Here is a 131,714-nt window from a genome sequence, read left to right as displayed (position 1 = left end):
ATCCCTTCTCTCCCTCCTGTTGTTTCCCTTTGCGCGGTTTATAGAAACATAGCAACGTAGGACTGGAAGGGACCCCAAAGGTGATCTGGTCCATCCCCCTGCACTGAGGCAGGATCAAGTATACCTTGACTATCCCTGCCAGGTGTCTATCCAATAAGGGGATTCTGCCTGCTCCCAGTGTAACGTGTTCTAGTCCTTACCTATTGTTGGGGTTAGAAAGTCTAACTTGAATCTCCCATGCTGCAATCTAATCCACTTACTTCTCTTCCTACTCTATGTGGACATGGATAACAACTAATCTTTATAACAACCTTTTGCATGTAAGTGTGGTGCCCAAAACAACACAGGGCTCCAGTTGAGGCCTCACCTCAAGTACAGCAAGTACAATTACAGCCTGTGTCTTACATACAATGCTCCTGTTACTACATCCCACGTGACATTTGCTGTTTTTGCAACAGCATCACAGCCTTGAATCATATTCAACTTGAGATCCACGATGTCACCCTCCAGTTCCTTTTCTGCAGTACTGCTGCCTAGCCAGTTATTTCCTATTTTGTACTTGTGTGTTTGTTTTTCCTTCCCCAGTGTAGTGTTTTGCACTTGGTTTTTATTGACTTTCATCCTATTGATTTCAGACCAATTCAGGTTTTTATTGACTTTCATCCTATTGATTTCAGACGAATTCATCCAAGGTAATTTTGAATTCTAATCCTGTCCTCCAAGTGCTAGCAACCCCCTTCAGCTTTGTGTCATCTGCATTTTTATAAGCATACTCTCTACTGCATCATCCAAGTCATGAATGGAAATATTAAATAGATACATCCTCCCAGTTTACAGCAAACCATTGATAACTACCCTTTGAGAACAGTGTTTGAATAGTTATGCACCCATTTTTTAGTAATTTCATATTTTCCTAGTTTGCTTCTGAGACTGTCATGTCGGACTGTCAGAAGTCTTACTCAAGTCCAGATATATCACATCTACTGCTTCTCCTCTATCCCCTAGGCTAGTTATCCTGTCAAAGAAGGAAATTAGGTTGGTTTGGCATGATTTGTTCTTGACAAATCCACATTGGCTATTCCTTATAACCTTATTATCCTCTAGGGGCTTACAAACCGATTGTCTAATATTTTGTGCCTGTATCTTTTTCTGGGTATCAAAGTTAGGCAGACTGAGTCTATAATTCCCCGGGTCCTCCATTTCCCCCCTTTTGGAAGATGATAGGTGTTATCCCAAGTCCTCTGGGACTTCACCCATTCTCCCGGAGTTCTTGAAGATAACCACTACTGGTTTGCAGATTGCTTCAGCATGTTCCTTAACTACCCTATGGTGCATTTAAGAAGGCCCTGCTGACTTGAATATATCTAACTTAGCTACATATTCTTTAACCTGTTCTTTCTCTATTCTGGAATGTGTTCTTCCTTCTCCCTTTTTAATAGTAACTGTATTAAGTATCTGGTCCCAACTAACCTTTTTAGTGAAGACTGAATCAAAAAAGGCATTAAACACTTCAGCCTTCCCTGTGTCAGCCATTATTTGCTCTCCTTCCCCATTAAGTAGTGGCCCTGCACTTTCCTTTGTCTTTCTCTTCTGTTTTTGCAGGAAGGGAGATGCTGACCACAGTACGGTTGCCATGCACAAGGGAAAATGCCTGCAGTGACCATGGCCTGAAACCACAGGATTCTCCCATCTTCACTCTTCAGGGTGGGAGCGGTGGAGTGTCACTGTTTTTGTAATAGCACTGTGTGTGCAGGAATTTAAACCCACTTTTCATCCAGGTCAGAGGTAATTGCCTGGGGCAGATTCTACCAATAAATGGGATTGGTTTGTCATATCCTTCAGAGAGAGACAAAGGGGTGGTTTACACTGGGAACTTACAGCTGTATAACTACATGGAGAGAGATGCAGCTATGCTGACCTAATCTCCGGTGTAGATGGCGCTAGGTTGATGGAAGAATTCTTCTGTTACCCTAGCGACTGCCTCTCGGGAGGTGGATTATCTACACAGATGGGAGAACCTTCCTGTCGGCGCAGGTACTCTCTGCACTGAAGCGCTACAGTGGCGCGGCTGTAGCTGTAATGGTTTAAGTGTAGACATACCCTAAGCCTCACTTGCACCTGCCTCTTGGGTGGGGCATGGCAGCTGTTTATACAAAGACCACTCACCCAGTGCCAAGGGTATGTCTGTACCGCAGATGAAGGTGTGACTAGTGTAAGAGAGCATACCGCTGCTAGCTTTAGTCTAGAGGGTGCAGGTAACGACACCCGTGCAGATGTGGCATCATAGACTTCAACTCGGGCTAGCCACTCAGATAAGTAGCCATGGTCCCTGGCAGGCTTCTCCTGGGATTGCTAGCCCATGCTGATGCCTGTGCCACCACAGCGTCATTGCTGTTGTTACCCGTGCTAGCTATATGAAAGCTAGAGGCGTATGTCTACGCTTGCTACACTTACACCTTAATCAGCGGTGTACATATACCTTTAGGTTCAGCTGCCTCTGGGGTGGGACACCACCGCTGTTTATACAAAGACTGCTCACCACTTGCTGAAATTTACCTGTTTCTGGTGTAGAGTGTAGCAAGCATTAACACTGTGCCAAAGCATCAGTTTAGGACAGGGAGTAAAAGAGGAGGGACAGCCCCCACCCCTGATCTACCTGGGACTATCAGGGGCAACTGATGACAGAACTGACCTAGGCTGGCATTTGGGTAGTGAGGTGCTTTTAATGCTTCTGCGCTTGGGAAAAATGTCTTTAATCTGCACGAGGGGTTAGAACCACAGCATTGTGTGTCTGCCAAAAAACTACAGCAGAGCAGCGGGCGCCACACCAACCAGCAGGGTATCCCACCACACAGTGCCCTGGTAGTATCAGCACTGCTGCTGAGGGGAGTGTGCCCCCTACCCTGCTCCATGCAGCACAGCGCTCCTTAATGCCACACTGGTGCCAGCACTGACTCTGAGGGGACAGTGCCCCCTTACTGAGCCCCCACCCCACTCCCTGTACCACAGTGCCTCCTCGCAACACATGGGGGCATCTGCACTGATCCCAAGGAGAGGCAACCTACACCACTCCCTGCAACACCTCTACCCGATCTCCCATCTACATCCTAGCCAGGCTTAACTCTAGGGGTAACCAGCTCACAGCAATCAGCTCTTTCTTTACTACTCACCCCAAGGGCAGCAAGAGCTTCTTGCTTAGAAGGGGCCTTTTCACAGCTGCGTGGTGCTTCCTGCATCCCCAACGCTGGGCCCCTATGCAGTCAGAACAACCCTGGTTTCATAACTTGGACCGATCCTGTTTGCTTCAGAGGACAGCATGTGCCCCATGACCTGGCACTAGTTCGGGCTGTGATGAAAGGGCCACAGTTGGGTAACACTCCCGAGCACCCTGTAGTTACCCGGGGTCCTGGGACACTCTGTGCCCAAAGAGTTTAACCCCTTGTGCTCTGCAGCGCTGCTCAGGGAGATTCCAGGGTTGGGCAAGCGAACAGGCTCTGACACGGAGGTAAATCACAACCTGGGAAAATACCAGTTCAAGGAGGCAGTGGTGTGGGAGTTTGGTTCTCCCTGGCTAGGTTCTCTCCTGGCATGGTTGAAATGTCAAGTGTCGTCACAGAGCAGTTCCAGCTGCGAGTCTTGTCTCCTTTTCCTCCCTCCTAACATAGCGCCAAAACGTGGTCCTGGCTAGGGCCCCCGGTTACCATTTCAGTGTTGGAGCAGCATTTACCTTTGGCATTGCAGTAGCTCCTACAGAGCCCCGATGAGATCGGGCTCCATTGGGCCAGGCACTGCACAGTCCTTCACTGAGACTTGGGCCCCATTGTAGCACAGATGGTGACGGAAATCAGAGCCCCATTGTATGGAGTGCTGCACAAACCCTGATCAAGATTAGGGCCTGCATTGTGCCAGGTGCTTCACAGACCCTGACCAAGAGTGGGGCCCCCATTGTGCTGGGGGCTGCCTATGCTTGATCAAGATTGGGGCCCCATTGTGCCAGGTGCTGCACAGACACACAATAAGAGTCAGCCCCTGTCCCAGGACAATCTAAATAGACAAGGCAGAGGAACAATTATTCTTCCCATTTCACAGATGGGAAACTGAGGCCCAGAGAGGTTCAGTGATCTGCTCATGCACACACAGGGAGGGTGTGTCCAAACCAGCAACAACCCAGGGGTTCTCCAGCCTCACTCTTCCAGCTTGGAGCTGGTCACCAGTGGGAATGAAGAAGGAATCTGCCTGAGGGGCCAAGATTGCACAAGGTTTTGGTCTGAAGCATCCGGAGGTCACAAGAGCCCCCGTCCAAGTGGCCAGCTTTTCCCACGTTTACTGGTATAAGTAGGAGACTGGGAGTCAGGACTCCTGGGTTCTGTTCCAGCTCTGGGTGGGGAGTGATGTCTAGTGGTTAGAGCAGCAGGGCTGAGAGTAGGGTTGCGGCTCATTGACTCAAGAAGATGTAAGGCCGCTCACACCAGCTTGCTAGGGTGACCCGCGACCGTTCACCGCAAAGGCCCGAGGAAGCAATAACTGCAGGAGGGGACCAGGAGGGGAATTTCCCCCAACTTCCCATTTCGCAAGTTCCTGAACACCCGCTGAGTAAACAGCAGCTGAGGTGGGGGCCGGAGCCTTCTGGGAGCAGCTGTCTTCTTCCGTGGTGGGGGCTTAAATAAAGCCGGAGCAGACGGGTGGATGGCAGAGGGCGCAGGTGGTGAACGTGGCTGCTGTGCGGTGTCTCCAGCACAAATCTTCGCTCCCTGGGGGTGAGTAGAGGGTCTGGTAGGGATGGGGGAGATGCTGGGTGGGAGGGGGAGTTCTGCAAAGGGATAGAGCAGGATGCCTGTGGTGCAAGCTTCCCGGCCAGCATGCCTGGGTGCTGCCTTTTGAGTATGGCTGCTAGAGGGGAGCACTGTCCCTGCGGCCCTCTACTGAGATGAAGGGGCCAGTTCTGGTCACCTGGTTCCCTGGGAGCTGAGCTGAGACTGGTCACGCTCATTTCTCATATGCTACTGGGCAGTTGTTGGTTACTGCGAGCAGTCACTGCCCTGGAGAGGGAATCCAGTGATCAGTGCCCTGTACCCAGTCCCTGAGGTAGCCAGGATATGAGGACACTGATGGGAGAGAAAGGCATGCTCAGCTACCCTGGGGAGCCTCCTGGCTTTACTTGTGCCTGCACCTTACAGCACAATAGAAATTGGTATTTCTAGAATAGAATTGCTAGAAGTCTAAAGAATAAAATGGGTGAAGTGGAGTGCCTCGTATTAAATGAGGATATTGATATAATAGGCATCACAGAAACTTGGTGGAATAAGGATAATCAGTGGGATACAGTAATACCAGGAGTACTTGTGGCACCTTAAAGACTAACAAATTTATTAGAGCATAAGCTTTCGTGGACTACAGCCCACTTCTTCGGATGCATATAGAATGGAACATATATTGAAGAGATATATATACACAGAAAAACTTCAAAAACAGACTCCAAAGAGAGACTGCAGAGCTAGAATTGATATGCAAACTAGACACAATCAACTCCGGTTTGAATAAGGACTGGGAATGGCTGAGCCATTACAAACATTGACTCTATCTCCCCTTGTAAGTACTCTCACACCTATTATCAAACTGTCTGTACTGGCCTAGCTTGATTATCACTTCAAAAGTTTTTTTTTTCTCTTAATTAATTGGCCTCTCAGAGTTGGTAAGACAACTCCCACCTGTTTATGCTCTCTGTATGTGTGTATATATATCTCCTCAATATATGTTCCATTCTATATGCATCCGAAGAAGTGGGCTGTAGTCCACGAAAGCTTATGCTCTAATAAATTTGTTAGTCTCTAAGGTGCCACAAGTACTCCTGTTCTTCTTTTTGCGGATACAGACTAACACGGCTGTTACTCTGAAGTCAGTAATACCAGGGTACAAAATATATCGGAAGGACAGAATAGGTCGTGCTGGTGGGGGAGTGGCACTATATGTGAAAGAAAACGTAGAATCAAATGAAGTAAAAATCGTAAATTAATCAAACTGTACCATAGAATCTCTATGGATAGAAATTCCATGCTCTAATAATAAGAATATAGCGGTAGGGATATATTACCAACCACCTGACCAGGACGGTGATAGTGACTGTGAAATGCTCAGGGAGATTAGAGAGGCTATTAAAATAAAAAACTCAATAATAATAATGCGGGATTTAAATTATCCCCATATTGACTGGGTACATGTCACTTCAGGACGGGATGCAGAGATAAAGTTTCTTGACACCTTAAATGACTGCTTCTTGGAGCAGCTGGTCCTGGAACCCACCAGAGGAGAGGCAATTCTTGATTTAGTCCTAAGTGGAGCACAGGATCTGGTCCAAGAGGTGAATATAGCTGGACCGCTTGGTAATATTGACCATAATATAATTAAATGTAATATCCACCACAGCAGCCCAACACAGTAGCATTTCATTTCAGAAAGGGGAACTACACAAAAATGAGGAGGTTAGTTAAACAGAAATTAAAAGGTACAGCACCAAAAGTGAAATCTCTGCAAGCTGCGTGGAAACTTTTTAAAGACACCATACTAGCGGCTCAACTTAAATGTATACCCCAAATAAAAAAACATAGAGAACCAAAAAAGAGCCACCGTGGCTAAACAACAAAGTAAAAGAATCAGTGAGAGGCAAAAAGGCATCCTTTAAAAAGTAGAAGTTAAATCCTAGTGAGGAAAATAGAAAGGAGCATAAACACTGACAAATGAAGTGTAAAAATACAATTAGGAAGGCCAAAAAAGAATTTGAGGAACAGCTAGCCAAAGACTCAAAAAGTAATAGCAATTAAGTACATCAGAAGCAAGAAGCCTGCTAAACAGCCAGTGGGGTCACTGGACGATCGAGGTGCTAAAGGAGACAATAAGGGACAATAAGGCCATTGCAGAGAAACTAAATGAATTCTCTGCATCGGTCTTCATGGTTGAGGATGTGAGGGAAATTCCCGAGCCTGAGCCATTCTTTTTAGGTGACAGATCTGAGGAATTGTCCCAGATTGAGGTATCATTAGAGGAGGTTTTGGAACAAATTGATAAATTAAACAGCAATAAGTCACCAGGATCAGATGGTATTCACCCAAGAGTTCTGAAGGAACTCAAATGTGAAATTGCAGAACTACTAACTGTAGTATGTAACCTATCATTTAAATCAGCTTCTGTACCAGATGACTGGAGGATAGCTAATGTGACGCCAATTTTTAAAAAGGGCTCCAGAGGTAATCCCGGCAATTACAGGCCTGTAAAACGGACTTCAGTACCAGGCAAACTGGTTGAAACTATAATAAAGAACAATATTGTCAGACATATAGATGAACATAATTTGTTGAGGAAGAGTCAACAAATTATGGTTTTAGTAAAGGGAAATCATGCCTCACCAATCTACTAGAATTCTTTGAGGGGGTCAACAAGCATGTGGACCAAGGGAATCCAGTGGATATAGTGTACTTAGATTTTCAGAAAGCCTTTGACAAGGTCCCTCACCAAAAGCTCTTATTCAAAGTAAGCTGCCATGGGATAAGAGGGAAGGTGCATTCATGGATTGTTAGCTGGTTAAAAGATAGGAAACAAAGGGAAGGTATAAATGATCAGTTTTCAGAATGGAGAGAGGTAAATAGTGGTGTCCCCCAGGGGTAGGTACTTGGACCAGTCCTATTCAACATATTCATAAATGATCTGGAAAAAGGGGTAAACAGTGAGATGGCAAAATTTGCAGATGATACAAAATTACTAAAGATAGTTAAGACCCAGGCAGACTATGAAGAGCTACAAAAGGATCTCTCAAAACTGGGTGACTGGGCAACAAAATGGCAGATGAAATTTAATGTTGATAAATGCAAAGGTAATGCACATTGGAAAGCATAATCCCAACTATACATATAAAATGATGGGGTCTAAATTAGCTGTTACCACTCAAGAATGAGATCTTGGAGTCATTGTGGATAGTTCTCTGAAAACATCCACTCAATGTGCAGCGGCAGTCAAAAAAGCGAACAGAATGCTGGGAATAATTAAGAAAGGGATAGATAATAGGACAGAAAATATCATGTTGCCTCTATATAAATCCATTGTACGCCCACATCTTGAATACTGTGTGCAGATGTGGTCGTGCCATCTCAAAAAAGATATATTGGAATTGGAAAAGGTTCAGAAAAGGGCAAAAAAAATTATCAGGGGTATGGAATGGCTTCCGTATGAGGAGAGATTAATAAGACTGGGACTTTTCAGCTTGGAAAAGAGATGTCTAAGGGGAGATATGATTGAGGTCTATACAGTCATGACTGGTGTAGAGAAAGTAGATAAGGAAGTGTTGTTTACTACTTCTCATAACAAAAGAACTAGGGGTCGCCAAATTAAATTAATAGGCAGCAGGTTTAAAACAAATAAAAGCAAGTATTTCTTCACACAACGCATAGTCAACCTGTGGAACTCCTTACCAGAGGATGTTGTGAAGGCCAAGACCATAACAGGGTTCAAAAAAGAATTAGATAGATTCATGGAGGATAGGTCCATCAATGGCTATTAGCCAGGATGGACAGGAATGGTGTCTCTAGCTTCAGTTTGCCAGAAGCTGGGAATGAGCGACAGGGGACAGAGCTTGATGAGTTTCTGTTCATTCCTTCTGGGGCACCTGGCATTGGCCACTGTCGGAAGACAGGATTCTGGGCTAGATGGACCTTTGGTCTGACCCAGTAAAGCCATTCTTATGTTCTTATGTTCTTAAATTGGGAAAGAAAGAGAAGTCACCTGCTTGTGACCCCCAGATTAAGATCTCCTGCCCTGCAACCTGCTCAGGGCAGGGATCACAGACAGACCCTCTTCCACCTTAATGATCTGTATCAAAGTAGTACCTAGGAGCCCCGGTCATGGCCCAGGGCCCCATTGTGCCCGGTGCTGTACAAACACCTCACTTGAGACCCTATCCAGCCCACAAAGAGTCCAGTTACTAGCCCCATAGCACCTGGGATGGCCCTCTCTCTCCATATTCGACCCAAGCCCAGGCTCTGTTAGAGGCAGAGCTGCTCAGAAAATGCCAAGTGTCTTTATTATTTTAATAAATTACAGCTCCTGTGGGAAGTTCTTGTTTCTGTGAGGAAAAAATTTATACGAAAACGGGGGGCAATTTTTTCCAGTTTTCCATTAAAAAATATTGTTTTTCAAAAACCAAAAATTATTACCCAAGAAAACACACTGAAGATAAAAAGTTGATTTTTAACCAAAAGATGAACAACTTTTACCCAAAACCAACATTATTTTACTGAAACATTTTTTAGTTTCCAGGTTTTTTAATCAGACAAGTGGAAATTTTTCCATGAAATGAAAATTTTCCACAAAGTACTCAGTCTTGGACAAAAAGCCACGTTTTGTCAGAAAAAACATATGTTTTGACAGAGTCTTACCAGCTCTGGAGACCCTTCTTGCTGTCCCAGGGAGAGGCAGAAGCCCACTATCTATGGGTTTTATCTTGCCGCCCATCACAGTGGTGTCTGAGCACCTTCCAGCTAAAATCAATAGCAGTAGACCAGTCCCCTTTTAGATATCTTGCTATCTCTGTATAACACCAGTCCTCTGGGTGGGTTGTTAGTAGTAGGAATCAAACCTGGGATCTCAAGCAAGAACCTCTACTGCCTGGGCTAAGAGAGACAGCTTTATTATGCCTGTAGCAGCCTCATCAACCACTATATATCTCCCAGCCGTCACTGGTGGGGGCTAGCATGCTGCACAGAATGGGTGTGGGTTGTACCTGCACTTAGCACCACTAGCAGGCACAGTATAAATGTCCCATTACAGGAGTGGGTGCTGTGGAGTAACATCGTTCTTATTCTTTGGCAGGTTCCACTATGCTCAGACAACTTTGGCTCCTAGCGCTCTGGTTGCTGGGATCTAGTCCTGCCCTGGCTGAAGTTCAGAGCTGTCACGCCTCCAGGGTCCAGTCTTCTGTGGTCTCCAGCTGCCAAGCTCAACACCATGAGACACTGCCAGAAATTGACCCATCCACCCAGATCCTTCTGCTGAATTTCAACCTCCTCTCCAACATCTCGGCCTCCTCCTTCCCCAGGCTGGAGAGGCTCAGGAAGCTGTCTCTGGGATGTCAGCTGGGGGGATCACTCTCCATTGGAGAGAAGGCCTTTGAGAAGGTGGCCAACATCACGTTCCTGGACCTCGGGGGCAACAGGAAGCTGAGCCTCCAACCCATGGCCTTGGCAGGCTTGCGGCAGCTCGAGGTGCTCCTGCTGGATGCCAATGGCCTTGATGAGACTGTGCTGGAGGGTGGCTACTTCCAGGATTTAGTGTCCCTCAAAAGGCTGGATCTCACAGGGAACCAGATAAAGAGGCTGAGACCCGATTCCTCTTTTCAAGGCTTAAAGCTGCTGGCTGTCCTCCAGCTCCGGCTTAACAAGATCAAGACAATCTGCGGGAAGGATCTGACCCACCTCGGGGGACAACACCTGTCCCTCCTAGATCTCTCATCCAATCTGCTGTCCTATAGGGACCCTCGGTACAACCACTCCTGCCCCAGTCCCTTCCACAACATCACAGTGGAAACCCTGGATGTATCCTCCAATCCATGGGATGTGGGTAGTGCTGAACGGTTCTTTAAGGTCATGGCAGGTGCCCAGATACGGCATCTGAAGTTGCAGCACTCGGGGGCCATTGGGAGGGGGTTCGGGTTCAATAACCTGCGGGGCCTCTCTGCCAGCACCTTCTCAGGGCTCAGCCAGAGCAGAGTCCTCTCTTTCGACATGTCTCATGGCTTCCTCTCCAAGCTGGGGCCTTTGGTCTTCTCGGGTCTCCCTGAGCTGCGTGCACTGCGCCTGGCATCCAATCAGATCCACGAGATCCGTGGGGAGGCCTTTGCTGGACTGCAGCACCTCTGGACCCTGGACCTCTCCCACAATCTGCTGGGGGAGCTGAACATGGAGGCTCTCCAGAGCCTAAGCTCTTCCCCACTGCTGCACCTCAACCTCAAGTCCAACCACATTGGGGCCATCCAGCACAATGCCCTGGAGGGACTGAGGACCCTGCGGACGCTGAATCTGCAGGACAATGCCCTCTCGCGCGTGCTGCCAGGGCGGCTCCCTGTCCTGGAGCGCCTGCTGCTGGGCCAGAACAGGATCAAGGACACCTGGGGAATCGGGAAGCTTTCCACGAATCTGACCTTCCTCGACTTGTCTTCCAACCGCATGCAAGACCTGAGAGGGCTCTGGAACGAGCTGAGGGGCATCCCTGCCTTGCAGTTCCTGAACCTTTCACACAACCTGATCTCAAGGTGCTCTGAGCACCAGGACAGAGCCATGCCCAGGCACAGCCAGCTCAGGGTGCTGGACCTTTCCGAGAACTCCCTGAATATCGTCTGGAATGCAGGGGGCTGTGTGGATGTCTTCCACCATCTAGACAGGCTGGCAGCCTTGAACCTCAGCAGAAACAATCTCCAGACCTTACCTGAGGGCCTCTTCCAGGGTCTGGTGTCTCTCCAGGCTCTGGACCTATCTGGGAACCTCATGGCCATGCTTCCTGATGGGCTGTTCCGGGACCTGCACTCCCTGCAGGTGCTAGGGCTGCAGGGTAACCCCTTGGTGACCCTGTCACCATCTGTTCTTCAGCCGCTCCAGGCACTAGCATTCCTGAATCTCCAGGAGGTCTCTCTGCTTTGCCACTGCAGCTTGCAGGACCTAGAGGCTTGGCTGCACTCCACCAACGTGACCCTGAGTGGTGGGAAGGAAGGGGTTACCTGTTTTATGCCCACGCCTCCCTTCCCAGGAATACCCCTCCTTTTCTTCATCCAAAACAGCTGTGTCCAGTAGCACAGCCCATGCTGTGTCCAGCTTTCCCCAGCATAGGATCCCACCTGTGTGGCTTTAAAAGCTGTTCCATATGCCGTGTGCTTGGCACTGAACTGTGATACTTATGCAATCACAGGCAGCGATGCCCAGTCACCTTCAGCTGTGAACCAGTTTCCCAAAGGCATAAGCATAGCCTGGACTAGGAGTCAAGGCGTCTTGGTTTGACTCCTAGTTCTGGGAATGGAGTCTAGTAGTTAGAGCAAGGGGCAGGAAGTGGGGTCTAGTGGTTAGAAGGATGGGGATAGGGTGGGGGTTCAGGTGTATTCCTGGTTCTGTGAGTGGGATCTCATGGATCAGAATAGGGGGGCTCAGAGTCATGACTCCTGAGATCTATTTTCATTCTGTGGGGTCTAGTGGGTTGGAGCAGAGGGCTGGGAGTCAGGCTCCCTGGTTTCCAGCTCCAGGAGGAGAGATGTCTAGTGGTTAAAGCAGGGGTGTTGGGAGTCAGGACTCCTGGGTTCTATGCACAGTCTTGCCCCTGGCTGTACAACAGTACAGTAGAGGCATTGGGAGATTTCATAAATCTCTGGGGTGTTATAAAGTGCTCAGTGTCATCACCTTTATTCTTCTAATGCCAGTATAATGGGTTGACCTCCCTTACGGCTCCTGGCATGGCATGAACTATCCTTTCTTAACCCTGGAGCTGATGGGTACACTATGGGCATTAGGCAGAGTCTGTTTAGCACAGATGCAGGTTAAATCACTAGCTACACTCCAGTCTTGTCTTTCCTAGGGAACAAGGTGTGATTTTAACACGTGTTAGCCCATATCTGTTAACTAACATGGTGGAATCATAGTGCAGACCAGGTGAGATGCAGTTTTAACACGTTAGCTTGTCAAGGTAAACCCATATTAAACCTACAGCCACTTTGTCTATACTAGGATTTTAACGTGTTAAAAACACACCTTTTATCCTTATTTAGACCAAGGGATGTGCTCACCCAAGGGAGTGCTGGCATTATTCATTATTCTTATATTGTGTTACCGTAGTACCTAGGGACCTTAGACAGGACCCCTGGGTGCTCGGTGCTCTACAAACAGAACAAAAAGTCCCTGCCCCTACTTCAAAAATGACCCACAAGGCAGTGTGCTGGACAGTGACACAGGAGGCACAGGTACCTACTCACAGTGCAGCGTGTCATTTGCTGACACAGTCTCTCACAGTGAGGCTGCGCGGTACTGGCAAAGGCCATGCTGGTGACATTGGAACAGCAGCCGCGTATGCTGGCAAAAATACTATTGGCAAAACTTTTGAGAGTAGATGTGGCCTTAGATTGCAAGCTCTTTGGGGCAGGGACCATCTTTCAGTTCTGCATGTGTACAGCACCTAACACAATGGGGGTCCATGACTGGGACTCTAGACGTCATCACAATACACAACATAATTAATAACAATGTATGTAGACATGGTTGGGGCTTGTGGACGGGAGCTGGGATTTCGTATGAGTGCTGTTTCCTAAATGGTCTCTCTGAAATAGCAGTGTTGATTTGTTGTTATTACCTGTGCTAATAAAACCTCAACTTCTTAAATGCAATTTTAAAAGAACACAATAGTCTGTATTCATAGAACCCTGGAATGTGCCAGGCTTGCAGGGAGATCTACAAAGACATGGGAGTACAAGGGTGAAAGAAAGGAGAGGAAAATCAAATGGGGGGAAAGCCAGCAGGAGACCAAGTTTGTCTGTGCAGGAGACCAAACTTTCTCGGCGGCTGGTCCGAAAATGTGGAACAAAATCCTCTGGGAAACAAGGAACATCCCAACCCTGCTTGACTTCTCTGACATAAACACAGAACAGTGTGGACATAGACACAACCCTACCTAAACAAACCACGGCATGCAGGATTCTCCCCCTTGGTAGAGGATAAGAGAAAGAATGACCGCCATGGGGCAGATGTTAGTCTTATTGCATAATGCAAAGATCCTGCAGTGATGAGAGTGGGATAAGAGCCTGTGTAGAACAGAAAACCTTCTCTCGCTGCTAAGAATAGGTTCCTGCTATTCAGCCCTGAATGTCTCTCTTGTCAATTTCAGGCACTTGCTGCCAGCCACACCTCTTGAATGCCCCTCAACAACCCCCTCGTTTGCTGTAAAACGCTATGGGGACAAGGCTCTGTAACTTTCACTGTAACACAGATAGGTGGGGTCACACCAGATTGGGGGGATGATGTTGCTACATTGGCAAAAACTGGCTGTGCCTTGTCTCCACTACGATTTTGCAGCAAGGCGGCAAATGCTCATTAGTTATCCCGCTGTAACACGTGAATGGCCGTGAATTTGGTAGGGCCCTAGTCATTTGCTCTGCACACACAAACACTTCTGTACCGCCCATTGCCTGATCCCAGGCAGCTTTCAGTGCTGCAGGGCTCCTGGGATGGGCAAGGCAGCCATTGCCATGACCACAGCTCCAGGCCAGTAAGAAGAGAGCTTAGGGAGCTTGATCCACCCACTTAGTAAGAGTCTCAGAGTCATCGTGATAGGCCAGAAACTCGGGCTTTGCCCCTCGTTCGGCAAAACTCCCTGCTCTCAGATTGGATGTTTGGTGATAGTAACAGGCTGGGACGAGGGGACGAGCTACGATTAGCTGGTGCGACAACAGCTGCTGTGGGTTAAAGGGACAGGGGGTGGAGCGTATGGATGGGAGGATTGTGGAGCCACTGCTAGTACGTGCTGTGTGTGCTTTGGAGAGACGGATACCGGGCTGTCAGGTAGGGCAGTGCGGCAAGGGGGAACCGGTTAATCACACAGAGGTGGGCAGCAGGCAAAGCCGCAGCTCAACATTGCTCAGAGCGTTAGAAGTGACCGGTGCTGCAGCATTTCATAGGGCTGACAAGGCAGCGTGGTCTTGTACAGCCACCGGTAACAGCCTGTGAAACCGAGAGATCCCCGCCAGGAAGGGGGTTTCTGGAAGAGTTGGAAATTCTTCCCCTTTTGTGAATTTGGAGGCCTGAGCTGCACATCGCCCAAACTTTCCCCTTTGTGCAGTGATGCCCCTTAATCCCAACCTGCGTTGCAATCCTGGACTCCCCTCACATGCTCTGTTGGTGCTTCTCCATATCAACCTGCAGCCTCACCTGCTTTTCCGGTTCTGGCCTTTCCCCCCCCCCACAGCTCTGCCAATGCCCCTCTGTCCTGGCCTGCAGCCCCCTGCTATTCCATTCCTGGTGTCTGCACCCCCCTCGCAGCTCTGCTAATGGCCCTCAGTCCTGACCTGCAACCCAACCTACTGTTCCCATTATGGGTTCCTCCCTCTCAATCCTGACACGCAGCCTCCCTGCTCTCCCAGCCCTGGACCTTTCTACAAACGTACTTAAAAACAAAAAAATGTTCTGCCAGATGACTAAGAACTCCAGAGCAGACAGGGCTGTTTTCTGTCTTTAACTCTATTGCTGGAAGTACTTCCAGGTCTTCTCTGATCCAGCAATCTCATCTTTCCCATAGCTATAGACCCACATTCAGTGCCCTGCTCTGCCATAGACTCCCTGTGGGACCTTGGGCAAGTTGCTTAGGCCCAGACCCTCAACAGTATTTAGGTGCCTAACTCCCATTGTCATAATCTGTCATCCATCACCGCACAAGGGTTTGATGCTGCTCCTATCTTAAACCTATGGAACTCCATGCTACTGGATTTTACTGAAGCAACCAGTAAGATTAAAAGAAAAATGAGTGGGAGATATGAATGACCGGGAGGGGACTGTCAAGAACCATGGGGCTGAGTTCCCTAGCTGAGGCTGGGGCTAGTGGGTTTAGCCTTTGGACAGGTTAATGAGCCCAGCTGGGCTTCAGCAGAATCACCTGATTGACCAGTCCATCCAATTGTCTGAAAGAAGCCAACAACTCTGCATTTATGCTCAACAGCAGCACAGCTTAACCCTTATACCTGCAGCTGCAATTGCTCTTGTGCACAGCTCGCCGGGGATATTAGTTGGTGGCACCTTCATGGAGCGGTGAGCATGGGCATGTACCTGGCATGGTTCACCACCTCCCCCGACACCTGCCCCTTCTGCGGCGAGAGGGAGACCCTGGTGCACATCTTCTTCGAGTGCACCAGGTTGCAGCCCCTTTTCCGGCTCCTCCGGAACCTCCTCCTCAGGTTCTGGCTGCACTTTTCCCCACACCTCTGGATCTATGGCCATCCGTGGCCCCATGAAGTCGCAAGACCTCCTCGTTGACCTCCTTCTGGCATTGTCCACGGTGGCTGTTCACCATACCAGGAGGAGGAAGGTGGACGGGGAGGTGCTCTGTGAGTGTGCGGTCTATTTCCAATCCTCCATTAAGTCACATCTCCAGACAGAGTTCCTCTGGGCCACATCCACTGGACACCTTTGAGGAGCAGTGGGCATTGTCCAAGGTTCTCTGCTTAGTGTTCCCCTCTGGATCCCTGCTGTTGACCCTGTGACCCTCACTCTCATCCCTGTTTTTTCATTTGTGGTCCCCTGAATTCAGTTGAGACCTGGGTCTAGTAGCTCCTCCTCTTAGGCTGGGGTGAGGGGCCTTTAGATGTGGGCAGGCGCCCCCCAGAGCTTTAATAGGTGCAATTGCTCCTGTGCCTGCTTGCTCCTGCCCTGTTCTGGTCCTCCTCCTGCCCACCCGACCCTGCATCCTTGCCTGGCTTCTGACTCCTGGCTCTGATTATTGGCTTCAGATTCTAGCTCTGACCATTGGCTCTGGGTAGTGGCTTCTGACTCTGACATTTGGCTCTGGCTTCCAAGCCTGTTCCAAAGTCTAACCTCTAGGGCAGACTGCCCACATCCTGGTCCTGACAAGGGGTGGGTTGCCAGCAAGAGAAAAACAATCCAGGCTAAGCAACATGAGTCATTCATGCCCTGTTCCCTTCCCATGATCGCTGCATACACGGGCTGGAAACCTCAGACGCCGTTCACCTCTTTGTAGTCCTGTGACAACTCCAGCCCCAGCAGCGTAACATAGGCCTGGTCTACACTACACTGTTAGGTTGATGTAAGATGCTTTGCGTCGACCTAGCTGTGGAAATCTCTTCATTTACGTTTGGCTCCCACTGACGTAAGTTCCTCTCTGCGGCGCTTTAGTAACACCACCTCCCCAAGCGGTGGAGAGCCAAGGTCGATGTAATTAGATTGATGCAGTGTCCGTGCGGACCCTGCATTGCTTTCATTGATTGTGACTGGCTTTCAGGAGCCGTCCCACAATGCTCCTCACTGACAGTACGATCGATACACGCGTCCTGGTGAGGACGCATACTGCCGACACAAGTGATTTAATACCTGTGGTGGCTTATGCAGATGTAAGTTAGGTAGACATAATTGTGTAGTATAGACATGGCCATAGGCTAAACACCCAACCCAGATCAGAGCAGGCTGTCTCTGACCCTTCCACCGCAACTACTGTCAGCTGAAAGTGGCAGGCTCTAATGACCCATGTTCTGTCCCAAAGGTCCGGGATCCACAAGAGCCTCTCCTGAAGGAGGAAGTGTCTGTGGTTAGAGAGGCTTCCTGTGGGAAGAGCTTTGTGTCTCGGCAGAGAAGGCTGGAGCACGAGGATGATGGATCGGTATAAGATCCCACGCACCAAAGAGCTGGAGTTTGGAGGGCCCCTGGGTAAGACGAGGGTGAGGGGGGTTGGAAGGCAGTGGCTCACATACCCTGAAAGGCAGTGCAAACTGGAGCTGTGCATGCAGCTACATGGTTAGAGCAGGGTGGGTCTGGGAGTCAGCACTTTTGGGTTCACAGCTCTGCCATTGACTCACTGTGGGATCTTATCTCTCAGGGACACTGCTGCCTTCACTCACCCACAGTTCTGATCACCCTGGGGATCTTGTCCCTCTAACCTCTCCTTCCTCCCTCTACAGGAGCCATGATCCTCCTCTTTCTCATGCCAGCTACCGTCTTCTATCTTCTGCTGACATGTCGCACTGAGCAAGCCAGCGTGCTGAACTTCCCGCCCCCGCTGCCACCCCTGAGCACCCTCTGGAGCCCCCACACCTTCCTGCTGCTCCTGGCTTGGGTGGGACTCCAGGCTGCCCTCTACATGCTGCCTATGGGAAAGGTAATGTGGGGTCAGCCTCATTGGGCAGAGGGGAGGGCAGGACGTCCCCTTCCCTGCTGGTTGCCATCTGCCTAATGGTAGCTGTTTGGCTACCCATAGGGGATCAAGGGCACATGTGAATTGCCTGGGCCACGTCTGAGCCAGATCATGGCCAGCTGGCTACACCATGTAGGCAGAGACCTGCCCAAACTCAGTTCATCTACACAGTTGTGAACTGAGGCTCCAGGGAGGGTGCCGATGAGAGGAGTTGGAGTCAAGACCAGAGAGATCAGTGTTAACCGGTTGTGTGGCTTTCCCCCAGGTCACAGAAGGGATCGTCCTTCGAGACAAGAGCCGGCTCCAGTATCGCATTAATGGTGGGTGTTGGATTTTGTTAGGGAGGGGAGATTGACTATGACCCGCCCCAGAATTTGCAGCCAATCACATCACTTACTGAATTTCCTCATGGTAACAAGTAATAGTATTGGGGGGAGGGGGGGAAGGGGGGAAGTGCTGTCTATTGGGACTGAGCAAGTGGCTAGGAGTCAGGACTCCTGGGTTCTATCCCCAGCTCTGCCACACATTCCCTGTGTTACCTTGGGCAAGTCCCTTCCCCTCTCCAGGCCTCTGTTTCCCAGAATAACAGTGTGCTGTGACTCAGGGATCCTCAGCTAAAGAGCCGCAAAGTGTTGCTGTATTTAAGCAGCATGTGTCCTGTCTTCCCTTCTCCTGCGCTGCAGCTTTCCATGCGATGGGGGTCACAGCCCTGGTGGTGGGGGCTGGATTGGCAGCTGGGTTGCGCCTCAGCTACATCTATGACCACTTCCTGCAGTTGGCTTTCTCGGCCTTGCTGCTGGCCTTCGGCCTCAGCTTCCTCCTCTACTTCAAGTCCCTCTTTGCCCCAGAGACAACACTGGCGCCAGGCGGGAACTCAGGTGAGTCCTTCTATACACATGGGGCACACGGACACAGGAATGATCTTGTGCATGCAGACACATAGACGTGTGCAAATATGCATGTCTGAACACACACAGACATGCGCACACTGACACTTGTGCAACACACACACAGGGACACTTGTGCATGCACTAACACATAGACACTCTCTTAGACATACAGGTCATACCTGATGTGTCACGGGGGTGCAGGGGGAGAGCATCCAGTGATGCCAGTCAGGGTAAAAACTGCCAGGACTCTAGGGAGGTATCTGATCAGTTGATGCGTGGTTCCTTTCTGACCTTCTTGTTGCAGAGAGTTTAACCTTCCAATGAAGCATCCAGCAATAGCACCCATTGGAAACCAGACATATCCAGATTTAGCACAGCAGGGGTGGGGATACCAGGCCACTGGGATGGGCCCCTTGGACTGATCCGGGGTAACAGAGAGAGGAGCATACCAACTAGATGGACCCATTGGTCTGATCTGAGGCAGCAGGGGGGGATGCTGGGCTGGACAGGCCTATTGGTCTGGTCCAAGGTGGCAGGGAGAGGAAGGGGGAGTAGCTATTCCCCCTTGAGGTGCCTGACTTGCTGTTGGTCACACAGGAAATCCTGTCTATGATTTCTTCATGGGCCACGAGCTGAACCCACGCATCGGCTCCTTCGACCTGAAGTATTTCTGCGAGCTGCGGCCAGGCCTCCTCGGCTGGGTAAGTGGGTGGGGTTTTAGGGTGCTCCCTGCTGCAGAAAGTCCCTTGGGCCCATGGCTATAATGACCTTGCGAAGGCAAAGGATAATAGAACCTGCTGCAGGGGAACACTAGTCCCGGGGGAAGGGTTGCAAGGGGGAATTTCCCTCCCTCCAGATGGCCATGTGTAGCAGATACTAGCCATAGCCAGAAATCCCAGCCTAGATGGACCCATTAGTCAGACCAAGCATGGGGGGAGGGGTGAAGAATACCAGACTAGATAGGCCCATTGGTCTGATCTGGGGCAGCAGAGAGTGTGGGATGCCAGGCCCATTAGTGCTAGATGCAGGGGTAGAGGTAAACCAGGCAGGATGGTCTTACGCAGGGGCTAGATATGCCTTTGGTCAAATCCGGGGCAGCGGGGAGCAGGGCCGGTTCCAGGCACCGGCCAAGGAAGCTCGTGCTTGGGGCGGCAGATTCTAAGCCGTCCAATCTTAGGGCGGCACGGCTGCCTTTTTTTGCTTTGTGTCTGGGTCCGGCCACCGTGCTTGGGGCGGCAAAAAAGTCAGACCCGGCCCTGGCGGGGAGGGGAAGATACTAGGCTGGTCTGCCCCAGTATGTCAGTGAGATATTGGGGAGGTCTCACTCAAGGGTGCCAATTAGGTAGGGCAGAGGAGGGGCTGCCACGCCCCCCTCCCACTCCACCCCCACCCCGAGTTTCATACAGGAGGTGTGCTCCCAGGTGGAGCTCTTCATTGCACAGCATTAGTGTGGAATGTGAGCTCTGCAAAGAGGTGCTTCTCCCAGCTTGTGTCCCCAGGGCAAGGAGTCAGTGTTTTGTTTCCAAAAAGAGGCTTGGGTGATTAAGATAAGAAAAGGATGGTAATTAAATTAAGGCTCTGGAAGTCCTTAGATGAGCCTGTAAAACAGGTTTCAGAGGGGTAGCCCTGTTAGTCTGTATCAGTAAAAACAAGGAGGAGTCCTTGTGGCACCTTGGAGACAATTTATTTGGGCATAAGCTTTCATGGGCTATAACCCACTTCATCAGATGCATGGAGTGGAAAATACAGTAAGCAGGTATAAATATACAGCACATGAAAAGATGGGAGTTGCCTTACCAAGTTGGGGGTCAGTGCTAATGAAGCCAATTCAATTAGGGTGGATGTGGCCCATTCCCAACAATTGACAAGAAGGTGTGAGTATCAAGTCTTTATTTGGGCCTAATTTGATGGTGTCCAGTTTGCAAATTAATTCCAGTTCTGCAGTTTCTCGCTGAAGTCTGGTTTTGAATGTTTGTTGCTGAAGAATGGCCACTTTTAAGTCTGCTATTCAGTGTCCAGGGAGATTGAAGTGCTCTCCTACTGGTTTTTGAATGTTACAATTCTTGATGTCTGATTTGTGTCCATTTATTCTTTTGCGTACACTGTCCGGTTTGGCCAATGTACATGGTAAAGGGGCATTGCTGGCACATGATGGCGCATATCACATTGGTAGATGTGCAGGTGAACGAGCCCTTGATGGTGTGGCTGATGTTGTTGGGTCCTATGATGGTGTCCCTTGAATAGATATGCGGACAGAGTTGGCAACGGGATTTGTTGCAGGGGTTGATTGTGTGGTGTGTAGTTGCTGGTGAGTATTTGCTTCAGGTTGGGAGGGCTGTCTGTAAGCAAGGACTGACCTGTCTCTCAAGGTCAGTCCTTCAAGATAGGTTGTAGATCCTTGATGATGCGCTGGAGAGGTTTTAGTTGGGGGCTGAAGGTGATGGCTAGTGGCGTTCTGTTACTTTCTTTGTTGGGCCTATCCTGTAGTGACTTCTGGGTACTCTTCTGGCTCTATCAATCTGTTTCTTCACTTCCCCAGGTGGGTATTGTAGTTTTAAGAACACCTGATAGAGATCCTATAGGTGTTTGTCTCTGTCTGAGGGGTTGGAGCAAATGTGGTTGTATCTTAGGGCTTAGTTGCAGACAATAGATCATGTGATGTGGTCTGGATGAAAGCTGGAGGCATGTAGGTAAGTATAATGGTCAGCAGGTTTCCAGTATAAGGTGGTGTTTGTGACCATTGCTTATTTGTGCTGTAGTGTCCAGGAAGTGGATCTCTTTTGTGTGAACTGGTCCAGGCTGAGGTTGATGGTGGGGTGGAAATTGTTGAAATTCAGATAGATTTCCTCAAGGGCCTCTTTCCCATGGGTCCAGATGATGATGTCATCAATGTAGTACAAGTAAAGTAGGGGTGCTAGGGAACAAGAGATGAGGAAGCGTTGTTCTAAGTCAACCATAAAAATGTGGGGCCATGCGGGTACCCGTAGCAGTGCCGCTGACTTGAAGGTATAAATCGTCCCCAAATCTGAAATAGTTGTGGGCGAGGACAATGAAAGTGACAAAGTTCAGCCACCAGGTTTGCCGTGACATTATCGGGGATACTGTTCCTGACGGCTTGTAGTCCATCTTTGTATGGAATGTTGGTGCAGAGAGCTTCTACATCTATAGTGGCTAGGGTGGGGTTTTCTGGAAGATCACCAATGGATTGTAGTTTCCTCAGGAAGTCGGTGATGTCTGGAAGATACTATGGTGATGGGGAAGTGCTGGTAGTGTCGGGCCTGAGGAGAGAGTCCACGTAGCCAGCAAATCCTGCTGTCAGGGTGTCACTGCCTGAGATGATGGGGCGTCCAGGATTCCCAGGTTTATGGATGCGGGTGGTGATGGTGGGCGGGGGTTGAAGAGGGAACGCAGGGGACTCAGAAGAAGTACAACCAAGCCCTCTGAGCCCAGGTTACAGTCAGAAAAGAGGAAGATGTGAGGGGCATAAGTGAAAAGAAGGGGCCAAAACCCAGGGAAGGGATAGCAGTGGTATAAAGAAGTTCCCACTCTACCTGTGGTACTTATGTGGTCCCATCACCGTAGTATCTGAGCACCTCACATCACAGCCCCTCAGAGAAGTCGAGCAGTACTGTTATCCCCATTGTACAGATGGGGCACTGAGAGACTAACAGCCAGGTTTTCAAAGGTATTTAGGCACCTAATGGGATTTTCAAAAGCGCCTAGAAGGTTAGGTGCTTTGTAAACCCCACTAGGTGCCTAGCTGCGTCTTTGGGTGCCTAAAAGCCTTTGAAACTCTGTCCCTAAGGCACTGACCTGAGGTCATACAGGAAGTCATTGGGGGGGAGGGAAGGGTAGAACCCAGGTCTCTCAGATCTAGCTCCCTATCCACTGGACCAGCCTTTCTCTCTGCTGCATGCTGCAAAAAAGAGGCCTCTGATGGACGGCAGCAAAACCAGGAAGGCCAGCTCTCTGAGATTCCAGCAATTGGTCCCAGGTAGGGTGACCAGATGTCCCAATTTTACAGGGAGAGTCTGGATTTTTGGGTCTTTTTCTTATATAGGCTCCTATTACCCCCACCCACCCCCGTCCTGATTTTTCACATTTGCTGTCTGGTCACCCTAGTTCCAGGTGATTGGGAAGGATGTCATGGTTGACAGTATGAAAAGCAGCAGAGGTCGGGAAGGATGAAGAAAGAAAGAGAATGAGAGTCAGATGAGAGGAAAGCACTTAACTGTCAATGGGTGGCAGGTTCTGCCCTAGGCTGAGTTGTACAGCAATGCCTGCTATGCAATTTTAGGGCTTGTCTACACTGGCACCTTACAGAGCTGCAACTTTCTCACTCAGGGGTGTAAAAAAAACACCCCCCTGAACGCTGCAAGTTTCAGCGCTGTAAAGTGCTAGTGTAGAGAGTGCACCAGCGCTGGGAGGTGCTACACCCCTCGTGGAGGTGGGTTTTTTTATAGTGCTGGGAGAGCTCTCTCTAGGGTTACCATACGTCCGGATTTTCCCGGACATGTCCGGCTTTTGGGGGCTCAAATCCCCGTCCGGGGGGAAATCCCCAAAAGCCGGGCATGTCTGGGAAAATCGGGAGGTCAGCCGGGCCCGCGGGGACCCGGGCCGGCGGGGAGCCGGGTCAGCCGGGCCCGCGGGGACCCGGGCCGGCGGGGAGCCGGGTCAGCCGGGCCCGCGGGGACCCGGGCCGGCGGGGAGCCGGGGGCCGGCAGTGCTGGGCGGGCCGGGGGTGGTCGGCCGGGGCCGGCACCCCAGGGCCCCAGCTGACCCAGGCTGGAAACGCCGGGGGGCCAGCCTGGGCCGCGCCTCCTCCCCCCACACCCCCCTTACCTGCTTCAGGCTTCCCGCGAATCAAATATTCGCGGGAAGCAGGGGAGGGGGCGGAGACTTTGGGGAGGGGGCAGGGTTGGGCGGGGGGCTGGGGGCGGGGCCAGGGGCCGTGGAGTGTCCTCCATTTGGAGGCACAAAATATGGTAACCCTACTCTCTCTCCGCACTGGTGCCGCGACTACACCGCCATATTAAAGCACTGCCGTGGCCAGCTCTTTAACATTACTAGTGAAGACATGTCCATTGGTTTTAACTGAAAACCATTTTTTGTTGTGAGTTTGAAAAAAAGGAAGGAATGAGAAAGTGTTGTATGAGTATCAGATGTGATTATACATCAAATTTGTAGGGTTTCAGCCGTATTCAGGCCAATTCCAGAACAAAGAACAGAAATTGCATCCACGGAGTCCATAAAGTTGACGATTATTGTCATGATTTGTGTTATTCGTTGGGCACTATCTGTGTCCTCAGCACTATTCAGAATATACCAGAAAATGTAGTCCCTGAGCCAATGCATATAAGATGTGTAACTCTGGCTAAGATGGCTCAGATATTTAAGTATGCATAGTTATTGACCTCACATGTTCGCTGTGATGTTTATATCTGAGTGGAGGTGCTGATGGCAATAGAAGTTTTACTTGTTTAAGGACTAGAAGATTTGACCCTCCAACTTTCTTTCAAGAGGAAGAGTTGCCCAGAGCTCCTGTGCCTGTTTGTTTTCCTTTCCTGCCTGCAGTCGCCCTGATATACCTCAGAAGTCTCAATTTTTTCCCCAACTTTAAAACGTAGAATTTTCTTGGTGTTTGATTTTAAAATAGTCTCCTGTGAAAACTGCAACTCAATCTCTGTAATGTTATGTTTAAGACCCTTCTGGAAAGTAACTGGCATTTAAACAGAAGTGAAAGCAGTGTTGCCAACTCTCATTATTTTGTCATGAGTCTCATGATAATTATTGTTTTCCTTAAAGCCCCAGTTCCTGGAGTCAAGTGATATGTGATGATTTCAGCCTTCCTTCTTAAAGAAAAATGAAGATTTTAGTTCTTGTGGCTGTGGAGAAAGCTTCAAAATGTGACCCCAGTGCACCTTAAAGGCTCAAAAAGCAGAATATAAATAAAAAACCCCCACCAAATCTATTATTTTTACACAATATCATTATTTTAAAGCCAAGCTCATGATTTTTGGTGAGCCTGATTCTTGATTTTTGACTATTTGGGGTTGGCAATACGATGAAAGTGACTTGAAAGTGTCAGTTTCACTACTGTTTAAAGTAATTTTTTAGTCTATTATTTGTAGTGGGGTAACACCCCTAGAGCCCCAGGCAGGTGCAGTATAAACTCATGGGGTCTTGCCCTAACAGGATGTTTCCAAAAGTTAAATGATTTATTCCAAGCGTGATGAACTGCAAAAAAGTGATAGAAAGTAATCTAGATTTTTCTACAATTGTTTCAATTGTTCTATTCAAGAGTTAGTAACAAATTAAGAATATACATTAAAATTTTAAACCTAACCAGTGTCCCTTCAGTGACTTGACACAAGATTTCATAACATATTAGTATTAGAGCTGAGTGGGTATAATATATATATATTTTTCTTTATATAGGAATTAGAAATTATTATCTGACAGGAGCACTATATAGCAGATATCATCAGCAAAAAACCCAAGAGTTTATAGGTGCTCAAGTAGCCTCTGGAATCACAGTTAAATTTGCCCCCTCTCCTACCAAAATCTGAAATGGGGCTCCTGGTCCATTCAGCAATCAGGTGTTTTTCTCTGGGCAGACAGGGTGCTGGGGCAAGGGAAGGAGCAGGGAGGGAGGCAGGTTTTCTCCAAACTCCGCCTGATTGCTGACCCTCCTGCCAGGCACTGGTGAACATGGCCATGCTGATGAAAGAGACTGAGCTGCGGGGCAGCCCCTCGCTGGCTATGCTCCTGGTCAATGCCTTCCAGCTGCTGTATGTGGTGGATGCACTCTGGAATGAGGTGAGTCACTCCCACATCCCTGGCTTAGCCTGGGCTTGGGATCTGCAATGGCCTAGGGGCTACAAAGGGAACCTTAGGGGAGGCCTCCTGGGTTCCCTTCCCATGTCTGGGAGGAGGGTGGAGTCCAGTGGTTCAAACGGGGGGCTGGGATTGAGGACCCAGCTCTGAGAAGGGAGTGGGGATTGGTGATTTTAAGCACAGATGTGGCCAGGGTGGATTGATTTAATTTAAATAATTGATTGTAGTCAAGTTTTGCATTTGTACTTCATAGTTATTTTCCTAACAAAAGGTTAATTTTTTTCACTGGTGGGTAACTATTAAAACATGTTAATTTGCAACCAAACATACCCTGACTTTATACTATACTAAATTCGGTACTTCTTTTTGCTAACCAGGAGGACACAATATATCTCTACACATTTATTTGAGCAATTATATAGCTTACTTTACATGTATTCAGATTCTTAATTTTTACATTTTTATTATGTTAGAAAATGGTGAATATTGTATTTATTTACAATATGATGACTGATGTTTTACTTGCAATTTGTGTCCAGCTCTATTTGGATGGAAATTAAAATTCAATAAAAAATTCCCAGAAACAACATGTTAGGGTTTTGAATAAAATAAAACTACTTTGTGTGCTAATATACTTTTAAAATATTTATCAATAAATGTGTTCTATTTAAAACTGATTGTATTAAACAAAGGAAGTATAGTCAAACCCCGCAATAAGGCGCCCCGCCATAATGTGAAATCGCATATAGTGCGATCACAATTTGGCCCCCATTTAAGACATACAGTAATACAGTATGTACCAGTGGTCCCCAATGCCATGATGCCTGCCGAGACATTTGATGTGCCTCCACCTAGTGCCAGGCAGGGGAGAGAAGCTGCGGCCCTGCACCTGCCGGGGACAGTGAGCACTGTGCCCGCAGTCCTGGAGCTCTCTGTCCCCCGCAGCTTCTCTCCCCTGCTGGGCACTAGGCGGCGCACATCAATGCACCGCCTTGGGGACCACTGACGGGCTTGAAACCCCTCTATACTGCGACCCCGCATTTAGCGCGATGTAATTTTTTGGATCCCAAACATTGTGGTATACCGGGATTTCACTGTAGTATCTGTATGTTTCTGGTCACCATGTCATTCAAGATTTTAGAACTAGTAGATCTCATCCTCTCACACATAGTTTTTCTTCATAGATTGGAAGAGAAAAACAAGCTTTCCTGCCTGTTCAACTCCCAATTGATTTCTTAACTTCAAATGAACTAGTCACTGAACTGATTTAGTTGAATAAAAGGAAATTAAATTAAATATTCTCTCTGCACCTGCAGAAGAGACTACTGCCAACAGTTGAAAGGTGGTTTAGTGCTTCAACAAACTCTGGTTCCAGGTGCCTAGCCAGTGATGTCAAGCAGTTCTGTGTGTTCACTTTCTTTAAACTTGGCAGCAAACGTGTCTTGCTTAATATTGGGGGGGGCGGGGTTTGTATTTAAATGGTTTAATAGATTACAGCATGGTTAGGCCTTAGCATAGGTTGTTTATTTCAAATTTAATTTTAAATAGATTTAGGGTTTTTTAAATATTTAAATTGTGTTTAGCATTGATTTTTATCCATGCTGGATGTGGCTCCTCTGTGTGCTGCAGGAGGCCATCCTCACCACCATGGACATCGTACACGATGGGTTTGGCTTCATGTTGGCCTTTGGGGACCTGGCGTGGGTGCCCTTCACCTACAGCCTGCAGGCCTACTTCCTGGTCAACCACCCCCAGAAGCTGAGCCTGTCCATGGCTGTCGGGATCCTCTTGCTCAATGGTGAGGCTCAGGTGATTTCCCTCTCACAAACCAGACCAATAGGCTCATTCAGTCCCACATCTCTCCTCTTTCCCTTCCCCCCCCCCGCCCCCTGATCAGACCAATGGATCCACCTAGTCAAGACCAATAGGTGTAGTATCCCTCTCACTTTACCCCATGACCCCATCTATCACAGTATCTCTTACCCCCCCCCCCACACACACCCCCTTCCTGCCTCACCAACCCTACAACTCACCTTGCTGTACAATGGGGTGAAATCCCTTCCTGCCCAGCCCCAAGCCACACCCTGAAGCGTGAGGATTGAAAGCCCTGTTCAGTGCCACCCTGAGCCAGCATCCACCACCATTGTCATTCATCCCTCTGTCCTCTCCAGAGCGATCTGTTTCCATACCAATCCATGGCAGAAGTGCCCGTATCCCCATGCCTAGAGTTCCCACAGCCTATCCTCACTCTGGTTCTCTTCTTGGCAGGTCTGGGCTACTGCATCTTCCGCAGCGCCAATTCCCAGAAGAACACTTTCCGCAGGAACCCCAACGACCCCAGAGTAACTGGTGAGTTGCAGCCACCTCTTGGATGGGAGTTAGATGGGGGACTTGGAGTGAAGGAGTCTGGAGAAGAAGGTGATGCTAATGGAGGATTAGCTAATGGGAGGGAGGGGGAGGAATGGATGCCATGTGGGGTAATGCTCTTCTCCTCCTCCCAGGTCTCAAAACCATTCCCACAGCCACGGGCCGGCGTCTCCTGGTGTCTGGGTGGTGGGGGTTTGTGCGCCACCCCAACTATCTGGGGGATCTCATCATGGCTCTGGCCTGGTCACTGCCCTGTGGTGAGTCTAAATCCTGCCTGGAGGAGCCTGTGAAGGCTAGCAAGGAGGTGTGTGTGGGGGGGGGGGGAGGGGGAGGGTTGTCTCCTTCTCCTGCCCCCAGCATTGGTGTCCCACTGGGACCTGTGCCTTTAGGGAATATCCCTACTGCCCCTCTGCGGTGTCTGCCTTGGGCACCCATTGTGTCTTTCACGAGCTACACAGAGGGTGCCCGCTCTGGCCCAACATCCCAGTCATGGCCCAAGCAAATGGCACCAATATGCTGCCCCCTACTCCAGCCAGAGGTCACGTAGAAGGCACCTGGTCTGGTTGGCCTGAAGTCCCAGGTGGAAGGCACTGGTCGCACCTTCAAAGGATGTCATCAGTGTATCATTAATGTGGGAGTGGGGAGGAATCTAGGCCCTAGACAAGTTTGCTCAGCACTCAAGCTATCCACTAGAACAATGGTTCTCCACCTGTTTACCATTGTGGGCCACATATGCAGCTCTGTGTTATGTGGGATATATATACTGCCTGTAAGGCCCTGAGGATGTCACATGGGCCACAGCTATGTGCTGATTAGGACACAAGCAGCCCCTGGGTTGAGAACTATTGCACTAAAAGGTCCTAGAGGAAGGGCCCATGGCTGCCTCCTCCTCATGCCCCATGTCTCTCCCACCCCCTCAGGCCTGACACATGTCCTGCCCTACTTCTACGTCTTCTACTTCACTGTGCTGCTGATTCACCGGGAGGCTCGGGATGAGCACCAGTGCCTGCGGAAATATGGGCTCGCCTGGCAGGAGTACTGCCGGCGAGTTCCCTACAGGATCTTCCCGTACCTTTACTGAGATGTGGCCCAGCACACCATGCCCCATGCAGACCCAGGCATGACAGCTCACATCTGCCCACCACTGCTCCATAGGCTGGCAGGGCGCTAGCCTCTGTCCTCCCCACTGGGGCACGTTGTCATCCCCAGAGGGCTCCAGATGGAGGTGCGGGCTCTGGGGTGGGGCTGGGGATGAGGGGTTTGGAGTGTAGGAGGGTGTTTCAGGTTGGGACAGAGAGATTTGGAGTGTGGGAGGGGACTCCAGGCTGGGGCAGGGAATTGGGACACGGGGTGAGGGCTCCGGCCGGGGGTTCAGGTTCTGGGGTGGAGCTGGGGATGAGGGGTTTGGGGTGCAGAATGTTGGGAATCATTAAGAAAGGGATAGATAATAAGACAAGAAATATCATATTGCCTCTAGATAAATCCATGGTACATCCACCTCTTGAATATTGTGTGCAGATGCGGTCACCTCATCTCAAAAAAGATAGATAGGAATTGGAAAAGGTTCAGAAAAGGCAACAAAAATGATTAAGGGTATGGAATGGCTGCCATGTGAGCAGAGATTAATAAAACTGGGACTTTTCAGCTTGGAAAAGAGCCCACGAAGGGGGATATGATAGAGGTCTATAAAATCATGACTTGTGTGGAGAAAGTGAATAAGGAAGTGTTATTTATTCCTTCTCATAACACACGAACTAGGGGTCACTAAATGAAATTAATAGGCAGCAGGTTTAAAACAAACAAAAGGAAGTATTTTTTCCACACAACACAGTCAACCTGTGGAACTCCTTGACAGAAGATGTTGTGAAAGGTAACACTGTAACAGGTTCAAAAAAGAACTAGGTAAGTTCCTGGAGGATAGGTCCATTAATGGCTATTAGCCAGGATGGCCAGGGACGGTGTCCCTAGCCTCTCTTTGCCAGAAGCTGGGAATGGGCGACAGGGGATTGATCATTTGATGATTACCAGTTCTGTTTATTCCCTCTGGGGCACTTGGCATTGGCCACTGTTGGAAGACAGAATACTGGGCTAGATGGACCTCTGGTCTGACTCAGTATGGCCATTCTTGTGTATAACAAAACCCACAATGTTTTCATATCAGCAATAGATGTCTGAGCTGCATTCCTCTGTGCGTCACTCGAGCTTAAAGCATTGCCTTCCATGAGGGACCACAATGGAGCTTACTGCATGATTGGTAATGCTTTAACGAAAGAGTCTAACAAGATCGCAACCACTACAGTTGGCTGCAAGCTCATTGCAGGCTTCACCCTGGACATCTGAGAATGGAGCGTGCCTGAATTCTCCTCTGCTGCTGTAAGGAGGTGCAAGCCCACAGCAGAAAGGTCTGCCCGACAGATGCATGGGTCATGATGAGATGGAGGGTTTGTCTTCACTGCAACAGTTAGCTCAAATGAGTACACTGGAGTTACTCTCACTTGAACTCGGCTAGAGTATGTCTACACTGCAAGCGGACGTATGAGTGCAGCCTAGACTGGCATAGCCACATTAACTTTACTCTAGCTCAGGGGTCAGCAACCTATGGCACACGGGCCAAACATGGCACGCGAGCCGATTCTGAATGGCACGCTGCCTGCCTGGTGAGAGGAGGAGGAGGAGGGGCGGAGAGGCTGGAAAGTGCCACGCTGGGGGAAGAAGCTGGGGAGGGGAGAAGCTTGGCTGGGGCAGGACCAAGCTTCTGCCTCCTGCCCCGGCAGGGGAGAGCAGTTGGGGGGGGGGGGGAGGAGGGTCCCAGCCCCCTGCCCCACTCAGGCCCCCTGCCCACCGCTCTCCCCTGTGGGGGCAGGAGGCAGAAGCTTGGTCCTGCCGCAGCCAAGCTTCCCCTCTCCCCAGCTCACTTTCCAGCCTCTCCGCCCCTCCTCCTCCCTCTCCCTGCCCGTGATGGCCCTTGCGAGGGGGAGGGGGAAGAGCGGCAGCCTGCACACAGCTCCGTAGAGCAGGCAGAGAGAGGTAGGGACGGGCCTTGGGGAAGGGGGTGGAACAGGGCATATCCCTCCCAGCCCCCTGCCATGAGCCACTCAGGGCAGGGGGCTGGGAGCACCCCCATGAGCCGAGCACCCCAGCCCTCTGCCCTGCACCCCGCACACACACCCTCCAGCCCTCTGCCCTGACCTTCCCCCAACACCCAGCCTTCTGCCCTGCACCTTCACACACACCCTTGACCTCGAGTCGCCCTGCTCAGCCCACTGCAGGCCTAGGTGAACAGAACCCCAGGCTGGCAGCGGGCTGAGCAGGCTGGCGGCGTAAGATCAGCATTTTAATTTCATTTTAAATGAAGCTGCTTAAACATTTTGAGAACCTTGTTTACTTTACATACAATAGTTATATAATATAGACTTATAGAGAGAGACTTTCTAAAAAACGTTAACCTGTATTACTGGCACGCGAAACCTTAAATTAAAGAGAATAAATGAAAACTCGGCACAACACTTCTGAAAGGTTGCCTACCCCTGCTCTAGCTAGCATGGCTAAAAATAGTAGTGTGGATCGCACAGGCTTGTACAGCATGTGCTGCTGCACCTTCACTGTTTTTAGCCATGCTAGCTAGAGTAAAGCTAGTGCAGGTATGTCGCCTCCGCGCGCCTTCCACCCCCCCCCCCCCCCCCCCCCAGGCTGCAGTCATGCCTCGGAAAGCAGTGTAGACATACGCTGAGAGCAACTGCACCATGAAACAATACTGGAACTGTACAGAATGATTGGATTAGCAGTTGATGTGCTGCTGTAACTCAAGCTGCTGCATGACTAGCTTGAGTGGCAGCAGCCCTCCAGCTTCAACCTCCATCCCCTTGCAAACCAGCTAGCTTGATTTTAAAGCACTACTTAACTCATGTTAGAGATTTCTGTGTGGACAAGAGTCAGGTTAGGAGCAAAACTTGAGTTAAACCTTGAGCGAAAACCAAAAAGAAGACCAGCCCCAAAGAGAGAGTGTCACAGCTGGGAGTCTGTTTTGGCTTGAAGTGGAATACAAGTTTGGATTGGTGTGTTTGTAAGGGACTGATTAATTTTAAGGACTGGGGAAATTCCCCTGTTGGGGAGTGCTGGAGTGTGGTTTTGGACAATGCACTGATGTGACAATGATTTTTATTAAAAATATATTAAATGCAGTCCCCATCTGTGTTCAAAGTCAATTGTTTGCGATGCTTTTGAGGGCTAGATGAGCAAGTGTCAGATCTGAAATACAGGAAACAATCAACCAAATAGGCAATACTCCTTTTTAGGGGGAGTCTGCTCCAGAACCTCCCTCCCCAGATGAGTAGAAACCTTCTTCTCATTTCCAGCTTCAGTTGATTCCTGGACATCTTATCCCTATTTGTTCTTGTGCCAACATTGTCCTTTTAGCTTCAGTAGCTCTTCTCCCTCCCAGGATTTACCCCTTTTGTGTATTTATAGAGAGTGATTAAATCCCCTCACCTTTTAAGGGCCAGGCTAAACAACCCCAGCTCTTTCAGTCTCCTTTCCTAAGGTCACCTCGCCACTCCATTCATCAGCCTAGGAGCTCTTTTCTGTACCTGGGGCTGTTTGAATATCTGATAGGGCTTTTCAGTCTAGCAGAGGAAGGCATAAGGCTGGAAGTTGAAGTTAGACAAATGTAATCTTGAAATAAATCAATTTCCTAGCAGGGAGGGTTAGTAAACACTGGAACAGCTCACCAGGGGAGCGTGGTCTGGCCACCACCTGGAGTCTTTAAAGCAAAACTAGATCTCTTTCCAAACCACATGTTTTAATCCAGTTTCTGGGGAAAATTCTATAGCCTGTCTGTGGGGGGTGGGGAAAAATCAGACTGGATGATTACAATGGTCCCTTCAGGCCTTAGGTCCATGACAGTCCCACAGAGCTCAATTGTGTACCAACATAAAAGGGCATATCTATAGTGTAGTTTCAACTGCACAAAGTGCTTGTGGGGTATGGGACATTCAGAAAGGCTGCAGGCTCTGAAACCAGGGCAGGGCCAGCAGCAGTCAGAAAAACTCTGCAGACTGATACAGAACAGTATCTGCATGGAACACGTTACTTTGATTCCCTGAGGGCCCATAGCCAAGGATTAGGTGTTTATGGTCATGTGGCTTAGAGGCTAGAGCACTGGTACCCAGCAGATTGGGGTTCTATTCCCAGCTCTGCCACTGGCCTGCTGGATGACCCTCAGTGACTCATTTCCCTCCTTGTGCCTCTGTGTATCTTAAGGTACAGCTACACTGTGATTTAAAAAAAAAAAAAAAAACATGGCACGGTGTCTTAGGTCAGCTGACTGATTCATAGCGCTTATGCTGCGGGGCAATAAAGTTACGTGTAGACTCTTGGGCTGGAGCCTGGGCACTGAGATCCTAGTGAGTGGGGAGGGTCTCTGAGCACAGGCTCCAGCCCTAGCCTGAACATCTGCCCTGCAATTTTATAGCTCTACAGCCCCACTCCAAATCAGGTGACCTGGGCCAGCTGCAGCTGTGCCACAGATCTTTTATAACAGTGTAGATGTAGTGGTCTATCCAAGGACCTTACAACCTTTAGTGTATTTATCCTCATAACATCACTATGTGGTAGGGCAGTGCTATTATCCCTATTTTACTTATGAGGAAACTGAGGCACAAAGGCTAAGTGACTTGCCCAAGGTCACATAGGAAGTCTGTTAGACCAGGGGGTTGAACCCAGGTCTCCTGAGTCACAGGCTAGTGCCCAAACCAAATGGAGTTCTCAGGTCACAGGGCCACACTCCACCCAGGATAAGTTAATGCTAGTTTGAAGCTTACACCCTAACCCTTCTTTGGCTTGGCAAAAGAATTTGAGGTAGGAGATGGGTTGCGGTCAATGGGATACCAGTATAAGAGCTAGGTATTATTTTAAATTCATACAGATTCTATTGGATTGAGCCCCAGACCTTCCATGACTTCTCCCTTCCCCACCAATTCTCCCTCCCTCACTCAACCAACCCACTGCAAATAAAATGCCCCATTATTCTCAATCCATAGCTGGCTCTCAGTCCCAAGCAAAAGAACAGACGGGCTGTGCTGCATGCCCGCAAGGGCTACAAGTTCAAGCTTTCTCACACTGAAACCTTCGGGTATCATTCTATGAAGCCTGACACTCATCACTGGCCCCATAGGACAGAGTGTAAGACTAAGGTGTTAGAACTCTAACTAATCACACCAAGCCAATGGGATTCAGGGACATCAGTAGCTTTCCAAAAATATTTAGGGGACAACACCCCTCTCCTTGAGACACACAAAATTCACTGGTGACACCCTAGGACCATTTGGAAATGGGCCTATTTTCCAACAATCCTGCAAACCCTTAATCAGAATCCCTGTGCTTTGCATTCTGTGCACTGATAAAACAAAACACACCTTTTGCAGACAACATATTGTTAGACTGTGGAAGTCATTGCCACAGGAAGTCATTGAGGTGAAGAATTCAGCAAGATTCAAAAAGGAATAAACTATTTATATGGATATCAAGAATATCCAGTTGACATAATTCAAAACAACATTATGGAAGGAATATTAAACCTTGCTATTCAGGTCTTAATGCCAATCTAACTCCTACAGAGCTGCAGGAGCAGATTACACTAGATCTGCCTACTGTGGGGTTCTTACACCTTCCTCTGAAGCATTTGGGGCAGGCCAGTCACAGATAGGATACTGAACTAGATGGACCATGGGTCTCATCCAGGCCAGCTATTCTTACATTCCTACCACAGTGATCAGTTAGAATAGTTTAGAGAGCTAAATAAACATTAACTAGATAAGACTACATACATTAAAATATCAGATTTTAAAAATATCTGATACTCATTCTCTCTCCTGCCACTGTCTCTCACTCTCTCCTGAGCTGTGAATGGGTCTGGCCTCTCTCTGTCTCTCAACAGGAGCTGTCTTTTTAGTTATTTCCAGCTGAAGCTCCAGTCTAATGATGCAGATTGGGACTTGGGGGAATACATCTCCCATATTAATGCATAGGAAAGCAAGGACTTTTCATGTTCTGTTACTGCTGTTAATTTGACAGTGGTTTATAACAGCTGTAAGAATGCAAAGTATGTTTGTCCTTAAAATGCTCGTTTTCTAGTTTACAGCAACTCTAGCTATGAGGGTGTCTAGCTGTCCTTTTATTGATGATTTCTGCAAAAATCTGTATATAGTGGGATACAAAACACATAAGAGTCTCATGGTGTGACCAGCTAGCCGTTTCTGCAGCACCAGTGGAAAACACACCAACTTTGAAACCACCAAAGTGACAGCAAATGCTTTAAGTGCATGGAACACACCAAGGGTCCCGCTGAATGGAAGACAGGAATGTACACAGCCAGGTGTTTTGCTCTTTTTATTGCAACAGGTCAACTCCCTAGAAACCAAATCAACATTTATGCCAAGACTCAGTGTGGTGGATTTATCCAAAATAGCTATTGACCAAGAGAGGGTTCATTCACTTTTCCCCCACTTAAAAAAATAATCCAGTCTACTAAAATCCCCCAATGTTTTAAGTGTGGATGGTTTTAGGGGTGACTAAGTTCCAGCCATCAGTCCAACTCCTCGATCAATGGCTTTTTTGCAGGGGGCAGTTTCCCACCCCACATCTTCTGCAGTTCTTTGGTAACTACATCCACCTCTTTGACTGCCTCCAAATGGGTTTTATATTCCCTTTGTACCTCTAGGGCCAAGACAGTCAAAGATTCCTGGTTCTCATTGACCCAGGAGAGCAGAAATTCACACTTCTTCTTGGCACCATACACCCTGGGCCGTTCCTCTGTGGGCACCAGTTTCTTAGCCTTGCCCAGCAGCCTGGCAAGATGGGAGAGGGCTGCCAAGCTGTAGCCTTTCTGCTTGCTTTGATTCTCCCCCATCAGGATCTGGGCCACTGCCATCATAGCACCTGCATTCCCCAAGGGGCACGCGGGGTACCGTCTGGCTGTCACTGCCTGGAGAGCAGCCTGCAGCGCCTCTGCTGTGGAGTGGAAGACCTGCCTGGCACCCAATGCCCCGCAGACACCCAGGACCATGTCAGAGAACTCAGGCAGCAGCTCATCTTCACTCAAGTCCCCATTGTAGAGGGTGAGGGCGAAGACGTAGGCATAGAGGACATTAGGCAGCTGGAAGCACACCAGGGGTGAGGCTGGGCTGCAGGTCAGGGAGCTCAGTGGTGGAATGGATGCAGGCACAGCAGGCACTGGGCTGGGCATTTCTTCAGGCTGCTGGGTGGGTGCCATGCCTGAGCTCTCCTCTGGCTGCCGGGTGCCCGTGGGGGGGTAAGAACCTTGGGGTACCGGTGGCTGGTGGATAGGTGCTGAGTCTGGGATCTTCTTCTCTGGCTTCTGGGTGCCTGCAGGGGGCTGGGTATCCCCAGCTTCCTGGGCACCCTCAGTACCCGCCAGCTCCTGGACCAGCCCCCGGCCCCATCCCCGCCACCAGGGCCTCCAGGGGGGCAGGAAGGTTCCAATCTCCCCGCTGCTCAGCAGGCGCTGAAAGGCGGCCTTTTCGGCCGGACTGAGCCGCTCCCACAGACCGTCGTCCTGGTCCTCCAGGTCGCGGCCTAGCTGGGGCTCCGCGTCCTCGAGCTCGCGTAGCTCCCGCAGCCGGAGCAGCGCCTCTTTCAGGCGGGTTCGGGAGGCCGGGTCCCCCCGCTGGCCCTGGAGCCGGAGCAGCAGCTGCCGGCGGTGGAAAGCCTCGGCGCAGGCCCCGTGACGCCGGTAACACGGCACCGAACAGAAACGCATGTTACAGCGGGGGCATGTGTAGGGGGCCCGCTCCTGCAGGCACAGGCCGCAGGGCTCGGCCGCCTCCATCTTGGCAGCGATCGGGTCTTTCCGCCACCACTCGGGCATTTCCGCCTTCCGCCACAGCAGCTGTTTGGTTCGGCTATTTCCGCCTTCGCGCCGGAAGCGCTCGTACAACTTCGGGTAACTCCGCCTTAGATTCGGAAACTCTCGGGCGTTTCGCATCTTCAGTTTCGGAACTCCACACCCTTTCGGCTATTTCCGGCGACCACTGCATAAGGGTCGCGCAGTTCCAAGGTATGCGAAGTCTGTGGCAGCGTGGCCGCCCCTGCCTTTACAAAGCTGGCACCCATATCTGAATAATCCCTGCATTGATCACCCCCTCCCACTCGGGCACTACCCTATCTGTTAAAAAATGAGCCTGCTCCACCCCCAAGGCAGCTGCACCGAAATTGCTTTGGGTTCTTGCAGAATGGAGCCCCAGGAGAGTCTGTACATTTCCTCTTAAAAAGCATCTTGCTTCTTCCTACAATTACAGATCCAGCACTACACCCTCAAAGGTGCAGTAACAACAAAGCAGCAGCACAGTCCTGCCTCACACACCGAGTCATCACTGTAAAGCCAGGTGGAAATAACACTTGGGCCTTCCATGCAAGGATGTCCCAGCACTTCTCAAATATTGACTCATTCAGCCATAACTGCCTTAGAAGTATCATCACCACATTACAGACAAAGAAACTGGCGCAGAGACCGACAGATTTCAGCTATATGAAGTGAGCAGCACTAAAGCCCTGCTCATGTCTTCCACTCTTTAATCTAAGGCCTTGGCTACACTTGCAGATGTACAGCGCTGTGAGTTAAACCTGACTTCGTGCAGCTGAATAGGGAAAGCACTGCAGTCTGTCCACACAGACCGCTGCCCAGCGCACTGTCGTGGCCACATTTGCAGCGATTGCAGCACTATTGGGAGCAGTGCATCATGGGCAGCTATCCCACAGAGCACCTCTTCCCATTCTGGTGCCGTGGGTTGTGGGCGTGGGTGCGGGGGATTCTGGGTCCTGTCCCAATCCCCCGTGATGCATCGCTTCGCATCCCAGAAATCCCTTTGTTTCCATCCACCTTTGGCGCCATCTTTCAACGGTTTCTGTGCAGCGCGATCTGTCTGCGGGAAATGGAATCCGAACTGCTGAGGCGTATGCTGACGAGTCTCGCCAGAACGTCACGTTTGGCTGTTGAACTATTCCTTAAGATCCAAAGTGACAGTGAGAGTGAGGAGTCCGACAATGCTATCGAGCCGCATAATGCGTATGACACGAAATTGCTTGTGGCATTCACGGACATGCTCAGCACCGGGGAATGCCGCTTTTGTTTCGGGAAACAAGCACCGAGTGGTGGGATCACATCGTCATGGAAGTCTGGGATGACGAGCAGTGGCTGCAGAACTTTCGGATGAGAAAAGCCACTTTCATGGGACTGTGTGAGGAGCTTGCCCCCACCCTGCGGCGCATGGACACGAGATTGAGAGCTGCCCTGCCAGTGGAGAAGCAGGTGGCTATTGCAATCTGGAAGCTGGCAACTCCAGACAGCTACCAGTCAGTCGCAAACCAGTTTGGAGTGGGAAAGTCGACCGTTGGAATCGCGTTGATGCAAGTTTGCAAGGCCATTAATCGCATCCTACTCAGAAGAACCATGACTCTGGGTAACGTGCAGGAAATAGTGGATGGCTTTGCATAAATGGGGTTCCCCAACTGTGGAGGGGCAATAGATGGGACACACATTCCTATTCTGGCACCACCACACCTAGGATCCGAGTACGTTAATCGGAAGGGGTATTTCTCTATGGTTCTCCAGGCACTTGTGGATCACCATGGGCGTTTAATTGACATTAACTCAGGCTGGCCCGGAAAGGTGCATGACGGACGCATCTTTCAGAACACTTGGCTGTTCAGGAAGATGCAGGCCGGGACTTTTTTCCCAGAGCGGAAGATCATGGTAGGGGAAGTTGAAATGCCTATTGTGATCCTTGGACATCCCACTTACCCGTTAATGCTGTGGCTCATGAAACCCTACACAGGGAGCCTTGACAGCAGCAAGGAACAGTTCAACTACAGGCTGAGCTGGTGCTGAATGACTGTGGAGTGTGCTTTTGGCTGTTTAAAGGGCCGCTGGCAATCTCTGTATGGGAAGCTGGATTTGGCCAAAAACAGCATCCCTGTGGTTATATCCGTGTGCTGTGCCCTCCATAATATTGTGAAGGGAAGGGTGAAAGCTTCACTCAGGCATGGACCTCCGAGGTTCAACACCTGGAGGCTGAATTTGCACAGCCAGAGAGCAGGCCTATTGCAGCCCCGCGCTGGCCCCCTGTAAGGATTAGGGATGCCTTGAAGGAGCAATTTGAGGCTGAAAACCAGCAGTGATATCTGGTGCCCTGCACGGGAGTGAAGTGCAGTAGTTCCAATCTTTAGGAATCAGTGTTTGCTAAGCAGACTTGCAGTGCCTGTTTATTTCCTGGGCTAAGGAGTCTTTTACTTTATGCAATAATAAAGAATGTTTTCAAAGCCAAAGAATCCATTTATTGAAAAGAAACAAGGGGGTGGAGTGGGGAACAGTACAATCACAGATCCGCGTATGTCCTGTGTGGTGTGCTGTGCAGTGAGTGCTGCACTTCAGGATAGCTATACGGCATGGTGATGGCAGTTGAGTGCAGAGGGTAAGGGTCGTGGTTTTCAGGGCTGGATGGTGAAGATAGTGGTGTTGGAGGCAGCAGGTGGCATGAAGAACACAGAAGTTGGGGAAAGTGGGTTGGAGGTGACAGTGGGGCACAATGGAAAGTTTTGGGACAAGGGCTTGGGGGTGGGGGTGGCGTTTGCGGTACTGCTCCTCTTTCTGCGTGGCTGCCAGCTCCTGGATAGCGTCTGCTTGGTGCTCCAGGATGCTTATGAGCCTATCAGTGCTTTGCCACCGGTGCGCTGCATTTTCCTGGCAGATCCTGCTTTCTCTCTCCCTCCAGTCCTGTGCTCTCTCATTCTCTTTAATAGATTGCCACAGCATGTCTTCTTTGCTTTTTCGCGGTCTCTTCCTGAGTCTTTGCAGTCTCTGAGCAGGCGATAAGAGGGATGGCTGAGGTCTCAAGCTTGATGCAGCTGTATAGGCAAAATGCAACATTTAACAGAGGCAGCATTGTTTATACCAGACAGAGTAATGATTCCCCCCCGCACTTGAGGAGTAGAAAACACACAGGGTCTACACATAGCATAATTTTCCCGTCCAAAACAGAGCACACACATCCCATGGGAGCCTCAAAATGGTGAGTAAGAGGGACTGATTGTTTCAGGGCTGCACTGTCCTCTGGGTTTCTGTGCCTTGGGGAGAGCCAACAGCTTCAGGGGGCACCTACACTGAAACACTGTTCCAACATTTTCCACAGGACTTTGTCCTGGAAGATATCTCGCTGCTGAGGGTGACCTGGGAAGCAAGGGAGGGTCTTCTACTGCAATACGGCTTCTGTCCTGGCCCCCATGCAGCTTGCCTGTGTGCAACAATGGTCCCCCCACCCCTCGTGGCACAGTGGCACGGACACGTTAGCCTGGCTGGGACAAGGACCATGGTGGTTCTCCCGATAAACCTGCGCAAGCGCATTGCACACGTTCTGGATGAGACATTTGAGGAGATTACCAAGGCCGATTATTACGATGTGATGAACCACATCAATGCACTATTCCGCATCTAGGCATGCATGCCTAACCCTCCTCTCCCAAAGAGCCCGCACTGAAAAAATTCCTTCCCGAAAAAAACAAACAAACAAAAAAAAACACACTTACCGGGAACCTGCTCTTCCGTTTGTCCTCTACCAAGTACCGGCCGCTGCGACTGGCTACCTTCCATCTGGCTCGAGAAGAGCTCCTGGGATGTCTCCATCTGGCACACCACCATCACTCCCGTTTTCCTCCTCTCCCCCTCCCCCCCCCCCCCCCGACTCTGAAGTGTCCATGGTGGTGCTCGGAGTGGAGGTGGGGTTAACCCCAAGTATCGCATCCAGCTCTTTGTAGAATCGGTAGGTCACGGGGGTGCACCCGAGCGGCCGTTTGCGTCGCGGGCTTTGCAGTAGGTACTCCGCAGCTCCTTCACTTTAATCCTGTACTGCAGGGCATCCCGGTCACGGCACTTTTCCAACATGTCCTTTGATAACCTTCCCGAAGGTATCGTAATTCCTACGTCTGGAGCGCAGCTGGGACTGGACAGCTTCCTCCCCGCAAACACTGTTTAGGTCCAGCAACTCGCCATTGCTCCATGCTGGGGCTCGCTTGGAGGCATGGTCACCTGGAAAGATTCGCTGATAGCACTCCACACCACGCCAGGCTGAGCAAACAGGAAGGGGATTTTTAAAATTCCCAGGGAATGTAAAGGGTCAGTCACATGGTTGGTTACCTGAGGCCAGGGCAGTAGAGTTTGAACTGATGACCAGAGTGGCTAGAACAGGCATTGTGGGATACTGCTGAATAATTCTGAAGGCCATTCACAGAGCAGTGGCCGGCCACACTGGTGCTGCAGCGGCAGAGCTGCACTTGTTATTCCTCTCGGAGAGGTGGAGTATATGCAGCGCTGCAAATGCCTTGCCAGTGTGGACGGGGAGTGAGTTACAGCGCTGGGGGAGCCTTTACAGTGCTGTAACTCGCAAGTGTAGCCAAGGCCTCAATCATGAAGTGGGGAACAGGACTGAGCTACCCAGGTTCTCAATGCAGCTCAGAGTACTAGATCAATCTTTTTGTTCTTTATCAGGGGGTAGCCGTGTTAGTCTGTATCTCCAAAAACAACAAGGAGTCTGGTGGCACCTTAAAGACTAACATTTATTTGGGCATAAGCTTTCCTGGGTAAAAACCTCACTTCTTCAGATGCATAGAGTGAAAGTTACAGATGCAGGCATTATATACTGACACATGGAGGTTTTTACCCACGAAAGCTTATGCCCAAATAAATCTGTTCGTCTTTAAGGTGCCACCAGACTCCTTGTTCTTTTTGTTCTTTGTTTCTACTAATCTGTTTAAGCAGAGGATAAACAGTTGCCTGCTCATTGTAGCAACAGCTTCCAGAAGGGTTTTCCACCCCTAGATTTTGGGCACCAAAATGAGAAGCTCTGGGGAGACTTCTACTGGGAGAAAGAATCTGCACTGTTGTAAAGAGTGAGTTCAGAATTCAGCCCACAGAGCAGACAAAACTAGCACTCATTCCCCTTCCTGCTTGGAGTGCCAGTAATGCAGGTTGCCTACAGGACATGGAATGCACTGAGGCGTCAGTGAACATGCAGTGGTATGTAAACTCTCAGAAGACAGCAGGTAGGGCAACCCCAGTTGTCTGGGACCTAGCTCCTCCCCAACCTCTCTTTCTCAGCCACTCACAGCTGGTTCCCTCCCTTGAAGTGCCCCCAGAGGAATCTGAAGCACAGGCAGGCAGGAGTGGTTGAGAGTGGCTGAGACTCAAGGGCATCTTGAACAGAGCCAGCTCACATGCAAGGGGAGGGAGAAGAGAATGCCCCCCCGCCCCCTGGGTTTCAGGACTCTGGGAATGAAAGCAGCCACAAGACAGCACGCTCAGGTGACATCTGCTTTATTGGGTGAAGTGTGCCATTTAGGAGTTAGCATTGGGGCCCTTCTTCTTGCCAAAGCCCGGCACGATATTGACAAAGCGCCGGTTGTACTGCATGCGTCTCTTGGCACGGCCAGTCTTCTTCTTCTTCTTCTCTTGCTTGGCAACCTTTGAGGGAGAGAGCACGGTTAGCTTTGCAACATGCCAAGAGGGGGTGGGACTCCTGGTTCCTAGTCCCCCTGTGTGAACCACTAGGCTGCAGTGGTCTCACAGTGTTTACTGATATCAAATTGCAACAAACCCTCAAAGTCTGCAGCAGGTGAAAAACAGCCCCAGCCCCGCCCCCAACCCCTCTGGTTACATCAATGCACCAAAAGAATCACTTACCTTGGGAGTCTGGCCTCTCACCTTCCCAGCACGAGCCAGGGAGCCATGGACCTTACCTGGGGAGAGAAATCAGGAGAGCTGTACTCAAGTGCCACAGGACACTGGGTAATATATACAGTGTGGCTGGGACACTGGTGTGGTTGCCCTGGTGGCCAGATTCATTCCAATTTTGTCACTCTAGGTCCTGCATTTTCTTCACTAGACCTTTAAGTTAACCCACATGTCACCAGCATCCTAGTAACTAGCTCCTGAACCTCCTTTGTAAAAGAGACATGATGACTGGGGGCCTCTAAGGATATGTCTACAATAAAAAGAAGACGACGACTAGCACCCTCGCTGGCCCAGATCAGCTGACTCAGTCTCACAGGGCTACAGAACTGCTGCATAGACTTTCAGGCTCAGGCTGGAGCTTGGGTTCAGACCATGTGAACAGGGAGTCTCCGAGCCCAGGCTCCAGCTGGAACATCTACACTGCTCTTTTTAGCCCCACAGCCTGAGTCAGCTGATCAATGCTCTGAGACTCTGTGCTATGTTTTTTTTTTTTTTTTTTTTTTTTCCCCAAATCACTGTGTAGATGCATCTTGAAGGACTGACAAGGTTCCCACAACCAATCCAACCCCAGTGGGCTTCAGTCCTGGACTGGAGGGGAGTTCAGTATGTTCTATTCATTCTGGGGCCTCAGACTGAATATGAGGGGCCTCCGAGTGCTGTCTGATGTGGATCCCTGTACAGTGGGCTGAGACCCAGCAAGCTTGTTTTACACAGGCATCCTCGAGGTCCTCTGGCTTCTCATGCACCAATCAGAGCCCCAATGGCTGCGGTGGTCTTAGTCTAGCATGACTCTGCTGTAGCTGGCCATCGCCTCTTGAAACCCAGCTAAAGAGCTCAGTGGGATGAACTCTTTTGCATGCCTCTTCCACCAGTCCAGGAGCTTTATCTGGGATTTGAGTCCAGTACACCTCTCCCAGAACCTTTTAATACTTACCACCCAGCATGCGAGCAGCCACCTCCAGGGTGGTAAACTCGCTGATGCCACATTGCCCAATGAGAGATTCATCCTCCAAGGGAGTTCCACCCAAGAGAACAACCTGATCCTCAGATGCAATGCCCTCCAGGGACTCAATGTGAGCCTGATAGGAGACACAAGGTACAGAGAGGTACAGTCAGTTGGTGAGGCCAGGAGAGCAAAGCTAATCAAGCACCTTCCTCAAGTCAGCAGGCATCACTGTAATCCTCCCCATAACATGAGGTAGAGGTGTGCTAGCCAAGGTGTGCTAGCCACAGTATCCCAGATCAAAGAGTGTTTCTTTCTGGGCAGCACAATGCTAAAAAGGTTGAGTGATTGGAAGGAACTCAGATTCCACTGCCACAGATCAGGAAGGAGGAGGACTGATTCATGAGGAGAGCTAGAGCTGTCCAGACTGGCTTTGCAGGGAAAGAGATGATGCATTCCAACAGTCTCTGGGGATATGAATGGGGTAAATGCCATGGAGGGAAAGGAATCCATGCACTAGGGCACAGACAGGAGCTATAGAAAAGCCTGACCAAATTGTTTAGAGTGGCACTGGGGTTATGGGGTGAAACTAACAGCCCTTCATTCAAACTGCAAGGCCAAATGCAATTACTCCGATTACAATTTTGTGTCACAGAAAGTGCCAGGGAGATTTTAGTGACAAGCAATTGGGAATGTTTAATATTTCTTCCGAAGAGCAGACACAAGGGAGTACTGGTTGAGGCCAGCATTGTAAGAGGGGAGAGCAACCCCTCCTGAGCTCAATCCCCCCGCAGCACAGCCTTTCCAATACCATGATGGGACACTGGAATCAGCACAGAATGCCCCTTACTGACTCAACTCCAGAGCACCTTGGCTTCCTGTGAAGGTCTTCCATCCAAGTTCCGGACTAGGAAGCACATGCTCAACTTATAATGTCAAGATCAAAGCCTGATGTGGTCCAGCTTTGGGCAGCCATGTCCCTATGATTCTCTCAACACAGATCACACAGAGGAAAGGGACCTGCAGTGCCCAATACCTTCTTTGCCCATATTTATGATCAGAAATCAGCAGCAATTCTACCCCTGCCCTTCCCCTCGGACATAAGCAATCAGCTGAAGGATGCATTGAAAAGCCTTACAGAATTGTTTAGGGTGGCATAGGGGGGCAGAGAGAGAGAGTGTGTGTATGTGGATAGTGAATCCTTACCTTAATGTGAGCTACTGTTTCCTGGCCAGACACCTCAAGGGTGTGCAGGTTCTGAGCACGGATGAACAGCTGCATGGTTCCAGCTATGCTGAATGGACAGAACAACAAGTGTTAAGGCAATTTACCTGAGACCAGGCCATTCCCCCAGCAGGCTAAAGACATTAGGTCTCGCATTCTATGGCTACATTGCACTAGACTGGCTGAGAGAGACAAGCAGCTACCCAATAACCTACTGGGAGCTCTACAGATAAAACCCAAACAGGAAACAAGCAGACATTATGAGCCAGTGAAACACCTACAAATAGAACCCAGGAGTCCTGACTACCAGCACCCCTGCTGTAATCCACTCCCCCCTCACCCCCACTTCCAGAGCCAGTGACAAACCCTGGAAGAGTGCCCAGAAGTTCTGTCACTGGCTTAAACAGAAGAGTAAGTAAAGGAACTCAGAAGACCTGGCTCCCAGCCCCCTTCTCTAGCTATGAACCCCATATCGAAACATGAGTCAAGTGACTTAGCCTGCAGCAGTAAATCATTGCCTACACAATGCAATCAGGATACCTGCCTTTGCCAGGGTTTGGGTATCTCCAAAGGCCCTGGAATTCTGACTGCCTCAGATCAAGCACAATCTAGCCAAAGTCAGTCTCTGCACCTTCCCAACAATGGCAGAGGTTTCAGGTAGCAGATCTGCTAGGGCATAAACAAGGAAACTTTACTGATGCTCCTCCCCGGATAGACTTTGCTGCAACCCCGGCAACAGACAGTACTGGTAAAAAGTCAATGCCACCTGCTGGGCCTGGATTAGTCTGAAGGGTTGTGTAACGTGGAAGTTTGGATACACTTGAGTAGCAGCATCCTTAGTATGCCACAAACAGAACCCAGGAGTTCTGACTCCCAGTCCTCCCCTGCTCTAAAATCCACAGACTCCACTTTCCTCGCAGCTCTGGAGATAGAAGCCAGAAGTGGTTCACTAGGGAATGAGGCTTAAAAGTGCCCAGCTGAGCTAGCCAACTTTAGCAGGAGATGCAGAATGGGGAGCCACTTCCCAATGACCAGGTACCTTGGGAGAGACACAAGGCACCCGGCACCATCCAGGGATCTACTCACTAGTCACAATCCATGACATGAGCCAGTCCCAAGCCGTCTCACAGTTTGCCTGGGAGCCCCATCTGCCCCTTCCTTGCCCACGTTGGGCTCCTGTTCCAGAACAGGCCAGCGAGGCGCCTGGCCCACTGGAGTGGTGGAACCTCCTGCCTTCACTCGCCCAAGGGGTTTCCTACCCGCCACCCTAGACCCATCTCCACCCCGCACCACAACTGCCAGTCACCCCATGCCGCCCAGGGGTGGCCCCGCACCACGAGCCCCGGGAGACGGGTGAGGCGAGGGCTTCATGTCCCGCCCCATTCTGAATCCCCCCTCACACCTCCCACCCACAGCCCCCAAACCACCCTCCCACCGGCGTCACCCACCGCCTGATCCAGCCCCCCAGAGCCCCTCCCAGGCCGCGCTCTCCGGCGGGCAGGACATCGGGGCCTCACTCACCACGAGACGCCACCACCGTACAAGATGGAGCCGGAAAGAGAAAGGAGTTGAGCGGGAGCGCGCACGCTGATATACGTACAGGGAGACGCGCGCGGTGCGTAAAGCGTTACGTCATACACGGTCGTCTGTCGCCCGCGGAGGCGTCCTATTTTTACGTCACAACCCCTCGGTCCCAGCCGGACGCGGTAGCAAGATGGCGGCGGCCATAGCTTTAGCGGGGCTGAGGAGACGGCCGGGTGGCGTGTGGGGCGCGGGGGCCCGGCGGCTGCTGCAGGCGACTGCCCGGCAGGTACCGGTAACGGGGGCTCAGGTAGCCGGTTCGTCCTTACCGCCCGCCCGCAGCTAGGGGGTGGCTCTCCTGCCCCACTGAAACGGCGCCCGCCGTGGGGCGGGACAGGCAGCGCTCGGCTCCCGCAGGCGGGATAGCACGAGAACAGCACCTGAAGGTTATTTACCCTCCCCCCTTGCATTTCAGAGCCAGTCCCGGGACAAACCTGAGACCCACCACCCCCATTATCCCGGGATTGTGGAATCCACTGAAGAATATAAATTTGTGGAGAGACTCATTCCACCCACCAGAATTCCTGCTCCCCCCAAACACGCCGAGTACCCCACCCCGTCGGGCTGGAGAGCCCCATCAGGTAACAGTATAGGGCCCCTCTCCTGGAGCTGGGTTTGGAAGGATTCCATGGCTCAGTAAAGGTCAATTCAACATGTCTAACTTCCCACAATTGTGAATATTTAAATCAACAAAATGCTTAAGAGCCATGATTTTTCACAACTGGAAATTTAAATTGAAAAAGCTGCTTAAAACATTATCCATCAAAACAAAAATCAAATTCTACCAAGCCTAGTTGTAGCAACTGTTGTTGAGTGCCAAGTTTCAGAGGGGTAGCTGTGTTAGTCTGTATCCACAAGAACAAGGAGGAGTCCAGTGGCACCGTAAAGACTAATTATTTGGGCATAAGCTTTTGTGGGGGGGAAAAAAACCCACTTCTTCAGCTGCATGGAGTGAAAATTACAGATACAAGCATAAATATATATTGGCACATGAAGAGAAGGGAAGTTCCCCACTTGTAAGGTAACTCTCTTCATGCGCCAATATATATTTATGCTTGTATCTGTAATTTTCACTCCATGCAGCTGAAGAAGTGGGGTTTTTTTCCCCCCCACAAAAGCTTATGCCCAAATAAATCTGTTAGTCTTTACGGTGCCACTGGACTCCTTGTTTTTGTTAAGTGCTGATTTAGCATGCTGTGCCTGTATCCCAGTTCTGCATTGACTAGCTCCTCCCACCAATGAGATAAGAGCCCAAGATGGTGCTATTGTGAGGAAGACCAGCTTTGGCCTGAGCTAGAGGAGTGATCTCCAACCTTTTTATGCTCAAGATCACTTTTTGAATTTAAGGGCAACCCAGAATCATCACCCCCGCCCCCCCCCTTGCTTGCTCTTCTCCAACCTCACTCATTTTCACTGGCCTGGGGTAGGGGCAGGGCTGTCCCTACCCATATGCAAAGTATGCAGCTGTGTGGGACTCCACATTTCCTGGTGCCCTGTGCAGCTGTGTGCTGCTCCAGCCCTGCCCCTTTCCACCCCAGCCCTGCCCCAACTCCGCACTTTCCCCAAAGCCCCAGCCCTGCTCCACCCCAGCCCCCACTCTCCTGAGGACTGCAGCAGGGCTGGGCCTGCACTCACCAGTAGCTGGAAGTGCAGCAACCCAGCTGTGCTGCCAGTGAGTGCTGGGGGGTAGTTCCCTCCTGCCCCCCAAGCCAGCCCCCATGGAGGCCTGGGGACCCCCCCCTTGGGAGGGGCTGTGTATGCCCCAGAATAGCTAGGGATGGCCCTGGGTAGAGGGTTGAGGTTCGGGAGAGGGTGCAGGCTCTGGGTTGGTGGGTTTCAGTGTGGGAAGGGGTTCTGGGCTAAGCCTGGGGTAGAGGGTTCGCATGCAGTAGGGGGTGAGGGATGGAAGCTCTGGGAGGGAGTTTTGGTACAGGGGGGTCAGGGCTGGGGTGCAGGAGGGGGTTTAGGGTGCTGGATCTGGGGTGCAGCCTCCTGCTGGGCAGAACTTACCATGGGTGGCTCCTGGTCAGACTAATGTGCCCCTGCCTGCTGCCCCTCTCTGCAAGCACTTTCCCTGCATCTACCATTGGCCACAGCTCCCTGTTTCCGGCCAATGGGAGCTGCTTGCAGGCAGGAGCAGTGTGCAGAGGGAGACCCCTGCTCCCCCCTGGGGCCTGCACTGGCCATTTCCAGGAGCTGTGTGGGGCAAGGGCAGGCAGGGAGCAAGCTTTAGTTGCAGTCTCACTGCACTGCCAGAGATCACAATTGACTGGGAGATCATCTAGGATCGAGGTGACCGCTGTTCCACAGTATTTTAGAACATTCAATGCTCTTAAGTGAAGGGGAATTAGTGTCACACCTACATTTTTTCCACTAGATTATGGGTTATGCTGCAGTAAGTGCATTGAATGTTAGCAAGTCCCATATGCTCCTTAAAACGTTTTTCCATGTGATTTTAAAGTGGTGGGTTTTGGTCACAGTGCTATATATTCCTATGACTGGGTGCCATTTGTCTCTTTGAAAGTTTACCCCCATAGTGCTGCATAACCCTGAAGGGTATATGAGCCTACAGCAAAAAAGATACATTTTCTCAGATCAGAAGGCACCCAACCTGCAGTACTCTGACTTCTAACAACACAAACTGCCCCCAAACTCTGGCCTCGCTTCCTGTAACTTATTTTGAGCTAGTCACTGTTGTTTGCATCTTTTATTTCAAGGATTTGTGGTTTTAAGAGTAAGATACAAAGTGATCAAGGTTTCTAGTAGTCCTTCCAGCAGGGTATGCTGCCTCTTTTCCTGGAATAGGCTTACCCCTCTGTAAGCCTATTCCAGGAAAAGAGGCCTTCTAAAGCTTGAGAAATACAAGCCTTGTTAAGCAGTTGGCATCAGAAAAGTGACTAAAATTTATTCGTCAGATTTTTAGCCAAGCTACGGCATATGAGCAGGCATCAGTTCTGCCTTTGTGCATAAGTCAGCTAAATTCTGATTGCATTTTTGCCAGGAACAACCCAGTTGGATTTTTAGATGGTACTGGGAGTCTATGGTACGGAGAGTAGAGTTGCAAACTGAGATGACTTGAGTGTCACCAGGGTCACTTTTCTGATCTGAGCTCACTAGTGGAGCATGCAGAGCAGACAGTGGTCTGACCTAGAGTTGAAATCAGTTTTTTTTTTATTAGATACTCCACCTGCCCTTCCTTACTTTGTGAGACGGTCCCGCATGCACAACGTTCCAGTCTATAAGGACATCACCAGTGGCAATAGGAGGATGACTGTTATCAGGAAAATCGAAGGAGATATCTGGGTATGCACCATTCCAACTCATTCCTAACAGCCTACCACTGATGATACAGCTTCTTAAACAATGCATATTCAGTGATTCTCCTTACCCCAAAAGGGAATGAAAATTTAATAATAGTAGGAGAATGTGTATTGAATGTATCCTGCAGAAGTCAGTTTCACAGCCAATCAGAGAAATATAGCTAGGGTCCTACCAATTCACAGCCCATTTTGGTCAAATTCACAGTCATAGAATTTTAAAAATGGTAAATTTCATTTCAGCTATTTAAATTTGAAATCCCATGGTGTTGTAACTGTAGGAGTCCTGACCCAAAAAGGAGTGTGAGGGGAGGGAGTCAAAGTTATTGGGAGGTGGGGGGGTGGTTGGTTGCGGTACTGCTACTCTTACAGCAGCACGGCCTTCAGAGCTGAGCAGCTGGAGAATGGCAACTGCTGGCCAGGAGCGGAGCTCTGAAGGCAGAGCCGCTGCCACCAGCAGTGCAAAAGTAAGGATAACATGGTATAGTATGAGCACAGAAGTAAAGGTGACAATACTGTAGCCCCCTAAAATAACCTTGTGATCTCCCTGCAACTGCCTTTTGGGTCAGGACCCCCAATTTGAGAAACACTAGTCTCCCCCCCATGAAATCCCTATAGTATAGGGTAAAAGCACACAAAAGACCAGATTTCATGGTTTGACACACGTTTTTCATGGCCAAGAATTTGGTAGGGCCCTAAATACAGCTTTGTAAGACAGTTACATATTCCCCAGAGTAACAGCCACTACAGTGATATTAGTTAGGAAAAAGCTAATAGGGATGCTATACTAGTCCAGAATAAGGAGCAAAGCTTTCTTTCTTGAGGAGAGATCACTTTCCTCCTTGCATGGATGCAGAAAATGGAGAGTTCTATTTGTTAGACTCATCTACCACCCCAGGAAACAAAATACCAGACTAGCTGGACCACTGACACTGCTATTCTGGCAGCTCCTACAAGACATAATTAACATAACATCTCTGAACTGTTTAGTGTTATGCCTTACACATGCCCAGCTTTAAACCAAGACAGTCAAACTAGCTCTTAACTGCTGAAAGCCTGGCCTAGTGTTTGATGCCTATAAACTTTTGGACTGTCATTATTTGATAGTTACATTGAAACTTTATTCTTGTTCTGTTTCTTTAACCTCAGGCCCTGGAAGAGGAAGTTAAGGAGTTCCTCACTCAGCTCGCTGGGAAACCACCACCTATTCAAGTCAACGAAATCACCTGCAGCATCCGTATCAAGGGCTATTTTGACAATGAACTGAAAGAGTGGTTGTTGAACAAGGGCTTTTAAATAAACCAACTATCCCGTTTTCTTTGTGCTGATGGATGCTATCTGTCCCCTTCTGAGGAAGATGTGTTTTCTTGCTCAGATCTATCCTAGCCCCAGATGAACCAGTCTTATTTTTTATGCAACAGCAGCAAGTGTCCACATAATGTCCTATTAGCACAATGCTTTTTGCCAAGAGAGGGAGCTGTACTATAACATCCATGTGAAAGTGAACAAAACTCCATCCTCTGCTGCACTGAAGAACAAGGTCTGATTAATTGCACATTTATTTATACCACATGAAATGTACAGGAAAAGTTTACAAAATGACCCTTCCCTGGGTGCCTGTTCCAATAAAATTAATAAAAAAAAAAGTTCTGCTCTATGAGCTCCAATAAGGGATTGTTCCTTTGTTACTGCTGCTAATGAGTTCAGCTTTTGGATCCCCATTGTGTCTGCAGTGAGGCCAGTGTGAGTCCTGTATACAGGAAGGGATTCTTAGACATTTCCACCTGAAAGAGATCAGTTCAGTGCAAAGAGGCAGTGCCCACTCTGTGGCTGCCATTGGAGGTGAAGGCTAGACATGATCTAACCTGGTTCGTAATGTGGGCTAAGGAAGGAGTTAGGGCAGCTCACTGCAATGAGAGGAGAAATGGGGCTTTTTAACAAGGCAGTTCAGTTTCCCTCTCTTACAAAGAGAGTCAACAGCCACTTTCCTGTCACTTCTTGTTTTCTTGGAAGCAAGTGTAAAGCGGCTACTCCTTGAACTTTTGAACTGGTCATGCATCTCACACAGTCACTTTCAGCTCTGAGAGTAATATTGGCTGTAGTTCCATGGATTCTGATACCCGTAGACACCGTAGTTCTACATTTGAAACAGAAGAGAACATAGTTATTGTCAGAGTGGGGCGAAGCATGCGACTAACTTCTCCCCCCAGCATTAAGGAAATTCCTTTGACAGTGAGGCCACCATAAAGAATTAAATTTCTATAGCACCCTTAACCCAAAGGATCCAAACACTATACATAAAGGAAGCACTTCATCCACTTCTGGAGTCAATATGACCACTCAAACAGCTCACAGTAACACTGGATGAGGATAGGAAAGTGAAGAGTCTGCCATGCTGGATCAGACCAATGATTCATCTAGTCCCATATCCTGCAATAGCACTAATCAGTTATTGGGGCTGGAGAAGGGAGATTTACATCTTATGAAGGCCAAGAATGTGTAGTTGTGGAGCAAATCCCATATGCAAATAAAAGGGGGAGGGGAGAAGGGGAAGAGAAAAACAGGGCAAGTAACTTGCCCAAGGTCAGTGAGTCAGTGGTAGAGGTGGGAATAAAACCTGAGAGCCCTGACTTCCTGTTCTAGCCACAAAAGCTCATTCCCCTTCCAGAACTGGAACTAGAACACAGGAGGGCTAACTCTCAGTCCCTCTGCTAACCACCAGAAAACTCTCCCAGCTAGGAATAGAACCCAGGAATCCCGAACCCCAGCCCTTTGATCCGATTACCAGACCACACACTCTTCTTTATTAAAGACCCCAGAACTTCGTTAACACACAGTTCAGGGTTGCCCAGCCCTGCCTCGTGGTCTTCCAGAATGTGCAAAGTGACTAACCAAAAACCTTTTAAAACCAGAAAATACAGGACTAAGGCACATACTACCTCTTCAAGGCAAACTTAACTCTGCCCACTACCCCACAGCTGGCAATAGCTCCTAGGAATGGATCAGTAAGGGCAGTGGTGAAGAATAAAATTACAAAGAGATATGGTGGATTTTCTCTTCAGGTCTTAGAATCCAGACTGGATGCTTTAGTCAATCACAAGTTATTGGGCTCAATATAGAGGTAACTGGGTGAAATTCTCTGGCTTGTGTTGTACAGGTGGTTAGACTAGAAGATCCAATTTTCATTGCTTGTCTTAAAAGCTATGAATTTACAATAAGGAGATACAAGGAAGTTCTAAGAGAAAGTGCCATTGTGTTTTCCAGAGATCCAAATTCCAGGATTTATCTGTATGCACGCCACCTGCATTCAGTGTTAGATGTAGCTAAATGAATGGTGAAGGGATTGGTTGGAGCATCTTTGAGATCTGTTACTGTGATATGAGAGGTGCACAGAACCTTGAGGGATTAAGTATGCCTCTTTTCAGTGCTGAGTTCTGCAGGTTGTGTCAACAGAGGTACACAAGGGTGTCTTCTTGCCATAGGGATTTTGTTGGTAGTCTGTGGTCTCTAAGGCTTTGTGAGGGATAAATGAAGGCAATGTCTCAGAAGGAATCCTTATGGCAAGAGTGAAGAGGAGGTAACATTTAGCAAGTCTGAAGTGGTTTGTGTGAAGTAGGTTGTGTTTGAGTGTAAGTACCTCTTGTTCAGCACACCTGACCAAATGCAAAGATTGCCTTAGCAAAAAGGTGCTATCAGACAGGGTCCTACAGTGCTCATGTGCTCTGTAGCATCTGTGAAGGGAGAGAGCCAGTATGGGTGTTATTGGCATGGTAGAGCATTGCTCAAAGAGGAAAGAGTTAAGGTTGCTTTGTGGGGAAGGACATGGGATGTACCTTAAATCTTCATTTCCTGATGTTCTGTGGTTTAAACTTAGCCATTCTCCACATTCTGGAAGGGCACAAGACACCACAAAGGCAACCTTGACATTTTTAGGCATTTAAATCCCCCCCCCCTTTTTTTTTTAAATACTCTCTCAGCACCTTTGCAACACAGCCTACTTCTCCACTGTTCAACATCCAAATTTGACCCACTAACCCTATCCCCACATCCCTGTGAGACACAGCAAGTTCAAGACAATCTGAATCACCATGCAGATTTTAGAACAATCATCTTAACCGTTAAGCAACTCGCAACCTGGACTATAGTAGAGCTGCTGTTCTGCTAGAACAGGGAATGGACATGGAAGCATGTCACACACATTTATTTCAATTCTGCCAGATGCATTAGCATACAGGGCTCAGAAAACGGCATTAGTGCCACACTGCTGACCTGATACCAGGTGCTGTAGTTATAAGCGGCTGTTGGATTGATATCTCCACCCATCAGTGGTGGGATGCCTGCAGTAGTGACCGCAGGGTTGACCATCCCAGGAGAGTCCTCAGCTCTCAGCTTTTTGTCTTCTGGTTCGTCAGTGCAGCTGGGGAAAAAATTAAAATGCAATCAGTAACTCAATTCATAGCACAGGACCTAGAGGGTACTGGAATCAGAGAGAGGAAACCTAGTATGGTACACAGTACATTCTTGTCTGGGCTCTGGGATGAGCATTACTTCATTAAGGAAGTCAATCATCAAAAATGCTGCTTTTTAGTCTGCGTACAACAATTGGCAAGGAGGAGTCTTAACTGAGCAAGGTGGCATTCAAGATCAGATACTGACAGCTCTGGTGCACCATAAAGCAATCAGGACTGGAAGGAGCCTCCTGTGTCAAATCCAATCCATGCTATCACAGGCAACCTCATGTTACAATCCTGTTTATAAACTTATCAAGGTCCATCTTCAAACTAGTTTGGTTGTTTGTCCCCACTGCCTCTACTGGCAGACTGTTCCAGAATATCAATCCTCTGATTGTTAGTACCTTTCTAATTTCCAGCCTAAATTTATTCTTGGCCAGTTTATATCCATTTGTTCTTGTGCCATCATTGTCCTTTAGCCTCGACAGCTCTTCTTCCTCCCTGAGGTCTATCTCCCAGTGTATTGATAGAGAGCCATCAGATCCCTTCTCAGCCTTCGTTTTGCCACGTTAGACAAGCCCAGTTCTTTCAGTCTCCGCTCATAAGACTGGCTCTCATTCCCATCATCCTAGGAGCCCTTCTCTGCATACATTCCACTTTGGATTCATCTTTCTTGAACACAGGTGATCAGGCTTGTACACAGTATTCCAGATGAGGTCTTATAAGTGCCTTGTCCAATGACATTATTACTTCCCTATCTCTACTGTAAATCTCTCACCTGATGGTATTGCATTTGCCCTTTACATGGCTGCATCACGTTGGTTGCTCTCAGTAATTCTGTGATTGACTAATACACTGACATCTTTTCCTCCTCATTGCCAATTGATGAGCACCCAGCTTATAGCAGAAATTATTAGTTTCTAAATTCACAACCTTGTACTTTGTACTATTAAATTTCATCCCATTTCTATTACTCCAGTCCTCAAGATTGGCCATCCCTGAACTAGACAAACTGTTCCTCGCGAGCCACGCGTGGCTCTTTTACAGTTAAAATGTGCCTCAATGAGCCCCCTACTTCCCCCCCTATTCTCCACCTACCAGGCTGGGGGGAGAGCTCGGGGCTCCTACCCTGCGTCGGGGTGGTGGGGCTAGGGGCTTCTGCCAAAGATAACTGGTGCCTGCAGAGATTTGGGGGCACAATTTAAAGGTTCTTCCTCCCCTCCCGCAACAGCTTGAGTCACACACCCAAGGCATGTCCCCCCTTACTCTCAGCAACCCCTCCCCGCAGGTCCCAGGTGTTAGCTCCACGTGGAGAGGCAGTAGCAAACAGATGGGAGCTGCGGGGAGGAGCATCGTCTCTGGTTTCTGCCCAGCGGGGAGGGGTTCTTGGGGCTTCAGTGCTGTGGGGCGCACTTGCCAGGGCTTGGCGCTTCAACAAGAGCGGGGCTGAAGCCCCAAGAGGCATTCCCTGGCTCTCGAACTTCTGAAGATTGTCATATTTGGCTCGGAGGGTCAGTAAGTTTGGCCACCCCGATCTAGTTCTTCCTATATAATATTCTGACCCTCCTCTCTATTCATGACACTTCCCAATGTATGAGAGACTGTTTAAAATCGGGTAGCATCTGTGCCTTACCCATTTTCAGGGGCTCTTTTCCTGGTCATCTGGTGTTTGAGGAACTTTTGGTGTTCATCATACGCTGTCAGCAAGCTGGGAAGACAGAAGGGGACAGATGGTTAAGAACAGGAGAATTTGCTGTGTGTGTTTCAGTGATTTTACCAAAGTTTGCACTGGTGAGAAGAGAAAGCTTTGTCCCTCTAACTTTGAACGTGCTTTGTTTTGCCCCAAGTTTCGTTTGGCCCCTGGTGCTCCCTAGCAGAGGTGGGAATAGAAGTGGCATGCTAAACTCCAACCACTTGAGCCAAATCTTTACCCCCAACAAAATGGGTATTTACTGGTGGTCCCTTATGGCTTTATAACCTATGAAAGAATGATTGTCTCCCTTGTTGGCAGATTTGAAAGATGGAAGATTAGGCCATCAAGTCTCAACTACGATCCCTAGTGGTAATTCAAGGGCAAGGGGCTGGTGTTAGCCACACAGTGACTGATCTGATGTTTGTGGATGCAATTAACCCAAAGTCAGTTCCAGGCTAGAGGATTCTGGGTGTAAGAATAGAGGGCTTAATTCTCTAGAGCCATCAATCAGGTACCTTACACCAGAGAAGGAGAACCCCCAAAACATTCCCCTCTGTGGACACTGGGACAGGGGGCAGCATGGCCTAGTGGATAGTACTCTGGACTGGGATGCAGGAGACCTTGGTTCTATTACCAACTCTACCACTGGCCTTTTGGGTGACCTTGGGCAAGTCACTTCCACTGTCTATGCCTCAGTTTCCCCATATGTAAAATGGGGATAATTATACCTGCCAGCTTTGGGCTGTACTGATTAAAAGCACTGTACAAGAGTTAGGTACAGTAACTCCTCACTTAACATCACCCCGGTTAATGCTGTTACATCACTGCTCTATTAGAGAACATACTCATTTAAAGTTGCGTAATGTCTGCTTGTTTGGCCGTGGGGGCTTGGAAGCAGGGTGGGCCGGCAGCCCCCCAATCAACTCCCCTCCTTGCCCCCCCGCCCTCTGGCAGCCCCGCGGATCAGCAACTCCCTCCCTCCCCCCGCGCCTCCTGCCCGCAGCAATCAGCTGTTTTGCGACGTTCAGGAGGCTGGGGGGGAAAGGGGAAGGAGCAAGACGCGATGCGCTCGGGGGTGTGTGTATGCAGGGGCAGGAAAAGTAGGACAAGGGTGGAGTGGGGGCAGGGCCTGGGGTTGAACACCCCCTGGTACTTTGGAAAGAACAGCAAGAGGAGCAGCCAGACGATCTACCCTCTTTCACCCTGACTTCACCACCTCAACCAAGCTTCTCAAAGTCAGCATTGATAAGTACAGTATTAAATCGTTTAAAACTTGTACTGTATACGTATGTGTCTTTTGTCTGGCGAAAAACATTTCCCTGAAACCTAATCCCCCTATTTACATTCATTCTTATGGGGAAATTGGATTTGCTTAACATCGTTTCGCTTAAAGTCGCATTTTTCAAGAACATAACTACAACGTTAAGCGAGGAGTTACTGTATTATCTGACTTTTTGTACTCAAGGGGTGAGGGTCTCAGAAACAGCCCCACGCAGACAGGGTGTTCTCTTACCTGTGTATGCTGGACCCAAAGTCCTCAAGGAACTCCACTCTGCGCTGTGAGAAGACAATCTTCGTCTCCTCAGGGAGGCCACTGCTCAGGGCTCTCTCAAAGCAGTTCATGGTGTTGCCTTCATTCTGCCTGACATCAGCGCTGAACTCTATCTCCAGGAGGTTGGTGTAGAGCTTTGCATTTTCCTGTGTGACACAGGGGAGAGGAAGAGATCAGAGATGTGGTGCCTGGTCCAGGTGGAAAAGGTATGTTCAGAAGGCACCGGGGAAGTCTTGTTGAAATCTTCCTGCTTCAGTCTTCATTCTGACAACTAAGGATACATGTCCCTCAGCTCCAGGAATTATGGAGAGGTCTCTTCTGCACTCAAAAAATTCCCCAGCTCCTTTCATCCTGAAGTGCTTCATCGTTTATCTATGGTACTGGAGCGCAACAGCTGTTGACCCACACAAAAATACCACACCATGATTTAGTACAAGCAGCAAAAGAATCCCACACTCAGATGCAAGTATGAGAGTGTGTGTGTGGGGAGGAGGAAAGTAGATTTAGTGAGGCAGAATGGACTGGTCTAACCTGGAATTCAGCTAGGACCCTGTCACTAACAGAAGCCAAAATGGCTAATGGTTGGTTGTTGCCCTTTGATCCTTGCTTACCACACCCCACACTCCCATAAACCCTCGATCTGACTGCTCTCATATTAGAAGTTGTTTGACTGGGCCACTCCAAGAATCAGGCAGAAGTGTAGTTTAGTGACTGGAACACTGAGAATAAGGATACCTGGGTTCTAGTCCCTGCTCTGCCACCACAGGCACGTCCTTTCCTTTCTCAGTGCCTCAGTTCCCTTGTGACACTGGCAGGCCACAGATGCCAGCTCCTGCCCAGGCTGCAGGCATAAGCTAAGACTCAACAAACTCATAGCTCGAGACCCAGACCAGTTCACCTGTATGTTTGTTTTGCTCAAAATAGGTATTTAGTGTTTAGACTCTATAAAATGCTTGTAAATTGCTGCATTCATTAATCTCACTTGCAATGTCTGTTTTCCATGCTATAAGAAAATATGTAAGTTTTACTTTATAATTTTGAAAATGATCACCTGGATGCTGATCGCTGCCCCGCAACACCCCCTTCCTTGATGGCCCATCTGATTTTGATAGCCCTTCTGGATGGGTGGGTGGGACAATTCCCATGCCTGAGTTTACAATTTCAGAGCAAGGGAATTGTCCCACCCACCCAGATAGGCCATCAAGGAATATCACAATACAATGGACTGGTTAATGGCCCTATTGCACCTGGAAAATGCTACATATAAGGAAACTTGTCCTATGGACTTGGAAGCTGAATGAAGGAAAGAAAACCGTCACAGGAAAATTTTCCATCTTTTTGGCTGTTTGAACTCTGACAGGGCCAGAGACTCTAAACTGAAGCCAAAGATCTCCAGTGTCTGCCTCCTGGGTCCACCCTCAAAGACACTTTGAATTGACAGATGACTAATTCTGTCACTCTTAGGATTTACATGGTAACTCATTTGTGTGTATATTTGCTTGCTTTAGCCTGTAAATAACTCTTATTTCTTTTGCCTAGTTAATAAACCTTCAGATAGTTTATTAAAGGACTGGCTATAGGCATTGTCTTTGGTGTAAGAGCTAGGGTACCAATCGATCTGGGGTTAAGTGACTGGTCTCTTGGGACCAGAAGCAATCTAAATGTGGTGTGATTTTTGGGGTAAGTGACCATTTAGCACTATGTCCAGTTTGTGTGGGTGGCAAGATAGACTGTAGAGTCTAAGGGGACCATCTGTGACTCCATGGTAAGACCGTTACAGTGATCCAGGAGTTCACAATTGTTACTCGGTTGGTGAAATTTAATTATAGAAAACACCAGTAGTGTGGGGTGTCTGCCTTGAGGTTAGCACTCACAGTCATGAGTCACTCTAGACAATGTCACCCCTCACTAAGCTTGACTACTTAGCCTGTGAGCTCTCTGGGACAGGGATTCTCTCTCAGTAGGTGCCTGTGCAGTGCCCAGCACCACAGAAAAATGACCCTCCAATCTTGGGCCTGGTCTACACTACGGGTTTAGGTCGACTTTAGCAGCGTTAAATCGAATTAAGCCTGGACACGTCCACACGACAAAGCCCTTTCTTTCGACTTAAAGGGTCCTTTAAACTGGTTTCTTTACACCACCTCCGACGAGGGGATTAGCGATAAAACCGGCCTTTGCGGGTCGGAATTGGGGTAGTGTGGATGGAATTCGACGTTATTGGCCTCCGGGAGCTATCCCACAGTGCTTCATTGTGACCGCTCTGGACAGCGCTTTCAACTCAGATGCACTGACCAGGTAGACAGGAAAAGACCCGCGAATGTTTGAATTTCATTTCCTGTTTGCTCAGCGTGGAGAGCACAGGTGACCACGCAGAGCTCATCAGCACAGGTAACCGTGATGGAGTCCCAGGATCGCAAAAGAGCTCCAGCATGGACCGAACAGGAGGTACGGGATCTGCTCGCCATATGGGGAGATGAATCAGTGCTAGCTGAACTCCGTAGCAGTAAAAGAAATGGCAAAGTATTAGAAAAGGTCTCCAAGGCCATGAAGGACCGAGGCCATAACAGGGACACACGGCAGTGCCGCGTGAAAATTAAGGAGCTACGGCAAGCTTACCACAAAGCCAGAGAAGCAAACGGAAGGTCCGGGGCAGAGCCGCAAACTTGCCGCTTCTACGCGGAGCTGCATGCGATCCTAGGGGGTGCAGCCACCACTACCCCAACCGTGTGCTATGACTCTCTCACTGGAGAAACACACAGGGAAGACGGTTCGGGGAACGAGGAAGATGAGGATGGAGGTACTGTAGGTAGCTCACAGCAGCAAGGAAGCGGAGAAACCGGTTTCCCCAACAGCCAGGATATGTTTGTTACCCTGGACCTGGAACCAGTAACCCCCGAACTCACCCAAGACCCTCAGGGCACACAGGAGACCTCTGGTGACTGTACCTTTGTAAATATTTGTAAACATTACACATGGTTTAAAAGCAAGCGTGTTTAATGATTAATTTGCCCTGGCAATCGCGGCCAGTACATCTACTGGAAAAGTCTGTTAACGTGTATGGGGATGGAGCGGAAATCCTCCAGGGACATCTCCAGAAAGCTCTCCTTTATGTACTCCCAAAGCCTTTGCAAAAGGTTTCTGGGGAGGGCTGCCTTATCCCGTCCGCCATGGTAGGACACTTTACCACGCCAGGCCAGTAGCACGTAGTCTGGAATCATTGCATAACAAAGCATGGCAGCGTATGGTCCCGGTGTTTGCTGGCATGCAGACAATATCCATTCCTTATCTCTCTTTGTTATCCTCAGGAGAGTGATATCATTCATGGTCACCTGGTTGAAATGGGGTGATTTTATTAAGGGGACATTCAGAGGCGCCCGTTCCTGCTCTTCTGAACAGAAATGTTCCCCGCTGTTAACCACGCGGTGGAGGGGAAGGGTGAAGTGATCATCCCAGAGAATCATGTGTGTGTGTGTGTGTGGGGGGGGGGGGGGGGGTGGTTTACTTGGGTTTGTGCCACATGTTAACCGGGAAACTGCAGCCCCTCCTTTTACATTGAAAACCCATTTTAAATGGACAACGCAATTCATCCTTGATATGGGAAATGCGCTGCTGTTTGAAACCTTTCCCGCATGTTAAGAAGGTTAAAAAAGCCAAAACACTGTGGCCTACCATGGCTGCCTGCAAGCCGAAATATGCGACCTTGTAATGAAAGAGTGTACCCATTGTTCTCTAAAATGTGTCTTTTTTAACCACCTCTCCCTTCTCCTCCACCAGCTGCAAATGTTTCTCCTTCGCAGAGGCTAGTGAACATTAGAAAGAGAAAACGTAGGACGAGGGACGATATGTTCACGGAGCTGCAGATGTCCTCCCACGCTGATAGAGCACAGCAGAATGCGTGGAGGCAGTCAATGTCGGACATGAGAAAAGCACAATATGAACGAGAGGAGAGGTGGCGGGCTGAATGGCGGGATGAAAAGAGCAAGTGGCGGGCTGAAGACGATAGGTGGCGTCAGCTTGCAGACAGACGGCAAGAGTCAATGCTCCGTCTGCTGGAGCATCAAACTGATCTGCTCGAGCGTATGGTTGAGCTGCAGGAAAGGCAGCAGGAGCAGAGACCGCCGCTACAGCCCCTGTTTAACCAACAGCCCTCCTCCCCAAGTTCCATAGCCTCCTCACCAAGACGCCCAAGAACACGGTGGGGGGGCCTCCGTCCACCCAGTCACTCCACCGCAGATGATCGCCCAAGCATCAGAAGGCTGGCCTTCAATAAGAGTTAAAGTTTTAAAATGCAGTGTGTCCTTTTTCATCCCTCCTCCCCCACCCATCCCAGGCTACCTTGGCAATTATCCCCCTACTTCTGTGAGGAACTAATAAAGAATGCATGAATGTGAAAAAACAATTACTTTATTGCCTCTGCAAGCGGTGCTCGAATTAGGGAGGGGAGGGTGGGGTGGGGTGGTTGGTTTACAGGGAAGTAGAGTGAACCGGGTCGGGGGGGGGGGGGGGGGAGGGAGTTTGGAGGGTTCATCAAGGAGAAACAAACAGAAGTTTCACACAGTAGCCTGGCCAGTCACAAAACTCGTTTTCAAAGCTTCTCTGATGTGCACCGCGCCCTGCTGTGCTCCTCTAACCGCCCTGGTGTCTGGCTGCGCGTAATCAGCGGCCAGGCGAGTTGCCTCAACCTCCCACCCCGCCATAAAGGTCTCCCCCTTACTCTCATAGATATTGTGGAGCGCACAGCAAGCAGCAATAACAATGGGGATATTCTTTTCGCTGAGGTCTGAGCGAGTCAGTAAGCTGCGCCAGCGCGCTTTTAAACGTCCAAATGCACATTCCACCACCATTCGGCACTTGCTCAGCCTGTAGTTGAACAGGTCCTGACTCCTGTCCAGGCTGCCTGTGTACGGCTTCATGAGCCATGGCATTAAGGGGTAGGCTGGGTCCCCAAGGATCACGATAGGCATTTCAACATCCCCAACGGTTACTTTCTGGTCCGGGAAGAAAGTCCCTTCCTCCAGCTTTCGAAACAGAGCAGAGTTCCTGAAGACGCGAGCATCATGTACCTTTCCCGGCCATCCCACGTTGATGTTGGTGAAACGTCCCTTGTGATCCACCAGGGCTTGCAGCAGCATTGAAAAGTACCCCTTGCGGTTTACGTAGTCGGTGGCTTGGTGCTCCGGTGACAAGATAGGGATATGGGTTCCGTCTATGGCCCCGCCACACTTTGGGAATCCCATTTCAGCAAAACCATCCACTATTGACTGCACGTTGCCCAGAGTCACTACCCTTGATATCACCAGGTCTTTCATTGCCCTGGCAAATTGGATCACAGCAGCCCCCACCGTAGATTTGCCCACTCCAAATTGATTCCCGACTGACCGGTAGCTGTCTGGCGTTGCAAGCTTCCACAGGGCTATCGCCACTCGCTTCTCAACTGTGAGGGCTGCTCTCATCTTGGTATCCTGGCGTTTCAGGGCAGGGGAAAGCAAGTCACAAAGTTCCATGAAAGTAGCCTTACGCATGCGAAAGTTTCGCAGCCACTGGGAATCATCCCATACCTGCAGCACGATGCGGTCCCACCAGTCTGTGCTTGTTTCCCGGGCCCAGAATCGGTGTTCCACGGCATGAACCTGCCCCAGTGACACCATGATTTCCACATTGCTGGTGCCTGTGCCTTGTGAGAGGTCTATGTCCATGTCAATTTCCTCATCACTCTCTTCGCCGCGCTGCAATCGCCTCCTCGGGTGGTCCGGGTTTCGCCTTGGCATGTCCTGGCTCTGCATATACTCCAGGACAATGCGCGTGGTGTTCATAGTGCTCATAATTGCCGCGGTGATCTGAGCGGGCTCCATGATCCCAGTGCTAGCTATGGCGCCTGGTCAGAAAAAAGGCGCGAAAGTAGTATCTGATGGACCAGGAGAAGGAGGGAGGGCAGGAGGGAGGGCCAAGTGACGACATGGCGTACAGGAACAGGGAATTAAAATCAAGAAAGGTGGCTGTGCATCAGGGAGAAACACAAACAACTGTCACACAGAATGGTCCCCCCAAAGATTAAACTGAAAACCCTGGGCTTAGCAGGCCGTTGATTTCACGGAGGAAGGGGAAGCAAATGAATACAGAACAAATCTATTTTTTACATCTTAAGCTGGCAGCCGACGGTGCAGCATGAGTGATAGCCTCTGCAGTACGATGACGATGGTTACCAATCGTAATATACCATCGTCTACCAAAAGGCAAGGGGCTGCTGCTGTGTAGCAATGCAGCCCCACGTCTGCCAGCCCCACGTCCGCCAGCACCCAGCATCGCCCTCGGCCTCTTCTGGGTGCTTAGCAGACAATACTGGGCAATTGGCAGAAAATAGCATACTACGATTGGTAGCCATCATCATCGAAACAGTAGCATGTCTGCCCAGGTGGCCATGATTGACAGCCACTTCAGTACGACGACGATGGGTACCAGTCATAATATACCATCGCCTACCAAAGGGCAAGGGGCTGGTGCAATGCAGCCCTACGGCTGCCAGCCCCACAGCTATTACTCATGCTACACCGTCTACCGCCAAAAGGCAGTTAGCAGCTGCTGCTGTGTAGCAATGCAGTCCCACGTCTGCCGGCACCCAGAGGACATATGGTGACGGTGAGCTCAGCTGAGCTGAGCGGGCTCCATGCTTGCCGTGGTATGTTGTCTGCACAGGTAACCCAGGTAAAAAGGCGCAAATCTATTGTCTGCCGTTGCTGTGATGGGGGGGGGGGAGGGGCCTGACGACATGTACCCAGAACCGCCCGCGACACTGTTTTGCATCATCCGGGCATTGGGATCTCAACCCAGAATTAAAAAAAAAGGCGCGAAAGTAGTATCTGACTGACTAGGGGAAGGAGGGAGGGCGGGCCGAGTGACGACATGGCGTACAGGTACAGGGAATTAAAATCAAGAACGGTGGCTGTGCATCAGGGAGAAACACAAACAACTGTCACACAGAATGGTCCCCCCAAAGATTAAACTGAAAACCCTGGGTTTAGCAGGCCGTTGATTTGACGGAGGGAGGAGGAAGCAAATGAATACAGAGCAAATCTATTTTTTACATCTTAAGACGACGGTGCAGCGTGACTGATAGCCCTCGGCATCTTTCTGGGTGCTTGGCAGCAAATACTGGGCGCTTGGCAGTTAGTGTATTACGATGGTCTTCAGGCCTATTGCACGATCTGCTGCTCAGGGAAGACTCTGCTAATGTGCGATGAGCCAACTTGTAATAGGACGGTTAACAGTCGTAATACACCATCTACTGCCAAAAGGCAAGGGGCTGGTGCAATGCAGCCCCACGGCTGCCAGCACCCAGATCGCCGGTGAAGGCTACCAGTCTACTGCACCGTCTACCGCCAAAAGGCAGTTAGCAGCTGCTGCTGTGTAGCAATGCAGTCCCACGTCTGCCGGCACCCACAGGACATATAGTGACGGTGAGCTCAGCTGAGCTGAGCGGGCTCCATGCTTGCCGTGGTATGTTGTCTGCACAGGTAACCCAGGTAAAAAGGCGCGAATCTATTGTCTGCTGTTGCTGTGACGGGGGGGGGGGGGGGGGAGGGGCCTGACGACATGTACCCAGAACCTCCCGCGACACTGTTTTGCATCATCCGGGCATTGGGATCTCAACCCAGAATTCCAAGGGGCGGCGGAGACTGCGGGAACTGTGGGATAGCTGTGGGATAGCTACCCATAGTGCAATGCTCCGGAAGTCGACGCTAGCCTCGTACTGTGGACGCGGTCCGCCGACTAGAGCACTTAGAGCATTTTATGTGGGGACACACACAATCGGCTGTATACAACCGATTTCTATAAAACCGGCTTCTATAAATTCGAACTAATTTCGTAGTGTAGACATACCCTTGGTCAAGGTCTGTGTGCAGTGCCTAGCACCCCCTCAATCTTAGCTGGAGCCTAGATGCAATCAATACACTAATAAAAATATGCAATTATGCAGAACAGTCTTCCACAGCATCTGTCCCCTCCTGGACAGAGACACTATCTCACCAAGAAACCCTAATGCATTGTCTTCTTGGGAACGTCACCCTCCCCATCCCAAAATCTCACCGGGTCTTTCTCTAGTGCTTCCATGAGAACCTTCCGAGCCTTTATCAGATTTTTCTGCACTTTCAACACCTGTCGGGCCAGCTTGATGGCATAGAATGAGGCCAGGGGCATCCCCTCATTGTCTCGTATGGCTTCCTGCAGCAGAGCCTCAGCTGCCTCCAGGTTGCCATGTCGCCGCTCCAGGCTCACCCTCCGCAGCCGAACCATAGCCAGCCCAGGGATGGACTCCTCATAAGACTTCAAGATGCGACGTGCCTCCTCCAGGTCTCCTGCACAGATGTGGGAGGGGAGAAAGAAAGAAGTGACAGTGGCAGTGAAGGCAGGCAGCATGGCAAGCACATGTGGTGCTCAGTGAATTTAGAGGCTATATTTATTTTGCTTTAAATCTGTTGTATGAGAGTCTCACTCATTTCAAAGGCAAAAAACTTACCACACTAGGGGGCTTAAAGGGTTTAGCGGCATTTTCCAAATCATCTAACCTCCGCTTTAAGCCTGTAAAGACTGAAGGGGATAGCGCACCATCACGGATACACATTATGGTCTTGGCTTTGCAATTTAAACATGGTACAGGCCAATATTTGCAATTGAAATCAATATAAATCTGACAAGAACACATTTTAAACACATGGACACAGCTAAAGCAAAGGGTTTCTGGCCAAGAAGCTCCTAGGTTTCTGTATGTCCCTTACTAGGCAGCAGTTCACAGATTAAGGCCAAAAGAGACCATTAGATCATCTAGTCTGACCTCCTGTATAATATAGGCTGGAGAATCAGCCAGTTCCCCCTGTGTGGAGCGCACACACTTATAATTGACTGAAGTATCTCCCAGGAAGACATCCAGTCTTCATTTGAAGACCTGAAGAGATGGAGAATCCACCACTTCCCTAGGGAGTTTGTTCTGATCGTTAATCATCCTGTCAAAAACATGCCTTATTTCTAATTGGAATTGGTCTGGCTTTAACTTCCAGCCACTGGGTCTTGTTCTGCCTTTCTCCACTAGGCTAAAGAGCCCTTTAAGTATCCAGTATTTCTCTCCCCCCCACCCATGAAGGTACTTATATACACCATAATTAAATGACTTATTGATCTTTTTGATAAGCTAAAGAGACTGAGCTCCTTAAGTCTCTGTAAATAATTTTTTCCAACTCTCAAATCATTTTTCTGGCTCTTCTCTGCTGGGGGTTTGAAGACACGCACCCAGGTGGGCTATCCCAACTTACATGTGAGTTTATAGAAAAGTGAGCCAGAGCCAAGATTTACAGAAATGACTAGTGATTTTGCTCAACTTGAGACATCTTAAAGGAGCCTGGATTTTCAAATTGCTAAGCGCTCTACCTCTAAGAAAACATCAGGTGTCACGCTGGGCACTCAAAACTCACTAACTGATTTTGAAAATCTTAGCTCAGCATTCCCAGATTCTATTGCTCGCTAAGCACTCTGGGAGAGACTAGCACATGAAGAGCTAATTTAGAGTTCAGAACTGAACCAGTCATGTCTGCCCCTTAAGATCTGGCCTCAATCTTTCAATAAGAGTTACTGAGCAGGCTGGTTGTGAACACACAAAAACAGGGTTGGGTGGCTTAGTGAAATGTCAATGAGAAACTCTATCACCTCCCCCACTATTGAACTGCTTAGTAAAGTCAACTTCCAGCTAACCAAAGGCTTCTCAGGCCAGCAAATCAGCAGAGGGGTGCAGATAGGGTAAGTTTCCTCTGACCTTGCTTCTCTTCAAATGCAGCCCACAGGAGGTGGATGTTGGGCTTCCTGGGGAGGTGGTAGCCACAAGCTCGTTGGAAGACGCTCCTGGCCCCAGCCACAGTGTGGTTCTCAAGGTATTTCGTGTACTAGATTAAAAGGGGTCGAGGGATACAAAGAGGACATGGATGCGTTAAGGTTGCCAACTTCCTGTGGCATAGAATGTATGAAAGTCTGCTACATCAGCTTGTATTGAGAAGGTTATGGTGCACTCACGTTAAGGGGCTTAACACACCTCTCTTCAGAATTTCCTGCACCCTCTTAGGCAGGTAGGAAACACGGGCAGATAAAAAGCAGCAACGGAATTTAAAAGAAGGGTGTTAGAATTTTGCTCCACAATATACATGCAGAATAAAAAAAAATAAATGAAACGTTTGGAAATCCGTAAGAGAGCACCACCTGAACTCGTGCTGACTGCACAAGTAATGTGGGCAGCAGCCAGGGTGGGGAGAGGAATCTCATGCCCTGGTGCAGAATTAACTCTCTGATTCCCAGGGGGCATTTAATACCCCCACCCCTAACAAGATGCTGCTGACTTAGTCCAAGGGCTAGGGGACTCTGCCCAAGGCTAAAGGGGAGCAGAATTACTAGACCCTGCCTAAGTGCTAGAGGGCGAAGCCAATCTACTTTAAACCAGTGAAACAAGAGACTGCACTCAACCATTCTGTTCCAGCTCTGAGCTGCTGTCCCAAGGGGTGGGCTTGCTAAGCCCTGTAGGCCAGTGTGCCCTGGGGATTTAGCAGATGCTTCCCCCTTTACCCACAGCCATTTTTTAAAAAAGCAGTAGGGGTACTGAAGTTAAAATTTGCTCTTATCAGCTGCAGAATAGGGACACAAATCCTCCCAAGGCCTGCTACCTCCATCCAAAGCCAATCCACCCTCTTAGTCATGGGATTGTTGAACATTTGGGACTGCAACGAGGCTTTGGCTTATCTCCTGCCTGTCTTCTGTGAATGAGGAAATACGGTAAACTAACAGATCCATCTTCCAGGGCTAAGACAACACATAGCCATTGAGGAGATTTTTTAGAGCATCCTCTTAACTGCCTTAGGAGCAGAGATGGAGGACCGTGTGGGGAGGAGCGCCGCCCATCTTCAGAGTGAAGTCAGCAGGATTCAGATATGCGGCGCAACCCCCAGGGAGGAGGGGGAAGTGAGAAGGGGCTCACCTTGATCCAGAACTCCTCGTAGAGGGCACAGGCAATGACGCAGCGCTCAAAAAGCACAATGGTGCGCTCGTGGGAGCCACTGGTGATCTCATAGTCCAGATAGTCACGCCAGTTCTTCAGCTGTGCTCGTTCCAGCGGCTTGACATGAAAGTATGGCCTCTTGATCTGCAAAATGTTTGGGATGGGGAGGAATAAACAGAGGTTCGCAAGACAGATAGGAGGGGGGCTGCAGAGGAAGCAGACTCAGGCACAGGATGGTGGGGGAGAGCTAACCTAGAGAGCAAGTTCTCAGGGGCAGGTATTGCATGTGGTGCCTTGTACAATGCAGCCCTGACTAGGATCCTTAGATGTTACAATAAAGATACAAATATTGTAGAGCAGACATTCAGAACAGCATTCAACCCAGGGAGGAGCTGATGGAAGGGCACCATGATGGTACATCCCTCATCTATCTCCCTATAGTTTGCAAAATGCTACCCAGGCAGCAAATGTAGCCACCTTTTGGGGGTGAGATGAGAAACCCCGAGTACACAGCAGCAAGGGAAGAAAATTTTGGCCAGATATCTCCATTACAAAGAGCGCTGTGAAATCTTATGTTTGTGTAAAGACAGGAGCTCAGATTAAGGCCCCCCAGTACAGCTCCATGTTCAGCGTTGCTACTTCAGAAGGATGAAGGAGTGATTCCACCAGGGGAAGTCTAGGTATGTCTAACCCAGGGGTGGGCAAACTACGGCCTGCGGGCCGGATCCAGCCCCTTAGGACTTTGGATCCGGCCCGCAGGATTGCCTCCCGTGGCACTATGGGCCTCGCGCCGCTCTCAGAAGGGCGGGGGGGGCGGGGCAGAGGGCTCAGTGCATTGCCATTGCCTCCAGGTACCACCCCCCACAGTTCCCACTGGTTGGGAACAGGGAGCTACGGCCAATGGGAACTTCGGGGGAGGTACCTGGAGGCGCGGCAAGGGCAGCGCACGTGAAGCCCTCCGCCTCTCCCACCCCCAGGGGCCGCTGCGCTTCCTGGAGCGCGTGGGGCCAGGGACAGGGCAGGCATGCAGGGAGCCTGCCCTGGCCCCGATGTGCGCAACTGCTACCCCAGAGCTGCTTTAGGTAAGCGGGGCCGAGCCGGAGCCCGAACCCCTCCTGCACCTTGCCCCCCAACGCCCTGCTCTAAGCCCCCTGCCTGCACCTCGCACCCCTCTTGCACCCCAACTCCCTGCCCTGAGCCCCCTCGTACACCCCACACCCCTCCTGCACCCCAAACCCCTGCTCTGAGCCCCCTGCCACACCCCACACCCCTCCTGTAGCCCAACCCCCTGCCCTGAGCTCCCTGCCGCACCCTGCACCCCTGTGCACCCCAACCCCAGGCCCTGAGCCCCCGCCACACCCCACACCCCTCCTGCACCCCAACCCCCTGCTCTGAGCGCCCTGCCACACCCCACACCCCTCCTGTAGCCCAACCCCCTGACCTGAGCCCCCTACCGCAGTCTGCACCCCTCCTGCACCCCTGCCCTGAGCCCCCTCCTGCACTCTGCACCCCTCCTGCACCCCAACCCCCTTCCCTGAGCCCCTTCATACACCCCGCACCCCTCTTCTGCCCCAATCCCTTGCCCTGAGCCCCTTCCTGCACACCACACCCCCTCCCGCACCCCAACTCCCTACCCTGCATACAATTTCCCCACCCAGATGTGGCCCTTGGCCCAAAAAGTTTGCCCACCCCTGGTCTAACCTAACCTGGCCATCCCCTCTGGCTTTTTATCTCTCCATAAGAGATGGCTTGTGTGAAACAGAGAACCCACAAGAACGTCTGTGAATTCTGCCAAAACAATGCACGTTATTTCCTCTTCACCGAACAGAATTTGAGGCTTCTGCACATAGGGACTGGGGTAACAGCTCAGATCGTGGATGCTGCTAAGCACCTAGTCCATGCCGTGGAGCCTTGCCTACAGCTGTGTCCATGGTTACCTACCCCTTCCTCAAAGTTCCAGCGCTTGCTGACTTCTGTCTCGTTCTGGGTGTACACTTGCTGCCGGATGGAAATAACAAGCTCCCGGATCTTGTCCTGGTCCAGGTCTCCCTGGAAAAGGAACCAGAGCAAAGAGATGGTGATAACCTTATGTTTCTATAGCATCTTCCATCTCATTTAGATCTTAAGTCATGTGTGAAAGGATCACTAAACATGGCTGCCCCGAGGTGAAACACAGCCATGTTGCCTAACACTTTAAGACAGTCGGTGAAATAGACTCTTTAATTCAAATTAAATTGAAAGGGGGGAATTTCAGAGAGCCAGCACGTAGCTGGAATATGTTGGAATATGGCCAGGAGAGGGAGGATCACATGCTGTCTTTGATAAGAACTGCCAGGGCATCTTTAGTAACAAGGATCTATGTTTCACATCGTAATCCTTTCCACCATGCTGGGGTACAAAGCCAATGTCTCACACTGGCAATCCACGCTGAGGTCACTACCTCCAATTCCTGTAGTTCTCCAGGATGGGAAAATGCTCCAAAGTGAAACCCTTGAATACTGTGCAGGACTTTGCATACAAAAACGGAGGAAATCTCAGATTGCACTGAGCAGACTATAAAATGCAATGCAGCATAGGGCGGGATCTTGATGGGGGAAGAATAGTCAAGTCTGCAGCAATCTCTCCAGGTCTATTCAAGAGTGAATACTGCACTGGACTGGGCATCAGGATAGACTGGACTACTATTCCTGGCTGTCATTTACCGCTGTGACACTCTGGAAAAGTCTCTTCTCCTGTCTTTGCCTTCATTTCACCCCCTACCCTTTGTCTATTTAGATTCTAACTTCTTTTTTGGGGGGATGGGCAGGGACTCTCTCACTAAGTGTTTGTCCAGCACCCTGCAGAATAGGCCCCACCCCCAACATTGTTCAGGGCCTCTCTGTGCTACCATAACACAAATAATAAACAACAATACCCACCCTGACAGCAGATGTCAGCTCAGAATAACTGTCAAAGTCTGCATCATTTGGGTAGGAGGCTGAGAAGCGTGGTACCTTGGCATCCGCTCCTGTTTCGGACTTCACTTCCACCCCCGGAGGCAGGTCTTCCCCAGGCGGCACCTCCTCCACCTCTGTCTCCACACTTTTCTGTACTGTGTCCGTGGTGATCTTGGATTGCAACCAGAGCAGCTCCTCTGCAGACAGGATGTCTTTGGGGGAGTTGCTCATCACATGCTCCTTGAACCTGAGGCATGGGAGGAAGGAACAACAGCTGATGATGGATACCAAAGCCCACTCAAGTCAGAGTGAGGAGGCCTTCTAAACCCGGTCATTCAAACTGCTCAGGAGAGTCTAAAACCGAGGAACAGCTGTACCCAAGCAGGTCACATGTCTGCCTGAAGTGGTGTCCCACGCAGCCATCTTATTTTATACTGCAAGCTAATTTGGAGGCATCTGCACCAATTTTTGTGTCATTTTTCTTAGGTCATTACCAAAGTATCACAGCACCTCACAATTTTTAATGGATTTATCTTTGCAAAACTCCTGTGAAGTAAGACAGTGCTATTATCCCCATGTTACAGATAGGGAACTCAGGCAGAGAGAGACTAAGGAGAGGTCTACCCTGCAATCAGGAGGCGATCCAGCTAGATCAAAGCCAGCTCAAGTAACAATAACAGTGAAGCCACAGAAGCATGGGTGGTGGCCACATGAGTATGTACCCAAGATCCCAGTGGGTGGGACTAGCCTGTGCTGCCAGAGCTTCACTCCTGTTACTCAAGCTAGCTCTGATCTAGCTAGCTCAGGTACCTGTACCCTAGCTGGCAGAGCTGGGAACTGAACCAGGTCTCCCAGTCCCAGGCTAGCACCCTAACCACTGAGCCATCTTGCATCTCTCGTCTTCACCTCCAGTTGTAGCAGATCAGCCCAGTGTCCGCTGTATCAGACAAGATGGACAGTGTGGTCTCTTGCTCGGAGTAAATAGTGTGGGGTGCTCCAGAGGAAAATGCTCCTTAATGCATAACAGTTTGATACTACACTGCATGTGTACGTACATGTGACAACCTACACTCCCCACCTCCTTCTCTGATCCAGTTAGCTATCAGCTCATGCCTTGAAGATGGAAAATCACTAAGTGTGTTTAATCCTTTCCCCAGACTTAGCAAGCTCTCTGCCTCCACTGTCCTGCCACAGAGAGTTCCACAGCTTAACTACTCAAATTGGCAGCAAGTGGGTTGAGAGGAAGGATTGTCCAGTGGTTAGGGCACTGGGTTCAATTGTCTGCTCCCTCAGACTTCCTGTGTGAACCTGGGCAAGCCACTTAGTCTCTCAGCTCCCCATCTGTAGAATGGGATAACAGCACCACCCTACCTCACTTGGGGTGGGGGAAGGGCACAAATTGTGAGGCCATTAAAAGATTGTGAGGCACTCAGATGCTGCAGGAAGGGGAAAAATCTGCCTTACAAAAAATGACAACCATCAACTTCTACAGCTAGGAACTGGGCAACTTGGGAGAAGGACGTGCAGGGGGCTGTCCCAGAAAATCTGGGACGATTTACATGTTGCAAAAGAGAAATTTTTGTGATTTTTTTTGTGTTAATCTAACCTCAATAGTAAGTTCCACACTGAGCCATAGAAAGAGTAGTCCTCTGTCTACAGAATAGGCCAAAAACTCCACCAGATTAAAAGAGAGAATGGATACTTATATGGATATCAAGAAAATCCAGAGTTGTAATAACTAATGACAATAAATATTGTGGAAGGAATATTAAACCTCAGGCTTGAGGGGTTAAACCAATCACTAACTATTAGACATCAGGAGGGGCCTAAAGTGGGGACCAGATTATTCCATGTCTGCTAATCCGGGGCTTTTATGCCTTCTTTTGAAGCCTGACCTCCTGTGTAACACAGAGCAGAGAATTTCAACTGGTCACTCCTTTATTAAGCCTAATTTCTATGTTCAGATAGAGTACAAGCAATGCAATACAAGTTTCTCCTATGCTATCCTGTAAACACATCCCCTCTAGGGAAAGAGGGAAGGTCAGTTTAGATGACCTACCCCAAGCCAACGCTTAGCCTCTCTGCAAAGACCACCAATAGGGAACCATCACTGCCAAACTGTGGTGGTTGTTCCTGAGACCCACGGACTTGTTTCATCCTGAATGAGACTTACTTTTCCCAGTGGTGGCTGTACAGCTGGGTTGGTGTGGAGAGCACTCGGTCATAAATTGCTGTGATGGCCTTCAGGTCACCTTGTTCTTTCTCCCACTCCACATACATCTCCCACAGTTTGTCTGAGCGGAAGTCCATTCCTGCAGCAGCCACGGCTGACTCAAACACACTGTAAGGGAGAAAGAACATCCATTAACAAGAAAGGCAGCGTGCTCTAATGGGTGGGGCACTGAACTGGCACGCAGGAGACCTGAGTTTTATTCTCATCTCATGGGCAGGTTGCTTCCCCTCTGTTTCCTCTCCACCCTTTGTCTTGTCTATTTAAACTATATCCATTTTGGGGGCAAAGACTCTCCCTCCCTTCATGTCTGTACAGTGCACAGCATTATGGGGCACAGATCTTGCCCACAGATCTAGGCACCACTGCAATACAAACAGCCACCCCAAAGAAAGCAAGATCCCTGGATCTTCGAGTAGTTCACTGACCCAGCCAATATTACAGTCTCCCCTAATGCCTTACACAGTGTTGTCCTGTGTTTTTGATGCTCTGGTTATGTACCTGTGGATCTTCTGTATGGACTCAGGAAGGTTCATATCTAAGGTGGCCTGTAAGTAAGAAATGTAATGGATCCAGAGGTCCATGCTGAGGGGGATGGACTGCAGCCCTCGTTCGAACACCTGCAGAGCAAAAAGTTCTGACAATGACTGCAACAAAAAGAAGCTTCATAATGCTCCCTCCCATCTGACCCATGTGAAAGATGCTATAGTATATTCAAAGACTATTAAATGGATTTCATAGGTGCTGTATGTATCTGTATGTGATCATTAGCAATTATATTCCTAGCTAAAAGGGTAAGGTACAGAATGCTTCCTGCAATAACTAAAGGAAGTGGGGTAACTAACACAAATTCCTAATACTGAAACAATGCAACTAAAGTCTTTTGAAGATTCAACCTCTTGGGGGAAAAAAAGCACCTGGATCAGATGCCTTAGCAGACAAAGGCCTTGAAGCAGCACAAAATAACAACCCTGACCTGAGATATGGTCATAAACCATTCAGTAACTGACAGGCATGATATGTTTACCAATAGAATCAGACTGCATGAGAAGACCCAAAGTATTTTAGACCTGCCATGGTCTCCACATGGAAGAGAGGTGACCACCTGGTAAACAAGACATGCATATAAGCTTTTGTTGTGAATAATTGGTACTTTGCTTTACGAAAACTGGCTGGTGACTGGATAATTCTGTTATTGAGAACTGCAGGTAACTGAAGACAGACCTACTGAGGCAATCACAGTAAATTGCAGGGGTCTGCACCTAAGGACCTGGTCTGGAGAGAGAGAATTGTGGTATTCCACCCTGAGAAAGGTGACTGCTGGAGGCCTGAGACCTAAGTGTGGTGCCCTTGAGGAGATGAGGGTCAGAGGTGCAGTTAATTCAGGAAATGTGCCAGATCAGTCCCAGGGAAGAGCACCCCATTGGCCATCAACTCCTGGGAAACCAGCGCAGCATCAAAGGAGGCAATCATAGAAAAATAGGACTGGACGGGACTCAGGAGGCCACCCCCACTGACCATCCCTGACAGGTGTTTGTCTCATCTGCTCTGAAAAACCTCCAAGGACGGGGATACTACAACCTCCCTACATAATCTGTTCCAGAGCTTAACTATCTTTAGAGTTAGAAAGTTCTTCTTAATATCTAGCTCTCCTTTGTTGCAAACTAAATCAATTACTGCTTGTCCTATCCTCAGTAGACATGGAAAATTATTGATTGCTCTCCTCTTTATAACAATCTTGTGCATATTTGAAGATTATGTCTCCCCTCAGTCTTCTCTTCTCTAGACTAAACAAGCTCAATATTTTTAAATTATTTTCAGTCATGTCTTTCTAAACCTCTTGTTTTTGTTGCTCTCCTCTGGACTCTCTCCATTTTGGCCATATGTTTTTTAAAATGTGGTGCTAAAAATCAGTCAGGGTATCCCAGCTGAGGCCACATAAGTGTTGAGTACAGCAGAACAATTACCGCCTGCATTTTATATACATCATTCCTATTAACACACCCCAGAACAACATTTGCCATTTTTGCAACAGCATCACACTATTGACTCGTATTCGATTTGTGATCCACTATAACCCCCAGATTCTTTTCTGCCTCACCAGCTATTCCCTGTTTTATAGTTGTGTGTTTGATTTTTTCCTTACAAAGTGTGGTACTTTACAGTTGCCTTTCTTGAATTTCATCCTATTGATTTCAGACCACTTCTCCAATGTATCAAGGCCATTTTGTATTCTAATCCTGTCCAAAGTGCTTGCAACCCCTCCCAGCTTGGTGTCATTCACAAATTTTTATAAGCATACTCTCCACTGCATCATCCAAATCATAAATGAAAATATTGAATACTACTGGACCCAGGACGGATATTGCAGGACCCCACTAGATATGCCCTCTCAGTTTGACAGTGAACCATTTGTAACTACTCTTTGAGAACAAAAGCTAGACACAGTCTTTCAGCCAATTATGCACCCACCATATAGTAGAGCATTTTCCCCTAGTTTGCCTATGAAACTGTCATGTAGGAATATGTCAAAAGTCTCACTAAAGTTCAGACATATCGCAGCTGCTGATTCCTCTCCTATCCACTAGGCTGGTTACCTTGTCAAAGAAGGAAATTAGTTTGTTTTGGCATAATTTGTTCTTGAGGAATCCATGTTGGCTGTTACTTAACATCCTAATATCTTCTAGGTGCTTATAAACTGATTGTTTAATTTGTTCCAGTATCTTTTCGGGTATCAAAGTTAGGCTGATTGGTCTATAATTCCACAGGTCCTCTTTTTCTCCCTTTTTAAAGATAGGTGCTATGTTTGCCCTTCCTCCAGGACTTCACCCATCTTCCATGAGCTCTCAAAGACAATTGCTTATCAGCTGAAACAATGCATTGCTACTATATAATTACCAAGTCATCTGTGATAGACACCAAGGGGGACCTTTTGCACAGGCTTTGTGAAGAACGCCTGGCCCTATCGCATTGGGTCCATTCAACAAGGTGTTAGCCACTGGGGTAATCAACCTTGGAAGGGCTGCTGTAGCACAGCACAAAGAAATCCCAAATAATTCTCCCTCCTACCTCCTCTGTCTCCTTGCTGAAGTCGAAGCGCCTCTCCATGTCCGCATACTTCTTCCAGTAGCCGTAGCAGTAGGGGTAGCGAGCAAAAAAGGCGTCGAAAGCTTTTCGTGCTGCAAAGATGTGATTCTGTACAGAGAGAGGGCAGCAGGAGAGGAATGAGCATGTGTGAAGAGCCCTGGAACTGGGAGAGCTGGAAACCAAACCCTGCCAGCCCCAAAGCAGCCTTACAAATAGAACTGGTAGGAAAACAGGGGTCGTCATCCCCCTACACACAAAATATCATGGTTTGACTGAAAATTGAAGTGTTTCAATTTTGAAATGTCACTGTGGTGCCTCATGGGAGTTGTAGTTCAGGTGTCCCAGGCTCCCATTCTCTTCCATGAGATGGACTCCCTCAGTCAGACTACAACTCCCATGATGCACTGGAGTCTCCCCCTCTTTGTGAGGGGACACTGTGCATCATGGCAGCTGCATTAATGCGGTGAATCACAGAAGATATTGTCCATCTCCGAACTACAACTTCCATGAGGCACGGCAGGTGCACTTCAGAAATTAAACACTTGGGTTTTCAGCTGAAAGGTTTCTGGTTTTCAAGCAGGGTTAGTGATTTTGGAGGTGATGGTTGTTTTTGGGGGACAAAACAAACAATTTCCATAGACAGCAGACACTTTTATCAAAAAGTTTCATTTAATCAAAACCCCAATTTCCATTGAAAAACAGTTTTGACTGAAAGTTTTCAAACAAGAACAAGTTGGTCTTACTTAGCACTTGACAAACCCTAATTTGGGTTTACAATATAATAAGCTGTGTGTGTCTAAATACTATGTTACCACACCACCTTCAAAGGGAAACTCCATCAATTTGCAGCGAGTCTTAGGCTCTTCCAAATTATCTCTTGTATAATGCTCTTTCAGGTGGCAATTTGATCTTTCATCTGAAGATCTGCGAGGGCCTTGCATTAAATCTCTCACTAATTAGTACTGAAACTTGCAATACCTATTAAAGAATTAGCCCATTAAAATTAATCAAAGGCGTTAGAACAAATCTAGCCCTTGACAAACCAAGTGCAATACCAGAGACTTCAATGAAGTTGCATCTGTTTGTGGCATGGCTGAATCTGTCAGACCTTAAGATGGCTTGATTAGGGTGAAGCAATATGCACTGCACGTAAGTGATTCATCTTACAAATGGGAAAACAGACACAGATAGGTGAACTGTCACAAAAGTTAGCGATAGAGTTGGGAACAGAACCTAGGAGTCCTGTCCCCTAGACATCTGCTGCGCTAACCATTCAATCTCACTCCCCTCTGAAATCTGGGAATAGAATACAGGAGTCCTTACTCCCACCCTCCACATTACTTTAACCATTAGACCCCACTCTTCTCCTAAAGCTGGAAACAGATCCCAAAAGTCCTCTCCACACAGGACCCTCTCTAACTATTAGACAACTCATTCCTTTTTTCTAAATTAAAGGAGTTGCTACTTTTTTGTAGAATTATAAACTTCACAAGCTGGTGGCACCTGCGCTACTGTTAATTTTGCTATTTGCTTTTTAATAGCCCCATGCACCAAGAGAATTCACTCCCTACCTCTTGTTCCACATACTGCAGCAGTTCGGTCCATGCTGTGAAGTCATGAGGATTCTCGTGAGCTGCCTTCCAGTACTTCTCAAACTCCAGAGGGTATGAGAGGGAGGCTTCTTCCGTTGCCACAGGGGTAGCCACTGCTGCGTGTTCCTCCTCGGGGGCAGGATATTGACAGTTCTCTTCACTTGCATAGGGGTCCTTGAGCCTTGACACGCTGGCTTCAGTGTTAACTCCATTGCACCCTTGCACTGCTTTGGTGTCTTCTTGCTTACTGATACTGTCACTTGGCGGGTCTGGAAGCAAGTCTTGGTTGGGACCTACAGCATCAAGATCAGTAAGGAGGTGAGGGATCTATCTTGGGTTTCTCTATCTTGCTGCCAACGATTACCATCTTTTAAGCATATGCACCAGTGAAATATTATATCAGTTGTGTCAACATTCCCTGACATACATTCATTACCCAGTACGTGTCAACATACTGGGTAAAGAACAGAAGCCAAGGTGTGTGCCCCTTTAATTCTGCTTTTATCTTGGAGTAGATAAAATAAAAAACAAGACAAGCCTCCTCAATCTTGTTTCGGTTCATATAGCTATACCATGTCCATTGCCATGATATCTGATAATCTGATTGTTCTTCTGAGAGGTGTAAACACCAAAGAAAGAACCAGACCAGACCTACATTGATATCCTGTCTCCAAACACTACAGGATGATCGAGGGGGAAATGCAAGAAACCCCTGCAGTGGATAATTATGTAATAACCTGCCCACAGGGTAAGTTTCTTTCTCATCTGAGGCAGTCAGCAGTTGTCTTATGTGAGAAGGACTACAGAGGGCCCAAAGAGATCTAAATAGGAGCATCAGGACAGAATTGAACAGAGCAAAAACTTCAGGCTGTATACCTGAATATCTAGAATCATCTCCTAATGTGGAGAAATGTCAGATTGTAAAAGAATCAGTGGTAAAAGCCTCATTGCTTGAGCCACTGAAATTGGATGGTCAAAGCCCTGGAGAATATATTGCAGAAAGCAATCCTACATTTGGGAAGAGGGAGATGAGGAGGCAGACTACAAAATGATCTGGCATATTTTTTTCATCATTAACTTCACAACACAGATTACTGGAAAGGAGAGTCATTCTGCAATTAACACATACCTTACTACAAGGCAATATTTTGGAAAGAAAATTAACATACAAACTACAGCTCTTGAGTAAACTGGGAAGGAATGTAACATTTCTTTGGTGTTGGAAACTACTTCACTGTCTTATTTGTACCGATACGGGAGCAAGTAATGTGGTTAAGAAAGAAACCGCTGTTCCCCAGAGCATTAGACTAAGGATGGGTGGGTAAGCTTATGAGGTGGGGACACAAGACTTCTATGTACTTATATGGTCCTCATCACAATAGTATCTAAGCATCTCAATCATTAATGGGGGCTTTTTATCTTTCACAACACCCATGTGCGGTAAGAAACAAATTACCCCCATTTTACTTAGGAACAGGTTCTATTAAGTGACTTGCCCTAGATCACACGAGTTTGTGACTATAGGAGAAACTGAACCCAGGTTTCTTGAGTTCCACCAGTCCAACTTTCCTACCCTAGGAATGTATACCTAGTGTTATACAGAAGGGGAGGATGGATAAGGAAGGTTATGAGTAGCACGGTGAAGATGCAAACCAAACTGCTTTGTTGTATTCCTCAATTGCCTTCTATACAATTTCTTGCATCTTCCTCTGAAACAGCTGGTACTGATCAGTATCAGAGACATAATACTGGACTTGGCTACACTCGCGGATTCACAGCGCTGAAGCGCGAGTGCAGTCACGCTGCCAGCGCTGCGAGACCCTCTCGCAGCACTGCAGGCGCTGATTATACTGGCGCTTTACAGCGCTGCACTCTGGGGTGTGTGTGTGTTTTTTCACACCCCTGAGCGCAGCAAGTGCAGCGCTGTGAATTGCCAGTGTAGCCAAGGCCAAAGGAGCTAGCTCCAAAGGTGTTCAGTCTCCATGGTTTATGCAGTCCCTGGCCGATCTGGGAAATGGACTAAACTCAAACTTGGGTCACACAGCCCTCTGAATACTAACTAATTTTAAAGTTTTGAGCCTATCCCCACACCTGTGGGTAAGGTAGAACCTAAATAGGTTACATTTTTAAGAGGCAAGCTTTTGCTCTGTGATAAAGCACCAAAGATGTCAAATGCCCCTGCTCCAGTAAGTACCCAATATACTACAGCAGTTTGGAAAGTGAGTCGTAGTCATGCAAGTATCCCACCAAATATCTTCGTTCAAGTCCATCATGTCAGCAAAGCTAGCTAATGAGTCTCTCCCACTTAGAACACACTTTATAAACTAAGCAATGAAATTCCAGACAGACCATGGCAGGAAGAAAAAACTACTCACAAGTAAAGTATCTGCATGAAATGCTAGGCCCCTCTGCCTTAAATTTGGTGCATGTCACTGTCTGGGTCATCAGTCAAGAATTAAATTTTTTGTGTAAATACTGCAAAAGGTGCCTCACAAGGCAAAATCGACTGCACTGTGACAGATGATGGGGAAAGAGACACAAAAGTGAAGCAATATGCTCTACACCACAAATGGAGTTAGGGAGAGATCTAGGAGTAAAACTCAAGAGATCAGGCTCCCAATTTCCTGCACTCACTATCAGGATTCACTCCCCATCCCAGAGCTGAGAATAGAATTCAGGGATCCTGGCTTCCCCTGCTCTCTCCCCTAGATCCTCCCCAGAGCCAGGAATAGAACCTAGGAGTCTCTAACCATTAAGCATTGCCATTTCATAGTATCAGACAAAGAAGGTGAACTAATCAGTCCCATGGCCTCCAACAGGACAACACACAGGTCCACTATTTACATGCAACCCAGAAACGAACCAACTCCAGTTTCCCTGCTGTGTAACCAGACTGCTGACAAATTTATCCCACAGCAAGTTAATTGTTCAGACTAATCCAGCTGACAGAGTTGGACCAGCAAGAGATAACTGTCCAGAGACGAACTACCAAACCCTCCACCTCCTCAGAGAAGGCCATACATCAGGGATCATCCCAATACAGTGATCCCTTTTGGGGTGCCCCTCCTCAGCCCAGGAAGCACCTCACCCTTTCCCCTCTCCTCTGAACTATTCTATAGCATTTCCCCCCTTCACCAACAACCCCATGGGTCCCACTGCAGAGAGGTGTTCTTCCTCAGTTCCAGCAGTTCTCTCTACCAAGGTCCTATCCCAGAAGTACCTTCCCTGGGGAATCCCCCTGAAGAATCACTCCTCCCCCAATCCCCAGGAGGCGCTCTCCTCTGGGAGCACTTCTCTCCCCTAGCCCCAGAGAGACCCCATCACCGCCCAGGGGGAACCACCCCCCCCCCCAGACTCCTGGCCTTCCTCTTCCCTCTGTCCCCAAGGGGACACACTCGCTCTTCTCGAAAGTTTCCCTCCTTCCACCACCCCCATACCAAGAGCTCCTCCCCACTCCTGAGAGTGTCCCCGGGGACCATCTCTCTTCCAGGACTCCCTGCACGCCAAAGGGATCCCCCCCAGCCAGGTCATTCCTCCCACAACCCAGGGTCACCATGGAAAGGAACTCCCTCCCCCCGCCCGGGGAGCCCGCTCCTCTCCTCTCCCCCACCCCCGGAGAGCAACCTGGCCGGGGACTTCTCCCAGCCCCAGCCAGACCCCGACCAGCCCCTTTCCCGCTCTCACCGCCAATGTCCAGGCCGCTCTCGCCGCCCTCGCCTCCCCCGCCGAGGGCCCTCTCGGTCCCGGCTCCGCCACAGCTTGTGCTCCCCGCCACCTCCAGCCCCTCAGCCGCCATCTTGTCCCCCAACTACTATGGCGCCACCAACTGCGCCAGCAGTGCGCATGCGCCCGTCACAAGGACCCGGATGGGTAGGCCGCAGGCGTAGCACAGGAAACCAGTGAGAGTAACGGGAAACAGGCTAGAGCGGCCCCATCACCGGTTCTGGACTTCCCTTGAGAACATAGAGAGCTGGCGGACGAGGAGCTGAGAGACTCCATAACCCCTTCTGGGTTCTGTGCTATAGAGCAGAACCATAGAGAGCTGGTGGAAGAGGAGCTAGAGCGGCAAAGAGGCTTTTCAGCTGAGCAGAGGCCTTGAGAAGGAAGGGCAGGAGGGCTTCCTCTCAGCTGGCATGTCTGTGCCATGGAGGGGGAGGAATAGGGTGACCAGACAGTAAGTGTGAAAAATTGGGACGGGGTGTGTGTGTGGGGGGGTTAATAGGAGCCTATATAAGAAAAAGACTCAAAAATCGGGACATCTGGTCACCCTAGGGTAGGGTTACCATACGTCCAGCTTTTCCCGGACATGTCCGGCTTTTCAGCAATCAAACCCCCGTCTGGGGGGAATTGCCAAAAAGCCGAACATGTCCGGGAAAATGCCGGCCGGGCACTTCCCCTCCCGCGGCTGCTCTGCTCCTCCCAACTCTTCGGCTCTGTTTAAGAGCCGGGCTTTTCCCGGACATGTCCGGCTTTTCAGCAATCAAACCCCCGTCTGGGGGGAATTGCCAAAAAGCCGAACATGTCCGGGAAAATGCCGGCCGGGCACTTCCCCTCCCGCGGCTGCTCTGCTCCTCCCAACTCTTCGGCTCTGTTTAAGAGCCGGGCTGCCCGAGCGCTACCGGCTTCGGGCAGCCCCCATGCCTCCGGACCCTGCGCCGCCGGAGCCCGGGAGGGGAAGTGCCCGGCTGGGGGCGCAGGGTCCGGAGGCAAGGGGGCTGCCTGAAGCCCAAGCGCTACCGGCTTCACGGTTTGCCGGGCAGCCTCCAGACCCTGCGCCCCCGGCTGGGCGCTTCCCCTCCCGGGCTCCAGCTGCGCTGGGGAAGCACTGGCCGGGGGCGCAGGGTCTGGGGGCTGCCCAGCAAACTGTGAAGCCAGTAGCGCTCGGGCAGCCCTTTCCACATGGCTGGGAGTGGGAGGGAGCGGAGTTGGGGCGGGGCCAGGACCCCGTGGAGGGTCCTCTTTTTTTATTTGTTAAGTATGGTAACCCTACCCTAGGGAGGAAGAAAGGGTCAATTGCTGACCAGAGTCCCATGGCACCAGCTCTAGTTTTAAGATTAGAAGACAAAAGGGAACCATAGAGGCCTGGTTAAAGAAGGTCTAGAGGGGACAATCAATTATGTGGCCAATGGACTCCTTTGCCACTGTGTGAAGTCTCCACATGTAGTCTGCAGGAGAAGTAAAGAAGATTAACTCTATCCTGTCTTTCACCAAGTTGCTAAGGCTATATCTACCCTACAATCGGGATCAAGGCTATGGGATCAATCCACCGGCAGTTGATTTAGCAGGTCTAGTGAAGACCTGCAACATCAACAGCAGATCGCTCTGCAGTTGACCCCTGTACTCTACTCCCAACAACCCCATGGTAACTCAACCTAAGGTATGTCGAGTTATTCGCATAGCTGGAGGTGTGTAGCGTAGGTCGACTTACCGCGGTGGTGTAGACATAGCCTAAGAATCTCCCACTTGCCACCACCGCAGGCGTTTGTGAGCTGGAGACGAAGGGAGGCACCTAAACCTATCAGTGTTACACTTTGTATTTGCAACATTAAGCCTTATGTTACTCACGGGCAGGGGTAGTCAATAGGTGGACTGGGGATCACCAAACACTTTTGAATAGACCCTGAAATCTTATTTACTTATTATTGTTGGGTTTATATTATTATTTTCTCTGGAGGCCTTGACTATACCTTTGACCAAGAAATTTGGACCTTGACAAAACATAGACTACCCCTACTCTAGGGCATTGGCCAGGTGGTAACTATTATCCTCATTTTACAGAAATGTAAACTGAAGAACTAGGGTTACCATACGTCCGGTTTTTCCCGGACACATCCGGCTTTTTGGTAATCAAACCCCCGTCCGGGGGGAATTGCCAAAAAGCCGAACATGTCCGGGAAAATGCCGGCCGGGCACTTCCCCTCCCGCGGCTACTCTGCTCCTCCCGACTCTTCGGCTCTGTTTAAGAGCCGAGCTGCCCGAATGCTATGGGCTTCAGGCAGCCCCCTTGCCTCCGGACCCCAGCCGCCGGCCGGGCACTTCCCCTCCCGGGCTCCAGCGGCGCAGAGTCCGGAGGCATGGGGGCCGCCCGAAGCCCGAGCGCTACCGGCTTCACGGTTTGCCGGGCAGCCTCCAGACCCTGCGCCCCCGGGCGGGCGCTTCCCCTCCCGGGCTCCAGCTGCGCTGGGGAAGCTCCGGCCGAGGGCGCAGGGTCTGGGGGCTGTCCGGCAAACCATGAAGCCGGTAGCGCTCGGGCAGCCCTTTTCGCGTGGCTGGGAGTGGGAGGGAGGAAGGGGCGGGGTTGGGGCGGAGAAGGGGCGGGCTGGGGGTGGGAAATGGGCGGGGCCAGGGCCCCGTGGAGGGTCCTCTTTTTTTATTTGTTAAATATGGTAACCCTAGAAGAACAAAGAAGTTACAAAACTTGGTGCTGGCCTCCTCCCTCATTTCCCCCGCAGTAAGGGCAGAACCATGTAGGAAAATCAGGCATCCTACCACTTTTGTGCCTGCTTTCAGTATTAAATCATCTTCAGTCACTTAAGGAAGGCAATGGATTAGTAGGGTTGTGTACTTACTATAGGGAGAGTTGGTATCACCACTTGTAGGCAAGGCTGCCTAACGCTTCCCCTCCAAAACTATCACAGCACTACACCATCTTTAAAGCAAGTTTTATTTTGCTGTATATACAATTTAAGCTATTAAAAATGTACACAATATTTACAAATTAAATAATTATCCAAACCCTCTTCACCTCCAACACAACTCTGCAACACACAAAACAATGAAAGAAGTTAAAGGAAACCATTGGGATGAATATAGGCCATGAACATTTCCCAATGGTCTCCCCATTTATGTATTTTCCTCTTCATTTATGTATGTAAATAAACTCCTAAATGATGCAAATATCATGGAATGTGTGGCACAGTTTAGCACATCCTCTGCTAAATAGTCATTTTATTGAAATTGAAAACATAAAATATGGATGCTTCCCTAAACTATTCCCACCTTTAAATTCAAACAATTTAATTTTAAACAGGACATATGGCATATTTAAAAAACAAAAAACAAAAACACCTTTTAAGCAATCGCTGGAAGTATGAGACCAAGTTTTCTCCTCTTCCGCACACCCAGCACTGAATTAAAGATGTTTATGTAGGCTGGCTTGTTATTGCAGAGTTCCTCATATTACCATAGTTATTTCTGGTAAGGAGCCAAACAAGTTATTTTGGGGGCATGGAGGAGGGGACCCTCAGCATTAAAAATCAAACAGGATATATGAGGACCACATTTCAAATTCTGAGTTGACTGATCTTATCATCCCTTTATAGAATGAAGAAAAGGCCTCTCTGCTCACTGAAGGAAATGCACATGTTCCAAGCATGCAGCACCCTTTAAAAAAGAAAAAAATGCAGTCTCTCACTACTTCATGTTCCATGGCCAGAGAACAGGAGGTTCTCGATCCACACTCACAGAGGAGTCTGCATTTATGTATGGATTTTACTCATGCTTTTTGTTGTTGGTCTTTCTTAAAACCAAGTTTTTCTTTCTTAAGGTTTGGATATAAAGAAGGGAGGGAATGCATAGTTATTACACCAAATGCAAGTTTAGCCCACTGTCTTGCTACAAAGTGATATGCAACCTGGCTGCCTTTTGATACCCTCTCCCCACCAGAACACCAGGATCCTAGCTGTCTGCCAGATATCACCATCCCTTGTCACAGTCACCCACTCCCATCCTCAATGCTCAGTTCTAATTCTCGGTGGCTGGGACTCCCATCCAAACCAGTATTGTAATCCTGATGTGCCTCCAACAAAAACACAGATCTATGTTTTAAAAATATAAATCTTTAACTACTTTTGCCCTTCTTCAGAAGGAACTCAATTAACAACTGAATTTACAACCCTTAAGTGCAGTCTCTGGATTGTTTCCCTGAGATAGGTGTATGATTAGAAGCCACTTAAAGAGAAGCACTGAAGGGTTATACCAACTGCTGAATTAAAGTAAACTGACTAGCAAACAACGGTTTAGGGTCACCACGCACACAATTTTTGTGGTTTTGGGTGGGGAGGGGAGGGGAAGACAGGAATTTTAGGACTCATTCAGTGCTGGTTCTATAATGTAATCTATTGCCTGTTGTAGAGCATCTTCCTTATACTAAAAATGCTTACTTAACCCTTCATTACCTCTCCTATCTAAATCCAGCCCATGGCTTAGTTCCCCATTAAGCTGATATCCCTTTAGATACAGGGGTGCGTATACTGTATTATGTTTGCATTAGGTATGTGAGTTCACATCACTCTATTGGATGGGATTTTCAAATCACTCGGGGACTTTTAGGACCGCCAGTCCCACTGAAAGTCAACAGGACTGGTGCTCCTAAGTCATTTAAGTGATCCCCCGTCATGACTTACACTCAGGAGACGTGTCAAACAATTACAAGTCATATTAGTCCTCTCAAATTACATTTTTGAAACACAGTGTTTAAGGACTTTAATATCTTTGCCTGTTGTCTTAACCTATTTGTCCTGTTTTTAAAATTATATAGGCTCACACAAAAAGGGACAGAAGTAGCCTATCGTAATGGCCAAGGTAGCCAAGAGCCTTTTCCAGCTGATTACTAACAGACTGAACAAACTCATGGTCCATAACCACGCTTTAATTGCTTGCTTACATCAATCCAAAAATTTTTGAATTTGGTGTTAGTCTTTTAAGGTGCGTTGGTATGCAAGCAAGGATCTGGGGAAAGAACTAGGCTGGACAGATTGCAGAGGAGTTACTAAAAATCTAACATATGTGAAGGTGCTACAAGTAACAAACCCATAAAGTCATATGTTCTTATATCAATTAGCCTAATGTCCTTTAATTGACCTACAGAGTCTTGGTAGTAAAACAGACTGGATGAGCAGGGTCTCATTGCTAATGGGAAGTTTCTACTTATTTATCCAAAGTAAAGGTATTTTCCTATAGGAGTTCCACCACTAATACTGTCAATCAACAAGAGTCCATTCAACCCTTAATAAACTCTTCTGAAGTTGTTAGGCCACTGCTATAAAAAAGAATAAAGAGCAGAGGTGACTGTTTTGTGTCTTGAAAGCAGCTCTTAGAGAACCTGATGGTGGTGCCAGGAGCTGTACAAGATCCATGGGAACAATTCACAGAAGATGGCTACGGGACCGTGGCCTGCATACAGACAGAACAACATGAACCTGGCCAATAAGCCATTTTCATCCCAGGCATAAAAGCATGGACTTAAGTAGAATCACAAAAGGATGAGGTTGGCTCATTCGCTTCCAAGTAAGACTGGAGGTGAAGAGGCATTTCATCTCTCAACTCCTTAGCAATTAAAGTGTCACTATGATGAATAAAGCATGTGAAAGCTCCAACATTAGAGAGTATCAAAGGCCAGAAGTGTCATTGAGTAGCCATGGCTACTGCAATTTCTCCAATTCTTCGATACGGGAAACATGACAAGTGCTTCTCTGGTCGTGGGGCACAGAGAAGGGGGGAATATTTAACTACATCTGACTAACTTCTAAATTCTTTGCTATCTGTGCCATCAGCATAGATTCATTGCTAAACACAGGCAAATCAATACTCCGGTTTCAAAGGTCTAGCAGACTCCATTCTACATCCAGAAGATGTTGTTCTTGCTGGGATGAATATTTGAGCAGTATAACCCAGGGGAGGGGTTTTAACTGCATGATCATCCCCTTCTAAGATGATCATCCCAATGCCATTTGGATAAAACTCTTTAAGCATCACAGTTTGTGATCAATACTGAAGTCATTTGCACTAAGTTAAATTCTAGATTGCGAGAGCCCCCACTGGGCTTCTTCAGATGATGCAGAATGTTGATCTCCACCCACACTAGAGCACGCAGAGAGGAAATAAAGTTAAAAATGGACGTTAAAGCAATCTCAGAACTCTCCCACAGCGTCCACTGCTCCATTCAGTGCTCCTCACTCAACACAAATAAATTCAAAAAAAGGTATAAAGCAGAAGCGATGGTTGACGTTTTAACTTTACCCCACCACAAACCAAGCCAAACTAGCAATGACTACCAGAAACACCTAGGGTCTGGATCCTGCCATCCTTAGGCTTAACTGTCTTGGGAGTTCTGGCTGAGTATTAGCAGGGGACGACAAGTGTGTTTCATGAACTCCTCTCACCTTGAACTGAGTCACCTACATACATTGCTCCTACATATAAAGCTGAGACACTGCTCACTTACAGGTATCCTTCCATGGGTAGTTTGTTAAGGAAATACACGTCTTTCCCCCTTTCATGATGGGAGCATGTTTCTTATGGACTTCCTTCAGCTAGACATTAACATTGTTAGGATGAGCCCAGAAGGCATTGCTTGAGGATGGAGGCCAGCCGCCACATGAATGCCACAGAGGTAGAAAGAACCCGGTTAAAGCAGAAGAGAACTATTTTGAAAAGTTGCCACCTAACTCCTGTTAGGCGGATGGGGGGAGGAAGGGCAGCTTTCTAAACGATAGATATGCCCACTGCAGTTAAGTGGCACACCACGGAAGTCCCTGGGGTCTGACCACCTCAGCCCTGTGCATCGTGTTTTGTAGAAGGACCCTGCTTTTCAGGGAATGCTGCTGTGAAGGCTCTGGAATTAGAACAGTTAGTGCACAGGTGGGTATGACTGAATCTGCACATCAGAGAGAGGACAGCTGCAGACTGGGTGGTGGGTTTTTGTTGTTGTTTTTGTTTTTAAATTAGAAACCATGGCAGATTAAAGAGTCAATTCTGAGCCCCAGCATAGCGGCCCTAGCACTCTCATGTCAAGTCAGCACTTGGTGCAGGTTAGAACATTCTAAACAGAGCGATGGCAGAGTCTCATTTCTCTTGTTGCATCCCCAACCACCACCGCACACACTGCTTTTCAAAAGAAAAAGTCAGTGTCAAACGGTAACCCAGGCAAGACAAAGTACTTAGGAAAGGGGGGTAGGAGGGGTGTCAATGGGAAGGGGGAGAGGAGGATTCCAGTTTCTGAAGCCGGCGCCTGCGAAGCTCAGCTGTGTCAGGCTCCCCAGGTAAAGGCTGCTCCTCTTCTTCCTCGTGCCCGGCTGGCTCTGTGTATCCCTCTGCACCCACCAATCCAGATGGATCATCTGAGACAGCAACGGGGGAGGAAATCATCAGAGGTTGACATCCACCAGATTCCTTTGTTTCCCCACGCTCCTAAGGGACTTAGAACCACTACTTTAGGACAGCCAAATGTGTCCATTAGCACTTAAAGGGACAGCCACCTGGCCTGTCTCATTCAGCAGCAAACCCTCAGCTGGGACACACACCAGCATGACAGATGCTGCCTATCCTGGATGCAGCTGTACCCTGCACAGTCAGTAGATGTGTTGCACCTAGGATGAACATGGTGCAGCCAAGTGCCATCAGCTGCTAAAGCCTGTTACTACAACTTCTGGCTCTCTCTGTAAGGTTCCTTAGGGAATGGGTTAGGTCTTGTTCCTAGACCATGTGGCTAACAGCGAAACCGTGAGGCTTCGCACTACAAGGTCCTACAACAAGGAGGACTTCCGTCTACCTGTTTGACCTGTTGAGTCTGGTTCCACTGCTGCCACTGCTGGAGAGGTCCCTGGGGAAGAGGTACTGTCGGGTGAATTGAAAGTGGTGGATTCTCTGGTGGGTGTCTCTTGAGAGGAGGTCGAAGTGTTTAGGGAGCTTGGCAGCTGCGTAGGACGGGGTGACCTGTCCAGAGGGGAAGCCAGAAGAGGGTTACAACGTGGAGAGCTATAAACAGACCATGATTAATTCTTTGTAGTATACTATCACTTAGAGGCCCCAGATGAGATCAGGGCCCTAACAAAACTTTACAAAAGAACTGTCAGACTGAATCAGACCCTTGGTCTATCTAGTCCAGTATCAATGGCCAGGACCAAGTGCTTCAAAATCAGGTGCAAGAACCTCACAGTAGGCAGATATAGGGTAATCTGCCCCTCCCACATTGGCTTAAGCAATGAAGTAGGAAGTTCAATGTCCCCTCCAAAATTTTTGCTGTCATGACAAACTCAATATTCTTGATATCCATATCCAAGCCCTTTTTGAATCTAATTAATAAATAATAATAATAATTAATGGAGATATCCCATCTCCTAGAACTGGAAGGGACCTTGAAATGTCATCGAGTCCAGCCCCCTGCCTTCACTAGCAGGACCAAGTACTGATTTTGCCCCAGATCCCCAAGTGGCCCCCTCAAGGACTGAACTCACAACCCTGGGTTTAGCAGGCCAATGCTCAAACCACTGAGCTATCCCTCCCTCCCTGTTTATCTAGTGTAATAAAAAGAGTGCTCCTGCCCAGAACAGCTTACAATCTAAATGGATGAGACACAAAGGATTACCACCCTTCTCTTTATGTATAGCAAAGCTAAGGCAAAGAGAGAGAAGTGCCCCAACTCACACAGGATATCTGTAGCTGAGCCAGGACTTGAACCCTGATCAGAGTCCCAGTACAGTGTCAGCCACAAGAACACACTTCTGGCTTCCAAACTCTGCTTTCCTAGCCCATGTTTCCTTTCACAGGGTGGTGAGCAGAATCTTGGCCTGAGTGCAAGTGCAACTGCATCTTCCAGTGCAGGCTTATTCCTGCCCAAGGATAGGAATAAGGGCATCTCCACACTTCAGTGCTAATTTTCCATATAAGCAAGCAGGCCTTAAAGTATCTACTCAGTGCTATAAAAAGGAGGTATTACCAGGAACCGAAACTCCTGAGTTCTCACCCTTGCTCTGAGAAGCTATCTATGGCAATAGCTTCTCCACCGCTCTGCTTCAGGACCCCCATTTGCACCATGCAGATGGTTACTGACCTACGTCATGGGTTGAGGTTTGTACATAATCCCTAGATCTTACATGGCAGTTTTCATCAGCAGATCTCAAAGCACTTCACAAAGGTGGTCAGTACAATTATTCTCATTTTACAGATGGGGAAACTCAAGACCAGTGGCAGAGTTGGAGTAGAATACAGGTCTCCTCAGTCCCAGACCAGCACTCTATCTCCTAGGCTCCACATTGGTGGTACAAGCCTTGGGCACCTGTTATCACCAATGAAGACCACCCACTTTTAGCATTGTGAGGACAGGGAGCCAGCAGTTTGGAATCACATGGCAATACAATATGCTGTCACTAAGCTAGATGGATCCAACACAGAGCTGGATGGATTATGGTCAAGTCAGTGGTTGCACCATGTGTCCGATAGAGTACAAGGTCTCACACCCTGCCACACTACTGATAGTTACCCAATGGTCGCCAGAACGGTGAGATACTGGTTTATCTGTAACATGGCTGCATCTAGGAGCGTGTGGATGTTCTGCAGACACTGGAGCCTGGCTTCCAGATGCTGCCGGTCATGGCCTTCCATGGCACGGAGCTCTTCATCTGTCAACCCAGCAAACCCGGCGGGTGGCACAGGCATGGGAGGGAAGCCTGTTCAGAAGGAAAACAGATGGTCTGTAAGAGAGGACTCAAGGCAAGCTTCCTGACTCCCTCTCCAATGGACAAGGTTTTAATTAGCGGTGAAATCTATCAATTTACTGAAGAAGATATGACCATGCTCTTGGCAAGTTGCTAATTTGGCCCTTAGAGACAAAGTTTGGATATTTTCTTCTCCCTCCTCATGCTCCCAGTAGAGGAACTTCCTTCCCCCATCCAGCCCTGGATGGAAGAAGCCACCCAAGCTTACCAAATAGAGGTGGCAATGCCATTCCCATCCACGGGGGAGGGAAGGGAAAGCCAGGCACTGCTCCCACAGGGGCAGTGTCAGATCCAGATGCTGAATCACCACCAGGTCTCGAGGTACTTGCTGCAGAGGGTGAAGGGAACAAAGAAGAGATAGCAGCCTGGTTAAACTGTCATGGTACATTTATGCCCATCCACCGCTTTACACATAGCCAATGAGGTTTCAGCATGTCTTCAAACACACAACACTTGGGTATCTTTCTCGGGTCAATGTTAGTTAATCCCACACTATAAAATAATGTCAAGAAGGTAAGGGGATATAAAGCCTTTCATCTCTAGGGGTGCCAGTTCCAACCTGGCCCAGGGGTGGAGACTAGCTACTTGGGTGTGGGGTGTGTGGAAATACAGAACTTTTTCTCTCTAGGGGCACCAGCTCCAATCCAGCCCCAGACTGGGGAGATTTCCTGACCTCCTGAGCCAGCCAATGGGATATAGGGTCTTTTCCCCTTTAGGGGACCAGCCGCAGATCAATAGTGTCAAAGCTGTTTTCATCTTGTGGCAACTCTGTGGTCTGTTGGTGAGTCTCTGTCCAAACCCACGACTGGTATAACTGGCCTCCTTGCTGGCAGTCTCAATTTACAGGTCTAGAACCAAATGGGCCGGGGAGAACCAGAAGCAGGTCACAGTTGAAGTATGTTGGCGGGGCAGTGAGAGGGAAGCCTATCCCAGTGGTGGCATGAAGGAGAAGGTTAGACTCTGTGGCTTCTCACCTGTTGTTTGAATGCCTGAAGTGGAGGGTGCACTGGAAGCAGCAGAGGGATTCTCTGCATTGTTGGGTGGTTGGACACCAGGCACTGGAGGAAATGGACCTATGGGAGGCCAGAGAGGGAACATCCCAGGAGGAAACGGGGGCAGGATTCCTTGGGGGACTGCGGAGTGAAGGAGAGAAGTGGGTGGGTGACCCATAGAGAAGAGATGCCAGACAGACATTACATTTCTCCAGCACCTTCCAGCCAAGGGGCTCAAGGCACTTGTGACATTAAAAAAGCCTCAGGGGAGGTAGGTCAGTGTACTATCCATTTTACAGAGGTACACTTATGCACAGTGACAGAGCGGAGTCCTGATTCTCAGCACCCCCACACCCGGCTCCAGCCACAGGACTATCTGTTCCTGCTTCTGGAGGGGGAATAATCCAGGAGTCCTGATTCCCAGTCTGTTGCTCCAAGAATTACACAAACCCTCTCCATTACACTATGCTCTTACTTTCCTTCTAATGACAGAGAAGCTAAAAGGCCAAATGTCTTTGGTTACTCCCATATGGCCCAATGCATTGTAATGTTGTGTGTATAACTGAAGGCAGAGTTTGGCCCAAACAAGGTACATTCAGTAGTACAACATAGTAATACACTTCAATTTTTCAATGCTGGGTAAGGAGTCCCAGTATCAACAGCTGCTGCACCTCACCCTGGAGGTGGCTGCAGTGATTTCCATCTGGAATGAATGGCATCAGGACAGGATTACTGAGAAACTGCTCAGCCCTGCTGGCTTGGTGTCCAGAGAAGCTGTACTCACAGTTAGGCGGCTGGGGAATCAGTGGAGTATGGTGCGGCGGTGGCTGCTGCTGCTGCTGCTGTGCTTGCTCCTGTTGCTCGGGTGGCGTTTGGGACTGAGTGGGGAGGGAGGCACGGAGGACGTCCATGCGGCAGGTGGGGCAGGTCTGCTGCCGCTGGAACCAGGAACGCAGGCAGCTGTGGAGGGGGCAGAGGCCACCTGGTTAAGATTGGCTCATTAAACAGGTTACCTTTTCAGGGCATAGGATTTACACACAGTCCCGACAATTAGCTGGAGACGCCCTCCCCTGTTATTGTTTCTCACTCTTGCCATGGGTAGATGGAGAAGAGAAGAGATTTCAGCCTGTGTAGACCCATTCAATCCATGGCTTCTCGACAGAGATGGTATTTATTACATGGACCTGCTTGCTAGGGACCAAACTTGGAGCCACCAACTCACAGGTCTCCAGACAGCAAAGACCAGGCCTCACAGTTGAGAAGAGATAGATTGGAACCAGTGATCTACAGCAGAGGGGGCTGAATTCCTTTACAAATCCTTTTTAGTTGTTAGATTCTTCCCTGGCACCATGCAGCAAGGAGGAAGTTACCATGCCCTGGCTTCTCAAGTATACAAGGACAAGGCTTGGCTGCCGAAGGCATGAAAATCCAACTCCACACCACAAAGAAAGCCATCTGCAAGCAGCTGCGTGGGCAGAAGTATTAGCTTTTCCTCACCTGGTGTGAAATATGTGGTTGCATGGCAGGCGTTTAGCACCCATCACCATCTCCTCCCGGCAGATAATGCACACATTATCCATGGCCTGAAGCTCTTCTGGAGTGGCATCAGGATATCTGGGGAGGCAGTAGAGTTTTAAGAGGCAGTAACGTAGATCATCAGAGAATATGTACAAGGGCAGTGATGCCAATGAAGGAGCGGGGGCTATAACAGAGATAATTAAGCAAAGGGAAATTTAGGTTGGATAGCAGGGAGATCTATGTGAGACAGTCCACCCACCCCCAAGGGAAGGCGTCTTGCCCAGGGCACTCCAAACTGGATGGGACAGGACTGAGGGGTTGCGCTAGATAAGCTGTGACCTACTAGGCCTCTAACAAGCTGTACACTGGATTGAGTATCTTAAGCCAGACTGCTCTAATGCGGATTTCTCCTGTATTAATGAAGCTTAAAGGGCCAGAGAGATTCATTGCAAACATGGCTGTGTGGTCTTGTGGCCAGAGGACTGGACTGGGAGTCAGGAAATCTGGATTCTACTCCCAGCTCGGCCACTGACCTTGGGCAAGTTCTTTCCCCTCTCTGTGCCTGTTTCCTGCTCCCACCCTTTGTCTATTTCAAATGTAAACTCTTTGGGACAAGCGCCATCTCCCTAGGTCTCTGTGCAGCGCCTGGCTCAATGTGGTCCTCCCCACCCCAGTTGAGGGGGTGAGGGGTCTGTGCGGTGCCCTGCCCAATGCCTTTAGGCCCTACTGTAACAGATTTCACTCTATAGAAGCAATTTCTCTCCAACTGGATACTTACAGAGTGTTCATGTTGCGAATGGCGCGGCGTGACATGATGGCATCAGTCACAGCTCTCTTGAACTGCCTGAAATGACACACAAATTGCTGGAGTGTGTACACACACACACACACACACACACACACACACACACACTACCCCAGCGACATCTTACCTCATTGCCAGGTACATGGGCCGGATGGCGAAGAGAGGGAAAGTGTGCACTTTAATCATGATGGTCATGAAGGCCATGTACAGCAGCACTTTAATGAAGCCTGAGGAGGAAGGAGAGAGATTAGTTCTCTCTCTTTCTCTCTCGTGTGCCTCTACTCGGAGGATCTCATTGCCCTTAAACACTAACGAACTCCCACATCCAACCCCAGGAGGCAGGGAAGTGCCTCAATTTTACAGGTGGAGAAGAGGCACAGAAAAGAAGCAATTTGCTCCCCCATGTCACACAGTGAGTCAATGACCAAGCTAAGAACAGAACCCAGGAGGCTCTAGTAACTCAATTGCACTCCCCTCCCAGAGCTGGGAATAGAACTCTGGAGTTTGGCTCCCAGTTCCTCCCTGCTCTAACTCCCCTCCCAGAGCTGGGGATAAAGCCCAGGGATCCTGACTCCCCATCTTCCTTGCTCTAGCCACCAGTCCACAATGCCTGCACAAACCAACCCACTGTGGCCTCCAGAAATCCACATTTTGATTCCAATCTGACCAAGCCATCAGCATTTTAGGCCTGGTCTACACTACAGAGTTAGATCGACATAAGGCAGCTTACGTCAACCTAACTCCGTAAGCATCTACCCTAAAATGTAGCTCCCATCAATGTAACTCCCCCACTACACTGACTTAATAACTCCACCTCTGCGAAAGGCGTAGCGCCTACGTTGATGTAGTTAAGTTGATGCAGTATCAACTGTTACTGCCTTTCAGAAACCGTCCCACAATGCCCCACACTGACAGTTCAATCGGTGCAAGCACTCCTGGTGAGTACGCGCACCGCCAACGCAATAAGCGTAGTGTGAACGTGTACAACCGATTCAATTACTGCGGTGGCTGTATGTCGACATAACTTAGGTCAACTTAATTTTGTAGCATAGACTTGCCCTTAGTTTTAATGATATATATTAAATGATTTTGGATCACCACAGGCTTCTCTTACAAACACAGCTGCTACTTAGCTCCATTTCAATCCCACTTTCTTCCCTTCAACTGATCAATGAAGTGGTGAGACCATCTACAAACTACCCCTCCCAACCATGCTCCTATGAAGAGCTCTAGCACAAGGCCCCATATAGCACCACAATTCAGGCTCCCATGGCTGATAGATGTTCACATGGGAGAACACACAAGTCCCCACTGGGCTATGGAAGGAGCTAGCTGTTATCCAGAGCTGGGGAGAGAGAGTGTACCTGTGAAGAGCTCTGTGTACAGCATGTAGACGGCCTTGTTGTCCCATGGATTCTCACTCTGCAGGTCGACTGAATGCAGAATGTACTTTATGAAGATTGTGAGCACCATGGTCATGAGGATGGCATACTGTGGGGGCAGAAAAGAAATAAGAGGCATGTAACAGGATGAGCTAATCTTTTAAAGGCGTTAGAACTCATCTGTACCCTGTGCCAAGGTCAGCCCACCTCTCCAGGTGAGGGACCAAATCATATGGTAGGAAACTGGTGTCTCTGAGCCAGGCCTGCACGGATACAAAAGGCAGCCTGAGTTCAGGGAGAGAAGGAAGGAGTAGGGAGGCTCTCCTTAGCTCCCTGGCAGATAGCCTGGGAGTGCAACCCTACAGGAAGCAGGCTGGAGGAAAGCCTAAGCAGAAGGGAGTAAAGACTCACTTTAACTTGAAGGCAGAAGGCCTGGGGAACCAGACCTGCATGGAGCAGATGGTCTCCATCAGAAATCTCAGGGCAGGGGAAAGGACTTGGCTGATATGCATAACTTCTGTTTTTGGAGAAATAAACAGAACCACAAAGGAAAGGGACCAAAATCCACTTGCTGCCGAGAGAACTCTGAAGCACTGGATGGTTAGTCAGCCCCACTGGCTTACTGCAAATCAAAGCTCTGTGATGCATTGTAAGTAGCAGAACAAGGCAAATATTCCTCCCTCCCTCCTTGCCACACAGGCAGACACATTTCATACCTCAAACCCAAAGACCAGCTGGACGGAGGCTCCCCGGGTGAGGATGCTGTGGTAGGCATGGCTGACAAACAGGAAATCCAGGACGCCCAACAAGAGCATCAGAGCTGGACACAGAAAGAAGGGAGGTTAGACACTGGAATTACAATACTGAGCTGTGATTTAGGGTACACATGGGGAAGGCTTGACAGAAGTAAAGAAGGGGGTGACTTAAGCATAAGGCTAGGAGCCAGGACTCCTACAATCTATTTCCAACACTGGAAATGGAGTGTTATCTAGTAGTCAGAGTATAGGTATGAGCGCCAGGATTCTTGGGTTATAACCTTAATTTTCCCACTGACTCACTGTGTAACTGTGGGCAAGTCGCTTCATGTCTCAGTTTCCTCATCTGTAAAATAGGACTAACTCGTCTCACAGGGGATTGGGAAGCACTAGGCAAGTGCCACGTGGAAGTAATTGAACATTTCAAACTCTAAACTGCATGGGATGAAAGCCATGCGGGATGTCAAACGTTGATATTTATATTACAACAAAGCCCAAGTCAAGATCTGGACCCCATCACACAGCACAAACACATCTCAATGGGTCCCTTAGGGTCCTCTGAAAACCCCAGCTTCAGTTTCCCATGGCACTTTCTTGCACGAGTCAGCGTGTTAACCGCAGCGTGCTGCATAGTTTCATTCTTCCTTCCTGAAGTTTTAGTTAGCTACAGGGTTCTCCTTGATGTCCTGTCCTCAACTAGGTTGCTGTGAGCTGTTAAACAGCTGCTCTGCTCCAACCCAGAACTGAACAAAGCAATCTAATCCATAAAAGGCCTTCTGGAAGACATTACATACTGTTTTGACAAGGTTATCGACTCTGAACAGTCTCACACTCAACTGCACAAATGAGAAGGGGTTTTACATTAGCGAATTTAGCCTGTCACATGCAAATTATCTTCTGAAATTATCTTTCCTGGCCAGCTGTTGCTGCTCATCGAGTCCTGGAGAGGAAATGTTCAGAATAAAGAAACTCTCCCCCACCCCTGCCCCGTTCTCCCCTAGGAGATTTGTGTCAGGTATCAAGCCACGTCATGCCTTCATTAAACTTTGTTGCTTTAATGATTTCTCCACATCCTTCCCTCTACATGGGTAACACTTACTCACAAAGTCATTTTAATTATTAACAGTGCAGGCAGAGGTTAGCAAGCTTCTCACCCACAGCTTTGCCAATGCGCCTCCAGGGCTGCTATTCCAGAGTTGATCCATTCCCACAATCCTCTGCCAAAGCCCCTCAATCCTGGCTTGCAGCCCCCACATTCCAATCCTGGATCCTCTCTTACCACTGCCCCACAATTCTGAGCCACTACATCCCCTGCTACTCCAGTCCTGCATTCTCTATGCCTCTCCATTCTGATCCACAGCACTCCCTGCTAGTCTAGTCCTGGACTTTCTCCCTCCTAACACACAGTTCTGCCACTGCCTCTAAATCCTGACTTGCTGCACTCCCTGTTAAACCACTTCTGGACTCCTGACTCTCAGCTCTGTCAATGCCCCTCAATCCCAACCCACAGCTTTCTGCTATTCCAACCCTGAGCTCCCCCTGAGCCCCACAGCGCTCGGCTGATGCCCCTCAGTCCTGATCTGCAGTCCCCTTGCTATTCCAGCCTTGGGTTCACCCACATACACAACTCTACCAATGCCACTCAATCCTGACCTGCAGCCTCACTCCCCCCCTTACTAATCCTGCCCTGGACTCTCCAGTACAAACAGATCTGACAATACTCTCAGTCCTGACCAGCTGCATCTCCTGCTATTCAAGTCCTGAATTCCCATCATAGATTGTTGAGGGTGAATTGTATGATTGTTTTTGGAAAATGGGGACTAAGCCTGTTACAGAGATCTGTGAATCTCAGAGATAAGAAACATATTAGGTCCTATCAAAACAGTCTCTCGAGGACCAGAACTAGGCAAGGAAAATGAGATTCCACATATGATCTAAAGAGAATTTGAAGCAACTGCTCTCACATCACAAAGCAGATGTATTAACATGCTGAATCAATCCTGCTGTCTGAAGACTTCCCTTGCAGGTAGATTATCCCATATCTGCCACACTGCAGTGTTTCTTGCACCTTGCTCTGAAACATCTGGTGCTGGGCTCTGACCCAGTATGGCAATTACATTGTAATGGGGGGGAAGAGGGGAGAGAAACAAGAACAGGGGAGGATAGACAAAGGGAATAAAATAAAGGCACTTACAGATTATGCGGAAATGAAAGAGCCAGGAGATGTTTGGACTCCTCTCCATCTGGGAAGAGATGAACAAACTTTTAGGACTCTCCACCCAATTTTCCAAAACTCCATTCTCTGCATTCTGAACTGTAAAGAGTTACTGATGTAGACCAATAGGCCAATTTTATTTTCTATCCATCTTGGTTTCTACACCACAAGCATCATCATTGTGTCTTGCTGGTTCCTTGTTTGCTGGCATCACAGTGTCTTGCTGATCCTGCAAAAGTGCTGAGCACTTCGAGGTACTGAGCTACTTTAGCTCTACGGAGTCAGCGCTTTTACTATTTGTATTACTCTAGAACAGGGGTTCTCAACAAATTTTTGGTGACCTAACTCTTGCTGGTGGCCGTTCTTTAGGAAAAACAAATAAATATGCACATATACAGGTCCAAATCATTGTAATTTATGTATGTAGAGTTTTTTGCAGACTCAGTAATAAAAATAATGTACAGTTGTCTCTATCCTTTACTGGACCTAAACAGAATGGAAATACAAATAAGGTGCTTTGTATGTTTTTGTCTCCCCCTCCCCCCACCCCAAGACTTGCTAGCTAGTAAGTCTGCTGTGAAAAGTGATATTAACAAACATACAAATATCACATTTCACAGCAAATTTACTCAGTCCCAGCAAGCCCAGGGACAAATTAAACCCTGGATGGGGAAGTGGTTATGGAGGCGATGGGGCACTTGGGGAGGCAGCAGGGGCCAGCGGTGATTGGGGAGGGTGAGCTCGGGACCAGAGCTCGTCACCTCACAGCCAGGGAATGGAGCCCAAAGCCCCATGCCCAGGAGACAGGGCCCGAGGATGGAGCCCAAAACCCCATAGGTGGAGCCTGCCACCCACCACACCAACCTCATCACCCCTGGGAAGGTGGGGAAATCACACCGTCTGTCTGCTCCTCCAGCTTTTCTGTCTCCAGAGGCTGACAGGGCCCAACCACTGCTGGCAGCCCCCAGGGCAGGGCTGCTGCTTTGCCCCCACCACCACCACCCAGGAGGCTGTGGCCGCAAGAACATCCCCTGGTGGCCGCATTTGAGAAACACTGCTCTAGAACCTTAGGCGCCCCAGTCATGGAGCAGGCCTCCACTGTGCTAGGCACTGTATAAACACAGAACAAAAAGATGGCTCCTATCTCAGAGAGCTTATAAGACAAGAAAACAGTGAAATAATCCTGACAAGCCTGGCCCAAAGGGCAATTGCAGAAGCACTAATGAGAAAAATGAAAGTAGAACAAGCAGAGGACACAAAAGGATCTGCTTCCATGCTCCCTACACACAGGACACACTATGCTGTGACAACCAAAGCACAGCGACAAGTGTTTTCATCTCTCAGAAGGCCACAGAAGTAGCTTAGATAGACAGATCCTTGTTTGTTACCAAGATCACTGAATGACTCCCCAGATAGATGGCAGCCAACCCCAATCTGGTATCCTGCCCAGCAGCATGTCACACTTACAAAGTCCACCCGGTCCTCAGCAAGCCAGTGGAAGCACTTGAGGAACAGGAGGAGTGTGAAGAGGGCCACAAAGCGGGGACTGAAGTCATCTCTGAAGACGGTGAAGGCCAGGCAAGTTTCTGTGACCGCATACCATGATCTCTCAAGTAGGTGCTGAAAGAGAGAGAGAGAGAGAGTTAGCAGCACTGTCCCAGTTCCCCACATACCGCTCATCTTAGTTCTCAGTACTGAAGGGAGGAGGAGAAGGAACTTATTCTTTTATGTCCCAATTTTTAAAGGAAAGCATTTTCTTTTGCACTCCACCACTTTCCCTCGGAGGCTCTCAGAGCACTTGGGTATCAAATTCTGTACCACAGTTCTGTAAAATGGGGTAACAGCAATGCCCTGCCTCACAGGGATGTTGGGAGGATAAATATACTCAAGACAGATGCTCAGACACTCTGGTAACAGGGGTCATGCAAGTACCAAAGATAGATATGATTTTATGCTCAGCATCAAAATCCCATTCAACTTACAATCAATGCAGCTCTCAGAGCAACCCTCTGCTACTGTGTACCTTCGTCACGCAACATAAGATTGTGCTGCAAGTAATCAGTTACAACTGCCAGAGGCCTCACTCACCTCCATTTCTGCTGCTCGGAGCTGGCCAAAAAACACTTTCCCCATGAATTTGCCCAGGAGGAAAACCAAAACGAAAGCCTGAATGTAGAGAACCTGCAGGGAAGGGAAAGGGAGAGATTGAACCAAAAGAAACAAACACTCACATACTACAGCTTATGAACCAAACCAGACCAAAAGAAAAGGCTGGAGAGAACAATCCTGCAGAACCCCCTCTGGCCTAGATCAGACCTTCCCATCCTTAAAGTCTATGATTTACAACACTCAAGGGATCTACTTTTACCAGTTATGACTGTCCTCTGTCCACTTTCAAGGCACATAACACTTTCCCATCTTATTTCCCATCCCCAAGGAAACATACGGCTAGTTTTCAGTTAACCCCTTCACAACATTCTAATGCCCTTCAGGCTGTGTGAGATCTGTGTACCCTGGGGCCTGGAATTTGTATTTTGAAGGTACTTTGGTTACTGTGGAGAATTGGTGAGATGTACACATTTCTACCCCACTTGCACCTGCATGTTACTATGTATGTTAAAAAAGCCCAACTGAAAACAGATTAATGAGTCTTTCCAAATTTAGCTAGAATTTTGCAAGCCAGCTGTGGAGTCAGTTACATGCACACATACTTCTATATATTTCCCACACTAAAGCAGTAGTTTGTTCCGAGTACTACTGGCTCAGCAACTGCTGTAGCGTGGAAGTGTTTGTTTTGGTCAACAGACCCTGGGGGAATAGAAAGCAGAAGTGAACTGAAAAAAGAGCCACTGAATTACATTGATAAAGAGAAATGACTCATTTGAATGCTGTCCAGTGCTCCCTGAAGTAATTTGAGGGTAGGAGGAGAGGGACAGGACTCTGTCCATTCCCTAGCAGATGGATGCCAACCTCACACAGAAGTCACCATCACAGTTTGCACTTATTAGCATCCTTGCTGGAAGACTGAGTAGAGTGGTTAAATACACATTAGGCCATGGAGACAGAACTCCCTCCAGGCAGGGCTAAAGCCCACTGGTGGATCAGTATGGAATACTTGCCCTACTGCTGGCAATCCTGTACCTATCCTTGGAATAAACAGAGTGAGAGAGGCTCCAGAGCAGTCAATCCAGATTCATTTGGGACCTCAACTCCTGAGCCTCCAACTCAAGAGTTAATCAACCCAAGGATGAAATGAGACAGCCCAAGACTGTTCAGGATTTGGCTCTGCTCTGTATCAAAATAACCCTGGATTTCAGCTCTCTTGAAAATGTTATGTCCTCCGCTCCCCGTGTAAATGTAGAGGCACTGCATAACAAATTGTTTCCAGGGATTGGAATACAGCACCTGTTAAAAGGACTGCGTTGACAGGAGTTTGCATTACTGCTGCTCCTGTTTCTATACCACATCCCACCAACATACCAGAGCCCTCCCTGTAAGAGGAAAGCTTCAATTCCATGTCACACTCAATTCACACTCCCTCTGCTGATATTGACAGTAAGGGGGACACAATTAGTGCCAACTGTGCAGGGTTAATTGCGGCTTGGATTCACAAAGTGGGCAAGGCCCCATGAAATTCATTCCACTGATCAGCACCAAACAGGAATGACTTTCAGTAACTACCAAACTGGGAGTTCAAAGATTAGCTCTCATTACCAATCCCCCGGAGACAGATCACTTCCACATGGCTTTGGATGGCCACTGTAGCAGTGCAAGTTAAATACCAATAGTTGACAGGCTGAGCCATTATCAGAGCAACCTGCTCTCCTCCCCACAACCTGGGCAGCCCATGGACTGCATACTTACTGCCATGCTGGGGCTGGATTTGGTCAGATACACCACTGTTGGGTAGAACTGGTGCTTCAGGTAATAGGCATGAGCCACTACCACCGATGTCAGAGCCAGGCTGGCAGCCATCATGACTGCCGTTCGGAACATCTCCCCAGCCCAACGACCTGGGAGAGGGAAGACAGACATGAGCATATGGTTTAGAGATATAGAATAAAGCCGTAGCTGCCTTCACGTCACCTAAGGCAACAAAAGAGCCACCAAATTTGCATTTTTAGGGGTCAGTGGATCATTGCGGTACTTAGTTTGCTGCTTCTTGGCTTAAAGTTTTCAGTACATTCCCCCTCTCCATCTGCTTTGTTCTTGGCCTCCCATACTGGTAAGTTCCCACCAGGCCATGGACTTTGTCTTCCGATATTTGTCTGCAAAATGCCTACCAAACACTAGGTGATCACACAGCAAACTTCCTTTAACCTGGATGTAAATAGTTATCAAAGGATACCAAAGCACTTTACAAATAAAAGAACCATTCCATGCAGCCACCTCCGGGTGGGACAGGGAAGCTCTTAAACAGCCACACAGCATCAATGAGCAATAGTTTATGACTGGGAGCAAAGAACACGTCAACCAAGAGATTGGTTCTTGGCCCTATGCTATTAAACATTTTTATCAATGACTTAGAGGAAAACATTAAATCATCACTGAAAGTTTTCAGCTGACAAAATTTGGGGGAGTGGCAATTAATGAAGAAGATAGATGAGGTCACTGATATAGAGCAATCTGGATGATGCGTATTTTAATACAGTTAAATGTAAATATTAGGGCTGTCACTTAATCGCAGTTAACTCACGCAATTAACTCAAAAAAATCAATCATGATTAATCGCACTGTTAAACAATAGAATACCAATTAACATTTATGAAATATTTTGGATGTTTTTCTATATTTTTAAATACACTGATTTCTAGTACAATACAGAATACAAAGTGTACAGTGCTCACTTCATATTATTTTTATTACAAACATTTGCACTGTAAAAAATGATAAACAAAAGAAATAGTATTTTTCAATTCACCTCCTACAAGTACTGTACTGCAATCTCTTTACTGTGAAAGTGTAACTTACAAATGTAGTTTTTTTTGTTACATAATGGCACTCAAAAACAAAACAATGTAAAACTTTAGAGACTACAAATCCAGTCGGTCCTACTTCGTTTTCAGCCAATCGCTAAGACAAACAAGTTTGTTTATATTTACGGGAGATACTGCTGCCTGCTTCTTCTTTATAATGTCACCTGAAAGTGAGAACAGGCTTTTGTTCTTATGGCACTTTTGTAGCCAGTGTTGCAAATTATTTACGTGCCAGATATGCTAAACATTCGTACGCTCCTTCATGCTTCGGCCACCATTCCAAGGACATGCTTCCATGCAGATGATGCTCGTTTAATTTAATTCTTTTTTTTTTTTTTTTTTTTTTTAAATTTGTGACTGAATTCCTGGGGGGGAAATTGTATGTCCCCTGCTCTGTTTTACCCGCATTCTGCCATATATTTCATGTTATAGCAGGCTTGGATGATGACCCAGCATGTTTGTTTTAAGAACACTTTCACAGCAGATTTGACAAAATGCAAAAAAGGTACCAATGTGAGATTTCTAAAAATAGCTACAGCACTCGACCCAAGGTTTAAGAATCTGAAGTGCCGTCCAAAATCTGAGAGGGATGAGGTGTGGAGCATGCTTTCAGAAGTCTTAAAAGAGCAACACTCCAATGCAGAAACTACAGAACCTAAACCGCCAAAAAAGAAAATCAACCTTCTGCTGGTGGCATCTGACTCAGATGATGAAAATGAACATACATCGGTCTGCTCTGCTTTGGATCATTATCGAGCAGAACCCACTATCAGCATGGACGCATGTTCTCTGGAACGGTGACTGAAGCATGAAGGGACATATGAATCAACGCATCTGGCACGTAAATATCTTGTGACGCCGGCTACAACAGTACCATGCGAATGCCTGTTCTCGCTTTCAGGTGACATTGTAAACAAGAAGAGGGCGAGATTATCTCCTGCAAATTGTAACCAAACTTGTTTTGTCTGAGTGGTTGGCTGAAGTAGCACTGAGTGGACTTGTAGCCTATAAAGTTTTACATTCAAAAATAAAACAATGCAGTTATTTTTGGACATAATTCTACATTATAAGCTCAATTTTCAGGATAAAGAGATTGCACTACAGTACTTGTATTAGGTGAATTGAAAAATACTATTTATTTTGTTTTTTACAGTGCAAATATTTGAAATAAAAATATAAAGTGAGCACTGTATACTTTGTATTCTGTATTATAATTGAAATAAATATTTAAATAAATGGTATTCTCTTATGGTTTAACAGTGCAATCAATCATGCAATTAATCGCGATTAATTTTTTTAATTGCCTGACAAGCCCTAGTAAATATACACATTCAGGAATAAAAAAAATGTAGGCCATACATACAGGATGGGGGAAGCAGTGGCTGAAAAATTTTTTGGATTCATGGTGGATAATCAGCTAAACGAGAGCTCCCACTAGGACACTGTGGTCAACAAGGCTAATGCAATCCTTGGATGCATAAACAGTGGATTATTGAATAAGAGTAGAGAGGTTATTTTACCTCTGTATTTGGCAGTGGCGTGACCACTGCTGGAATACTGTGTCCAGTTCTGATGTTCACAGTTCAGCAAGAATGTTGATAAATTGGAGAGGGTTAAGAGTAGAGCCATGAGCATGGTTAAAGGATTTGAAAACATGCCTTATATGATAGGCTCGAGGAGCTCAATTTATCTATCTTAACAAAGAGAAGGTTAAGGGGTGACTTGATCACATTCTGTAAGTACTTAGATGGGGAATAAATATTTGAGAATGGGCTCTTCCATCTAGCAAACAAAGGTCTAACACAGTGGTTCTCAAACTTTTGTACTGGTGACCCCTTTCACATAGCAAGCCTCTGAGTGCAACCCCCCTTATAAATTAAAAACACTTTTAAATATATTTAATATTATAAATGCTGGAGGCAAAGCGGGGTTTGGGGAGTAGCCTAACAGTTTGCGACCCCCATGTAATAACCTCACGACCCCCTGAGGGGTCCCGACCCCCAGTTTGAGAACCCCTGGTCTAATATGATCCAATGACTGGAACCTGAAACTACACAAATTCAGACTGAATAAGGTGCACATATTTAACAGTGAAGACATTTAATCCATGGAACAATTTACCAGGGGTTGTGGTGGACTGGCGATTTTTAAATCCAGATGGGACTTATTTCTGAAAGATCTGCTCTAGGAATTATTTTGGGGAAGTTCTATGGCCTGTCATACAGAAGGTCAGACTAGATCAGCGGTTTTCAAACTTTTTTTCTGGCGACCCAGTTGAAGAAAATTGTTGATGCCCACGACTCAACAGAGCTCGGGATGAGGGGTTTGGGATGTGGGAGGGGCTCAGGGCTAGGGCAGAGAGTTGGGGTGCAAATGAGGGGTTCAGAGTATGGGAGGGGGCTCTGGGCTGGGGCAGGGGTGCAGGAGAGGGTCAGGACTCTGGGCTAGGGGTGCAGGCTCTGGAGTGGGCCCAGGGATGAAGGGGGGGGGCTCAGGGCAGGGGATTGGGGAGCGGGCTTACCGTTGGCGGCTCCCGGTCAGCAGTGCAGTGGAGGTGCTAAGGCAGGGTTCCTGCCTGTCCTGGCACTGCACACCGTGCTGTGCCCTAGAAGCGACCAGCAGCAGCTCCAGCTCCTAGGCGGAGGCGCACAAGCGGCTCTGTGCAGATCTCGCCTGCAGGCACCACCTTCCCAGCCAATGGGAGTGCGGAGCCGGTGCTCAGGGCGGGGGCAGCACGCGAAGCCCCATGACCCCCCAACTGCCTATGTGTCGGACCTGCTGCTGGGCACTTCCGGGGCGCAGCGCAGTGTCAGAACAGGTAGGGACTAGTCTGCCTTAGCCAGGCAGCACCGCTGAAGGGATTTTTAATGGCCTGGTCAGCAGTGCTGACCAGAGCCGCCGTAACCCAGTGCCTTACATTCCACAACCCAGTATTGGGTTGTGACCCGCAGTTTGAAAACCACTGGACTAGATGATCACAATGGCCCACTCTGGCCTTGAAATCTCTGAATTCTATATGCTGTCCATCTAGAGAAGTCTTGTTAATGTTTTTTCTCAAACTACTATGCAAACCTCTGTGGTAAAATTCCCACTGATATATGCCACATGACAACATTCAGTATCCTGATTAATAAATATTAATACCACCTAGTTCTTATAACACTTTTCATCAGTAGATCTCAAAGTGGTTTACAAAGGAGGGGCATTTTATAGATGGGGAAACAATCACAGAAAGGTGAAAGTGATTTGCTCACAATCACCAACAGACGAGTGGTAGAGCCTGGAACAGAACCCAAGTATCCTGAGTCCCAATCTGTTCTATCCCTGAGGCCACACTACCTCCCCACACTGATTAGCACCTTGCATCCAAGGTTCTCAGAGTGTCGTATGAAAGAGGGGACATTATTCACATCTTACAGATGGGGATAAAAGCACATGACCCACGGGCACAAAGCAAGTCAGAAGAAGGATGGTTCTGTAGTTATGAAGCATCAGATTGGGACTCAGGAGATCTGGATTCTATTCCCAGTTCTGCCATTGACTTGCTGTGTGACCTAAGGCAGGGGTTCTCAAAGCCGGTCCGCTGTTTGTTCAGGGTAAGCCCCTAGAGGACCGGGCCGGTTTGTTTACCTGCCGCATCCGCAGGTTTGACCGATTGCAGCACCCACTGGCCACAGTTCGCCACTCCTAGCCAATAGGGGCTGCAGGAAGGTTGGCCAACACATCCCCCAGCCCGCGCGACATCCTGCAGCCCCCATTGGCCTGGAGCCACGAAATGCGGCCAGTGGGAGCCGCGATCGGCCGAACCTGCGGATGCATCAGGTAAACAAACCGGCCCGGCCCGCCAGGGGCTTTCCCTGAACAAACGGCGGACCGGCTTTGAGAACCACTGACCTAAGGCACATCACTATCATTCTGTACCTGAGTTGTAAGTCAGGAATAACAATCTTTCCTTTTCTCTCCCATCCTTTGTCTTTTTTTAAGTTAGACTGTACACTTTTCAGGGCAAGTATTCGCTCTTACTCTGTGTATAAAAGCAACTAGCACAATGTGGCCTTGAGGCACTAACGCAATAACAAATAATAAAATATGCCAGTAGCAGTCAAAGGAAGAGAATTAGCTCTCATGCTCCCCAGAAGTCTCTGCTCTAGCAACTAAAGAGCATTCTCTCTCCAGAGCCAGGCATAGAACCCAGAATTCCATCTCACAAAAAAATCTTCCAGCTACCAGACCAGACTGAGAGACACCCGTGCTTTCTGAATGTTTAAATACTCAAGTCCAATTAGCAGCATTCCTGTGCTAGAACATTAAAGCATCATGTTGTAACAAAGCAAAACACTGACACATAAGTGTGAACATAAAGCAGTTCCGTGCTCTAAGGCTGTCACACATTTCACAAGTAGGGCGGTGGAATTTTAGTTAGCGATCCAGATTGCTTCTTTGGCCATATCTTGCCCCTTTTCGGAAGTTATTTATAAGATGAGTTTTTGAGACCACATCTTTCTCTTCACTTAAGTTTCAACCAGAACTGGTTTGTCCCCTAAACCTGTGAATTATAATTGCCATGTTTAGATTAAGATAATTTAAACTATATAAAGCAGATGGCAGAGTAGTGGTTAAAATGTTAGACAACAGTTTCTGAGCCTGCACATGACTAGCTACTTAGGTTACTTTAACAGTGGAGTTACATGCACACCCTTCATTTCAAGTAGCTTATAACAGAAATGCTGACAGCCTGTATCCATTCAAGCGTCAGGGAGTACCACTTGGAGATTCTTATACGGATGTCATTTCCATGTCCCATACTAAACAGCTTCAGTCAGCCTACCTTGCATTAAAACAATTTAGTTCTTTAAATACTTATGTGCTAGAAGTGGATCTTTTATAACACCAAGTTCACGAATATATTTTACATTTCATTAGTGTCTTTCACACCAAAGGCTCTGGAAGCACTTCACTGACTATACATTATTAATCCTGTATATTACAGTAGTGCCTACAGGCCAACCAAGAATGGGGCTCCATTATGCAGGGCACTGTACAGAGTAGTCGACAGACCCTGCCCCAAACAGCTTACAGTCTAAACAGATAGAACAGATGAAGAGCGTGGGAAAGGGAGAGCATATGACAGACAGACCCAGAGCATCTTTGAAAGCACAGCCAATGCGGAGATGAAGGGGTAGAATCATAGCTGGCACAGTGTGTTATGAGGGAGTTGGACAGGTGAATCATGATCAAAGACTCTCCAACAAGTCCCCTTTGTTGCAGAAAGTACTAGGAGTGATTAGGTGGGATCTATAGTTTCTATCCTGAGCACACAAGACCTTGTTTGTAGACAGCATGAATCGAGATGGGAAAGCAAAGAAGTTACATACTTTGGAAAGGGAAGAATTGTTAATTTCTATGTGAGCTGCTTCAGAAGTTCTCTCCCATCATTTTTAATATTGAAAGAAAGGGAGGGTATCAATTTCCTTAAGGGTCTCTTCTCCCCCAGTCCATATGAGTGACCAAAACACACAAGAATCCCCACCACCTCCGACACTTTCAAGGGAGCCATAAAAGGACACTCTCCACCCATGTGAGCTCTATTACCCCTCGTAGCATCTTTGCCCCCCACCTTCCCCCAACGAGAACAGCTCACATCCCAGTACTCCCCTCCCAGCTTCTCAGATACCTCCTACTACACAGGCTCTAACTTGCCCACTCCACCCCAAAAATCCACCTTATTCAGGTGCCCAGGATCGAGCCCCGGTCTCACGTACCACCTAGCCAGCCCACCCAGATCCGATCTCCCCTTCTCCAGACCTTCCAGCACCCCCCTCGCTCCCTATGTCCCTCAGGTTTCAGCTCCTCCCCCAAGCCCCTACGTCCCCCAGCAACCCCGCTTCCCACTGTTCCTTCCCCAGGTTTCAGCCCCTCCCCAGGCCCCCTTGTTCCCCAGCTCCTTTGTACCTGCTGCACCCCCCAATCGGTCCATCGCCCGGTCTCCCCGGCCCGGACTCACCAAGATCCGGGAGCCCCTCAGGCTGCTGCACCCACCACCACAACCAGCTGCGCCTCCCCCCTCCCTCCGCCGGAAGTCCTGAAGCTAGGAGACACCTCACTTCCGTTTGGGATGTACCATCCGCACACATCCTAGTAACCCCACCCAATTCACCTCTATGGGGCCTACCCCCAGTCACGCCCGGTGGTCTCGCCTCAGACCCTCCCTTATTTAGAGCAGCGAGCGGTACAATTCGAACACAACCAGCTCCCCCCTTTCAGGATGCAGCTGGACTGAATCAAATTCACAACTCCCTGCTGCTCCCCCCGCCCACTTATTCAGACGGTACGGTCCCAGTGTCTACTTGGTATCGTCCGCCTTCCACCGCTAAGGGGTGAAGAGGGTCCCGTGGCTCCTGCTGATTGGTCTAGCGTCATGGGTGTCCTCTAATCAGAAAAATCCCCAGAGGAAGGAACAGTTGTTGCTAGGGGCGATGGGACAGATTATAGAACAGACTTGTGGTGGACTCTGCGTTTGTGTAATGAGTTGGGTATGTTCTCATCCCATATTCCGCTCTCATCACCTCCCCACCAGCTCTGGTCCAGGGTGAGGGTGGTACTGTGGGACAATGGATTAGGGCACAAGAGTGGGAGCCATATCTGCCGGATTCTTTCCCAGTTCTAGGAGGGGCGTGGGGTCTATTGGGTTAGAGCGGAATGGTGCTGGAAGTCCTGACTCTCGGGGTTCCATCTGTAGCTCCTGCACTGACTTGCCATGTGAGTGACCTTGGGCAAGTACGCTCTGTGTGCCTTAGTTTTTCCAGATGTAAAATAGGCATAGGGATACTATGAGATAATGCTATGAGATCCTTGGATATCAGTCATAAATTTGACTGTAAAATTTCCTACAAGTCACAAATATGCTGCACCCAGGCAATATGTGCTATAGTCCTGAGAGCATTAAGATGCAAAAGAGAGAGATCAGAGAGAATAAGTATCCTCACTATTCTGCATTTGTCATCTCCCTGCCACTATGGTAACAGATCTGACTCTGCCTTACTGTTCGCTTGCATCAGAAAGTGAACACTTCTGTATCTGAGATGCTCAGTCTTTCCTGCAAGTAAAATCCTTCAGGGTGGGAATGTATTTGACTCAATTAAATGCAATTGTGTGACTCTATTCTTGAATAAAATTATTGCAAAACAAACAACCTAGTGCCTAGTTTTATTTGTGAATTAATTTAGTGCTCAAGAAAGTAAGGCATATGCCCAGAGTTCTGGTGTGAACAGTTGCGCTTCCCTTATACAGTTAATTTCTCCTGATCTGCAATACCCTTCTAATCCCAGATTCACCACATAGCTCTGCCAAACCAATGTATCTAAAGATGGTTCTGCAGTACTGCTGTTCAAGTCTGGGAGTTTGTTTCAGCACTGCCCTTCACCTTGTGTAGTCATTTATACCAGTGCAAAGTGAGTTCAAAAGTGGGTATGTAAAATGCCACTGTTCTAATTCGGTAGCAAATTATATCCACCACTCGTGTAAATGTCTAAGTAGTGCTGGGCCCCTGTTCTCACTACACACAGTTTTGCTAATACATCTCAGTCTTATCCCACAGTACTGGCTGATTTTTCAGTCCAGAGCTCCCTTGAGCTGTGACTGCCAAATATGCTTGCAATGCACACAAATAAGGCATCAAGTACCTTTTCACTTGTGACCTAAGCTAAAATTTTAACCCATGTGCATAGAATTGATAGCCTACTACATTAACCTGTTGTGTTTCAGGTCTTGCAAATGCCTTCCATCAGGTTATTTATTTATTAATTTATTATTATTATAGCACCTAGGAGCCCCAGTCATAGACCAGGACCCTGTTGTGCTAGGCACTGTACAAACAGAACAAAAAGACGTTGCCTGCTCCAAAGATCTTTCAATCTAAGTATAAGATATGAGACAACAGATGGATACAGACAGACAGGGGAGTATAAGGAAAGAATTAGACAATATTGGTCAGTATGATGGGCACTGTAATCTGAATTTGAAGGGCTACGTAAAGTAAAATTGGATGGCAGGTATGTGTGTAAAACTGGGCATCGGGTGTTTCTTTGCATGTGCTAAACTGAATGGCGGATGTGTGTGTTAATCTGAAAGGGTGTGTGTTTGTATTTAAGACTGTCTGGAAGCCAGGTGTATGTGCTTTAAAATGGATGACATGTAGGTATGTGTGTGTGTTAAAGTGGATGGCAGGTTTTTCTGTTAAACTGTATGGCAGGTTGGGGACTTTGACAAGCTGGCAGTTGTGCGTGTATTAGACTAGACCGTAGCTGTGCATGCCATGCAGGGAGCTTGAGGCTTTGTAGCTCACATAACTATGTCTGATAATCTAGTCACTGCACTGGTCTTGGTGTGTTGTGCTTCCTGAGCCCCAATGAGGCTTTGTTTTAGCTGTCACCCTCACCACTGCAAAATAACAGGGACATTTGGACAAAGGATGGGAGGTCCAACCTGGTATGTGACTTGCCACACACTAGGGTCACATGGTGAGTTGGGAATGTACCCTAGGAGTCCTGACTCCATTGTGCTAAATGTGGGCTGATTTCACCAGGCTCTGACACACAAGCTCCTATAGGAAGTTATATTCACAGGTGTCCCTATAATAAATATCCCTTGAGACTTATTGGCCAGGGGTCTGAATAGTTCCTACACACCTTATCAGAATCCAATAAAACCCAGGAGTCCTGACTCCCAGTTGGAGTTGTACTAAGTGTGGGATGGGGGCAACTTGACCTGATATACATGCTCCTATAGGAAGTTATGTTTGCAGGCAACCCTATAATAACAACAAAGAGTCTGGTGGCACCTTAAAGACTAACAGATTTATTTGGGCATAAGCTTTCGTGAGTAAAAACTATGCTATGCATCCGAAGAAGTGAGGTTTTTACTCACGAAAGCTTATGCCCAAATAAATCTGTTAGTCTTTAAGGTGCCACCAGACTCTTTGTTGTTTTTGTAGATACAGACTAACACGGCTACCCCCTGATACTTGACAACCCTATAATAAACACACAATGAGAGTTATTGGGTGGACCTCAAATAGACCTCCTGGAGCCCAGAGTCATGCGCAGCGTACCCTAGCCTATCCTCTCAGCAACACCCCTCCCCCAATCCCCACGGGCTAATAGGGACTGAACTCTCGCCTCTGACGTCCTGCTCTTTGATTGACGGTGGTTTGCAAAGAGGCCGGTCTACCCATCGCTGATTGGCTAGGAGCTGACAGGGTTGAGCCTATAGAAGCCAACAGTGGGTAAGTGGGCGGGGTAAGGTTGATACTACCCCTTCGCGATTGCTGCGCGCGTGCGCGCTGCTTGGTTACTCTGCTCAGGTGAGGGGGGGGAAGGCGGGAAAAAGCAGTTAGTAGGGAGGGGCCACAACGGGAGGAGGAGTAGCAGCCTCTCCCTCCCTTCCCCTCACACTCACCCCATGGCCCCCTATGGGTAACGGGGATGAGTAATAGGTATTAACCATTCCCCATATTAAAACTGGGGGGTAAAGTGGAGGCTCATTTGACTGGAAAAGGGAATCCTTGTTCTTCCTCAAAATGGTGCCTTATGTTCCCCCTCCCCCCCCGGGGATGAGTGAGGCACCAAGGTGTGTGTATGGGAGGGTCACCCTGTATACTGAGGGTGTAGTAGTGGCCCCATGCACTGATGTGGTAATAATGCACCAAGTGGCTTGGGGGGGTTAATGGTAACCCCTGAAATGCCCCTCCTACAACCCTCATGCCCCTGCTGTAATGGGTAGGGTGGTGGTGTAAAATGTCCCTGCATATCATTCCACTGTACATACTGAGTGGGGTAACACTGTACCTGTGTGTGTGTATTTTGGGGTGTCTCTGTGTGTCAGAAGATCCCCAATCATTCCCCTACCCTAAGAGGGAAATAAGGCACCAAGGCTCCCCCACCCCCAAATACTCTTCTTATAGCCCCCGTGTAGACTAAGGGGATAGTGGGTCAAGTTGAGGGGTGAAATACAGATGGCTTGGTTTGTGCAAACTGTTTCCTCGCCTTTTCTTATGAACCCTACAACATTTGCCTGAAAGGCTGTCTTTTTGTGAATTAGATCTGCCCCATTTAATGTGGTGGCTTAGACTCTCCACAAAGGTCCATGAGCCTAAACCTTTGTTTGATGTTTGTAAGCCCCTAGAATGGTTGGGTTTCATCTGTCTTTAGTCTAGTTCTTAAAAATAAACATAAAACAAGCCCAGATGTTGAATTCTGAGTTAAAAATCTTTCTTGCCCTAAGTCTGCCAATTGCATTAACCTGATGGGCTGAATTATGTGGTCAAAGTTTGGTGGCTTAGGTCCATGCAAAGCCCAAAACTTGCTTTAATTCCAAAAAGCCCAGGTGTTGGGTCAAAACTGCTATGTGGTACTAGCCCCAGGTCATTCAAAACTGGATACCATGATTGCTAAAACTGGCAATTGTGACCTCTACAGTCAATAGTTCATAACAAAAATATGAAAATGGATCACTTTTGTTTCATTTGAGGTGTTGAAAAATTAATCCACTGGAGCGGGGAGGAAGGTTGTATGTCTAAGAAGGTACTTAAAATGGCCAGCTAGGCTGTGGCTAGATAGCATGCCCATTAGTTAAAGCAGAGGGCTTCCATTCTATTCCCAGCTCTGGAATGGAGCGTTGAGTAGAGCACAGAACTATGCATTGGAATGCCCAAGTTCCGTACCTTATTCTGAGACTTGGAACAAAGTTGCTTCACATCTCTGTGCCCCAGTTTTTTCCTCATCTGTAAAATTGGGATAGTGTATGCACTTGAAAAGGGCTGCAGTATATAATGGCAACATGTACTGCTTGATTGTTTCAGAGTTGCATAGTAGTAGAACTACCAAGTGATATCCTGCATGGAGGCATTTTGGTGACTTAGAAATTATTTGGTATTCCAACTGTCTTCAGAAATGTATATAATTAAGGGTTAAAAAAAATGCAAGGATTAGACCATCAAATTGTTTTAATAGTGTGTACCCTGAAAACGATTCTGGGAACTTTAAGGTTAATTAGTGGTATTCTTGGGATTATTCTTACACTAAAGGTTAGGAGGATGCTTTTACAGATGAAAAGTAGGGTGGGGATAGGAGAAGAAAACTAGTGTGTTGGATTTGACTCCCACTTTAGGAAGGGAAACCTTTTAAATGGGGGAATTCAACCTACACTTCAGACAAATTGCCTGTCTTCTAACCCATGTCCCCAAAGAGAGAGAGAAATTATCCCTCTTACCCAATGCTGTATTAATTACCTAGACTGGTGGTAATTCACTAATTAAAATTCATTCTTGAAGAACATTACATACAATATGGGGTCAGCAGTCAGGGAAGGTCTGTGTGGTAGAGAGCTGATTAGTCTTGCTGTTGAATAAGCATTTTCTCTCTATAAATGTTCTTCTTTTTCATTGCCTCCTACGAGGAATGGACTTTAAGAAGTAACAGAATACTTACATACAGGGCTGCCGAGAGCGGGTTTAGGCCCTGGTGAAAATTTGTTTTCGGGCCCCCCAGCAAGGGCGGACCGGCTAAACAGGGCCAACGGGGGCGGGAAGCCGGGCCTGGATTTTTTTCGGGTTCCCCAGCAAGGGCGGACCATATACCTGCTTCCCCCCCCCCCCTCTCGTCGGCCCTGCCTACATATTAATTTTTGGTGAGATTGTTAAAAATATTAGAATGGTCAAATGGAGGCCAAAAAAATCCCTCCGGCTTGTGTAGAAACAAATTGTTTAGACTCTAGAACAAATTTTAAATCCAGTTTTCCGGTTTAATTTTATTTACCACTTGCTGAGAAGAGACCACTAAACTTAAACTGGTCTTTTCTTGATAAAAAGCTCTTTTGGGGGGGAAGTGGAGGTGGGGGAAAGTGAGGAAATGGTTGGTGATGTTGGGCGGGGGGGGGAGGGTGGCTAGAAAAACAAGCTGAACAAAGATGTGGGGCCCTGACAAAGTTATAGGGACGGAAAGCAAATGCAAATTAAACATGAGGTGATTTGAGATTCTGTTCCCCCATAGTAGGTCTGACATAATAATATTCTTCTCCCAAAATGTAGTCTTGTATTACTTTCTAAACTACTTCAGTGTGGGTATTCTAGCTAAATGCATTCATAGGCACAAGTGTAGGACAAGGGCAAACACCTTAAAAGGAAACAAGAAAACTTATCTCCTTTGTGAAAGTGTTTTATATTATAATTTTCTCACTGTCTACAGTAATCCTGACACTTGTATTTTAATCGCTTTCTGTTCAGTGTGTAAATTAGTTATTGAGTTAGAAAAGGGTATTGGAAGTATCTTTTTGAGTTGGTGGGACCATAGTTCTGCAAATGGAATAAAAAGGAGGGGAGGAGTTCAGATCCTAACCTACAATAACAGATTTGACAGTGTCTTAACACCTACTCTTCACCTTAAAACAAGTAACTGGCTGAGTGTGTGTTGTACAGGGAATTTTAAATGGGAATTCAGAGGTCTAAAATGGTATTTTGGAAGGCTTTAAGGCACTGATGATTAATGTGTCTTTAGCATGATTAATTACACAGTTCCATTTTCACCTGTCCATGCTGACTTTATCCTTTTAAATTGAACAGGTGTTGTTGTATGGCTCCTTGCTTCCCATCCCACATGCACAGTTAAATGGTTAAAGCTTTTATTTTTAAAAACAGTTAAATGTTTAGATTGGTAAATCTGTGCTCAAGTTTTGGCAAAGTCCAAAAGGCTCTTTGCAAGTCCGGAGTATTGTAGGAGTGATTTAAAACATAGTAACAGGAGCTATAAAACAAGTTAAGCTTTTTTTTCTTTAGATTTATACAAGTCAGCACCATATATCTGGTGGGTCAGGGAGTTCCACACTGGCATAGTGTGGGTGAAGGCAGGATATTCTGAATTAACAAACAGAGAATGCAAATTGATACAGTCTTGTGCTGCAGCATTGGATGTATAATGAGCAGTAATTTTGAAAGGCCAGCAGAAGGACCATTATTTTCTTGGCTTGTCTGTATGTATTCAACTACTGACTTATTTTCATTGTGAAGGGCTTTTTCTCCCCATTTCTCTTGCAACTAACTGTATCTTGATTGATGAATGTAAAGAGAAAAAATCATAGTTTTTAAATCAAATGTCTCAATTTTTACAAGATCTTAATGACTGCAGGTGCTGAACTTGAGACACCTTAAAAGGGCCTGATTTTTTCAGAGAGTAGGTGCTCTGTGCTTTCTGAAAATCAGGCCCCTTTAAGGTGTCTCAAGTTCAGCACCTGCAGTCATTACTTACTTGTAAAAATTGAGACCTTAGTTTCTTGTGTGTTGTTTGATTTTCCTAAAAAAAAAGTTTACTCAGCTTGGACGGTGAAACTGGATTGGTCAGTTCTTTAATTTTTTTTTTCTAGTGCTGGTGGGTGTGACAGCTTGACAACTGTGGAAATGCAAGTTACTGCTGTATCTCTAGAACAGGTGCAACATGGGCAGTAGCAGTGCAAACTGTCTCTCAATGCTCTAACTGGGTGCCACTGTGCCTTAAGCCTGCCTCTAGAGAAGAAGGGTATTCAATCTGTGGCGCAGTCAGCCTTTGACCTTTGAGTTGCAATGAAGGCAGCTGTCCAACTTTAATTGTTGTGATGGATCTTAGTTCACTTCCCAGTGGATAGTTTCACAAAACCAGTTACTAATATCTCACAGGCCACTAACAGCCATCATGTGGTAACAGTTCTTGATTGCTACTGATTCAGGCTTGATTTGGAAATGGTAACCTTTACTGAAAGAGCTTCCTATTGAATTACCAATTCTGTTAATTCTACTTCTTAATCCTTTTCCATTGCAGAAAAGCCCCTGAGCCTCCACTAATACCAGTAAAAAAATGAGGCATACTCAGAGTATTTCCCATGTCCCTCCTGTGGTCACCACTGGGGTGAAGCCAGGGAACATGAGACCGCATCACAACAGCACAAAGGGCATTGGAGCGCGTAGCAGGATGCGAATCCCTGAGAGAGAGCATTCCATAGCAGTGCTGAAAAGCATGCAGCGACCTCCATTCCATCTACATCGGGAAGAACAAGAGGCCTTCTTCAACCTACTGGGTAGGAGGCTAGACCAGTCATTCAAACTGTCCAGCATCTTGGGATATACAGTTTAGAGAAAACATGGTATACAAAACCATACTGTGTATTGGGAATGGGTTCCCAAGGCTGGATAAGACTGCAGTGACCAACTAGCAGTAAACCCAAGTAGGGAATTGCAGGGAAGAGGTATTTTTAACTCTCTATAACAAGATAAGCTTTGTATCCAAGATACATTTTAAATGATCTGGAGGATTCAAGTTGATGATTTGACTATTCAGGTTGATAACTGCTTGCAAAAGGGGAATGTTATCTGTGTTTAGCACACAGGATGGGGAGTAAGGAAATGTGGGTTTCTCAATGAAAAAAATTCTTTAACTTAATTCCCTTGTCTCCACCTGTAAATGTTGGATGATACCACTGTTCTAAAGTGCTCTGAGAACCTTGACCCTTGTCATAAGTGCAAAGTATTTAAAATTCCGTTTTAGAAATGGAATATTTTGATGGAAGTCTAGACTTTGTCCACTCTGGGAGTATGGCACTGCTAGCTATAGCTATGTTTAAGCTGCTATATTTAGTAGAGTTCCAGCAAGTTTCTTTGACCAGACTGTGAAAGTCTCTTGTCTGAAAACCGTGTTGGAACCATGTTCTAAATTCATGCTATAAACTACCTAGGCAGGTCACTCTAGATCAGTGGTTCTCAAACTTTTGTACCGGTGACCCCTTTCACATAGCAAGCCTCTGCTTGCGACCCCCCCCTTATAAATTAAAAACACAATTTTATATATTTAACACCATTATAAATGCTGGTGGCAAAGCAGGGTTTGGGGTGGAGGCTGACAGCTTCTGACCCCCTGTGAAATAATCTTGAGACCCCCTGAGGGGTCCCAACCCCCAGTTTGAGAACCACTGCTCTAGAGATCTTCTTGTAAAGATTCCACCATTGCTACAGTAGGAAACAGTACTCCCATTCGGAAAGCAACAATCACTGAACAATATGAAACAACTAAAAACAGCTGCCTTGCTTTTTCTTCCCTTTACCAGAGGATGACTTGGTACAAGAGTTCTTGTCTATGGACATATGCTACAGGATTTCAGATAAGGTATGTCCCTCATGCTCCCTTCAACTTCCTTATGACAACCTTTCTAAATAGCAATGTGCAGTAGTTTAATGACTCTAACTTTTTGACTCTCTTATGCAGTATCTCTAACTTATAAACCAAACTTTAACACAAGAGCCAAGGCCTCATCCCCACTGAAGACTGATATTTTTGCATTCATAACTCAAATGACTCCACCACTTTTCTTCAAACTTTCCCTAAATTCCCTTCTAGGCTGAGACAAAGCACGAGGCTTTAGCCCTTGGGAAAACTGTAGGGAGTGGCAATGAGTTTAGAACCAGTGCTTAATTTGTAATGAAAGAGGTGCTGGGGCTCAAGCAATTTTTTTATTACATTCATAACTGATGCAGCAAGCCCAGAAGTGCCAGGGCTATGAACTGCCAAGCCTCAAGGTGCCAGGGCTCAGCTCTGGCACAAATTAAGCACTGCTTAGAATAGACACTCAGTCTGACTTCTTATGGCCGTCACTCTGGTAAAGGACCTTGGGATTCTATAGATGTTGCATTAAAATGAACTATAGTCCTAACCTGTCATATGCTTTCTCCTGTGCTGCCCATCACGCTTGGGAGAAGTTCACCGTAAATGTTTGCAGGACTAACTCTATCCACCTTCAAATCTCTCCTTAAAACTCCTCTGCCATGAAGCTTATGGGATTTTTTTTTTTTTTTTTTTTTGCCAACAGTTAGTTAACTGGTGTGTATAGACCACTCCTTATTGTGCTGACCAACACTGTCTCATTGTTTCCTTGTACACCCCTATCTGTATCCATCTGTTGTCTATTGTCTTGTATTTGGAAGCTTTGTTCTGTGTTTGCACAGGACTAGCATAATGGGGCTCCTAAGGGCTATGATAATACAAATAATTAGCAAGCCTCCACAAAAGTGTTTCCTTTCTTCACTCTCTCCTCTTATGGCTCGATTTCTTTTTGTTTTAAACTTAAATACTAGATGGAACATATTTTGTTTCTTCTGATCCAGAACTGGGTCTATTAAAGGTAACTCTTGTTTAGTATCTTCTAGCCATGACTCTGACTTACTTCAAACGTGCTGGCCTGCATATTAGTGAATACACACGGATGAACCTTTTCACTGCCCTGTAAGTACCTTGTAGCTCTTAACCTTGTGATCCCGGTCTGTAAAGATCCCACCATATAAATAATTCATAGACAGCAGAATGGGGAAGACCAACTGGGTTACCTAGTCCATGCCACCAAATGGTTTGGCAGGAGGAATGGCTATTAGGAGTATAATTTAATAGCATCTGGGTCCACAGTACACACACACCGGTATCTGAAGAAATTATACCCAACTTAAACCTCCCTGCACCTACCCCCCCAAAAAATTCCCCATGCCATACTGATCAGCCATAATTGTCCCCCAGCTGGGAAAAGCACAATTTAATTGCAGTGTTTCCAGTTAGCTTAAGTAGATGGTTTCAAAGGGTTTCCCTCTAACACGAGTATAAGACTTCATTATTGGGTAGAGGCTAGTAGATATTTTTTTAACCTTATGTTTCAAGAGGCTAATGATGGTAAAACACAAATCAGTGGGATCCTGATGAATTTTAATTACATGGGCTGAATGCAGGGATCCCAAAGTCATACTTGTGTTCTTTCTCTCTTTATGGATAAGGAGCATTTTATTCTGTTGGCACAGTGCCTGCCACAGTGGTGTCCAGGTCTATGACCGGGCTCCTACAGTTACCATTTCAGAAGTCAGAAGTTTGCGAGTGAACTCCATTGCCACCATGATCTAGTAACAGGAGAGGCCTCTATGGGTTGCTCTTCAATCCCTTCTTGTCATACTAAGGTTTTAGGTATGACACCTGCAGCTGAATGTACTGCATGGACACTTGAGGCCTGATTCTTACTCTAAAGCTGTTCTGGCTATGGACCCACTTGTGAGGATACTTTACTCTATCAGAGTGGTGTAGAGCTATGTTGGTGGGAATGAGAATTATTCCCTTTAAGGGCAAACACTGCATCAATCCAATCCCAAACTAATCACATCAGCTTGCAAACTATACTTATCTAATAGAATATTGAAATAGAATTGGTATCTACTGTTTGTATGTTGTGTGAGAACTTGTTTACAACATAATCCACTTGTAGTTCTGTGCACCTATAGGAAAAACCCACGAGCTATTGTATGCACCTAAACACAATTGGCCTTACTTGCAAACGAGTGATTTGCAAAAGCCTCTTATGCTGCAGTTCTGTGGCTTAGAACACTTCCTCTTTTATACAATGTAATGCTGGAGTGTTAAGGCTTAACACTTGCTACACTGAAAGCTACTATAACAATTCCAGGCTGTACCATACAACTTCCTAGGCTGAGTGCTTCTGAGAAGCACTGGTTAGAGGAATTTCTGTGGATATAGCCTGTTTTGCCCCATTTTCCTGATGCAGGTATTTGGCTAATGACATGGAGGAAGATGAAGAGGATTACAAGTATGAGATCTTTCCCTGGGCCCTTGGTGACAACTGGCGGCAGATGTTCCCACAGTTCTTAAAACTGAGAGATGGCTTCTGGGCTAAAATGAACTACCGAGCAGTGGTCAGCCGGCGCTGTTGTGATGAGGTTAGCCATGGCTGACATATTTTTGCATGCTTGTAATACTGGGACTATGGCTAACACATTAATAATCACTAGAATCCATAGTCTATGCAAATCCAGTTAAAATAAAGGGTTGAGGCCTGAACTGACTATGGGAGGCTAAGTGTCCCTGCTAGCACACTAGGAAGGTCAGGAATATCGTAGTGGGTGCATCTGTCTAGCTATTCCTCAGAAATTAAATAAAACCTCAGTCTCTAGGATTTTTCAAGCCAGCACTCTTAGTACAGAATCCATACTTAAGTTTAAAGATTCTTGGGTCACCATTGGCTAGGATTCTACTGAACAGTCACAACCTTTACCCTCTGCAAATGTCTTCCCTGCCAACATTAATTAGCAGTTGCTATTCTAGCTTTAAGAATGATTTGATCATAACTATCTTAATAAATCTGTCTGATAAATAAATCTGTGGGAGAATGTTGAGATGCTACATTGTAGTTCTTACTGTCTTTGAAGCCCTATACTGGGGTGGCCAAACTTATTGACCCTCTGAGTTGCATACAACAATCTTCTGAAGTTCAAGAGCTGGGATGCACCTGCTGGGGCTCAGGATTTCAGCCCCACCCTCCCTGCTGGGTAAAAGTCCCTATCCCACCCCCCACTGCAAGGCAGAGGTCCCAAGCTCCTCCTCACCCAGTCTGGTAGGTGGAGAAGGGGGAGGCTCCACGAGCCACACTTTAACTGTAAAAGAGCTGCATGTGGCTCACGAGCCATGGTTTGGCCACCCCTGCCCTATACACTAAAAGGATTAGATATGACAAAATCATGCTTAGTGAATTTTAAGTGAATCCAGAAAGATTCAATGGCAAGGAAAAACATTGGTTTGTCTATACTCTTCTGATCTAGATAATGTCAAAGGAGCCATCCCATTGGGCTTGGTCACGTGAACGACCCGTTCATCACAGTGGAGCACTGAGAAGCTACCTGAAGAATGAAAAGGACTCACTTCCCCGAGGACCTGGTGTTACTCCCCCAAGCTGCCCCCTCTGCACTTGTGAGCTGACTGAGGAAGGCAGCCCAGAAGATGCTCCAAGTGCCGGTATTACTTCTGATGGTGACCTATTGCCATTCACTAACAAGTGGTCCCAGAACTTTATTATCCTCCCTCATAAAATAATGATGGATCCAGTGGCAACATATAGCCTGCAGAGTAAGTAGAGACAAGTCCCTCTCTCCTGGGTTCCAGCTCTGTTATCTGATTTGGAAAGAATGCACACTGCTTTTTTACTGGAATAGAGTTCTTGAGTGCCCAGTTTCCATATTCATAACTAGGGGTGAAATGAGTTGATGGGAATCACTTTCTGTTCTAGGGATAAGCAAGTTAAACTTGTTTGGATGAAGTTACTGTACTTGAGTTAATTTAAACCTCATGTTGAAGAACTAGCCCTCTAGGCTAAGTGTAATGGTTTCTTTCAGGAAACTGGAAACAATCCCTCTCTCATGGCAAAGAAAGGGGCCAGTCCTACTCCTCAGACTTGCCTGCTATAGGGAGCCCTTTAGATTCTAACCTTTTCAGGGCCACGCACATACATCTGAAAAACCTAAATGGAAAATTAAGCATGGATTGTGCTGCCTCCAGAGTCAATGCTGCATTTCTCTGGGCAGAATTCAGTAAAGAGGTGGGGTGTCTTTTGGATGACATTCCAAAAGCACTGACTCTGGGTATCCCTCTAGAGTAGTTCTGCTTTTGGGAATTTGTTCTTGTCAGCAAGGTGCTGTCTGCTGCTTTATTGGAATTCAAGAGCCAGTGTGGTCTACAACCAATGACTTAATGTTTAGTGGCTATAATCATGTGTATTTCCCAGTAAGGTGTATAGGTACTTGACTTGCCTGTGTGGTTATATGTTCAGCCTCTTGGTTTCTTGGTCTGCAGTCCTTCAGGAGCCAGGAGTCACTATGGAGCCTAATGGAACTGGCCTGGATTGGCGATCTGTGGGGTGACTCTCTATTCCAGGACCAAGACATCTCCTCCCAAGGAACTGCAAGTGGCACTGGACTTGTTCTCATTCTGCTGTTCACAGAACTATGTTTTCCCAATGCACTTTATGAATATCTCCTGATTGTGAACAGGAAGACAGGGCAGTACTTATGTATTTAAAAAAATTACTTGCTGATGCAGCTATTCAAATGTGCCTTATTTAATGTGCAAATCCCAATGTAATCGCTGGACAGGCTCTAATAAAAATGTCCAGGAAAAAAAGTTTAGCTTCTGTTCATAGAGAATCCTGGTGAATGTAACGATTATCAGGGCAACAAAACTTGATATTGAGTGAGCATAGCAGTGACCTATGGTGTCATGGTTGTTTTTGTTTAAGGCTTGGGATGAACACAGATGTGGAGGAGGGATTCCTGGCGAAGAAAATCAGAATTCATACATTGCTAGTAGGTCTGTTTGAGCAGAGCATCTGAATCTTTCAGGTCTCAAAGGAAACTCTCACAATGGCAGTAATATCCACTTGCACCAAAAAGGCTTTGGTGGGGGTGGGGGAGAAGGGAAGAATGTAATCAATACTGGGGCTTCTGTTTTAAGAGCAACTAGTACTAGCTGCTAACACATGACAACACACTTTTCTAACCTAGAATAATTGCACAATGTTATGAGTGTTAGTCACATTATCTTGATCTACTGGGGATGACCACAAGGGTTAGCAAATACAACAGATGCCATTTCTGTCAGTGCCATGGTGACTTCACTGACCAAGCTGAATGCTCTCTGCCACTGTTCATCTGGCTCCATATCTGATGCAAGTAAAATAATTCATGTGGAATCAAAGCTTGGTAGTCTCTTTAATTTGGCATCCCTCTCCCCAGCTGTCTATAGGGGATGCACAAAGACAATGAGATTCTATCTAGCAGAGTATCTTAGCCTCGGCTACAGGGCAAAGCACTTTCTCAGACTGTGGTGCTGGCATCCCTTATGGAGGTAGGGACAATCTCTGGGTGGGGCATGAAACGCCATCTTATTTCCAATTAATAGGCAAATGCAAATCTTAACCACTAAACAGGGTGACCAGAGTCTTGCCACTGTATTCCTAGGCTGCCTTTGACTTGTTATATGGGAGGGAAATATCCCTTCTCGGTACCTTAATGGTAGAAATCTAAGGGTATGTCTATACATGGAATTAAGAACAGCTATTTGTGAATAACTCTCCATTTGGACATTCCTATTCTGGAACAAGAGTGTGTCCTCACGGAGACATGCCTGAATAGTAGCATGTAGAGAAGACCTAAAAATGTTGGTGCCTGTCACAGCTCTTGAGGCTTTTGACACAGTCCCCCATGACATTCTCATAAGCAAACTAGATGAAAGCACTATAAGGTGGGTGCACAACTGATTGAAAGACCATACATGGAGTCGATATCAAAGGTTTGCTGTCAAATTGGGAGGCCGAATCAGGTGGGGGCCCAACAGGGGTCAGTTCTGTTCTGCGTTCACAGTGACTTGGATAATGGAGGAGAGAGCGTGCTTATAAAATCTGCAGATGACACCAAGCTAGGAAGGGTTGCAAGCATTTTGGAGGACAGGATTAGAATTCAAAAGACTTTGACAGATTAGAGAATTGTCTCTGAAGACAACACAATTAGAGTCAATAAAGGCAAATGCAAAGTACTGTACTTAGCAAGGAAAACATAAAATGCCCAAATACAAAATGGGGAAGTAGTGGCTAGGTGGTACTACTGCTGAAAAGGGGTTGGGGGTTATAGTGGATCACAACCTAAGTTAACAAGCTTGTGCAGTTACAGGAAAAAAGCTAATATTTTTCTGGGGTGTATACAACCCTCTCTGTTAATGTCAGATAGGAGGTAACTGTCCTTTCCTGCTCACTGCTCAGCTGGAGAACTGTGCCGAATTCTGGGTGCCACACTTTAGGAAAAATGTGGACAAATGGGAGGAAGTTCAGAGGGGAGTAACAAAAGGTTTAGAAAACCTTTCTTTAAAAAAAAAAATGGTCGTGTTTCTTAAGAAAAGAAGACTGAGAGGGCCTTTGATAAGTCTCCAGATATGTTAAGGGCTGTTATAAAGAGGACTGTGATAAATTGTTCTCCATATCCACTGAAGGTGGGACAAGAAGTAGTGGGCTTAGCTTAAATCTTCATTACTGGAGATTGTCTATGCTGCACTTTCATCAGTAAAACTTTTGTTGGTAGAGGGTGTAGGAAAAAAACACACCACTGACTGACAAAAGTTATACTAACAAAAAGCGGTGTGGTGTGGACAGCGCTTTGTTGGCGGGAGACGTTCTCCCATCCACAAAGATACCGTCTCTCGATGGGGGTGGCTTTATTTTATCAGCCGGAGAAACAAAGAGCAGCTATACTGCATACCTTACAGCGGCGCTGCTGTATGGTGCGCAGTGTAGACATAGCCTTAGGTTAGACAATAGGAAAAACTTTCCAACTATAAGGGTAGTTAAGTTCTGGAAGAGACTTCAAAGGGTGATTGTGGAATCTCCATCATTGGAGAGTTTTAAGAAGAGGTTGGACAAACACCTAAAAGGGATGGGCTATGTTTACTTTGTCCTACCTCAGTACAGAAGATGGGATTTGATGACCTCTCAAGGTCCTTTCCAGTCCCATGGTTCTATGATGTTCAAGGTGCTCCAATCCCTGCATAAAATACCCAAACACTTGTTTGCTTTCAGTCACACTCCAGTTGTGAATGCAGCAGTTTGAGTTGGAAAAAATCCCACCTCTTCTTAATATCCTGCACCATGTTTTATGATTGACTAGCAACAAGCTGAGTTGTACCATTTTCTTCCTTGAGGGAAGAGCCTTTGTTTTGACCAGAACATGCCCCACATAAATTACCAAAGAGAAGATGGAACAAATATATAGTATTAATTGATGTGCTGATAATTTTGTGCTTTCTGTATACCATTCTCTATAGCAATGGATCTGCTCCTGTCTTGTCTAGTTCCTCTCCTCTTTGAACTGAAGGGCAGCTGCTGAAAAATGCCTCATCTAGGAGTCATACCACCTACTACTGAGAGAGGCTGCTTGGACTGGGATGAAAGATGGTAGTGGTTTAATGGCAGACAGCAATGCTGCACAAACATGAAATGATATCTCTGAAACTGCAGCAGGCAAACTAATGGTGCCAAGCTACCTCTCTGTGCACTTCATCTTCCCCACCTCTGAAAGCTCCTTTGGAGTTGCACTTAAAGAATTTCCAGCACCAACCTGCTACAGTAAATGGTGTTGGTCACTCAGCAATGGAACAGGAGTACTTGTGGCACCTTAGAGACTAACAAATTTATTAGAGCATAAGCTTTTGTGGACTACAGCCCACTTCTGGCTGTACTGGGCTATCTTGATTATCACTTCAAAAGTTTTTTTTCTCTTACTTAATTGGCCTCTCAGAGTTGGTAAGACAACTCCCACCTGTTTATGCTCTGTATGTGTGTATATATATCTCCTCAATATATGTTCCATTCTATATGCATCCGAAGAAGTGGGCTGTAGTCCACGAAAGCTTATGCTCTAATAAATTTGTTAGTCTCTAAGGTGCCACAAGTACTCCTGTTCTTTTTGCAGATACAGACTAACACGGCTGCTACTCTGAAACTCAGCAATGGGACATTCTTCCTGCATGCTTGCACTGAGATAGGGTGTGGGAGGCTGCCCTCTGCTGGGTAAAACCCAAAACTGAGGCCCTATTCACATCTTAACTAGGACTGGCAAGCAATTAAAAAAATTAATCACGATTAATTGCGCTGTTCAACATTAATACCATTTATTTAAATATTTTTGGATGTTTTCTACATTTTTCAAATATATTGATGTCACTTACAACACAGAATACAAAGTGTACAGTGCTCATTATATTTTATTCCAAATATTTGCACTGTACAAAAAAAATAGTATTTTTCAGTTCACATAATACAAGTACTGTAGTGCAATCTCTTTATCATGAAAGTTGAACTTACAAATGTAGAATTATGTACAAAAAATAACTGCATTCAAAAATAAAACTGTAAAACTTTAGAGCCTACAAGTCCACTCAGTGCTACTTCAGCCAGTCGCTCAGACAAAACAAGTTTGGTTACAATTTGCAGGAGATAATGCTGCCCGCTTCTTGTTTATAATGTCACCTGAAAGTGAGAACAGGTGTTTGCATGGCAGTGTTGTAGCCAGTATCGCTAGATATTTACATGCCAGATGCGCTAAAGATTCACATGTCCCTTCATGCTTCAATCACCATTCCAGAGGACATGCGTCCATGCTGATAACAGGTTCTGCTTGATAATGATCCAAAGCAGAGCAGACAGACGCATGTTCATTTTCATCATCTGAGTCAGATGCTACCAGCAGAAGGTTGATTTTCTTTTTTGGTGGTTTAGGTTCTTCTGTAGTTTCCGCATCGGAGTGTTGGTCGTTTAAGACTTCTGGAAGCATGCTCCACACCTCATTCCTCTTAGATTTTGGATGGCACTTCAGATTCTTAAACCTTGGGTCAAGTGCTATACCTATTTTTAGAAATCTCACATTTGTACCTTTGCGTTTTGTCAAATCTGCTATGAAAGTGTTCTTAAAACAAACATGTGCTGTGTCATCATCCGAGCCTGCTGTAACATGAAATATATGGCAAAATGCAGGTAACAGAGCAGGGGCCATACAATTCTTCCCCCAAGAAGTTAGGTCACAAATTTAATTAATTCATTTTTTTTTTTAAACAAGCATCCTCTGCATGGAAGCATGTCCTCTGGAATGGTGGCTGAAGCATGAAGAGGAATACAAATGTTTAGCATATCTGGCACGTAAATACCATGCAACACTGGCTACAAAAGTGCCATAAGAACAAAAGCCTGTTCTCACTTTCAGGTGACATTATAAAGAAGAAGCAGGCAGCAGTATCTCCTGTAAATGTAAACAAACTTGTTTGTCTTAGCGATTGGCTGAAAACGAAGTAGGACCGACTGGACGTGTAGTCTCTAAAGTTTTACATTGTTTTGGTTTTGAGTGCCATTATGTAACAAAAAAAAAAAATCTACATTTGTAAGTTACATTTTCACAATAAAGTGATTGCAGTACAGTACTTGTAGGAGGTGAATTGAAAAATACTATTTCTTTTATCATTTTTACAGTACAAATGTTTGTAATAAAAATAATATAAAGTGAGCACTGTACACTTTGTATTCTGTATTGTACTAGAAATCAATGTATTTGAAAATATAGAAAAACATCCAAAAATATTTAATAAATGTCAATTGGTATTCTATTGTTTAACAGTGCGATTAATCGTGATTAATTTTTTTAATCGCAGTTAACTCATGTGAGTTTAACTTCAAAAAATTAACTGCGATTAATTGACAGCCCTACTTCTAACCTCAGTATGTGTGCTATATGCTGTCTTCAAGTTCTCAGTCCCGTGTCAGTTTGAACCTAGATCTTTCACCACTTGATTCAGCTACATGTATTTGCTAGCACTGCTGTCTAAACCAGGGGTTCTCAAACTTTTGTACTGGTGACCCCTTCCACACAGCAAGCCTCTGATTGCGACCCCCCCTAATAAATTAAAAACACCTTTTTATATATTTAACACATTATAAATGCTGGAGGCAAAACAGGGTTTGGGGTGGAGGCTGACAGCTCATGACCCCCCAGGTAATAACCTTACGACCCCCTGTGGGGTCCTGACCCCCAGTTTGAGAACCCCTGGTCTAAACAAATCAAATGCATGCCCAAGGGCACTGCTTTTCTGTGCTCGGTGAGGATCACTCTATGTTCAGTACACTCTTTAAAACAGTCAGCTCCTTTAGTTAATGTAGAAAAGTTATCTATGTGACAGTAAAACCTACAGGTCCAAATAGATCCAGGTCCTGTTGTGCTAGGTGCATCACTTGGACAAAAGTGAGACAGTCTGCCCCAAAGAGCTTATATGCTAAAGCAGGGGTCGGCAACCTTTCAGAAGTGGTGTACCGAGTCTTCATTTATTCACTCTCATGTAAGGTTTCGTGTGCCAGTAATACATCTTAACGTTTTTGAAAGGTCTCTTTCTATAAGTCTATAATATATAACTAAACTATTGTTGTATGTAATGTAAATAAGGTTTTAAAATGTTTAAGAAGCTTCATTTAAAATTAAATTAAAATGCAGAGCCCCCCGGACCGGTGGCCAGGTCCCAGGCAGTGCAAGTGCCACTGAAAATCAGCTCGTGTGCTGCCTTTGGCACATGTGCCACAGGTTACCTACTGCTGATCTAAATGGACGGTCCATAAAGATTTCACCCTTTCTGGCTCCCATCTCTCCCTGCAATATTGATCCACACAAACGCCCCAGATACTTTTCAAGTTCAGAAGATGGTGGCATGTGCATTTAAGAGGAAAAGCAGCGACTCTACCAGCAACAGGGTGGGGAGGCGGAGGGAAGGGGGACACTGCTACCACATAAAGGAGCATTAGGAGGTTCTTTCAAAGGAACCTGTGCACCGAATACTCTTATCGACACCGTGCCCAGGGGAGTTTCAGCTTCTCCCTTTCAGTGATGCCAATGGCTCAGAGAAGCAGCTCAGCTGCAACTCCTGGCATGAAACGGACACAGCAGAGACTGGAGCTCTCACAAGCTCCCTTAAGACTCGGGTCCCTGCTGCCCAAAAAACACACATGGCTGCTTCTAGGGACCACTGCGCTCCCCACTGCCTTCCCCTTTGAGATGCAGACCCTCTGCGATGCAAGACTTACCCAGATCACTCCGCAGTTTGCACATTTTAAACCTGAACTCTCCTGGGGGCTGAAAGCTGCCCAGACTGGGGGGGCCACTCTCGCCTGAGCTGAAGTGCCACTGTGTTAGGATTCACAGATAGCAGATGGAGACAGGGAGGCTCTTGCTGTCTTTCCAGAGGCTGCAAAATCCCTCCACCCTACCGCTGCCCGGCTGGCTTGGGGCACCGGGGGCACAGCCCCCTCCTGGGCTGATGCAGTGCCAGAGAAGGGGAGAGGAGAGTGGGAGCATGAGGCGGCAGCGAGGCCATGCAAAGAGGGGGGCCAGTTGTGACTTGTGGCGCCTTGCACCAGTCCAGACTCCCTCTTTAAAGTCCAGGGGCCAGGAGAGAGTCGCACAAGCTGCTCATGCAGCATCTGGGAGCCCTAACGCAGCTGCTTCCCAGAGCCCAGTCCCCCCAGTGCTCCCCGAGCCCCGTGGGCAGGGGCTTTGGAACTCACATCCAAGATCACCCAGGTGCCCCACGGGGAAGAATCCCTGGCCAGTGGCTGCCTGCCCTTCCCGGAGGAACTCCCTGTCGGAGAGCAGCAGGCTGAGCAGGGCCGGCAGCTGGGACCCCAGACCGGCAGCGGGCTGAGCAGCTCAGCCCGC

General features: G+C 47.8%; 9 protein-coding genes across 18 annotated transcripts; 5 read left to right on the top strand and 4 right to left on the bottom strand.

The window, feature by feature from the left end:
* The first annotated feature begins 4,573 nt into the window (after nucleotides 1–4,573).
* Nucleotides 4,574–13,402, top strand: LOC101937248 (toll-like receptor 5). Its single transcript, XM_005307990.4, has 2 exons — nucleotides 4,574–4,757; nucleotides 9,856–13,402. The coding sequence occupies exon 2, from the start codon at nucleotides 9,864–9,866 to the stop codon at nucleotides 11,826–11,828; it is 1,965 nt and encodes a 654-aa protein (XP_005308047.2). The 5' UTR covers nucleotides 4,574–4,757; nucleotides 9,856–9,863; the 3' UTR covers nucleotides 11,829–13,402.
* A 1,033-nt stretch (nucleotides 13,403–14,435) lies between these two features.
* On the top strand, nucleotides 14,436–29,242 carry TM7SF2 (transmembrane 7 superfamily member 2). Its single transcript, XM_065551127.1, has 11 exons — nucleotides 14,436–14,573; nucleotides 17,278–17,441; nucleotides 17,693–17,889; nucleotides 18,191–18,245; nucleotides 18,609–18,803; nucleotides 19,413–19,516; nucleotides 25,515–25,634; nucleotides 27,282–27,450; nucleotides 27,921–28,001; nucleotides 28,154–28,276; nucleotides 28,940–29,242. Exons 2-11 carry the CDS (start codon nucleotides 17,384–17,386, stop codon nucleotides 29,098–29,100), a joined length of 1,263 nt encoding a protein of 420 aa, XP_065407199.1. The 5' UTR covers nucleotides 14,436–14,573; nucleotides 17,278–17,383; the 3' UTR covers nucleotides 29,101–29,242.
* Nucleotides 29,243–35,390: 6,148 nt separating this feature from the next.
* Nucleotides 35,391–39,347, bottom strand: ZNHIT2 (zinc finger HIT-type containing 2). The gene has a single exon (XM_005307895.4). It carries the CDS (start codon nucleotides 37,018–37,020, stop codon nucleotides 35,602–35,604), a length of 1,419 nt encoding a protein of 472 aa, XP_005307952.3. The 5' UTR covers nucleotides 37,021–39,347; the 3' UTR covers nucleotides 35,391–35,601.
* Nucleotides 39,348–42,383: 3,036 nt separating this feature from the next.
* Nucleotides 42,384–46,636, bottom strand: FAU (FAU ubiquitin like and ribosomal protein S30 fusion). Of its 2 annotated transcripts, XM_005307893.5 has the most exons (6): nucleotides 46,505–46,624; nucleotides 45,528–45,649; nucleotides 44,966–45,053; nucleotides 43,751–43,895; nucleotides 42,766–42,821; nucleotides 42,384–42,546 (listed from the first exon to the last, which is right to left on the bottom strand). In XM_005307893.5, the coding sequence occupies exons 3-6, from the start codon at nucleotides 45,038–45,040 to the stop codon at nucleotides 42,421–42,423; spliced, it is 402 nt and encodes a 133-aa protein (XP_005307950.1). In that variant the 5' UTR covers nucleotides 45,041–45,053; nucleotides 45,528–45,649; nucleotides 46,505–46,624; the 3' UTR covers nucleotides 42,384–42,420. The 2 variants fall into 2 exon arrangements, with proteins under 2 accessions (XP_005307950.1, XP_005307951.1); XM_005307894.4 differs by lacking the exon at nucleotides 45,528–45,649 and having other exon boundaries at nucleotides 46,505–46,636.
* Nucleotides 46,637–46,654: 18 nt separating this feature from the next.
* MRPL49 (mitochondrial ribosomal protein L49) lies at nucleotides 46,655–51,548 on the top strand. Of its 2 annotated transcripts, none has more exons than XM_024100266.3 (4): nucleotides 46,655–46,814; nucleotides 46,980–47,145; nucleotides 49,743–49,867; nucleotides 51,031–51,548. In XM_024100266.3, exons 1-4 carry the CDS (start codon nucleotides 46,698–46,700, stop codon nucleotides 51,175–51,177), a joined length of 555 nt encoding a protein of 184 aa, XP_023956034.2. In that variant the 5' UTR covers nucleotides 46,655–46,697; the 3' UTR covers nucleotides 51,178–51,548. The 2 variants fall into 2 exon arrangements, with proteins under 2 accessions (XP_023956034.2, XP_005307949.2); XM_005307892.4 differs by having other exon boundaries at nucleotides 46,667–46,793.
* On the bottom strand, nucleotides 51,423–82,310 carry LOC101936841 (pre-mRNA-processing factor 39-like). 4 transcript variants are annotated; one of them, XM_005307890.5, is made up of 14 exons: nucleotides 82,136–82,310; nucleotides 78,431–78,744; nucleotides 76,842–76,967; nucleotides 74,274–74,392; nucleotides 73,716–73,883; nucleotides 71,525–71,789; nucleotides 70,548–70,655; nucleotides 68,586–68,750; nucleotides 67,380–67,506; nucleotides 65,663–65,931; nucleotides 57,539–57,723; nucleotides 55,966–56,040; nucleotides 54,151–54,298; nucleotides 51,423–52,018 (listed from the first exon to the last, which is right to left on the bottom strand). In XM_005307890.5, exons 1-14 carry the CDS (start codon nucleotides 82,245–82,247, stop codon nucleotides 51,956–51,958), a joined length of 2,244 nt encoding a protein of 747 aa, XP_005307947.2. In that variant the 5' UTR covers nucleotides 82,248–82,310; the 3' UTR covers nucleotides 51,423–51,955. The 4 variants fall into 4 exon arrangements, with proteins under 4 accessions (XP_005307947.2, XP_005307948.2, XP_065407197.1 ...); XM_005307891.5 differs by having other exon boundaries at nucleotides 71,600–71,789; nucleotides 82,136–82,293; XM_065551125.1 differs by lacking the exons at nucleotides 51,423–52,018; nucleotides 54,151–54,298; nucleotides 55,966–56,040; nucleotides 57,539–57,723 and adding an exon at nucleotides 60,554–60,906 and having other exon boundaries at nucleotides 82,136–82,302.
* Nucleotides 59,842–61,967, top strand: LOC135972588 (uncharacterized). The gene is made up of 2 exons (XM_065551128.1): nucleotides 59,842–60,512; nucleotides 61,352–61,967. Exons 1-2 carry the CDS (start codon nucleotides 59,975–59,977, stop codon nucleotides 61,852–61,854), a joined length of 1,041 nt encoding a protein of 346 aa, XP_065407200.1. The 5' UTR covers nucleotides 59,842–59,974; the 3' UTR covers nucleotides 61,855–61,967.
* Nucleotides 82,311–85,099: 2,789 nt separating the features above from the next.
* On the bottom strand, nucleotides 85,100–110,726 carry SYVN1 (synoviolin 1). Of its 2 annotated transcripts, none has more exons than XM_005307888.5 (16): nucleotides 110,595–110,726; nucleotides 103,479–103,627; nucleotides 101,703–101,795; nucleotides 101,082–101,234; nucleotides 99,594–99,642; nucleotides 97,361–97,464; nucleotides 96,627–96,753; nucleotides 95,390–95,489; nucleotides 95,236–95,301; nucleotides 94,437–94,553; nucleotides 93,724–93,899; nucleotides 92,922–93,080; nucleotides 92,156–92,275; nucleotides 91,713–91,899; nucleotides 90,003–90,166; nucleotides 85,100–89,571 (listed from the first exon to the last, which is right to left on the bottom strand). In XM_005307888.5, exons 1-16 carry the CDS (start codon nucleotides 110,722–110,724, stop codon nucleotides 89,417–89,419), a joined length of 2,049 nt encoding a protein of 682 aa, XP_005307945.2. In that variant the 5' UTR covers nucleotides 110,725–110,726; the 3' UTR covers nucleotides 85,100–89,416. The 2 variants fall into 2 exon arrangements, with proteins under 2 accessions (XP_005307945.2, XP_005307946.2); XM_005307889.5 differs by having other exon boundaries at nucleotides 110,543–110,696.
* A 3,123-nt stretch (nucleotides 110,727–113,849) lies between these two features.
* On the top strand, nucleotides 113,850–125,150 carry SPDYC (speedy/RINGO cell cycle regulator family member C). 4 transcript variants are annotated; one of them, XM_065551124.1, is made up of 7 exons: nucleotides 113,850–113,873; nucleotides 118,435–118,690; nucleotides 119,714–119,772; nucleotides 120,800–120,885; nucleotides 122,198–122,369; nucleotides 123,249–123,552; nucleotides 124,276–125,150. In XM_065551124.1, the coding sequence occupies exons 2-7, from the start codon at nucleotides 118,471–118,473 to the stop codon at nucleotides 124,341–124,343; spliced, it is 909 nt and encodes a 302-aa protein (XP_065407196.1). In that variant the 5' UTR covers nucleotides 113,850–113,873; nucleotides 118,435–118,470; the 3' UTR covers nucleotides 124,344–125,150. The 4 variants fall into 4 exon arrangements, with proteins under 4 accessions (XP_065407196.1, XP_005307944.2, XP_065407195.1 ...); XM_005307887.4 differs by having other exon boundaries at nucleotides 113,873–113,951; nucleotides 124,276–125,149; XM_065551123.1 differs by lacking the exon at nucleotides 113,850–113,873 and adding an exon at nucleotides 113,971–114,083.
* Nucleotides 125,151–131,714: the final 6,564 nt, after the last annotated feature.

Source organism: Chrysemys picta, chromosome 7, assembly GCF_011386835.1.
Source record: "Chrysemys picta bellii isolate R12L10 chromosome 7, ASM1138683v2, whole genome shotgun sequence".
NCBI classification, from domain to species: Eukaryota; Metazoa; Chordata; order Testudines; family Emydidae; genus Chrysemys; species Chrysemys picta.
Note: the sequence above shows the minus strand (reverse complement) of the source record. Positions and strands in the feature narration are given on the sequence as shown.

Coding starts and splice junctions, on each gene's coding strand:
- LOC101937248 (XM_005307990.4), top strand. CDS start 9,864: ATGCTCAGACAACTTTGGCTCCTAGCGCTCTGGTTGCTGGGATCTAGT.
- MRPL49 (XM_024100266.3), top strand. CDS start 46,698: ATGGCGGCGGCCATAGCTTTAGCGGGGCTGAGGAGACGGCCGGGTGGC. Junction 46,815..46,979: donor TACCGGTAACGGGGGCTCAG/GTAGCCGGTTCG, acceptor CTTGCATTTCAG/AGCCAGTCCCGGGACAAACC. Junction 47,146..49,742: donor GGGCTGGAGAGCCCCATCAG/GTAACAGTATAG, acceptor TTTTTTTATTAG/ATACTCCACCTGCCCTTCCT.
- FAU (XM_005307894.4), bottom strand. CDS start 45,040: ATGCAGCTGTTCATCCGTGCTCAGAACCTGCACACCCTTGAGGTGTCT. Junction 42,822..43,750: donor GGCTGCTCGCATGCTGGGTG/GTAAGTATTAAA, acceptor TTCTCTCCCCAG/GTAAGGTCCATGGCTCCCTG. Junction 42,547..42,765: donor TGAGAGGCCAGACTCCCAAG/GTAAGTGATTCT, acceptor TCTCCCTCAAAG/GTTGCCAAGCAAGAGAAGAA.
- SYVN1 (XM_005307888.5), bottom strand. CDS start 110,724: ATGTGTGCGGATGGTACATCCCAAACGGAAGTGAGGTGTCTCCTAGCT. Junction 95,302..95,389: donor CCCATGTACCTGGCAATGAG/GTAAGATGTCGC, acceptor GTGTCATTTCAG/GCAGTTCAAGAGAGCTGTGA. Junction 90,167..91,712: donor ACCGTTCTGGCGACCATTGG/GTAACTATCAGT, acceptor CCCTCTGGACAG/GTCACCCCGTCCTACGCAGC.
- TM7SF2 (XM_065551127.1), top strand. CDS start 17,384: ATGATGGATCGGTATAAGATCCCACGCACCAAAGAGCTGGAGTTTGGA. Junction 17,890..18,190: donor ACATGCTGCCTATGGGAAAG/GTAATGTGGGGT, acceptor GCTTTCCCCCAG/GTCACAGAAGGGATCGTCCT. Junction 27,451..27,920: donor CGGGATCCTCTTGCTCAATG/GTGAGGCTCAGG, acceptor TCTTCTTGGCAG/GTCTGGGCTACTGCATCTTC.
- LOC135972588 (XM_065551128.1), top strand. CDS start 59,975: ATGGAGTCCCAGGATCGCAAAAGAGCTCCAGCATGGACCGAACAGGAG. Junction 60,513..61,351: donor GGGCACACAGGAGACCTCTG/GTGACTGTACCT, acceptor CTCCTCCACCAG/CTGCAAATGTTTCTCCTTCG.
- SPDYC (XM_065551124.1), top strand. CDS start 118,471: ATGAGGCATACTCAGAGTATTTCCCATGTCCCTCCTGTGGTCACCACT. Junction 119,773..120,799: donor GCTACAGGATTTCAGATAAG/GTATGTCCCTCA, acceptor ACTCTTGTTTAG/TATCTTCTAGCCATGACTCT. Junction 122,370..123,248: donor GCCGGCGCTGTTGTGATGAG/GTTAGCCATGGC, acceptor CTTCTGATCTAG/ATAATGTCAAAGGAGCCATC.
- ZNHIT2 (XM_005307895.4), bottom strand. CDS start 37,020: ATGCGAAACGCCCGAGAGTTTCCGAATCTAAGGCGGAGTTACCCGAAG.
- LOC101936841 (XM_005307890.5), bottom strand. CDS start 82,247: ATGGCGGCTGAGGGGCTGGAGGTGGCGGGGAGCACAAGCTGTGGCGGA. Junction 74,393..76,841: donor TCAGCAAGGAGACAGAGGAG/GTAGGAGGGAGA, acceptor TTTGCTCTGCAG/GTGTTCGAACGAGGGCTGCA. Junction 68,751..70,547: donor GCTGGAACTTTGAGGAAGGG/GTAGGTAACCAT, acceptor AACATTTTGCAG/ATCAAGAGGCCATACTTTCA.